The sequence below is a fragment of the Uloborus diversus genome, chromosome 2 (assembly GCF_026930045.1).
Source record: "Uloborus diversus isolate 005 chromosome 2, Udiv.v.3.1, whole genome shotgun sequence".
NCBI classification, from domain to species: domain Eukaryota; kingdom Metazoa; phylum Arthropoda; class Arachnida; order Araneae; family Uloboridae; genus Uloborus; species Uloborus diversus.
In genome coordinates this window covers 196,279,114-196,423,292 of record NC_072732.1, presented here as the reverse complement: position 1 = coordinate 196,423,292, position 144,179 = coordinate 196,279,114, and the positions used below count along the sequence as shown (strand labels likewise).

At 32.7% G+C, this 144,179-nt stretch overlaps 1 protein-coding gene and 1 long non-coding RNA gene across 2 annotated transcripts; one reads left to right on the top strand and one right to left on the bottom strand.

Annotated features, from left to right (window-relative positions):
- Positions 1-53,294: 53,294 nt before the first annotated feature.
- On the bottom strand, positions 53,295-135,081 carry LOC129217604 (RNA polymerase II-associated protein 1-like). Its single transcript, XM_054851929.1, has 33 exons — positions 134,823-135,081; positions 122,240-122,417; positions 120,225-120,259; positions 116,060-116,161; positions 113,949-114,030; positions 112,444-112,599; positions 112,300-112,362; positions 110,416-110,616; positions 98,908-99,038; positions 98,335-98,436; positions 98,147-98,248; positions 96,665-96,832; positions 95,225-95,359; positions 94,636-94,770; positions 93,290-93,359; positions 91,596-91,702; positions 89,909-89,964; positions 88,693-88,794; positions 84,269-84,427; positions 82,921-83,017; positions 81,109-81,177; positions 79,918-80,027; positions 77,932-78,127; positions 75,465-75,605; positions 73,985-74,109; positions 72,122-72,274; positions 71,313-71,432; positions 63,049-63,197; positions 61,041-61,167; positions 57,907-58,072; positions 57,725-57,809; positions 56,431-56,570; positions 53,295-53,679 (listed from the first exon to the last, which is right to left on the bottom strand). Exons 1-33 carry the CDS (start codon positions 134,826-134,828, stop codon positions 53,545-53,547), a joined length of 3,903 nt encoding a protein of 1,300 aa, XP_054707904.1. The 5' UTR covers positions 134,829-135,081; the 3' UTR covers positions 53,295-53,544.
- Positions 135,082-136,201: 1,120 nt separating this feature from the next.
- Positions 136,202-138,303, top strand: LOC129217603 (uncharacterized). Its single transcript, XR_008580232.1, has 3 exons — positions 136,202-136,309; positions 136,973-137,171; positions 138,035-138,303. It is a non-coding gene; the product is annotated as an uncharacterized LOC129217603 (long non-coding RNA).
- Positions 138,304-144,179: the final 5,876 nt, after the last annotated feature.

The window sequence follows — 144,179 nt, the reverse complement described above, 5'->3', positions numbered from 1 at the left end:
TTCCCCTAATGCAATTTTCTGCTACATTTGAAATGTTTCACTAGCCATGGGTTGTTACAAACTGGATCATGTGTTGATATGTGGAGAGCGGTCGGGCAAATAATTCACGGGCAATAACTGATAAATGTGAAAGTGTATTCCAAGTTAGTAATTCTGACAGAAGTGTAACTATTAATATAGTTAGTGTACAATATCCATTTGCTGCTGTTAGAATCTGTTAGTTAAGCACATTACGGAGATTCAAAACAGGTAATAAAAGTATATACCGCTTGATCAGAAAATGAGTATACATTTGTAAAATTAATAATCCATGGAATAAAGTATGTAAATAGGAAAGGTTTATACACACGCTGGAAATGAGATGGAGTTTTACTCTAACCACGAAAAAAAAAATGCTCAGGATTTTTATCCAGGAGGACGCTCCATCTCATATTGCTTGACGTGTAAAAGATCTCTTGCGAGGGTCGTTTGGTGATAATCACGTGCTGAACCATTTTTGTCATGCTTGGCCTGTTCCCCTGTCTCTACTCCGTGTGCTTATTAGGTCTTGGGTACCTAAAGTAAAGAGTCTATCGCAACCGACAGCCATCAATAGGGATGCTAAAACAGAAGTTGTAAAATATTGCTTAGCAGTTGGAAATTCTTTGATGCTGGAAATAACCATTTTGACCATTCTGTTAAGTGTCATAAAGCATAGAAAACAAAAATGAAAATGGCGTATCAGTTCCAAAAATATATTAAACTAGTATAAAAATATATTACAACACAGTTTATCCGGACTAATTGGTACCAAATGCATTCCGAATAATCAAAACGCTGGATAATCCGGGTAATAAGCGAAACACATTCGTAAATAAGAAGCCTTATCTTTTAATACAGCAAAAAAACAATGCTTTTTGACAGAACTACACGTAACGATTTCTCGCAAATACTTAATCATTTAGCTGCAGCGGTGATGCCATATCGTTTGTTTAATTATTAGTATAATTTATTCTACGTTCTATGCAGATGTTGTAATTTTAATCAAAACAAAAAACGAAGATTTGGTGTATTTATAGTTTTGCTCTTGCAATCATAACTTCAAACTATTAGTTACGAAAATATGATTTTTAAACTTTACAAATTAAATGCGGATAAACCAGAGATGAGAACAAACAATAGCCGGATAAACGAGGATCTACTGCAATTTATCTTTCAACTTAGCGGTGCGTGACTTTTGATCATCCTTTCTGAAAGTATCAAATAAAAGATGATAAAATTCAAAAATAGAGCCTTTTAAATCAGATGTAAGATAGAATTTAATCCGACAGTTATGCAGAAATCAGGAGTCTAAGAGAGAATAGACTCATATTTGAAACAATTGACGCGAAAAGATATTTGTGTGTGCTACGCATATCTTAAGCTACTTGCATTTATAAGTGCCGCACTTTCATCTCATGTCTGTAATTATTTATGTGAGTATCCTTGTATGTAAGTTCTCCATTTTCATCGTTACTTTGTATATACGATGCATTAAATAACACCATGCCTAGAATGGGAATTTAGATACGGTAAATTACTTATTTTCAATATTAGTTATGAAGCATTCAACAGAAGATATTTGCACGAAAGCACGAAATATATTTTTATTCATAGCTGCGAAGATTATTCAGACGTGTTTTCGTAAAGGAAGCACGACGCTCATGTGATTCATTTTACAGTTACGAAAACGAAAGTGTTTCAATGTTCATTGGTTAAAAATTTTAAACAGTATTTCATGGAGATGAAAAAAGAAAAAATAAGTGTATGTGTTTCATTTTTCAATCAGTCACTATTACCACGGATTTTTTTTTTTTTTTTTTTTTGGCATGTGACTAAAAGCCCCTGGAGGGAACGATTTACTCGCCAAACACCTTATTCTTTTTTTTTACTTTGCGCTCCCCACCTCCGTAGAACGATGAAATGAGTGATCGCAATACCGGTATACCGAATACTGGTATTCCGAGCTATTTTGCAGTTTCGTAATTCTTGTACATGATGGGGTAAAACAGCCAGTATTTTCAGAATTAGCTGAAAAAATTAAACAGCTTTTAATAAAAGATTTTTCAATATTTAACTTACTAGATATCTGCTGTTACTTTTTAATGTGTATTTCTTTTTCGATGAGACAGTATTGATGTAAAAATTCGGCTTGAAGTACGAATTAATAGAACGTCAATAAATATAAAAGTAACAAGTAGAATTCATAATGATATTTCAGCAGTAGATGGTGTAATGAATAACATTTTCGTGCATTTGTATCCACCATGATTTTTTCCACATCCTTGATCACTCACTTGCCCTTGTATAAAAGTTAATCTCATGTCTACGTAATTATAAATGTATTTGTGCTATGAGTAATGTATTCCAAGCATCAATATCAGAAATACTTGATGCTATTTTTTTAATATTTGTCTTAACTGTACTAAATTTTGAGAAAAACCTTTCCTTTTTAGTATAGCTAACTTGTCACAGGTATTGGTGTGCTGTCCTGTCTCGCTATTTAGGTATAAACTTAGCGAGATAATATTTAGCAATTATATAGTGCCTTGAAAATTTGTATGGGTAAAAAGTCATAGTCAACTGAAAAGTATTTTCAGATATTGACATAAGATGAATAATTTTGAAAAGGAAATGAAAACATACAGTGGCTCCCAAAAGTGCTCGTACACCTTGACATTTTGTAGTAAAACCAAAATAACGCAAAACTGAATTCGAATATGAAGTCCAATTTTTTTTCACATCATTCCTATGCCATTCTGAATAAAACCTAGCAGTTTTTTTCAAAATATTGCCAGATTTTGTATTTAAAATTTGTCAAAAAACTAAGAGACAGAGAAAAAATACACCACAAAAGTCATCGTACACTGAAATATTTTCGAATAAATTCATAATTAAAATTATCACATGTGGTTTTTTTATTGTTTTTGCATTGTAATGAAACTGTAAAATCATTTGCCTTTAATTTTTTGTTTATTTATTCCCTAATATTCTGCTTATTATTTTTTAATGGCAAGTATGTGTAGAAAACAACAAACACGATTCGAAAGTTAATTTTTTCCCATCACAGTAGACATAAATTGGTTTAAAATGTCTCTAAATTAGTTAATTTATACCATACTATAGGGAAGTGCTTGATAAAATGATTTAAAGACAAGAATCGGATCGAAAATAAGGTAAGGAAAGGTCAACTGGCAAACTTAACAAAGCGTGATCGGAGGTTTACAGTTAAAAAAATTATGAAAAAAACACATTTGAGTGCTGAAAAAGTTTCTGCAGAATTGAATGAAACATTTTATGTTTAATTTTCACATAAAATTTTTCGCCAAGTTCTCGGATTAGCTGGATTAAAGATGACCTCTTCACGCAGAAATTTTTTTGTTCGTGCAAAAAAGAACAGTAAGCTTACGCTATCCGTCGTAAAATCAATGATAAATAAGCTCAAAACGTTTTGGAACAACGTCTTACTTATAGATGAAAATAAATTCAATATTTTGACTTAAATTGTTGTATAACTGTCGATAGAAGAAAAAATGAGAAATTTATTCTTAAGAACTTAGTTGGATCAGTTAATCAGGACGGTGAAGGTGTTCTTGTGTGAGAGTGCGTAACTGCATCAGGGCTTGGAAATTTAGAATTTTTAGAAGAAATAACGAATAATGCTGTTCATTTAAATATTTTAAAAAACAATTTTAAACAATTAGCCCAAAATTTGGTAATCGGAAACAACTTTGTTTTTTATCAATATAACGATAAGAAGTACACTTTTGTGTTTGGTGCCTCAAAAATTGTCCTTAAACTTAAAAATATCTCCTCAATCGCCAGATTTAAACTTAATGGAACATATTTGGAAATATCTGGCTTCTAGATTACGAAAATATACCATTGAAACGAAAAGCGAACTAGAAACAGTAAGACTCGTAGAGTGGCTGAACACTTACTCAGAAATTGCATAAAAAAAAGAAAGAAAAAACAATGAAATCTATTCCCAAACGTTTAAAAGCTGTTGTTGATACTGCATGATATTCTACTAAATAATAACTTTGTAAAAAGTTAGATTATTTACCAGTTTTTTGGCATTTTTTCAAAGTGTACGAAGACTTTTGTGAGATAAAATTTCCGGCAATTTTTGTTTCTTTTTTTTTTTTTGTTTTTTTAATTATGTTTTAATGTTTTATTGAAAATTTTCATGCAGTTTTGTTAAAAATAGATCATAGATCTTATAATAAAATAATTATTCCGAAATATTAATTCTAACCAATGGATAATGGCCAATTTCATTGAAAAGGCCATTGTCGTAGGTGTGAAAAAGATTGAAAGTCGTAGGTGTACGAACAACTTTTGGGAGCTACTGTATAAAAGACACTAAATTGATAAAATTTAGTTAAATTGATTACAAAATTCAAAACGAAGGTTTGAAAAAAGAATATCGAAATATATCTTGATTAGGACGAAGTAGTTGCAGAAAATGTTGGAATATCAGAAAAGAATTTTCTCTTGAAGGAAAAAGTACATTAGGAAAAAAATGGTATTCAATATCGAAACAAGTAACAACTCATTTTCCCGATTGCAAAAGCTAAGGTAAAAGTTTCTAAGAACGTTCTTTAACTTCTATGACATCCAGACTAATAAAAGTGATTGAAAAAAAGAAAAATTGCGTAGCGTATTAACCGCTATCACATTCATTAAAGCAAACACTTACACTATATGTTTAGTGATTAAACGTAACTCTAATGAAATGTTCCTTGACCTTTGAAATGTTTAATTGTGTATGAGTAGTTTCGAATCGTGCCACGTGTTGATGCGATGTAGCAAGTAATTCATTTCCAATATCTGTTGCACACGGAATATTCAATTCGGGTTTGTTACCGAAAGCTTTAAGTGTGGGTATTGATCGCTGCTGGAAGTATATTGTATTAAGTGCAAATGCAAGTCCCCAGTAAGAAACTCTTTATATAAATCTCTCTTCTTACCATAACATAATGACAATCGATGAAATCACGAGAGAGTACGATGTTATGGGGGGGGGGTGACAACGATTTAAATTAAAAAACATTTAAGGAGTAATTTATCAAAAGAGAACATAGCCACTTTTTAGAAAAACTCATTTTATGACATTTTCTAAATCTTTCAGATGACCTTTATCAAATCACCTACTCTCAAGAAGTTCAAACGGGGGGAAAATCCTATTTTATTTAAGGGTAAAGTTTGACTTTTTGATCAAAGGGTAACAAATCCATCTTTCGCACGTTTTATTTTGAACAAAAATGGGGAAAACCTGAATAAATCTATAGTACGGAAATTTTTAGATTCAAATGAATACATATCCAAAATCCTCAAATTTTCATCTACTAGTTTTAGGTTCAAGTACTTTGATAAGAGAGTATAAGAAAGTGAAATATTAGTGTTTTGGTGAAATTAGAATTCTCAACTTTCAGGTTTTCGTTCAAACGGACTCATATCCAAAATTAAGATAGCGATATCTCTGTTTTTTTTTTTTTTGTTTTTTTTATACCCCACATTTATTGCTCTGAATCTTGATTTGTTGTGCTGTTGGGCTCAATTCTGCACCCAGAAAAGATGATAAAACTATTTTGTTCTTATCCTAATTCAGTTTTTTAACCTCCTGGACATTTTTGGAAAATGAATCTGTTACCTTTTGATAAATTAGTTCTCTTTTTTTTAATACATTAATTCCATATCTTGATTAACTTTTTTAAAATTCAGCACTGCTGTTTAACGTGATACGTTGTTCCCCCAGTTTCGTCGACGTTAAATTTCCTTTCCCCCGTTTAACAGTTTCATTCATACCCTTTGATATAGTTAAGAGAAGAGGAAATTTTAAAGGTCGGCGAAACTAGGGGTAAACCAGCGATACAAAGTTTTATAACGTAATATATATTCGATGTGTACGAATAGACCTTGATACATGCCAAAATTGCAAAGAAAAACAGCAGATTATCGTATGAATATACGTTTTGTGCCATAATGCTTTTCAGATTCAAGATTTTTTTGAGCAATTACATTGCTCATTGTTGCACTTGATAGTTTTGAATTCCTATGATTTTATTTTCCCCCACCTCCCTCTGCAGCACCACCGTCGACCGGCCTCCCGATGCTGCTCCTCTAGAGAAAACCGTCTCCAGGTTGCGTCCATATCCTACACACATACGCATACATACACACACACACACACACACACACACACATACCCACAAAATCATGCCTGCACACAGACACAAACACACACGTCTACATACGCGCTCGTGATTGCGAAAAACATAATTTAAATTCCAGATGTAAAAATTCTTTTTTTTTTTTTTTTTTTTTGAAATTAAAAAAGAAGAAAAGAAAAGAGTAATTATAGGTAATAACAGTATCGTCATAAAAAAAACAAACGTCAAGTAAGGTGTTAAATCATTTTATTGAATCAAAAAGCATTACCTTTCTTTACCAGAGTTCAAAGCGTGTGCCTTTTTTTTTTACATGGGATGAACCCGATTACTGAACAGTAATCAGGTTCATCCCATGTAAAAAGCCTCTGCAGCACCACCGCGCAGCAGACTGTTCCTGAGCATTGTCCCCCGGAATCCACTTCTCCTGGTCGGTGGCGTCCATACCCTATACACACGCACGCTCATACACATGCACACTCATATACATACAAACTCACACACACGCCTACGTGCATACACACAGGCCTACGCAACACACACAAGCCTACCCATGAACGCACGCGCGCATACACACACACACACACACACACACACACGTAACCTTCCAGGAGGAGGAGCAAGCTTGGGGGAACAGGAGCCGTGTCTAGAAACAATAACTCCAAGGAGTAGGGTCTTGTCGCAACTCGTGATAGTGAAAAACATAATTAGAATTCAAATTATTATTTTTTTTACATCGTGTAAAAATTTAAAAAAGAAAAGAGTGTTATTATAGGTATCGTCATAAGATAAAACAAACGTCAAGTAAGGTGTTAAACTATTTTATCAAACAAAAAGCAATACCTTTACCAGAGTTCAATGTTTGTGCCTTCTTTTTTTACATGAGATGAACTTGTTTACTGTTCAGATGTAGTTCGAGCAACATACGGTGCACACATTGAACTCTGCTAATGCAGAGTATTGCTTTCTGTTTAATGAAATGCTTAAACACCTCACATATGATGTTTGTTTCTCACACTATGACAATTCTGTAATTACGCATAATTACAGTTTTCTTTTTTTTTTATTTTTTCCCCCGATGTCTTAAAAAATTCTTGAACCTGAGAAGTATTATGACGTAAACCGTAATTCATATGGCAATTTGTTGCTTTTAAATGCATTTTTTAAATGTATCCAGGATTTTTTGGACACCCTATATTAATGCGAATTGCGCTTCCCGTGATTCAAAATTTATTTTCTTAGTTGTCAGAAAATAATGAGCCAAATGACAAACAAACTTATTTTGTGTTCTCGAATTATCACATTTATTATGTTTTACAATCAATAAACAATCGGAAAATATAAGTTTATGTAAGAATGCTATATTCAAAATATTCCATTGTTTCCCAAACAATTTTCTCAAAATTCATATTATATTTTTATATCCCCGCTTATACGTCGGTAAACCTGGAAAACATGTCTTTTTGGACTCTTGAATTGACATTTACGAAAATATTACGAATAGTTATAACTGAAACAGTAATCCGTAGTGAAAAGAGACTGCATTTTCTTATTAAGAAATAAATCTTTACAAATGCTAAAACCATTAATCCATTTTCAGTTTTCTTTTAACGATGAGTTAATTGAAAGACGAAATAATGTCTTTTTTCTCCTTTTCCGTCAGTATGCGTAATAACGGTACATTTTAATCAAAAATCCAAACAATAATTTAAATGGGGAATTTGACGTAAAGATAAAGTAATAAGTTTATGAATCGAAAATAGCTTACGTAAATTACTGCATTCCTTAAAACGTTTTGAGCCTTTTTTATTTATATCATAACAGAAATATGTGAATGATTTAAAATGTGTCTCTTGATTAAACACTTTTAATAAAATTTAGTGTATGCTTACATTTAGAAAATAAGATGCAACACCTTTTGCTCATGCATTTATTTTTGATTATTCCCCCCCCCCCTTCACATTTAAGTAATATCTGATAAAGCTGATCTCATGTTTTATGAAATGTACCCCCACACTAATATTTAGACTAAACTAATATGAGTTGAAATTTTATATTTAAATTACATTAATTATTCAATGATCACGCAATAGAACTAGCGCAGATAGAATTAACCTGTGTTTTCAGAATTTCCTTCTTTTTACTTCCTTTTACAAAAAGGGAAGTATTGTATTCGCGAAAAAATTTTCACTCAAAAATCGGCCTTAATTTCCATTTTGCTCACCCCCGAATGAATGTTAAGTTTATTTTTCAACCCGACCACACGTGGATATATTCCTAGGAACGTACAGACACCCGAAATATCCATTTTGACAATCTCCGAGTTAATTCCGACGAGTTTTCTCGTGACGTCTGTATGTACGTATGTATGTGCGTATGTGTGTATGTGTGTATGTATGTCGCATAACTCAAGAACGGAATGTCCTAGAAAGTTGAAATTTGGTATTTAGACTCCTACTGAAGTCTAGTTGTGCACCTTCCTTTTTGGTTGCATTCGGGTGTTTCTAAAGGGTTCTTTTGCCCCTTTTTGGGGGGGAAATCATTGTTAATTTCGATGTAAACACAAGTGGTGTTATAATTTGGCGGACACTTGGCGATAGATCGCCAGTCTTTTGGTCGACAAGTTTTGTCGCCAACTTAGCGACAAATTTGGCGATTTTTTAATTATTTTATTTTATTTTTTTTTTAAAAAATCTGGTTTTAATTTGGCCACTGTTGGTGATATTTAGAGAGTAAACTATTGAATCACATTAAAACTGCCAAAAATGAGAAATGACATTAAATTGGAGTAAAAGGAAGTCATGTGATGCACACAGCAGCTCGTTTAATTCAAAAAATCCTTGCATTTGTGTAAAATTTATAAAGGCACTCAATGGTGAATCTAAGACGTCTGGGAGGGCTGTTGGCCCTCGCTGTGCCACTTCATAATCGTAAACCAGACTCCCCGCCTCTTTACGTTTCAGAAAAAACGGAAGAACACTCGGGAGAAGGAGTGAAAAAATTATTTTTTCATCTTACTGCTTTAAAAAAACGACATAATACGTAACGCAAAAAAAAAGGCTCTTAATCATCAAACTGCACAGAGTGCACAACAAGAGTCAACAAGTTGTATGAAGAATAGAAAAATTTATCAGAAATGGCACTTACATTAAAATGAATATTTTTCATTTCTGCCAAACCAGCATTACCATTATACCAACACAAATATTAAATTTGTGCTTAAAACAAAACGTCTTCTCTTGACTTTGCATGAAATAAATGCACTAGCGTATGTAACTTCTGAAATTTATATTCCTTGATGTTTTTTATGCAAGTTATTCCCCAAGAAAGAGAAGGGTAACAAACTTCTGACAGCACTCGACATAACTAATGGTCAACAAGGCATCCAGGGATTTGCCACGAACATGCGAGGAATTTAGTTTTGTTTCTTTATCTTTTTTTAAGGTTGAATCCTTTGGAGGATTTGAAACATAAAGAAGAAAGGGAACAAAATGAAAAAAAGCAGAGTCATGCAGCAGGTATCAACCTTCCGTTCGTTGGTTGGATTTTGAACGTTGGGATTTATAAGTTTTTGCTGAAAATATTGAAAGACGTCTTCGCAAATATATTTCTGATAATATCTGCGTGGTTATGAGAATAAATTTGCATCACTTTGATGATATTAAGGTGTGGCAACATTTGTCTAATCACAAAAGATTACTTAGATCCCTGATCATAAGATATCACTTTCATTTTTGTAAGAATATAAATACCATACATTTTGATTTAATAATCTTTAGTGATGTTTCGCAATTATTCGCAGGATTATTAAATGCTTCTTAAAGCTTGAGGTGGTTTGTTAATCGATTAATATTAAGGCGAATGAATCAAGTCAAGGTTCCAGTGTTATGTTTAATAAAATTCACTCTTTCATACAACGATATAGAATACAAAATAAAAAGGCGCATCCGAAAATTCATTACTCAGTTGCTTTTGTTTCTTCTTTCAATGGAAGAGACAATAGAGGGCTGCATGTGCTTTAGAACAAATAAGAAAAATAGGGAATAAGTTCTTGGAGCTACATACTGTTAGAAAACAAACTAAGAAAATTTTACAGACAGGTTAAATAATTGTATATTTATAGTCAAAATGATATCCTCGAGGCTTAATTAATATGAAAGCACAATATTGACTTTTTAATTTTAAAATTAGTTCTAAAACTAAACAATTTTAACGAGCTGTTAAGTAAATATTTGAAACTGAAATGTTTTGATCAATTTTTATATTTTTTTTTTTTGTAATTGTTATGCAAGGTAGCTGCTGTTATGACACAATAACCTGTTTAAACAAAAGGACATTTAGGTTCACAGTACAATAACTTAACAGAACAAAAGACATTTTATTGATTGCAGTTTAAAGACTTCTTTGAGACATATGAGATTAAAAGTGAAAGATCAAAGGCAGCTTTATAACCAAAGGAGTGATATTGTTTCTTGATGAAAGCTACTTCGATTACTTTGATTAAAACAATTTTAGCAAAGTCCTTACAAAAGTCTTTTAAAGTTAAAATTTTTAAATCAATTTCATATTGTTGCTACGTTGTTTCTTGTTTGTTAAATATGGGGGGTTCACTACAGTTGTTAAATATGTTTTGAATATCTTTGTTCTTCTAACAAAACCTGTACCCTTAGAGTCAAGTTTTTTAATAAAAATTTGGATTACAATTATTCTTTATAGGATTTTTTTTTTCAATTTTTCATGATATTAAAAGAAAGAAAATGTCCTAGAGAAAAAATAAACACCACGTTTCTGCAATATGTTTTTCTCCGAAACATAAATTGACGTTTATGAGGGAAAAAACACTTTTTATCCTCTACCTTATCTGAAATGTAAAAAGACATTCGTGAAACAAGAATGCTTCATTCCTCAACTGTACTTAACTATCTATAATAAACTGAATAATATAAAATGAAATATTATAAACTGAATGAATAAATAATGTGAAACAAAGTCCCTGCAATACTCCTCGTTTTCTGAAGTGTAATAAATCATTCGTGAATAAAAAATAACACCTCATTTGCCCAATACCCATCATTTTCTAATGTACTTCCGCATTTATTATCGTAGTGGATTCTTAATGGTCGGCGGGCCGGAGGTTGCGTACCAGTAACAAAAACTCTCTTCGTCAAGTCACTTTTCAAACATTGTCAAGAACCACATGAAACCCCGATTCTTGCACTACATATGACTCGTAGACTGTATATTGAGCAAAACTGTCAAACAAAACTCTCGATCAATTCACCTTTCAAACAAAAAAAAACGATCCGAATCGGTTCATATGTAGAGGAGCTACGATACCATAGTTGAAAAATAATTGAAATATAAGCGCATTTGTTATTCTGAATGCTCCTATAGGCAAAATAAAAATAAAAAAAAAATTTATGATACACCTCAGTTTCGGTTATTAACCCTTCTAAAACGTGCTTTGTTTCTTACTAGGAAACCACACGAACAATGTAATAATGAAAAGTTGAAATAGATGCCAATCCAAAGAGCATATTGAGACCTTTTTTTGACACAAAAAATATTTGCCCTCGTACCCCCATTATCGAGTTATGGGCTCCCATTACTCGGTAAATTTGGCAACTTTTTTAAAAATTTTGAAAAACTTTTGGACCTTATATTTCGATAACTGGGATACAAGGACAAATAATTTATGTGTAAAGAAACATGCTTTCGTATGCTCTTTCAAATGCTAATAACTTATTTATTTATTCTTATATCTAATAAGAAGGAAATAGTTTGTACTAAAGTTATAGCATTCGCCCAGAGTTTGGAAGTTCAGAGGAAAAGTATTCCATAACTATATTCTTAAAGTATTAAAAGTTTTTTCGCATTATTTCACGATTTTTTCTAATTTCTGTAACGGTACGTGGTACAAAACCATTGCGAGACTTGACGGAAAAGAATTGGAATAATTCCATTTCTTTTTTGAACTGCTGACTTCCCAAATCAAATAAATGTTGCATGAAATACTTCAGCTATTTTACACTCCTATTGCGAAATCTTTACTACACTTCTCCCCACATACAACTCTTATATATTCTTCGTCTATATTTTTCCAAGTGTTTCCTCCTGCATATATACATTTCCACCGAAAGAATTGGAAATAGAAGAACTCTTCACAGGTCAGAGCACGGACTTGGAGATTTATAAAATACTTTACAACGATTCGGGAAAACGCTCCTGTCCCCACTGGGATGTTAAACCTTCATTTATCTTCACTACTCTAAGTGCATGCCGTATCATTATTGGTGTGTTACGTCCTCGATCTCTTCTTTTTGGCGGGAAAAGATATTCCCCGGTGGTTTCTATTCCTCAGTTCTACGCAGCATGTGGCAATTTTATGCTGTAAGGAGCTTATTCTGGATGCTGTTGGAAGGAACTCTCTTCAAGAATTGCGTCATTTTTACGTCATCACAACTTTTACTTCGGGAAATTTCATTGGATTGACGTCATTTACGTGCAAAAACTAACTTTGTACTGTTAGTCCAGTCAATAGGTAGAAAAAAACGGGCTTACCTTACAAAAAATGGGGTCAAAGATTTTATTTTTTAAATTTGTGTATACTAGTGCCAATATGAAAAAAACCAAATTATCCAACACGAAAGACCTCGGGAGAACTTTTGGGGGCCGAAAACCCCCAAAAATTTGTGACTTTTTCTAGTATTTTCAAAATATCTCAAAAATGGTTAAAATTACAAAAAAACTTCCAATGCAAATGTTAAAGAGGATTAAATTTCCTTCAACTTTTGTCATTGCAACATTTTTGTAGCATGAAAAGCAAGCGAGTTACAGCTTCTTGAAAGTCACACTTTTTCTGAACCCCTTCAGCGAAGTGCGTGAAAGCGCATCGGATAACGGAGGAAAAAAGGAGAAACGCCGGCAGTCTGACCTAGGAAATCATTTGTCTTTCACAGCTGAGGGTAAATGCCTCCGTTCCCTTTAATTTAAACAAACCACCCCCATTCCATCCCCCCCTTTTTTTTTCTCAAAATGAGATGAATCGACTCAATAGCTACTCATGTTGGTCACTTCAGGGTTTGAGCGAGAGTATGTTTTATCAATTTGTGTGTTCTGAATTACTATTTTTTTCCTAGAAATGATTACGCCTGACCAAGGTTTTTTTTAATTATTATTATCATTATTATTTGCGAAATCAGTTTACATGAATGCGAATTAAAGATTGTGAAGGGGAAGGGAACAGAAAATCTTCAAAGATGCAGCGCAAAACGGCAAAATGAAGAACATCAGCGTTTTTTTTTTTGAAGTTCTTAAAAGAAGTGAAAATTTACACTGCCTGTCACAAATGCTATATCAATGAGCAATCAATCTCTTCCCTTGAAGTAATGGTTGAACCTAACATGTTAACTAAATTCCTTAAGAAAGATTTCTGGCAAATTATAACAAAAAGAATTGTCTTATTCTACTTCTTGAGACATATTTCGAAGAGTGTGGCATTGAAATCAGGCAGATTCAAGATGATGCCGACTCACTCACTTACTGCTCTTTCAAAGACAAAAGAAATTGAAAAGGTTGTTATAGTGAGCGAGAGGACTGATGACAACTTTAGGACAGCCTTTCAGCAACTTGTTCTTTTTAAAACCTGGAAGAGGGAATGCTTGTGATTTGTTTTTTCCCCACTAAATCTTTAAAGTTTGACCCCAGCAATATTCTTTTCATCCATGCGTCAAGTGAGTGTGATACGACTTCGGCAGTCTTTGGCCAAGGCAAAATTAAGTTGTACAAAATAGTCAAAAAAAAAAAAAAACTCCTGAAATTAAGGAAGCTATTGAGGTATTTATGGACCCAATCTGTCAGCATGATGCCTTCCTTAGCTGCAGCTGGAGAAAACATTTTGCAAATATTATCACAGGTGACGTAAAGTATTTGAACCTATCTTTGGATACTTTGCAATTTAATCTTTTTATAAAACTAGTATACAGGGCTAAGATAAATCTTGCAGGGTTACCTCCAACGTGCTGGGAGGGGGGGGGGCATGCTGGACGTTATCACTCATATCGGTTCTACCACCAAATTCAAAGTTAGTTGGGCAACATAATTGATCCAGAGAAATGGGGTTGGGAACGCAGGACGCAAGGTCTAATGCATGTTGACACGAAAAGATATTCAGTTACTCAGAATCTTTTGAAGATTGTACCTTGTACCTGCAAGAAAAATTATACTGGAGCCTGTTCTTGTCACAAGGAAGGCTTAAAATGCTCCAGCACGTGCAAACACTGCAGTGGCACAAATTGTGAAAATGTTGCAGAAATTTCATCTTTGGATGAGACTGCTGAAGAAGATAATTTGTTCCAGGAGCTTTTGGAATTACCGCAACAAGGAGATAAACAATTAAAGGACCACAGCTTCTTCCTACCGCCTACAGACTCTGAACTGGGAGAACCTGGACCTTCAAAACGGCTTCGAAGAAGATAAACAGCGTATTTTGTTGTTATTTCTCTATTTGCTTTAAGGTCGAATGAATCTCTCTGTAACTTAGATGTATGTATTAATCTTCTACAGTTAAATTTTCATTTTGTAAGGTAATTCTTTTGGGGTTTTCACTCCTCAAAAAGTCAGTTTCTGCAGAATTTTTTCAAAGTGTTCATTACGTATTACTATTGTACCTTTATTTATTATTTTTTATGTCTATTGTATGCTTATTATCACCCTAATATTTATTCATTCACATTTATATTCGAATATTGCATTTTCGCTTGTAATAGAATAGATGGTACGAATTATGTGCTTTAAATGAATGAGAAGATTTTGTAATTCAATTACAAACTGCAATATAAATCATATGTTATTGGAGTCTGACTGAAGACTATCTCTGTCAGACTAGAAATATTAGTTCGTGAGCGGTGGGGGAGGGTTTATTATTATTATTGTATCAGAGCATAGGATGCATGACTGTGTTGATTGTTTGCTTATTAGCTGCCTAATATTCATTCCTTCACATTAATATTTAAAAATCGCATCTTTGTTTTCAATAATTAGACTGAAATGTACGAATTATATCCCTCAAATGAATGTATATATTGTGTAATCCAGTTACAAATAACAATATATCATCTATTATTGGAGTCTGATGAAGACTACCTCTGTCAGATCAGAAAAGTTAGTTCGTGAGCAGTGGGGAAGGTTTTTTTTTTAAATTTATTATTGCATCGTCGTATGTGCTTTAAATGAATGCGTAAATATGTATTTCAGTTTCATAATACATCGTTTGTTTTTGGAGTCTAGTGGAAACTAATCTGTCAGCCAGAATTGCTACTGTGTCCAGCGGGGGGGGGGGGAGAGGTGAGTAAGAAACTCAAACTACTCTAACTGTCGATAAACTCTCTGAAACTAAAGTTTCTATTCAAGTTCTAATAGTTATGACGCCTTGCTTTCGGTGCGAAAGCTTTTTTTTTCGGAGTGGAGGAAAACTGCCTATTTTCAAAGAGCTATAGCATGCTTGTTATTTGTGCTACAAAAAAGTTGTAAATACAAAAGTTGTAGGAAATTTTATGTTCTTTAAACTTTACATTTAAAACTTTTTTCTAAGTTGAACCATTTCGGAGATATTTTGGAAAAAATAAAAAAAGTCATAAATTTTTGTGGTTTTTCGGCTCCCAAAAGTTCTCCCGGAATTTTTCGTGTTGGATAACTTGGTTTTTCCATGTCGGCACCAATATGTACAAATTTAAAAAATAAAATCTTTGACCCCATTTTTTGCAAGGTAAAATGTATCTATTGACTGGACTATGTAGAGTTACTGAATATTTTAGAGAACATTTGACTTCAAAAAAATCAGACAAGGATCAATTTTACACTCTGCAGACAAGTTTTTAGTGTCAGCATGCTACTATTTATTTTATTGAGTTCTGCAACTACTACTACTACTCATTTTATTAAGTACTATAACTGCTACTACTATTTATTAAGTGCTACAATTGCAACCACTATTTTCTTTATTAAGTACTTCTATTAGTACTGCTTATTTTATTAAGTACTACACCTACTACTATTTATTTTACCTTCATTCAGAATAACTTTGACCCGTGTAGAATAAATTGTAGCACGTTATGATTTTTAGAATATTTGGCTAAATGAAGCTGTAAAAGGCGCAACTTTGCTGGTAAGATTATAACATCAGTTTAATAGTTTTTATTTTACTAAAAAAGTTGGCTACACTGTACACTGATAACAATTGTATAATCCAATGGTTCTGAATTTATAATTTGGAAGCTACTCTGAAATATTAATTTGAACTTGTTTAAATCTCGCGTCTTAAATTGTAAAGAGACATCTTAATACGTCCAACGTAGTAAAAAAAAACTTTAGAAGGCCTAATTTAGTACTCTACTAACGAAGTTATATTATTAGTTTTCTGCCCTTTATTTCACAACTACATTACACTCAGATAATTGTATAATCCAATGACTCTAAAGTTTCTTTTTGGACGCTACTTTTGAATAATGATTTGTTGTTGTTGAAATCAGGCGTTTTGTAATGTAATATCTATCGCAATACAAATATTAATCCAAAAGATTGCATAAATCTCATGATTAAGCCTTCATTCATTTATTCTTTCTCTTACTGTTACGGGAAGGGGCTAAAAAAAGTACCATTTTCCCTAAGCAGTCAGTTTCTTCTTCATTATTATTGTATTTTGATAGGAACTTCACAGTTAACATCACTGCCTAGTACTACCACCTCCGCCCTCCCTCTCTCCCTCTCCCCCCCCCCCCTTAAGTGATGTTTGTATTAAGAGTCACCGAAGTAAGGCGACAGCTCTTTAAAACGCAATATACTATTGATTAAAACTGAAAGGTCCTTAGCACTTTATCAAGCATGTCTTGGTCAAGTGTTATAAAGTATGAGCGAAACGCATTAGCTCCGTCTTTACTTGAAAATCTATTGTTTAGTCTATAGGAAATAGTTTAGTTTGAGGTTACAGTTTAGTGCCATAAAAGCAATTACATCTTGTCATTAAATACGTATGCATAGGAAAGAGTTTTACACCAGTGCTATCGCAACTATTTTATTTTTTGGCTCCTTCTGCGTTTTTTAGCTTTTTATTATAATTTTGCATCCTCTATGGGGCAGTATTATTTATACTGTTTTTTCGTCATCAAAAGGTCATTGTGACGACAATCTGAAAATAATACTCGGTAGACCAAAAATAAGATACCTATAAATGAGAACTAACTGATCGTCATTTATTTCGCTTTCTATTGGCAGTATTCACCATCAGCTGTACAGTCATATTTTGTCAGTTGATGGCATTGAATAGCGGAGCTCAAATGAGAAAAATATGTGAAACAGCAGTATCTTTGTCCATATCGTAGTTAGCTTGTGCTTTCTGGCAACAAAATGGCAGCGACGAATAAGCGTATTTCAAAATGGAAATTAAAGTATCCTCGTTTCATTCTTGCTTAGAAACATTCTTTTGACACGTGTGCCTTATGTGAATCACCTTTCCGCTCTCGGAACTTGATCTATAGCAAACTTCAACAGACAATCGTTTTGAAGATTTAATGTTTTTTTTTTTTTTTTTTTGAGTAATCACGAATTGCTTATTTTCACTTGACCGTTGAATAACGTCCGATGTCCTGTGTTTTTATTTTCTATGCTTGTCCATGTGCCTCGGATTCAAATTATTTATAAATGACTTTTTCGACTTTACACAATCTTTTTACGCGAAATCAGTATCCACCACACAAAATCCAGATTCCATCACATAGCGTCCAGCCCCCGGCATTCATTAGAATTTTGACGTCTTGAATTCAAATTATGGTTGCGATAAAATTCATTAGTAGAAACAAAAAACCCAACGAGTAGGGTTTGATCGTAATTCTTGTTGCGTAAAACATAATTTGAGAATTCAAGATCTCAAAATTCAAACTAGGGTAAAGTCACCGGTAACTGACAAAGGTCCAGTAACAGACAGCTATAAGTTTGGATTTAAATAATAAGCCTTTTAGGCAGGTAAAACTGATGTTGCTGCGACTCATGAATACGGTGCAACCCTCTAGCGTTATCAGAATGAATTTTATGAGCCAGTTGGTATTTAGAAGGCAGTGGTGGAAGATCATGGACAGCTACCACGAGGTCACTTGGTGTTTCATGTTCATTTGAATTTAATGAGGCTTTAGTTCCAAAAAATAAAGAACTTTTGCACATTTTGAAGAGAAAAGGGCAATTTTGTCTATTACTCATCCTTTCCTCAACTAGTCCGTTGCTGGGAATCATCAGATTTTTTGGTGTCTGTACCTGGAGGTCAGACCTTTTTTTTAGAAATTGAGAAAATAAAATTAGAATTAACAAATTCAGAGGATCCAGAAGCAGTCAAACGTTAGATGGTTTATAAAGTCTAAATACATTAAAGGGCTCAGAAAATTGAGTTGACCTGAGAGCGATGTCTTAATCATGTCTGTTACTGGTGACGTTATTGTAGTTTTTTTTTTTTTTCTTTCAAAATGGACTATTGAGAGTTTTTTTTTTTTTTTTTTTCGAAGTTACCATTATACCGGACCAGAACAGTTAGGGAAACATAAATCGAAAAAAGACGCCATCTTGAATAAAGAATGGTTCGAAGATCTCCCGCTTCCTTTCTCTTATTGTGATGGTGTTTCTTCCATTTACAATAGTGAAGATTAACGATCTCCTAACCCCAGCGAAAAAAAATGATTTCTTTGTGGGATTTGTGACTATAGCACGATCCAGGTCAATCAATGCGTTCTTGGACAATTTTTGTTTTGTTTTTTAAAAAAACTGTTGAATTTTTAATATTTTTTGCTTTTTTCACAAATATATGCGTTTTCTCAAGAAGAATTGTTCAAGTGAAATTTAGTATGCGAGAGCTTTGAACTTTTGATCCGCAACTTTTTTTTTTATGTGACTGCACTGACGTAGTTGCTTTTTAATTGATGCCGAAACATATGAAAAAAAAATAGTAATTATACACTTTCTGTGAGACAAAAACGTGAAGACTTGGCGTGTATTTGAGATGCCACATTTTACACCAAAATTCAATTGATTTTTATCCATCCGGGGTTGAAAATTTGCATACTGGATGGCAAAAAGCTGTTTGTAACGAGGGTTGTTACGAAGTTGATTAAAAATAAAAACTTTTCAAAAATGTATTTGTTTCAAAAAAAAAGAACTACAGGACTTCCCAATCCTTCTAACATTTTAACTTTGCAAGTCCTTGTTTTTTTGCAGTATTTTTCATGTGGTTTTACTATTACATGTTTTATTTTTAAAACAGTCTCATTTAAAACTTTTGTTGTAATTTAATTATGTTACGAGATTTGGAAAGATAATGAAGCAAAATATTATAAAATATTGATCTGATTTGTGATGTAGAAAATTTCAGTTTGCAAACTTATCTACTAGTTTTGAAGAAATTTTATTTAATTCAAAATAAGTTATTTCTAAAGCTCTATTCTTTATAATTAAACTAATTTATTTTTCTTTCTAGTTTCACTAATGAGTTGTTTTATATCGGCTGTCTCACAAACTGACTCCTAATAAAGCCGTAAGTAGGTTCAAATTCTATTGAAATATATTCGTTAGAGAAAGATTTTTACTCTTAGCTCGAAGAATTTTCATAGTTTAGCACTTGTGCGCAATATGTTTTCATAAAAATTTATGTTGTGTAAGCTTTTTTTTTTATAAGCTGCGAAAAATATTGCAGAAATCTGAAATAATAATATCTTACATGATTATGTAAGAACTATTTTTAGAGAGAACTAATTAATCTTAGCAGTAATTAGATACATTAAATATTCTCATTATTATCTATGCATTCAACGATGTTTATGGCTTACCACAATGTACCGTTTAGTTTTATTAGATTCAAACCGTATTAAAATTTAAAACTTAAAAAAAAAACCGACTGGGTCGCAAATGTAGAATCCAGAAGGAAAATTGAAAATTCTTTTAAAAGCCTTTTAATCCATTACGAGTATTTTATTTGTTGACAAATAGAAACTGGCCAAAGATAAAAGTTTTCAATCACTGTGTTTAATTTCCTTGTTGGCAAACAATGAATTCGGTTACCAATCGCGTGAATAAAGTCTTAGCCAAATTTAAAATCTGCTTTAAAAACACGTTATTAATTCGAATTCTATGTAACATGGAACTTCTAAACTCATTATATCAGTCGCAAAAAAAAAACTCTATTTTTGGTACTAAATTTTTTAATTTTTAAATATGTTTTCACAGCAAAAACACGAAAAACCTTTTAGAGGTTTTTAATTAATATCTTCGTTCATTAATATCATCCGAAGAAGCAACCTAGCTAAGAACAACCTCGATCAACTCTCCTTTCGAACGAAAAAAGGTTTTTCAAAATCGGTCCATCCGTTTAGGCGCTAGAGTGCCACAGACAGATGAACAGACACGTCTAACTTATAAGGGGCCATTCATTAATTACGTAAGGGTCCCGAGGAGGAGGGGCGTTGGAAAAATCTCTACGTACCCATACTTTTTTTGGGGGAGGGATCAAATCCATTCTTACGTAACATTTCCCTAGTCGATATTTGTTTAGTAGTTTAGTTAGTTTAGAAGGGAGTATTGAATAAGGAGGACATGGTTACTTTGTGGGTGGGAACAAATGATGTAGGCCACAGTAAAAATGAGGAGTTTTCTAGGGAATGGGAATCCCTGTTGGATAAAGCAACCAGCTTTTCGACAAATGTCCAAGTGGTTGGTTTGCTTCCCAGGTATGGAGTGCATAGGAGCTGGCTAAATCAACGTGCGAGGTGTATGAACTTGCTACTGAAGTCAATTTGCGAAAAGCGCAGTATCAGGTTTATTGATGTATGGAGTCATTGTAAACGGGATTGGATTGCTAGGGATGGCCTGCATCTGAGCTCTACAGGGGTCAAAATGGTTAGTGGATTAATTTTAAGGGCTTTGGAGTCAAAAAACTAAGTTGGAATGGGGGGCATGGTTCAAGCACCAGGTATCGAGAGAATGATATGTTTTTGGGTATTGCTAGAAATGGAAATAAAGTGACAAACAAGAGTAGTAATGTTAACAATTGTAATTTAGGAAATTTCAGGGTGTTAAATAAAAGCAACGTAGGCATGCTTAAAGTTTTCTATACCAATGCTCGCAGTATTAGGAACAAGATGGATGAATTGAAAAGCATAGTTATGGATGAGAAGTTGGATGTTATCGGAATTACAGAGACATGGGCTACCGAATCTGATGCAGAGTTATTACATATTGCTGGGTATAATTTATTCAGACAGGATAGAGTAGGTAAAAGAGGTGGTGGGGTTTTATTTTATGTTAGAGACAATTTTATTTGCAATGAATTGGTCATAAATGATAAGCCTACTGATATTGATATGGTTTGGCTGGAGTTGATGAGCAGTAAGGGCATAAAGCTACGCTTTGGAAACATTTATAGGCCACCTAATTCAAACCAAGGACAAGATGAACAGATGTACCGTATTATTAGTGACATGTCCAGTAAGGGATCCGTTATCATAATGGGGGATTTCAATTTTCCGGGTATTGATTGGAATAATTTTTATCCTGGTAATGGCAAAGAAGAGGAATTTTTAAAAGTAATTGGTGACTGTTTCTTAGATCAAGTTGTAACTCAGGGAACTCGAGAGGAGGCCATTTTGGATCTAGTTTTTTGTGACATAGGTAGTTTTGTTCAGGGGTTGAGTGTAGGGGAGCATATTGGAGATAGTGATCACAACAGCATTAGGTTCCGGGTTAAATTTGAAGTGTGCAAAGATGATAATTTTAGGTTTGTGCCCAATTTCAGAAACACCGATTTTGTTGCACTTAGGCAGAGCTTGAAAGAGGTTTTTTCGTCAGGATTGGAAAATAGCGACGTAGATCAGCAGTGGACGGAATTTAAGGATAAACTTGCTAAAACCGTTGGGGACTATGTTCCATTTAGGAGAAAAGGTGTTAGTACCAAAATTTGGCCCATGTGGTTCTCCAGGGAGACTAAAGAAGCTCTTAATTACAAGCAAGCCACTTTTCGTAAGTTTAAAGAAACTGGTCAGAGTGCGGAAAGGCTCCAGTATGGTAAGGCAAGGCGAAATTTTAAGTATTTGGTACGGATTCAGAAAAGGGAATTGGAGCAAAGGCTGGCAGATGACATTGATGGGAACCCTAAGAGGTTTTTTGCTTACGCTAATTCTGGGAAAGCTCGAAACAGTCAAATTGGGCCTTTGGTTGATGAGCATGGAAATTTAATCCAAAACGATAGGGATATTGCAAATGTTCTAAATAACTTTTTTTCCAGTGTGTTTAACGATAACTGTATCTCAACAGTTGACACTAACAAGACACAAGCTATTATACAGCTTGAGGATTTTGTATTTTCCAGGGAGGAGGTTTTATTTCATTTGAAAAAGATTAAAGCAACTAAAGCTCCGGGACCAGATAATATTTATCCAAAAATTTTAGTTGAATGTGCAGAGGAATTAGTGGATGTTATTTTGAATATTTTCAATGCTTCTTATAACTCGGGGACGGTGCCAGAGGACTGGAAGCTGGCTAACATAATGCCACTCTTCAAGAAGGGGTCTAAAGGTATTGCTGGGAATTATAGACCTGTAAGTTTGACTTCGGTGATTTGTAAGATTTTCGAAACTTTGATCAAAATTAAGATCATGATGTTCTTAGAGACTAATAGTCTGTTGACTAGTTTGCAGTATGGTTTCAGGAAAGGTAAATCCTGTACTACTAATTTATTGCATTTCTACGACAAGGTTACCTCAGCTTTAGATAACAAAAAATGTGTGGATGTTGTTTATATTGATTTTCAAAAAGCTTTTGACAAGGTACCGCATGTTGCTCTTCTCAGCAAGTTAGCTGACATTGGAATAGGAGGAAAAACTTTACTTTGGGTTAGAAATTGGCTTACTGGTAGGAAGCAAAGAGTAGTTGTGAGAGGAAATCATTCTAATTGGAGTGATGTTTTAAGTGGGGTTCCTCAGGGATCAGTTTTAGGGCCTCTTTTGTTTATTATATTTATGAATGACATCAATGATAATATTTCTGGAAGCATGAATTGTTTTGCTGACGATGTAAAAGTTATGGGGATTGTCGAAAATGAAGAACAAGTAAAACAGCTGCAAGAGGATTTAGATCATATTACTAAGTGGGCAGATAAATGGGGTATGGCAGTTAATGTAGGGAAATGTCAAGTGCTACACTTAGGTCATGGAAATAAGCGTATGAGATATCGTTTACAGGGTTCAGTCATAAATCAGGCAGAAAATGTTATGGATCTGGGTGTCTTTATAAATCAGGACTTCAAGTTTAGTCAACAGTGCAGTATTGCTAGTAACAAAGCCAACAAAATGCTTGGGTTCATCAATAGATCTATTTCAAACAAATCTAAGAAAGTTCTTCTGCCTTTATATAGGAGTTTAGTAAGACCTCATTTGGAGTATGCTGTTCAGTTTTGGTCGCCTTATCTGAAGAAAGATATTTTTGTATTGGAAAGGGTTCAAAGAAGGGTAACTAAATTAGTAAGAGGACTCTCAGATTTAGATTATGATACCAGACTTAATAGGCTTAACATGTATAGCCTGGAGCAAAGGAGAGTCAGAGGGGACATGATTCAGTTATTTAAATTTATCAAAATGAAAGATGTAAATGGATTAAATTTTTGCGGGGAAAGCAGGACAAGGGGTCATTGTTTTAAGCTATTTAAATCTCAGGCTAACTTGGAAATCAGGAAAAACTACTACTTTAGCAGGGTCGTGGGCACTTGGAATAGCTTACCGGAAGAGGTGGTAATGAGCAAGGGAGTGGATAGCTTTAAGAGGGCCATTGATCTTCATTGGGGACTAATTAATTGACTAGGACCAGCCTAGCTGGGCCCAGTGCCTGTTGCTGGTCGTCACATTTGTATTTGTATTTGTATTTGTATTTTACATTAGAAATCACGTGTTCGAGTGGTTTGGCAGGGATCGTATTTCGTATTAGGATGAACTATTTTTATTTGTTTTACAAATAATAAATAATTTAATAACAATTCCAGTGATGTAAGATTCTTTATTTTATTATTCCGAAAATTCGAAAGACTAAATGTAATCTTTCGTAAGAATAAGGTGGAGAGGTTTGAAAAATCTTACTTACCCTTACATGGGGGAGAGAGGGTCAAAAATTGCCAAAATCATCCTTACGTAATTAATAAACGGACCCCAACCCCCTTCCTTTGTGTGTCGGGGGTTAAAAAGTCAAAAAAAATATGATGCGGCCTTTACTTGACTTCTTTGTACGACTAATAAATTATCTATACAATTCAAGATTTTTTTAAATCTCGTGTACGCACGTTGAAACGTTACGCTCCATGAATGTTTTAGTGAATTTTTAGATACTTTCCTAGACCTGTTAAGTACGGTAAATATCACGACTTCGCAGTCGGAGTCAGGAAGATTTTGGAGTAAAGGAGTTGGTATCGAAGACTGAAATTCCATGAGTCGGAGCCCGAGTCTTTCATTCCCTCTGAGATCTGTTGTCTTACTTGTTATGGGTATTTTTAGGGATATTGTCCTTATTCTAAAGAGGTTTTTAAACCACTGTTGACCTTATCATAATGTTGGACATCTTTTACAATAATTAGTGGCTCTTACGAACATTATTCTTCCAATCCCAATCTAAAGGGGATTCATATTTTCACTTTCATAAGAAGGCAAATCTGTAACATAAAAAAAAGTCACAATTCTAAAGTTATTTCAGAGGAAGAAAAAAATATGTTAATATATTTATATATTTTTAAGAAAAGAAGTTTTTGTTAACCATCATTCATTAATGACTTTTTCAGAAATGCTTTCATATCTGTGCGAGCAGTTTATCTCAAAAACTGGCAGTATTAATATCTAGAGGAGGGCTTAAGCCTCTTTTATGGATGCCCATGAAATATGATACTTATAAGTGCGTAATATCCCGCCAATTATTTACATCTGAACTGAAACTAAGAAGTGTAAATAAGATCATAAAAATCTGGCATTATTTCTCTCCTTCCGTTGGTGATGCAACAGTTATCATTGACAATTTATAGCGAAGTTGGGAACCAGTTTTTATCTTGAGAAAAACGAGCTGATGTGTGCATCACATACTTCCTTTTACTCCAATTTAATGTCATTTTCTCATTATTGGCAGTTTTAATGTGATTCAACAAATTCTCTGACAAACAACTCTTCTCAAAACAAACAACGTTCTCTGTAAATAACACAAACAGTGGCCAAATTGAAACCAGATTTTTAAAAAAAAATCTCCAAATGTGTCACCAAGTTGTGACAAAACTTGGTGACCAAAAGACTGGCGATATATCGCCAAGTGTCCGCCAAATTATGATACCCCGTGAGTTTACATCGAAATTAACAATGATTTCTCCCCATAAAAGGGGCAAAAGATCCCTTTAGAGACACCCGAATGCAACCAAAATGGGAGGTGCACAACTAGACATCACTAGGAGTCTACGTACCAAATTTCAACTTTCTAGGACATTCCGTTCTTGAGTTATGCGACATACATACGCACGTACATACAGACGTCACGAGAAAACTCGTTGTAATTAACTCGGCCATCATTAAAATAGTTATACAAAAACTGTACGTCAACTTTTCTCAAAAAGTGATATTTTTGACAGTGGTCGTTCTTGGTCTAGAACTCTCACGAATAATCTCGACTTCCGTTTTTATATTTAATTCTCTACCCGTCATTTAATTTAAAAAAAATATTTTTTTTAATATCTTGATTTAATAGTTTGCTTTTTAATACAAGTACTAAACGTTCTGAACGCATAAAAGCATTCTCATATATCCGTCGGAGACTGACAAGCAGCCTTTGTGACCAAGAAGTGAGGAGAGCAAAAGAAAACTACTGCGAAATCTTAAGTAATACCGGAGGGTTAAATTCTCATTTTAAATCAAAGACGAAAAGAAAAGGAAAACTCTTTGTGGATCAGAAAAAAGGAAAGTTTTCGCTTGATATCAGCTCGCTTTGCCGGAGTTTTCATAAACCATATCAACTTCGGAGCTCTATTTTCCTGAAATATGCTTTCGTAAAATGCTTTTTTAAAGAAAAGGAACCTTCCGTAATGCTCAAAGTTTTGTTTTAGAAAAAAGTTTGGCTTTAGAATTTGTTTCATTGTTGGAGATATCAGAGAGAGAGAGATGTCAATATTGAGAAAAAATAATTTTCAATGTGGGAAGGGGGGGGGGGTGACTTTTTTAAATAATTTTGTTCATTACTAATTTTCTTTTTCTTGTTTTTTGAATCGTGAACAAATTGATTAAACAGCTATTTGTGAGTAAATATCAATATATCCATCTGCTTATCACTTGATCTGTCTATAGCTAATACTCAGGATTTAACATCGAAATTATACTGCACGAAGAACTTTTTTTGCTGTAGTGCTATATATGTTGTGCTTGTTTTAGGTGTGATTAAAAATATTTGGCTACAGCAAAAATAAAACAATGATGCAATCATATATTTTTGAGAGATTTCTTTTCGTCACAAGAAGGATCTTATGGTTGAAATGTTAATTAATTTATTTGGTTCAAGATGAAACAAAAATTATGTTATGATAAAGCTTTAAAAAAAAAGCAGAAATGTTTTAGGCATGTGTTTCGGAGACCTTTTTTTTTTTTAATTAGGAGAGAAATTACAGTCATTTGTATGAACAAACTTTCATTTTTTTTCGAACATTTCGAGTTTTTTACAGGCTTATAATGAAAAAAAAAATTTCAAAATGGAAATTTAAAAATTTGAATAATTAATTATACCGTCATATGAGGCAGTGATAAGCAAAGGGATGTAAGTGGACATTTTCAAGCTTAAAGCAAAACGCGTTTAATAATAAGGTCCTGGGTAGGCTTTCGTTGAAATTCTTTTCTAAATCATGCTGTATAACAGAACCTACCTTTGCCACTAGTACTACTCTTGCCCCAAGATATAGGTGAGTTTCACCCACTTTGTACTGGTTATCTCCAAAGTTTGAATTTTGCCACTTACATCGCTTTGTTTCTCACTGAATCATATGTGTCCTTCATGTCAAATTTTATTGAAATCAGAAATTTTGAGGTCCAAAAAAGTGATTGATGTGATATGGATTTGCTCTATAACAGATTTTGTGAATAGAATATATAATGCCTATTTTGGTGCAAAAGTTGGTGACCAGAATAAGTCATGGGTTTGTGTGACAATTTGAGAAAGTGGTTGAAATACTTGAAAGTCCAGGCTATATTAAACAATGGTAACTGTTCTAATCAACATTAAAAAATTAAAAACATTTAGCATGTCCTTTCCAATTGTTTGATGTATAAATTATTTTGTTAACAATAAACTTACAGATATTTGAAAAGAACTTCTTTCTCAGATTATGTAAAATAAGAATTTTGATCATGTATTTCAGTTTATTTTGTGAAAAGTGGGTGCCATATTTGAAATCAGTGGACCAAATAGTAAAAAAATAACTCTTTAGTGCACAATCACTTTTTAATGACCCGATTTTGCAAGCTTGTATCGTTACTAGCTACGACTCTCAGTGTTGCACGAACTTCTTCGAACGAAAAACATGTTCGTTCTGTACTCAGACCTAAATAAAAGAAAGGAAATGTATTGCAAAGTCTGCAGAATAATGCCAACAGTTTCTAAAGATCCCAATTAGAATAAAGAAGTTAGTCCCTAAAACTTCTTCTTCACCAAAGATCTATTTAAATGGATAGCAAAGTAAATTTAAAACTAGTTTACTAATTAAGCCTTCGTTGCTCGCTTTAGTAAAATTTTAAGTAGATAGTGCTAATACCTTTTTATGTTTACAATGATGTTCTAACCGTCTTACTTAACTATAATGATACTTCTAACAATGATACTGCAAACATTAAAAGGTTTTCTAGAACATTTTTCAATTTATCATCCATTGATCAACATAAACTATACAAGTAGAAATTTACAGAACCTTAAATTCAACTAAAATTTCTAAATACTTATTGCTGATATCTCCTTAAGAAAAACCAATGAGTTCATCGTTTTTGAGTGCTCTAAATGATCTTCCAAGCCTTTAATTCCCGATTATACATGGAAAAAAAGCATATTTTATGATCGAAATAACCTGTTTGGCATATTTATTATTAAGCTGATAAAGAACAATGGCTTCTGCTTCAAAAGTTATCAAAATAACGTCTAAAGCATCTTTCATTCGGGAATAATACGGGAATCTGCTGCTAGGAGAGAATGGGCAACTTTTATACCCCCATTTCCTGTCAGCACAGATACAAGCCATCAGCAGTGAAGAGCATTGTCTCAGCGAAAAAGATAATAGAAAGTGTCGCATTGCTCCAGACGAAATCGCCGGCTTTTAATAAACTGTTTGTCCGAACGGCTCCGGGAAAATGATTTCTCTTGCTTTATATGGAGGCTCCCATTATTTCACGCCGAGAAAACGGGAGCTCTGTTTCATTGTTTATGGAGAAAATGGGTGCTTAAGCATTTAACTTCATTATTCGGTGAAAGTTATTAAGTTCACGCGATGAATGGGTTTTTCTTGCGGAGTGATCAAGTTATGGTTATTGCTATCAATCAAGAAAAAGGTTACTTTTATGGGCTGGTAATGGCTGTTGGGTATTGGTGAAAGTTAGGCGTTGAACTTTGTGTGGAAATTTAAAGCAGGGACGAGCAAACTTTCAAAATAAATTGCGTACTACAAATTTAGATGCACAAGAAACGTCAACATCAATTGAAAAAAAAAAAATATGAACTTAAATTTGTGAATAACCAATGTAAATTTACTTCATATGGATGCTCCCGATATTCAATGCAGCGAAAACGCTTTCGTCGATTGTTTATGAAGAAAATGGGGGCTTAAGTATTTAACTTCATTGTTCAGTAAAATTGCTAAGTTCACTCAATGAAAGAGTTTTTCTTGTAGAGTAATACATGTTATGGTTTTTGCTATAAATCAAGAAAAGAGTTGTTTTTACTAGCATATGTTGCTAATAGTTGTTAGTATTGGTGAACGCTAAGCGATCAAACTTGCAAAATAAATTGCATAATCATATGTTGAGAAATCAATCTTTTCAACGTTAAAAGGTGTAAACTTCAAATTGTAAACAATATGAGAAAATTTGCTTTGTATGGAAGCTCTCGTTATGTCGAAAACTGCTAAAGTTTAACGAAGACTGTTTTACTCTTTATGAAAAAGTGAGACCTTAAGCTTTAAGCTTCATTACTCGGTGAAAGTTGTTAAGTTCACTGAACGGGTTTTTGTTGCGGAGTGATCAACTTGTGATTATTGATATCAGGCAAGAAACAGGTTGCATTTATGTGTTTGGTACTGGTTATTAGGTATTGGTGAACGTAAAGCGTTCAACTTTGTGTGATATTGTAATGTAAGCACGAACAAACTTGCGCAATAAATTGGAAACACCTGTTTTGTGGTTACAAGAAACATCAACGTAAAAAGATGTGAACTTCAATTTGTCAACATCCTGAGAAAATGTGCTTTGTATTTCATGCAACGAAAACTGTTTTACTTTTTATGGAGAAAAAGGGTGATTAAGCTATCAACTTCATTACTCGGTGAAAGTTTTTAAGTTCCCGCTACGAATGGGTTTTTCTTATAGAGAGATCAAGTCATGGCTATTGCTATGAATCGAGAAAAGTGTTACTTTTATGTGTTGGTAATACTTATTATTGATGCACTTTATCGTTTGTCTTTGTGTGAAATTCTGAAAGTCTGTGATGTGACGAGTAAACTTGTAAAATAAATTTCATACACCTGTTTTGGGGTATGAGAGGAAGACCTGTACCGAAGATGTGAGCTTCAATTTGAAAGGTTATCTGTGTAAAGCACGAATCTTTTTTTTAATTAAAAAAGAACAAAGTATGAATTAAATCTTTATTTTTTGATGAAAGCACTAAAAAAATCTTCAACATGATGCTTATTTATGGGTTTGATTGGCTGTGGCGTTATCCGCCTCAAGCCTTTTAGCAACCCAATAAAATTTGGTCTTAGTAAATTTGTCAGGAGTAAAACTCATAAAACTAGTTAGTGCACAGCAATTCGTCAGATGTAAAAAGTTCATAGTTTCGTCCGAGAAGCACAATGAACAGTTACTATTGTTTGCTACACCGGTACGGTGAAGGTATCCAGATAAAAAGGCCTGTCCTGTAGTTGTTCTAAAATTTGCAATAAAAATTACTCTTGGTAGGTCCATTAGGACAGGAGAAAGGATGAGGTTCTTCCATGTTTAGTATTGAGGAAGTTATGGCGTTGTCAAAAAAAAAAAAAAAAAAAGAAAGAAAGAAAGAAAAAACACATTTAAAGGATAATATATAATATGATGATTATATTGCTGGGTTTTTATTCGTTTTACTTTGATTTAACGTGTATTGAATTAAACAATACTATCGCCAATCATTGTCTTAATGATACCTAAAATGTCAGTCATACTATGACGTCACAAACACACATTGCTTTTGTGGAAAACATGGCGGAAAAGAGCTTGACATTGATTTCAGAAGCTTTAGGCTATTTTTGGCATTCCCACATACATCGGTTAAAGCTAACGCGCATAAACCGAGATCTTACAACTTGCTCTAGGCTAAATGATTTTCATAACAATAAAAATCAAAACAAAAATCTATTTATTCTAAAGCATGACGGCTATTGTTGCTGCATCTCCATTCACATCTGGTATTGGCGATAGAAATTCCGTGCAAAAAAGTTACATCAAACGCAAAAGCAAAGTTTGAAATTTCTTAAAGGCATTATGAGAAGTTATTGTCTGCATTTAAATATTTCAGCAACTTTTTATTTTCTTATGGAAATCTAAAACTGCTCAGAATTTTCCCAGGTTTTTCTGCTGGGGTTTTATGGTTTATTGTTTCTTCTTTTATTCCCGAAAAATACTTAAAACGTTTTCATTGCAGAGTGTAAAAATGTATATTTTTATAGTTCCAGGGCTTGATTCAAGAAGAAAATGTTGTGATATCGTTTGTTTCTTCTTGGAAATTTTAAACTTTCTTTAACATACAAAATAAATGTGCTAATTTTGTAAAATTTATAGTGGTGCAGCATTATAAAATCTAAATTTATGTACAAAATGTATTTTTCACGGTTTTACTTGCCGAAACAATGTTTTTAAAATTTTGTTTTGGAATTTCAAAGGATAAAAGAAAAGAAAAGTCTAAGTTATATGCAAGACATTTATTCGATATCAATTTCTTTTGATATTTAAGTTTATCTTGTTTTGAAAAATATATTTTGTTAAATTCTCTAATTTTGTGGAGTCATATCATATCTAGACTAGATTAAATAGTAGACACAAAACTGGAAATGTTGTTATAAATTTTTGCGTCATTAGTAGAGGACAACAATGGACAGTACTTTTTTTTAATAATCCACACTCATGCACACAAATAGTGAAACTAATTCCAATTATTTCCTCCAATTTGTTTCTAAATTTCAAATTTAAGAATATAATTAATTTATTTAATTGAAAAGTTAGTTTCAATAATTTTTGATATCAATAAGGCACAATGAATTCTTATAATCATTTTATTTGGATAACGGGAAAAGCAATCCACACAAACACAGTTAGAGAATAAATTTCAATGTTTTTGCATAATTAGTGAGTATAACGAATTTTTAGACTCGAACGTTTGCTAAATAGGATGTGATTTTGGGGGGACGAAACCAGCTACACTACCGCATAGGAATGAGGCTGATAAATCAAAATCAGTCATTACCTCAATTTTGCTTTTTTGTGGATATGATTGCTTTTTCATGCACCTCCTCAATCATAGTTCCGTTAATAATTACTCGCATTGAAAAATCACTAAAAGGCTGTCTATCTTACAAGAAAAGACAACCACGTGCTCCGATTCAAGATGACTTTCTTCACTTGTGACATCACGCGATGAAACATTTTGTTTTATAGAGATCTCATATTTTAAAAAGTTAATTAAAAATTAAATGTTAGGATAAGAATTATTTTCTGACTCGATGTTATTTGTTACTTCCTTTTACAAAAAAGGAAGTATTGTATTCGCGAAAAAATTTTCACTCAGAAGTCGTCCTTAATTTCCATTTTTCTTACCCCCGAATGGATGTTGAGTTTTTTTTTTTTCGACCCGACCACACGTGGATATATGCCTAGGAACCTACAGACACCAGAAATATCCATTTTGAAGACCCCTGAATTAATTACAACGAATTTTCTCGTGACATCTGTATGTACGTACAAAAACGGTATGTCATAGAAAGTTGAAATTTGGTACGTAGATTCCTAGTGGGACCTAAATGTGCACCTTCCCTTTTGGTTGCATTCGGATGTTCCTAAGAGGGTCTTTTGCCCCTTTTTGGGGGGAAATCATTGTTAATTTTTTTAGTTTTGTCGCCAACTTGGCGAAATATTTGGCGATTTTTTTCTTTTTAATTTGGTTGATGATGGTGATATTTAGAGAGTAAACAATTGAATCACATTAAAATTGCCAATAATGGAGAAATGACATTAAATTGGAGTAAAAGAAAGTCATGTGATGCACACATCAGCTCGTTTTTTGTTTATTTTATCAAATTCAGTGACTAAAAGTAGTATTTTTGATTGAACCCCAATTAATATAATTTATTGTTTTCACACAATGAACGAGCTGATGTGTGTGCGCATCACATGACTTCCTTTTACTCCAATTATATGCCATTTTCAAATTTTTGGTAATTTTAATGTGATTCATTAGTTTACTCTCTAAATATCACCAACAGTGGCCAAATTAAAACCAGATTTTTAAAAAAAATCGCCAAATTTGTTGCTAAGTTGGCGACAAAACTTGGCGACAAAAAGATTGTCGATATATCGCCAAGTGTCCGCCAAATTATAACACCACTTGAGTTTACATCGAAATTAACAATGATTCCCCCCCCCCAAAAGGTGGAAAAGACCCCTTGATAAACACTCGAATGCAACCAAAAGGGGAGGTGCACAACTAGACCCCACTACGAGTCTACGTACCAAATTTCAACTTTCTAGGACATACCGTTTTTGAGTTATGCGACATACATACGCACATCCGCACATACGTACATACAGACGTCACGAGAAAAGTCGTTGTAATTAACTCGGGAATCGTCAAAATGGATATTTCGCGCGTCTATACGTTTTTAGGCACTTATCCACGCGTGGTCGAGTTGAAAAAATTGTTCCCTGTGTAAAATGGAAATTAAGGTCGATTTTTGAGTGAAAATTTTTTCGCGAATACAATACTTCCTTTTTTGTAAAAGGAAGTAAAATCTATTATCTTGTCAATATCGTGATCACTCTTATCTTTATGCTAAGAAAACAAAATGTGTGTAACAAGATGAAAAATCACTTTTAGAGTCAATTTACCGAATATTTTAAAGATCCGTTGCAGTGAAAACTCCTAGTAAAATTTGAAATGAATGTCACGGGAAATAACTTGACAAATAGCTCAACACTAACATATATTTGCCAACACTTTCCCGCTCCTCTTGAGTTCGGAAAAATAACATTTACTGTTTGATCCCTCTGATACGTATTTGTAAATAAAACTTGGGATCCGTCAAGAGCAGCATCCACCAAACAAAGACTTTCGTATATTTTGTTTACATCTTCGATTTTTCTGTGGGATTTCAATCGCAAGTTTTTTGTCCTCGCGCAGGGATAAAAAAGATTGCAAAAGCTTCCGAGAAATGGGATAGATATCTTGAAATTGAAAGTAATACCGCAGGGTAGCTTTCCTTTTCAAAAAGAAAAACAGAAACATACACCGCGAAAAAAAAATTGCCCTTTTAGTTTGAATCTTATTTAGAGAATTTTTACTTTCATATTTTCAGTTAGTAATTCTGAAGCACTTTTCTGCAAAAATTTGAGTAAAAGGTATTTTTCTCAATTTTCTTTTCTTTTATATGTAGATGCAAACAAAAATGGTAATGCAACTTTAACTCTATGAGCATTATACAGGGTGGTAACAAATAATGATTTCCTTTTTAGATCTACGTAGATTTCGTTTTAGAAAAGATTTTTCATTGAAATAGATTTTTTGTACAATCTCAGACAATCATTTTCAGTGAATGAAGTCAGAACGGTCAAACTGGTAACACTGCCGAAACTGAATGCTGTCCCTGCATTAGCAGTAAAAAAGTGTTGACCATCTACTTCCTCCTTTGTTCAGTTGAGTCCTTTGTGCTTCGTATATGACCTGTTTTACTAAATGCTTGTTTATTGCGTTGGTTCTTAACTGAGAACAGGAAAATAAATAAACAAAAGATCAATTAAAAGTCTTTCTAAACAGCTAATGGCAAAAGAAAAAAAAAGAAGTGCTGCAAATTGAATATCCACCATACTTTCCAGATTTTAATCCTACAGACTTCTTCCTATTCCCACGACTCAAATTCGCTTTGAAATGAAGAAGACTTGAAAATATTATTGACATCCAACAAAACGTGACTAGGCTTTTGAATTCTATCAAAAAGCAGAAGACTTCTTGCCAAGTTTCCAGAACAAGTATAGCAGATTTCAGCAGTGCGTAGTTCATGCTATTGTTGATCACGCTATAACATGCTTTCAACATGTTATCGCAGCGAATTAATAACTCTTAAAACAAATTCTGTGATGATAAAATCTTTTTTTTTTTTTTCAAATAGCTTTTTTTTTTCATCATGCAGATCTTTATCTTATCTGGTGGTAGAATTTAAACTATTGTTTGCTTACTGCAGATTTCTTTCCCCGTCCCATAGTCCATATAAACCTAGTTTCAACAACTTAGATCTATTGGAACGACTTATATGTAGATCCAAACAAGGCAACTTTATTTATGACTATTCTTTTAACACTAAGAAGTGTATAACTTTTATTGCTCAATTTTATCTGCATTCCTTTTGTTATTTTGTAAGTACATGACCTGAAGAAGTCTCGGATTATTATAGCTTTTAAAGATTTTGATATGCGAAATTACTTGTATTGTAATCGACATATTGGATCTGAAGTCTATTTCGGTAGTCCACACCTTGTAGATCTGGTTCCTACCCTGCTTGACATACGCCAAAAGTCGCTTCCTTTAACAACAAATAAAAAATAAATAAATAAATAAAAACATATAAACGTCCTAAACTATCCGATGGCCCTTGAAATGAAACATCTTTCCATATTTGGTCACAGCGAACCTAGATAATAATAACAATAAATAATCAGGGGCTGACTGTCCCGCCGCGGCCCATCTGCACGCGGGCCGATGTGCCCTCCCGCCTATGCGCCCTCAAGCTTGAACACCTTTTTTAAATTTATTTTTTACGAGTGGCGCCCGCACGGCTTTGCCCGTAGTAGAAAATTAAAAGATCTTTTGGTTCGCCTGTATATTTACAAATAACGCATGATGAATTTCTCGCCAGTTGGCTTGCCCATGTTACTGTTCCACGTTATGATAACTTGGTAATTTCTTCGTCCATCTTATGATAATTTTGCTCGGGAAAATGTTCTTAAAATTGGAATAGAAAAAGAACAAAGTCGAATTTTCGAAAAATCGCTTCGAGGTGCACATCCCCATGGTACAAACTAATTATGCCAAATTTCATGAAAATCGGCCGAACGGTCTAGGCGCTATGCGCGTCACAGAGATCCTGACAGACAGACAGAGATCAGGACAGAGAGAGATATCTAGACAGAGAGACTTTCAGCTTTATTATTAGTAAAGATAAAGATTTTTTTTTTAATTCAATTATTCTATTTTTTGGTGCAGCTTGCTTTTTTTTTTCTCTCACAAACCTGTGCGCTTTTACCTCGCTTTCTTTTTCTTTCCTTTAACTCGTAAACGTATGTACCATCGTTTTTTTTTTTTTTTTTTCGCATTTTCTTTTTCTTTCTTTCTTTTTTTTTTGTTGCACCTTATTAATTTTTTGGCGGCCTTTGAAAGTCAAGGTTGGCGTCCTTTTGCGGGACACAGTCTGCCCCTGGTAATAATATATTAATTAATTTTTCGAAAATATGAAACATACTCGTAAAAATGTCCTTATTATACAATATTTAAATGAAAATGATGAGCCTCGTTTTGCTTGTTCTCACCATATAGAAATGAACTTCCACAAGGGTAGGTTTCTTCTTATCAGAGATGAGCTGTTTTGTTTACATTACATTACCACGCGTACAGAAAATTTGGAAATATTACACTTTTCTATTTTTAAGCGATCTAGTAAATGTATTTGACTGTTAAAAGAAACATTTTGTTCAGCAATCAAGGATTGCTTATCGTTTGTCACCCATTGAGGTTGATATGCGGTAAACAAAAAAACAAAAAAACAAAAAAAAAAAAATGCGGTAAACAAAAATGAGCATCTTCCTAGATATATAAGTCCCATTCAGAAATAAATCAAATAATATTTGAGATAAACGTTAAAGTTTCTTTTTTCTTTAATGTGCATGGTAAAAAGCCTAGAATATTTTACAAGCAATACTTTTGCATGCACCTTGCCACTAAAAATTCCCTCTTCTGGTAGTTCTTTCATCGAAGTGAAGTAGGGGACATTTTATACAAACTAAAAACTCCTAGTCAGAAGAAAAAAAAAAGAAAAAAGAAAGAGTAAACTTCAAAAGGTCGGCAGTAGACACGAAAGAGCAAGAAACGTAGGATATTTGAAAAAGATAGGAAATCTTTTTTTCGGATCCAATATCGGAAAATGATGGCTGCAGCAATTTTTGCACTGAATACTGACACACTAACGACCTAAATATTTAAGTAAAAATACTGCACTAAAGCAAAACGTGTTGACTGGAAAAAATACCGCCAGCTGTTTAAAAAACGCATGCTATATGTAAAATATTTTATAGAAATATTATTTATTGCATAAAATAGGAATATTTGAGCGCAAGAGATAACAAATTAAAATCGTATCCTTTACTTGTTAAGAAATATTCGTTTGAATACGATATCACCAATCCAGAACACGATTTTATTGGGTCTAAGAATCTTATGCTAATAGTTCGATGTTCTATAAGTTCTAATATTTCAACACAAAAAATGCCATTATTGTCATATTATTTTCAATTAAATGTTTTTTTTTATTCCCATGTGTTTGAATAGTCTTCAATTATAATATTGTAATTTTCTTCGCGATCCCAACTATTCTGAGGGCGCAAGGCCCTCAAAACTCTGGAGCATCCCCCTCCCCTTCTTTATTCTGCCACTTTACGTCAACGCGAAACAACGTCTTTCCATAGTCAAAGTAACAAATATTTAACATTCTTGTTAGGCAAGATTGTTAATTTCCTATTCCTATTCAGAGTCACAACTGACTTCAATTGTATTTATGTCGAGGACTGCATACTAAGTGCCTTGCCTCCATTATTTTATATACCGATAGATGGCAGCACCATCACCGGATCGAACAGTTAATGAGAATTTAGAACTAGTCCAAGAGCTAATAGCTACCAGGTGCTAGCACCTCCAGAGGTATCGTTTCACTTGGAGGACATTGAGACCACGAGCATATTTAACGTCGCCCAGTCCCCTTTAATGACGACGGTGGGTCGTCGACCAGCGAGGATCGAACCCGAGACCCTCCGGCCCCGAGTCCAATGCCTTACCGATCAGGTTACCACGGCCCCGATTGTTAATTTGTTCATTAAAATCAAAAACTGGAGGCAAAGAGGACAGTCTGGTTCTCCTAAAGAAGGCCAAGGCCCACAACGAGCTGTCGAGCCATTTATGATGATGGTAAGGCAGGAAAAAAACCTGTTCATACAGTGACTCCTAAAAGTGTTCGCACACCTACGACTTTCAGTGAAATAGATCCCTATCCATTGGTTAGAATTAATTTTTCGGAATAGGTATTTAATTATAAGATCTATGATTAGTTTTAAAAAAACTACATGAAAAATTTTAATGAAATATTAGAACTTATTTTTTAAAAATCAAAAACCAAAAAAAGCCGGAAATTTTAACTCACAAAAGTCTTTGTATACTTTAAAAAATGTCTACATATTATTGAATAATCTAACTTTTTGTTAAGTTATTATTTAGTAGAATATCATTCAACATCCACAACAGTTGTTGAACGTCTGAGAATAGATTTCAATGTTTTTTTTTCTTCCTTTTTTTTTGTGTAATTTCTGAGTAAGTTTTCAACCACACTTCGAGTCTTACTGTTTCTAGTTTTGTTTTCATTTCAAGGCCGTATTTTCGTAATCTAGCCTCCAAACATCTCTAAATATGTTACATTAGGTTCACATCTGGAGATTGAGGGGATATTTCGAAACTTTAGAACAATTTTCGAGGCACTAGACGCAAACGTTGAAAACCGTGTGCTTCTTATCGTTATCTTGATTAAAAAAAAAGTTGTTTCCGATAATCAAATTTTTGGCTAAGAGTTTAAAATTGTTTTTTTAAATATTTAAATAAACATTATGATTCATTATTTCATCAAAAAATTTCAACCTACCAAGTGCTGATGCTGATATGCACCTCACTCAAAAACACCTTCACCGTCCTGATTAACTGATCCAACTAAGTTCTTGAGATTAAATTCCTCATTTTTTCATCTATTTACAATTATGCAAAAATTTAACAAAAAAATGTTGAATTAATTTTCATTTGTAAGTAAGACGTTATTCCAAAACGTTTTGAGCTTATTTATCATTCATTTTGCGACGAAAAGCGTAAGCGTTTTATTTTTCGCACGAACAAGAAAATTTCTGCGGGAAGAGGTCCCATTTAATCCAGCTAATCAGAGAACTTGGCTAACAATTTTAGGTGAAAACTAAATGCTTAATTTTTTATTAAATCCTGCAGAAACTTTTACAGTATACAAATGTGTGTTTTTCATAAATTTTTTAACTATAAATCTCCGATCACGCTTTGTTAACTTTGCTGGTTGACCTTTTCTTACCTTGTTTTCGGTCCGATTCTTTTCTTAAAGCATTTTATCAAGCACTTTATTATAGAATGGAATAAATTAACTAAGTTAGAGACATTTCAAACCAATTTACCTCTACTGTGAGGGGAAAAAATCGAACAATCGGTGTTTGTTGTTTTTTTCGAATACTAGCCATTTTAACTTAAACAAAATATTAAGGAATAAATAAACAAAAAATCAAAGCCAAATGACTTTTAAGGGTGAACACAATGCAAAAATAATTTAAAAAAAAACGACATATGATAATTTTAATCATGAATTGATTCGAAAATATTTTAGTGTATGATGACTTTTGTGGCGAGTTATTTCTCTGTCTCTTCGCTTTTTGACCCATTTCAAAAAGAAGATCCGTCAATATTTTGAAAAAACTACTGGTTTTTATTTTAGAATGACATAGGAATGATGTGAAAATATTTTGGACTTTATATTCGAACTCAGAGTTTCGTGTTATTTTGGTTTTACTAAAAACTTTCAAAGTGTACGAACACTTTTGCCACTGTATATTCTGTTTACTGACCCACTGTTGCGGGAGGTATACCCCCATTAGTCTTCTTGCTAGCTACAAATGTTCATGTTTTTGAACTTTTCACCTCCATAGCCTATCAGAAGAATGTTAACGATTAATATAACGATCCCTTCACATCAAACTAAAACTTGTGACTATGAAATTGCCGAATACTGAAAAAAAAAAAAAGGCGCAATCTCTATAAAGTAATGGGTGAGGGAGGGACGGTTGTCATATTTGGATTCAAAAGGTTATTTCACCTTTAAGAGTCAGGAAGAATGGTGTCAGAAGCATTTTGAGAGGGACTTTTTTCTGTCCCTCTCAAAAGAGTGAGAAAAAAATCTGAAAATATAGTAATAACTTTGAGAAAACTAAAACGTTTAGAAACATGGATTGAACAACTATAGAAAATAGGTATCTTCAAAAAGGAAATTAACAATTCAGAATAAAAATACAATAACGTTTCAAAACTGTTTTATTTTTTATGAAATAATAACAAGAGAAAAATATATAACACACTCATCACGTCAATTCTTCTTTCTTTACACGTAAGAATTGATCAACTTTATCACTTTTCGATTGACCGCCAATTTTGTACTCCGAACAACGGAAGAGTAAGCCCTCTTTATTTTTGGAAGTGTGGGTGCAGTGCTCCCCCCTCTCCCCGTACGAGCCGCTTATATGGACTCAACAATTATCTGAAATAACTAAAACTAACGTACGGGTGTGCTCAGTAGCGGATTTTAGGGGAGGCCCAGAGGTCCCCCCCCCCCCCCCCAAAGGATGAATTAATTTCACTACTTTATTTATTACCTTTTAATTAAACTTTCTTTTACATTTTTTTACGTAGTTAATTAAAAAGAACACAAAACACACACAGCATATTTTGAATAAAAGCATTTTAGTTTACTAAAGAAGTATTACTAGAGTCAGAGGCCCAGAGTTGCACAATATAATTAACTCTCAGGTTTCGAATTAAAGGGACCGTATTAACGCGATTTGTCTACTAATTCTTCTTTGATAGAATCTATAATTAACACTAAAAAAAATGTGTAGGCGCACCTAAAAGAGTCATTTTGATCCAGGAACCTATTTGCGAAGTGTAATAGAATTATTTTTCGGCTTATAAAAAATGCAAAATGAAAGAAATCATACGGTAGTTTCTTGGAAAAACCATGATTTTTAATGGAAATGGCATGTAGTATCAATATGTTATCTCAACTGTATCATGGCTTAAAAAACAAATCAGCAACTGCTTTGAAATTCACACAGAAATAGTTTCTTAATTCTTCAGTAAAACTTATATGTTATGAAGTTATGATTTTCTTTATAAATTAATTTTAAAAAACTCAAGTGAGATATGGGTTTATTTAATAACCTTTCCCTCGTGCTATAATCATCATGACGATGTTCCTAAGTAAAGCCGCTCATTGCTTAGCATCTCGGGTGACATTATATTGGGTTTAGTATTTAAATGTCGTGAAACGTTAAAGATGTCCACATTCAAAATATATAAGTGCATAATATTCATGTACTAAGAAGTAGATTCATTGACCTGAAGAAATCCTAGTTAAAAAACACGCACATTTAAAAATAAAGTCATTAAAACTTTGGCATGAAACATCGAAGGCACGGCGGGAGGGGGGAAGGGCTATTCAATTTCCCGTGCCCCCTCCAAAAGATTTTTCTGTATCATCCGCCCCTGGGTGTGCTTATCAACACTCGAAAAGGATTAAAGTAATAATTTATCACAATACAAAAGTTATACAGATACTGTAAAATTTATTGTTATTTATAGTTGCGGGGAGAACTTGAGCTTTTTTGAAAATGGACTTAAAATTTTACCCTGGCTTTAGAAAGATCATAGGCTTTAGAAACTTTTTTCTTACTAACTTATTCAAAAGTTTTTTGCAAAACGTGCACCGATGTAAGAATTTCAGAAATACGAAACATTCTACCGTAGAGCACTGCTAGAGGGGAAAGGGGGGCGGGGGTAGATGAGAAGTTTCTGCAATAGAAAGAGCTTCGAGCGCATACCAGACGAAAAACTTCTTTCAGATCCAATATCGGAAAATGCTGGATCTCTCGATTTTTCATTGAATTCTGACAAACTAACGACGTAAGTATTTCGTAAGAAACTTTGCAACAAAACAGATCGCATGGTTAAATAAATTACTGCCGGCAGTTTGACGATAAGTATATACGAACTCCTAACCTTTTTTTCTGGACGGTAAACATTTATGACTTTTTAAATAGATATAAAAATATATGCGCAGAAGGTAACTTGTAGTTACTTTGACTAGATTTAAGCTTGGGATAAAAGTAATAGGAATAGAGCTATTTTGCATCGCAGGATATTAATAATATAGTTAATGTCAAAAATGTACAGGATGAAAAACGCCCTCTGATGACCAAATTTTGATTATTTTTTTTTTCTTTCGTTTCAAACAAATTCCCATAACTTCATTATGTTGTGCATACACAATTTCGTAAATTTCTGAGCACTAGTTTCGTCGCTAGTAACTTTAAAGTAGGGTCGTTTCATTATGGACAGCATGGACACCCTGCACTGTAACAATAGAAAAAAAAAAACAGTTACAAACCAAAACACATAGGGGACTGAAGACAGACCTTATACTATACAAAATTTCTGATTTTTTTTTATAACTGTAAGTATTTAAATGTTTCATCAAACTTCAAAAAAAAAAAAAAAAAAAAAAGCATAAAATTGTTTTTTTAAGAAATTAATGTGCGAAAAATATCCTAACTTGCCTCATTTCCTTAACATCCCCAAAATGCGTTTAAAATTTCATTTAAAGAAACTTTAGCGAGAGAGAGCCCATAAATCTTTCTTTTCCCAAAGATGGGCTACAATGGTGTCGTTTCCGAAATTTTAAAAATATTTTTTTTCTAAAAAAACATGCTTAAAAACGTAGGGTATAACCATTTTTTAAATAATTTTACAACGTTTAGTATTTTTTAACAATTATTTTAATCGACGCGCAGATTCAATTTCATTTTTTTATGTTTCACACATGACATCACAAATGATGAAATGCCATTGTTACACCAATGTTATTAGCACAGAGCGCAATATTTAATTCGCATCTTTACTCATAAGTAGTCATAAAAACCACACCTTGCTTGAAAAATCGGACATTTTAAAAAGTTAATTAAAAATTAAATTTTGGGAAGATGAAAGTATTTTCTGGACCCATGTTTTTTTTCTTTTTGCTCATTCTATCAACTTCAAAGACTAAAAAAAGTACTTTTGACTGAAGGAAACAACCCCATTGACGAAATTGTAGTTCTGAAAGAAGTTTCGGAAGGGAACTTCATCCCTTTTTACTTTCTTCTATATCTAATATATAGAAGAAAGTATTGGATTCGTGCAAATTTTCGAATTTCGAATTTTGACGGATTCGAACGTTTTGAGGTGTGCTGAGTCCATTTCGACTATTTTTGGAAAATGTCTGTCTGTGTGTGTGTGTGTGTCACGTCTGTGTGTGACCAGTTTTTTGTGGCCGCTCTACAGCAAAAACTACCGCATGAAATCGAACGGAATTTGGTACACATATGTGCCGCTATGTGAACTTGTACCCATTGGTTTTTGACGCGAATTCCTCCAAGGGGGGTAGAGTAATGGGACGTTTTTTGAGTTACGCGTGCTTGCTTTTCCTCAGGAAGTTACTGGCGGAATCAAACAAAATTTGGTCCATATGTTGCCCCTAACAGGAGGAGGTGCTGATTCAATTTTGGTGTCAATAGCTCAAACGGGGGTTGAGTTATTCAACGTTTTTTGTCGTCAATTGTGACTGCTGTTTCTCAAGAAATAACGAACGGAATCAAACAAAAATTTTTTGACAAGTAGCCCTTAGTGGGTATAAGAGCTGATTTTATTTTGATGTTAACAGCTAAAAAGGGGGTAGCGCAATCGCCCGTTCTTTTTTTCCATTGTGAGTGCCCTATCTCAAGAAGTAATGCTACATTCTGGTTGAAATTTGGAATACATGTGAATCCATACGTAAACAGGCTTTGGTTCAATTTTGACTCCAATCGCTCCAAGAGGTGTTGATTTTTTTTTTTTTTTTTGCGAATAAAAATAGCTTTATTAATGCAACAATAAGAAAGATAAATCGTAATAGATTGTCGTCTGCGTATTTCTCGTGATTTTAATTGTATGAAAACGATCGGAAATGTTTTCTTAATGATTTAAAATTTTTAACTGTTGCCATCTTATGTTTGTTAATAAATAAAATATTTGTAATTAATTCAAGTAAGGCTTTTAAAGTAACTTTCAATTTTCGCTCTTTGTTTTTTTTTACAATAATTCAGACATTGGGACGGTCGTCAAGCTTTTGCATGTGTAATTTTGTTTTTGTTAGGAATATTGCTTCCTCGTCAAGCATGGTGAGGGATCAGAAAAAGGAAAAATATAGAAGAAAGTTTCGTGATGGCCACAACATACTAGTTTACTTTCTTCTATATCTAATACATAGAAGAAAGTATTGGATTCGTGCAAATTTTCGAATTTCGAATTTTGACGGATTCGAACGTTTTGAGGTGTGCTGAGTCCATTTCGACTATTTTTGGAAAATGTCTGTCTGTCTGTGTGTGTATGTATGTGTGTGTGTATGTATGTATGTGTGTGTGTGTGTGTCACGTCTGTGTATGACCAGTTTTTTGTGGCCGCTCTACAGCAAAAACTACCGCATGAAATCGAACGAAATTTGGTACACATATGTGCCGCTATGTGAACTTGTGCCCATTGGTTTTTGGCGCGAATTCCTCCAAGGGGGGTAGAGTAATGGGACGTTTTTTGAGTTACGCGTGCTTGCTATTCCTCAGGAAGTAACTGGCGGAATCAAACAAAATTTGGTCCATATGTTGCCATTAACAGGAACAGGTGCTGATTCAATTTTGGTGTCAATAACTCAAACGGGGGTTGAGCTATAGAACGTTTTTTGTCGTCAGTTGTGACTGCTGTATCTCAAGAAATAATGAACAGAATGAAAGAAAAATTTATCGGCAAGTAGTCCTTAGTGGGTATAAGAGCTGATTTTATTTTGGTGTCAACAGCTAAAAAGGGGGTAGCGCAATCGCCCGTTCTTTTTTTCCATTGTGAGTGCCCTATCTCAAGAAGTAATGCTACGTTGTGTTTGAAATTTGGAATATATGTGAATCCATATGTAAACAGGCTTTGGTTCAATTTTAATGCCTGCTCCACACTCTCCCTGAAAAGCACGAGAGGTTTTTTTTGCCGAGAGATCTGTGACGTCATGGCGAGGGAAGCGTTGAACGAGAGAGCCGTTCACACTCTCGGGCGAGGTGTTTGCGCACGCAGAAGCCGGTGATGTCAGGAGCATTCGCGCGCGTTTCATCTGTCAATCCGCTTGTTTATTTACAAAATGGACCATGAAGTAGATGCAGATTTTGGGATGTGCCTGTATTCTTTTTACATACAACTACCTACACATTTACAACACCAAGAAGGCAAAAAAGAAGTCGAGGAAGAAGAGATGGTGGTTGACAAATATGTTTATCCGCTATTTTTATGAAACTGTTTTATGACAACAAATGTGAATTTAAAAATTAAGATTACAACCAAAAATGGCCACAATATTATACAATTTAGTTATAAAAATAAAATATAAAGATTTTTTGTTTTCTTTCGAAAAGACATTCTTCTGGCTGATTCTAAGGTAAAATGACCCCTTGTTTCCAAATACGACCACTTTCCCCCCATCTCGCCCCCCTTTTTAGAACTTCCCATACCCCTCCTCTAATTCAGAGCCATTTTTTTTTTAATTTGGAAGGGGAAAAGAGCATTATATTAACTATAAACATTAACCGTAAGAGATGTCCAAAGCTCAAAATCTTGTGCATATGTGGCAAAAAGGAAAACATGGGGGCACTCCTCCCCCCCCCCCCAAAACACACTGCGCAGCAAAAAAAAAATTTTCAAATGATTCTGAGGCTATTCCGCCTGATTCTTCTGCTAATTGACCCCCTGATCCTCCTACACGTACAGATTTTTGTAGAAAATCCCCCCTTTTTGAATTTGGGGGGGGGGCAAGTTTTATTTGTTGCTACATATGCACAAAATTTTGAGCTTTGCACATCTCTAGTCATTCAGGGTAATGTTAACGGTTATTGTAATGCTCTTTTCCCACTCCAAGTTTTAAAAAAATGGCTCTGATTTAAAGAAGGGGTGGGGGAAATTCTAAAAGGGGGGCGAGATGGGGGAAAGGTGGTCGTATTTGGAAACAAGGAGTCATTTTACATAAGAAGCAGCCAGAAGAAATGCGATTCCATGCATCAAACCTTTTGCTTATTTTTATGATCCGTGTGCTTTGCGTTCCAAATTATAGGCTCTGTTTGAAAAATTTCCAAAAATTTCAACTCCAAAGAGTTGTTCCAAACCTAATAATTTGACATGGCGAACTGCGATTTGCTTTCTGAAAACCAAAACAAAGCAAATTCCGCGCGACGGACAGATGGCGCTGCAGTAGCCTCTCGCGCTCCTTTGACTCGGGAACAATTTACCGACATTTACTGGAGGCAACGCGAGACATTCGCGAGAGATACCAAGAGGCGCCGAGTTCCCCATCCACACTCTACCCCTTGTCTTGTCTTGTGCTCTCGTTGGAGAGTGTAGAGCCGGCGTGACGCCAATCGCTCCAAGAGGTGTTGATTATTTTTTTTTTGAATAAAAATAGCTTTATTAATGCAACAATAAGAAAGATAAATCGTAATAGATTGTCGTCTGCGTATTTCTCGTGATTTTAATTGAATGGAAATGATAGGAAATATTATCTCAATGATTTAAAATTTTTAACTGTTGCCATCTTATGTTTGTTAACAAATAAAATATTTGTAATTAATTCAAGCAAGGCTTTTAAAATAACTTTCAATTTTCGCTCTTTGCTTTGCTTTTGCAATAATTCAGACATTGGGATGGTAGTCAAGTTTTTGCATGTGTAATTTTGTTTTTGTTGGGAATATTGCTTCCTCGTCAAGCATGGGGAGGGATCAGAAAAAAAAAGAAGAAAAATATAGAAGAAAGTTTCGTGATGGCCACAACATACTAGTTATCTTTATGGTAAAGATATAGAAAAAAAAAGGGTTACGTAAAGATATAGATAAAAGACTTTGTCAAACGTTGATATAAATTGATATTAAAATGAAAAATGTTACGGGGCTAAAGTTTAGCACTAAAAACAGAACAAGGGGTCATTGTTTTAAGCTATTTAAATCTCAGGCTAACATGGATATTAGGAAAAAATATTGTTTTAGCAAGGTAGTGGAACCTTGGAACAGCTAACCGGAAGGGGTGGTAATGAGCAAGGGAGTAGATAGTTTTAAGAGGGCCATTGATCTTCACTGGGGATTGTAAATTAAATAGGACCAGCTTAACTGGGCACAGAGCCTCTTACTGGTCGTCACTTTTGTATGTATTATTTGTTGCCTAAAACTGCGTTCGTAAGATTTCATTTCATTGTCAAAAAAATTCTGGGTGGAGAGCTGCAGGATTACCTAACATTCCCAGAAATATTCTAAATGACTTTTAATTTAGAAAAAATTCCAACGTATATTACGAGATCGTAGAACGCCACCAAAGGTAGCATACAATGAAATTTTTCACAGTTCGATGTTCAAACATTGAGAGTCCTAGAACCTTCTCCATTCAATTAATTTCACCTAAGATAGCCTACAATTGTGGTTTTTAAAACTTCAATTTCGGAAAAACACCGAAGGGGGCCCCACTCCCCAACCTCCAAATGTCACCCAATACAGCCAAAATTAGTTGTAATTGAATTTCGAGAAGAAACTTATCTTCCCTTCCCATAACATTTACGAAAAAATGTCTGACTTTCTGCTTCAATTTTGAACTGTGTGAGGGAAAGGGAAAGACCATGAACTTCGCCTCTTCTCAGATGAATAAAATTACTTTTTTTTTAAACTTCAACTTCGAAATGTTTTTGGGGGATAATCCCCTGCCCGTTGTTTCGAATTCTTTGATCCTTTAAATACGCCCTCCTGGAAATCAAGGCTATAATGGAATCTAGTCCGCAGCTACACACGAAGCAGTATAAACGATCACGTGCAAATAAACTAACCATTGTTAGCAATAGTGTCCCCTATTACTCCATTTAAGATAGAATAAGCTTTTTGAGAAATACAAGTCTTATTTTGCAATACCTTTCTCAGATTCTTTAAGCATTATACTTGCATGATTACTATCTCTGATGGATCTTTTCTATCCAGTACAAAATATCATCTTTACTTGAGTCCCTCCATGATAAACATGATTCTCTTTGCAATTTACCAACAGCCAGGTTATGACATAAAGAGACTGCCGTTCTGAAACCTTAATTAGTCTCTGGAAGTCACTACCAATCGGTACCAGTTGTGGTTTTTGGTAGATTTTTCATTATGACACTTGCTCTGTCGTTTTATATTTGATCATCAGAAATTTTCATTATTAGTGCCTTTTTGCAGGAAAGTATGAAATATGGCAACAAAAAGAAGTATGTTTTCAATCCTCTTTGAAATTTTTCTAATCACGGTAGTCCAGTATCACGTTTTAAAAAGCACTGAATAGGGCTATTCCATGGAAAACGGTCTTTTGTCCCGCACGTAACGCATCATATATTTTATTAAAAATAATACTTTAAAATTTTAATGGACAAATTTTTTCTGCTTAACAAATTACAAACTTATGTGTGATTTCTTAAGCAAAAAATTTTGTCATTATCCTTTAAATTATTACTTTTTAATGAAATATACGAAACCCGTCACGTGCAGAACAAAGTGTTGAGTTTTTCGTGGAATGGTCTAATACTTACATTACATTTTTGGTCCCATATTGCAATCACTAACTGAGATGACAGCTGCCTCCTGCTCAGTTATTGACTATTCCAGAATTACAATTCGGTAAAGAGGACGAAACTACAGTCTCTGTATGTGATAACCAGGCTGTCGGTATATTGCATCAGGGTGGCAACAGGAACTGTGAAAAAAAGTTCTCTGACTTTTCCCTGATTTCCCTGATTAAGTTCACCAAATTTCCCTGATTTACGTTACCAATGATAATGGTTTTCTTTCTTTGTTTTACTTGAAATCCATTTGTATAAAATGCAGTAATTTAAACGTTTTAAGTTATGTAAAATTGTTAAACTAAAGATATATTTTAAAAAGATGCTACTTTTTTTAAAAAAATGGTTAAAAAAAAAGACAATTGGGGGGGGGGGATGACCTACAGAGCAGTATATTAAATTTTTATACAATGGAAAGAAAAATTAAAAAAAAAAAATTACTTCCAGAAACCACTTAGCATAAGAATTTAAGAAACTATTAAAATTACTTTTAAAAACATGTGTATTTATGATAGTTCAAAATAATTTCAATTACTTTTTAGTTCTAAGTTTTCAAACAGTATAATAATTGTTGCAAGAATAACAAGTAATAGTGAAAGAATAGAAATAATGTAGTTATTCTTATATAACTGACATATTTATGCAAAACAGATGAAACCATCTGACAACCATTCATAGGGAGCTTTTCTCTAATCAAGAACATAGGTTTTAATGAATGAATAAAGCATTTTAACACTAAAAAAATAAAGATATTTTCTTAAGTACACAAGTTAACTCTATTTCAAATGATTTCAGTATGTAACGAGAAAAAATCTTAGATTGGTTTTGTAACAAACAACTTTGAAATGCAAGGGAAAAAAAAGAAAAAAAAAGCAATTAGTTAATTTCAAAGTATATAAAAGAAGAATACAACTTGGTTATAAAATTAAAGAATCACTTAAGTCTGAAGAAAAGAAAACCTTTATAATCTGCAGTGACAACAAATAGTATAACGGCAAAAAACAAAGTTTTTTTAATTGAAAGTTTAATTTTAGCAATTAAATTAAAAACGCGAAGAAGTATAACTTTTAAGCTTTTATAGTATTAATTCAAAAACCAAAGATTTCTTCTTGAAATCGTGATTATAGTACGCTAATTACTTTGAGACAATGGAATAAAGGCAAAGGAGCTAAGGCATAATTGAAGGCTTCCTCTTTGCCTGTATGGTTGTTTATTTTACGTAGCATTGAAAGCGTAAAAGGAAATTTCAAGCTAGGTAAAATAAACAACCTAACAGACACAAAAGCAATCTTAGGTTAATAATCTGCATCCTGTGGTTAATAAGTAAGATTCAATATTTTGACGTTGAGGAAAAAAGATGCACAAATAAGCGGCAGTGTATAATCGCACCTCATTTTTTTTTGAACAGATAATTGGCGGAAAATGTGTAGGGAATTAAAAGTACTTAATTTTTTAAAGCAAAAAAAAAATTTTTTTTCTTCAAAAAATCAATTTTCCCTGATTTTTTGTTATTTTTTCAAAATTCCCTTAGATTTCCCTGACTTTTCCCTGATCTGTCGCCACCCTATGCATGTAGTTCTGCCTTAGTCCTGGCTTTCAGGTGGTAGTAACTTATTGTTTGGATTCTCTTTGTTGTTTGTATGATGAATCTTCTACTTTATTCTATACAACTGTGTCAGACAACCAGGCTCCCAACCATGAATAGGCTTCTGTGCTCATCAAGCTCCTAATCTACAAGAAACTTTCTAATCGGGGCAATTTGCGTTTTCTTCTTTAGTACAGTGCTTTTTCTTTCGCTATTGAGGTAAACTTGGATAGAATTAGATTCTAGTAACCATCATCAGCAGATTGAATGGCCATTTATATAAATAAGAATTCAATATTTTTTGGTTTTGCTATTAATACAGATGGTAACATTGCAAATTTTAAAGCTTACAATCGACCCTGTTCAAAAAATCATGCTGAAAGTTAAACTCCATAATTTCAGCACTATTTTGTCATCCTTCTTAGGAAACACACTCTCAAAGAAGATAGTTTAGCTATTAGCATGAGACTAAAATTAAAAAGTGAATGATGTATAAGAGATCTTTCCACTGTGATCTTTACAAAGTAATAAGACAAGGTTATCTCTCATAAGTACGATTGTATAAAAATTGGTTGATAGCTTCCAGTCCACTTTCTGATAAAATATTTATTTATTGAAGTGAAAACTTCTTAAGGCGAGTTGAGCGTTTTTAAGGTGGGGAAAACCTTTCATTTTGCCACACTGTCACCTCACCAACAGTTGGAATACAGTACATGCATGGTTTCTCTCAGTTCCTTTACTATCTTGCTTTCCTTGGGAACTGCAAACCTCAGTAGTGCTGCCAGCAGCGCACAAGTCTCATATTTAGATTCCTGAGCAAGCGTGAGTTCGATCCTCACCCAGGTCAGTGCATTTCTTTTTCAGAAGAAGCTTACGACCAAACGGCGCGACCTTGAGGGTCACGGATTAGGACAAAATTCTAGATATAGGTCCATTTCCACTAGATATGAGCCCAGGTAAAGCAGCTTGCCTGCATAAGCCCTAGTTTGGCTGCAATGAGGGTCCAAAGTTGCTAGTTTGGCCCCAGAAATGCAATGGCTTTTATATTGGAATTTCAGACTTTGACACTATGTTCGATGTCCCAACACATTTGGCATCTTTTGTTAGTATAACAAGTGGAAGGGAGAACATTTGAAAAGTTGAAACGATCTTGTATTTTAGTTTTTTTTATGTGCCATGTGCAATACATTAGAGCTTTTTCTCCTCTCCCTCTTTTTGCTTATCATTGTGGAATATGTTTGATAGCAGATGATAAATATCCAGTTAAAGTAAATGTTTTCATTAACAAACGATAAATACTTTTACCAGCAAAAAATTAATATGAAACGAAAATAATTAGTTTCATTTGCAAATGATAAATATCCTGTAACTATGTTATTTATTATGGCATTCAAGTTATTGAAATTAAAAGTAATGTCTAATTTACATTTGACAACTACAAATTGAGGACTAGCATTCAGCATAAATGATTCAAAGGTAAGTGCATGCAAATGGCTCATACTGCAGTACAATAGCAGAAAAAGGGGTGAAAATGGTCATTCTAAAAGAAACTCCATTGCAATACTGGGTCCAAATTATCAACTTTGGATCCCTGTTGCAGCCGAACTAGGGCCTATGCAGTCAAATTCCTTTATCTGGGGTCATACCTAGTGGGATTTGACTGATATCTAGGATTTTGTCTAAATATGTGACCCTCAAAGTCGTGTCGTTTGGTAGTTAGATAATATCTTTGAAGTGAACACTTCTATTTAGACGCTTTGGGCATTTTTTGAGATCCGAAAAACAATAATGTTTCTGATATAGGTGGTACATGTGTTTGCCCTTGCCACTCTACAAACGGACAGCTAGTTGTAATGGTTGCTGTTTATATTTCACCGGCTAAGTCTATAAACGCGATACAAGGATTTTTGAATGAAAATGTATTTATTTTTTTAAAGACGCTTCTGCATTACTTCAAAATAAAATTGGGAAGAGCTTAGATGATTTTGAGTGGGGATTTCAACATCAATTTTGCAAATGTTAAAAATCTATCATTAATTGAATTTTGAAGTAGAAAATTTAGTTTAACAATTTCCATTGATTGCAATCTTAGTACTATGAAATATACAGCTACAATTGATGTAGTCTTTACAAGATATTTACATAGATTCAAATCAAAGTTTTTTATTTCCTATTTTAGTTACCATAAACCAATAGTATCCATTATGGAATATAATGATAATAATGATGGTGTGTGTGTGCTCACAGTGTAAAAAAAAAAAAAAAAAAAATCAGGATTTTTTTTTTTTAATTTAAAAAAGGAACTTTGATTTAAATAAGATTTTTTTCTTCAAAATGAACCCTAAATTATGTGGCATGCATCAATACTAGAAATTCTTATCATGCTGGTCAATCTCATGACATGTCGGCTAAAGAGAGGCAATACAGTAAATTGTAATGTTCAGCATTTGTAACGTTTATTATTTTAATGCATGAAAAACTGAATGACACAAACTAAGTACTTATTTTCAAATATTTCCTATATTTGTATCAGAAATTACTTTATAAATGAACTGAAACAAACCACAGCAAAATGTACATAATTGATGCATGGATGGCTGATAATTTCAATTTACAAATTATAAAATTTTAATTTTTGAAACTACAATTAATTTTAAATGAAAATTAAACACGCACAATCCACACCAAAAAATTTTTTTGTAGTCAGCACCATGACTGCCTTTTTTTCTCTTTTAATACAGTTGGCATTTGATTTGATGAACCTCTACATTCATGAACAGATTCAAAAGCCCAAAAATCTGTCATTGAAACAATACTATTCGATTTTATAAAAATCTTTATTGTAAACAATTTGCCAGGTTCCACGTAAAATCGAGCATTAATTGCATTATCTCCAATTTTCTTTGATCTTAAAGTGGGTAACATTTTAAAAATAATTTTTTCATGACTTTCAGGAGTTATTTTCTCTTTAAAGATCTCCAACCAACAATTTCAGGTCTTTTCTGTCCTACTAAAAACATTCTTTTCCTTTACATTTCAAAACGTATCAGTAAACTTTTACAACTTATGTAAATTTTAACAAATTGAATAACAATAGAAAAGAAGCTGTAATATAAACCTTAGTTAAAAGTTTCAATGTTCCCCAGAAACACAAGACACATAATTTCAATTGGTTTTCATCTTTTATTACAAAAATAGTCAGTTTTATAAAAATAATCCTTAAATGTGTTTTTGATTGATGAAATCATACTTTTAGTAACTTGATTTTGAATATAACAGATGAGATTCATGAGATGCTACCAAGAAAATTAAAACTGAAAGCAGTCAACAAACTTACAACAAAACACTCAAAAATATATACATGTTTAAAATATTTACAATTAACTTATATTAAATTACATTGTGTTAATTCATATACTAAAAGATGATCACAAATTTACAGCACTTCCTAAAATATTGTTCAAATACACATTATCTTCTGGACTTAAATTTTCTTTTAAAGTAAATCCCAGCTCAGAATTCAAAGAGACTTTTTCATATAGTAAGAGTTTTCTCTTCAAATCCTGTAAAAATAGTATATTAATCGATGGATTGAATCTTTAAGGAAAGTAAATAATTAGTGCAACAAAATATAATTGTTGTTATAAAATCATAAATGTTATTTAATGACAATTTGTACTTCTTTATATTTTTTAACTTTAATTCTTATTTAATGCCTAAGTTAAACCATAATATACAAGAGAGTTTTAAACTTTAACGGACACCATCAGTTATTCCATGAAAAAACTAGGTATTCTGTAAAATAACGGATTTCGAACTTTAATGGTAACACCTATAAATCCTGCCCGACAAGAACATTTGAATCATTACTTCAGTTTGTGATAAGCAGGGTTTGTTGATTAATCGATTTTTAGTTTCAATTTTAAAACTAAACAGCTGTTTTTACTTCCTTTTACAAACGAGCTAACGTGTGTGCATCACATGACTTCCTCTTACTAAAATTTAATGTCATTTTCTCATTATTGGCAGTTTTAATGTGATTCAATAGTTTACTCTCTAAATATCAACAACAGTGGCCAAATTGAAACCAGATTAAAAAAAAAAAAATCTGCCAAATTTGACGCCAAGTTGACGACCAAAACACTGGTGATATATATCGGCAAGTGTCCGCCAAAGTATAACACCACTTGAGTTTACATCGAAATTAACAATGATTTCCCCCCAAAAAGGGACAAAACATCCTCTTTGGAGCATCCAAATGCAACCAAAAAAGGAGGTGCACAACTAGAACCCACTAGGAGTCTACGTACCAAATTTCAACTTTCTAGGACATTCCGCTCTTGAGTTATGCGACATACATACGCACATACTCACATACATACGTACATACAGACATCACGAGAAAACTCGTTGTAATTAACTCGGGAATCATCAAAATGGATATTTCGGGTGTCTACGTTCTTAGGCATATATCAACGTGTGGTCGGGTTGAAAAAAAACTCAACATTAATTCGGGGGTGAGCAAAATGGAAATTAAGGCCGATTTTTGAGTGAACGTTTTTTTGTGAATACAATACTTCCTTTTCTGTAAAAGGAAGTAAAAAGGAAGTATTGTATTCGCAAAAAAAATTTCACTCAAAAATTGACCTTAATTTCCATTTTGCTCACAACCCGAATTAATGTTGAGTTTTTTTTCAACCTGACCACACGTGGATGTATGCCTTGGAATGTACAGACACCCGAAATATCCATTTTGATGATCCCTGAGTTAATTACAACGAGTTTTCTCGTGGCGTCTGTATGTACGTATGTATGTGAGTATGTCGCATAACTCGAGCGGAATGTCCTAGAAAGTTGAAATTTGGTATGTAGATTCCTAGTGGGGTCTAGTTGTGCACCTCCCATTTTGGTTGCATTTTGGTGTTTCTAAAGGGGTCTTTTTCCCCTTTTTTGGGGGAAATCATTGTTAATATCGATGTAAACTCAAGTAATGTTATAATTTGGCGGACACTTGGTGATATATCACCGGTCTTTTGGTCGCCAACCTAGCGACCAATTTGGGGATTTTTTTAAATTTGGTTTCAATTTGGCCACTGTTGGTGATATTTAGAGTAAACTATTGAATCACATTAAAATACCCAATAATGGGGAAATGACTTTAAATTGGAGTAAAAGGAAGTCATATGATGCACACATCAGCTCGTTTTTTCTCTTTTTTTAAATAAACCTCAAGTATTTTAAACATTGACTATATTACATTTATAGAAATACATCATGTTTCAAATAATATGAAAAAGCATTATATTTTAAGTCATTTTCATGGAAGTAATTATTTTTCAAAGATATGTACATAAAGATGATAGATTTTAATGCAAATGATGATTCAAACTGCATTTAACTTTTAAGACAATAATAACTGCAGTGAAAGGGCATTAAAAATGAACAATTTATTTAGAATTCTCTTTAACTTTTGAAATCTGAAATAAGTCAAATAATAGTGTTATCTCATGTGTGCATACAGATGAGAATAGTCTGTTTTCTAATAGAGGTTTTTTTCGTTTTTTCCTGAAGGAGCTAGAGTGGCTCCTTCTAGTTCTTTGCACAAATTCTAATGAGTAAGTCTATGTGCCTAATATGCCTTAAGGCTAAGAAATCCTGAATTCAATACATTGTTCAGTTCTTTTATGTCTACTTGCCAAAATATACAGTTACTTTCTCTTTTGATGAGCAATGGCTACAGTTTAGCAGGTGAAAACGAAGTGAATAGTACTTTTTCTCTTTCTGTGAGTAGGAGAAAGAAACAATGTCTATATTTTTACAGTAAAATACCCCAGGGGTCACTGTGCCTCCCCCAGCCTCTTTCTAGAGGTTATGTTGAATAGAATAATTACACTGCTATGAGGTACATGACTACATGTTTGAATAAAATTAGGTTATATTATGAAAAGTAGGAAAGCTCAATTATATTCACTTTATTACTATTTGATTTATTAGATAAAAAACAACAAAAAAAAGGAAACACAGACCACTCTTTCTAGTACTAAGCCTTATAAACGTAATTTTAGGTTATGTTTGGTAACGGTAGAGGAAAGGGGTGGAGAAGGGGTTTTCCTTTGAATTTTTCTTCTGAAAATTTAAGTCAATTTTAGGGCATCTTTGAGAAGAAAGAGTTGGAAGCATTGCATTGAAACTTTTTTGAAATTGAAATTTTAAAAAAATGTCTTATTTGCATTTTTTTTTTTTAAATTTCAATATGTTTATTTCTAATTTCAAGACTCATTCATTTTCAAGAATAATTCTTATTTCAAGACTACCTTATTTTTGCTTTGCATTATAGAGCTGAGAAGCACTTTTTGTTTGTTTTGAAGGACTTCTCTCTTAATAGTCAAATAGCAATTGATATGATAAACAGCCACAAGATGTAGTACTGGACATCTTTTAGGAACTAAAACACCTAAAAAGGAAAATAAATATTAATTATATGAATGATGAAAAAGAATCATACAAGTTTAATATTGCTTTTTTTCTGATTTAAATAAAAGTAATCTGCATTACTCATAACTTGTTTTGTTTTTCAAACCCTGGATCCAAAAAAAAAAAAAAAAAAATTACAAATTGCAGTAAACAGGCTAAAAGTTTTCAAGGTTACAGGCTCCCCCCCTCCCTTCTCTTCCTTTTAAAAATTTGAATCTATACAGTTTTACCTTGAAAGCTGAATATTGAATAATATATAAATAATACACATGCAATACTATCTTTAAGGTAAGTCAAAATCCGCAATTGAAAAGAAAGGTTGAAAGCTTTTCATTCACAGCAATTTGGTAGTACGCGAGGTTAAAAGACAATTGGAACAATATTCTAACAATTCTTGAGTATCAAATAGTGTGTAAAATCCATTAATATATCGTCTCCTCAGAGCAGCAGTAGGATATCTCACTTTTGTTACAAGGCTTAGATATTCTAGTGTTACTCCGAGGTGACAATATGCTATTTGATTACTATTCTGTAATTTAACTATAAATATTTGAAACATACACAACCAATTAGATTTCTACGATAATACACTAAAAACAGATGATACATAAATTTTACATCAGAAATAAATCATATACAAATTATCACGAAAAAAAAGCAGCAAAAAAAAAAAAAGAAAAAAGTGAATACAATTTGAAATTTATTGAAAATGGGCAATCAAAAACTTTTGGTATTAAGCTTTTCTAGTTTGTGATTTGACGGAAATGTTTGCACTTGTTTATCTTCATTTTTAAAGAGATACAGAATTGTATCTCTTGTACATTCACTGCCTTATTGCTAAAAATGATCTTAGAGCTAAAAAGTATATAGCCATTCAAGCAGCAAATGCAGTTTTTAAAGTTCATTTATTGCTTTTGGAGAATTTCATAGAAGTAAATTTAGATTTGCCTTCAGAATTGTTGAACACTCATCACACCCTATCAGTACATTGAATATTTTTGAAAACCTCATTACTTAAACTTAAATTTTCTGAAAATAATTTTCTTTCTTCATTTAAAAAAAAATTGAATTTTTTGAAGAACAATTTATTGTTTCATTAATATGCTCATAATTTTGCATTTAAAAAAAAGTTACCAGAGGATAAGGCTTTGAAATACTCTATCAATATTTCAAGGTCAACTTCCAATCCATTCAAAAAACCTTGTAAGGGATATAGCAACTGAAACAAAAAATAAAGAGATAAATATTCTTGATGTCCACATAATCCAAGTAAAAAAGGAAGCAAATCAGAGGAGTGGACATTTAAAAAATTATACCTTTGAAAAAGGAACTCCCAAGAATGAAAGCACTTGTGTATGCTCTGTGAAGAGCAATTTCTTCCATCTACTTGGATAGCACTGTTGAAGTGGCAAAAGAAGGAAATTTCCGAACAGCTGATCACCATATGAAACAGCCTCAAACTGAGCCAACAATTCATCGAACCTGAATTAATAATAAAATAATTTTCATATTAGTAAGGGGGGGGGGGACTCCAGGAAATAGTATGATTTTTTATTTTTATAAAAATAGATATACTACAATATAGGTATGCAGGAACAAGAATCCAAAAGTTTGTTTTTAATGTTTTCCTCCTTCCTTTTTTGATAAAATTAATGCATTTTTAACAATTGCTTGCTTTTATTCTGCTTGTGTTTATAATTTTTTCAAACATTAACTAACTTCTCAATTTAAAAAATAAATCGTACTGTTAGTAGTGAAGTATCAAAAGGTAGCCTTAATTTTAATAATGTTTTAGAAACTTTTTCTACTTTTAATAGCTCAAAATGGAAACTAATATGAATTGTTTCTTAAAAAATACATTTGAAGAAAAGTAAAAAAAAAAAAAACTACAATATTAAATTAAACAAATTTGCAGAAAACTGTGGTCATACATATTTACAGTTCTCAGCAAATTTGTGTGATGTAATGTTGAAATATTTCCTTTTATTTTCTTAAAGGCTTGTGCTTTAGAAAGATTCATTTTTATAGTATAAACCTTGGCAGACTTAATTTCAGAATGAATGACATTGGTAACTAATTATAAAATAAAGTATTTTCTATTGTATTAGAAAACACTAGGGGGCTATCGCCCCCTGCTCGCTATCGCTCGCCAACCCCCGGAACTGCTTACGCAGTTCCCTGTGGATCGCTTCGCGATCCATGCTCGCTTCGCTCGCTCGCTGTATGCCAATACATTAGCCTAGCTAAAATTTTCCGTAAAAATTAAAGTTGGTAATTGCATTTAGGTCACCATCCATTTAACCAATATGAAAATTACGTTCATAATGTTAATTTGTCTGCTTTAGCCAGATTTTCGACAGTTTAACTTTGCTGTATGTAAGATGACTGCCTTGGCAATGTGCACAACTTTACCATTATAGATACAAAAGTGTCTGTCATTGCTTTGGAGAGATTGCACTTCTACCTGTTGGTCCGCGGAAGGTATTTTATTTCCCTTCTACCACCCATTGGAAAACCAATGAAGGCATTCCCCTATCCGCCACCTGGGGACGCGCCCTCTAGGGGTTACAGGCTCCCCCGAGGGATGTATTTACATTATTTACACTCTTATATATTTACATATTTACACTCTTATATATTCTAATCTTAGAAAACTTCCTCATAAACACAATTAAAAATGTCCCGTTTGGGAGCCACAACTGACACTGCTTCAAAAGATCTTGTTCTTGATAATGCCACATAGAGCTGGCCATGACTAAAAACAGGCTCAGAGAGCACCAAACATATTTTCTCAAACGTTTGTCCTTCTTGTTGTTATTCTGAATCCTTGCCACGTCACGAACAAAAAATGGTTTAACTAAAAACGCGAAAACTCGCCAAGGCTACTTTGCTTGCACAATACTAAAACTACTATAACCCTAAACAAATTTGGCGAAACCTTTCAGCTGAGAATAAAAGGAATAAAGTAAATTCTTTCTCGGTTATTCATTTTGAACTGAACTGTCGTACTGAAGCAGAGAATAGACGACGCTCAAAGCGCCTACGCGTTCAAAACAACATTGCCGATGAACATGATTGTGGAGCAATGTGTGAAGAATGCGAATTTTGTGGTGCTCTTTATTGGCAGAAAGAGCGTAATACTGCAAATAAATATACTAAATGTTGCCATGACGGAAAGGTGCGGTTACCGGCATTGTGTGACGCACCTGATCTGTTGAAGGAACTGCTGACTGAAAATTCCCCAGCCGCTAAAAATTATCGGCAGCGAATCAGAGAATACAACTCTGGAAATGGCTCGTCTTAAATTGGATTCAAGAACGGTTTCCTGCCTTCTTTGAGCTTTTCTTTGCTGATTAAGGTTGAAATGGGCCACAGCCCGACTGAAACTCATCTCAAAAAAAAAAAAAAGTTCGTTGAGTATTCTGTGATTCAAGATTTCAAAACAACGTAGAAGTTTGTTTACATGATTTATCGGCGAAGTGTTGCCAACAGAGGTTTAGAAATTCACCCCTTCATTTGCCGGCACGTAAGAGAATTATATATATAGATGTTTACCAGAGGAGTTTTAAACCAAGGTTTCAGTCATGGAAAGAATCACCTTGCTGTTTCAGTATTAAATGGGTAAAGTATGTTTTGATGCACTATGAAACAGGTAGGGAAGGGGGGGGGGCATCATTAGATCTGAACATTTACACATGGCATACTTTATACCTAGACTTTTCAAGTGGGGATCCGTGAAACTTTAGCAGGATCCTGCCATCCTGAATTTTAGTTGCTAGCACATCAATTTGATTTGGACCAGAATTATTTATGCAGTGGATGCTGGTTAGTTGAATCAACCAATTTGATGAATCAAATCGTCAAAAACAGAACAAAATGCAGCTGCATTAAATTACCTGCTTTTTTTGAATTAGTGGCTTTATGGAATCAAAACCGTTTGGAAAAAATTAAGCAGTGGCCACTGCAATCAGTTTTAAAGCATTCAGAACATTAATGTACAAAATATTGACAAGGGAAGTTTAAGAGGCAAGCAAGCAAATAAAAATACATAATTGGTAGTCAAAAATAGATTGTTGTTAAAGACAACTGGAGGCTAAATTGACTTAATATACATTTGTCCATCTATAGATCAAAGATATGCATTTGCATATACATATGTATAATCAAATAACCAATCACAAATTAAAAAATGTAAGGGGTTTTAAAAATCATTTTTAACGAAGCAACTAATTTGGACCACTAAATAAAAAAAATTACATGCATACATTATAGCATTTCTTTTAAAGTAAAAGGCCCTGCTCTAAAATTTCATAAGCACAGTATATTGATACATCGGAAAGTTCAAAGGAATATTAAAAAACCTTAAAAAAACCAAATGCATGTCTTAAGTCATAAACAGTTACTTTAAAAAATGAATAAACAACACAAAAGTTAGTATTTATTTACTTACAATTCATCAAATCCGTTGAAAGTATTCCAGGTCAAATTTTCTAAATTTAATGACTTTTGTTTTAAAATGGCCACTAAGCATCCCTCTAAATAAGATTTAATCTGTTCATCTCGAAAAAGGTCCTCATCTAAAATAAAAATCACAGTCAAGGTTAAATTGCTTTTGCTAAAAAAATATACATGGTGGAGCAGAGCAACTTGTTTATTTGATTTAGTAGTAATGAAGCAAGAGCTGCTCTGAGGATGGTAGGGGTAAGGCCATCCTAGAGAGAGAAAGAGTGATTTAAAGTTTATAACACACTTGATTCAGTCGCCATCATGGAGTGAATGAAATCACAGCTTGCATTTGCAGTCAAGGTGTATTTTTCTAATAGTCTTTTGATCATCACTACACAGAGTGCATTCTGCGCTTGTTTCAATATTGCACCCAGTGGTCGAGTTCCTCACTGAGAGTTGATTATCTCATGGATAAACAACTTCATCCTAGGACCCTTATTCATTTGAAAAACAACATTCGTCAAGTAGTTGCCAACATACCAGTGGAGATGCTGGAGAAAATTAAAAATCACCTGATGCAGTGTATTCAAATCAATCTATCCCATCAGCCAGGCACAATCTTTAAAACTGGGTAAAAATAAATTTTCATTGTTGTTCTTTAAGGTCTTGAAAGCGTAGAACTTGAATTTCAACAAACTGCACCCCGGTAAAGAAAGTCAGCTCAAAATTGTAGACAAATGTACTAACTATTGATTTAAAATTTTAATTTAATGCTCTTTCTTGACACAAAACTCGCACAAAGTTTGCTTATATAACTTGTGGATGGTGGCGTAAAAACAATATAACCAATATCGACAAATTATTAAAATTTCATAATTTAGAAGAAAATTTTTCGAGCTTGAAATGTGCATTACTCATTTAGGCAACAAATGCTAATCAGTAAGCATCAAATCATAATGGGTTTGAGTGTATTGTAGTATTTGAGACTAAATCACTTAAAACTACTATTGCATAAAACCAAATAAGCACGTTACTCTGCTCCACCCTGCAATAAGCAAAGACTAAAACATCAATAATTAAAAATGCAAATCATTTTAGAAAAAGTCTTAAATTTAAAGTCAAATTGAAGCAAACAATCACCATTGCTATAAAATAATACCCATTATCAGTCAACTTATATTTTATGTATTATTAGGGAGTGAAGAAGCAAAACTTATACTGACGTACTGTAAGAAATTATATGCTCCACGCGGTTACATTGCGTAAAACTTGACAGAGATCCCAAGATTAATAACTCGGGATCTCTATAATTGCGCAATGGGGCTTTACGCGATTGACTTCTGCGCAGATGCATGAGAGCGCCTGAGTTCATATGGCTATAGGCAGTTATGAAGGCATATTGTGAAAAAAAATCTCCTGACCGAATAGCGGGATAAATTTATGGATATCTATTGACCGCTATTCGGGATAAAGGGCAAATTGGCTGCCCATCATGTATACTGTTTCCGTATATAGAAAATAAATTAGTTTGTGTGTTGTGAATGAACGTAGTCTCTTCAATTCTCTCTCTTCTAAAAGTGATACATGAAAAATATGACAAAGAAGAAGGGGCGAAAATCCTCTTCACGTACTAAGCGCAAAAGTAGTATCTGCATCTGAACTCAAAATGAAAAACTGCTATTTAAAGTTCTTTGACGCCATATATTTGATTCAAAATATACTTTTTAAGAATTAAAAAAAAAAAAAACTTCCCATTCCCAAATGATCATAAAACATCACATATAGGTAAAATATGTCATAAAAAAACTACCTGGAGACGGTAACTCAATTTTGATTAAATTACACATGGCAGTATATGAAAGTGAGCTCAGCAATTTTTTTTTTAATGTATGTCTTTACGTTCAGCCTGAAACAAACTAAAACTGTTGTAATAAAATTAAACAACTATGAGTCATATTTGTAAATTTATCAATATATTAAGATAATAAAGAACAGCAAAAGTGTATTTTTACCTAAAAGGAAAACCATACAGAGATAACTAAACTCGGCAGCCCCAGGGATTATTTTTGTGACATGAAGGTTTAAAGTATGACACAAATATATCCACTCTAAACAGCACAAAACTTGCAGCTTTTCTTCAGGCGCTATGTTTCCATGTTTTCTGAAAAAAAGAAATACAATTGAAAAAAACTAAAAAAATAAATTAAATAAATAAATGAAAATTATCTTTTATATTAGTGATCTTCAAACTTTGTCCATTCACATAGCTCTTAAAACTATTTCACAAAACCTCTGCAAGTTTGAATAACCCCAGTTAAGTCATGGTTGAAGTGTTATCTACCCTTTCATTATACTTGGTAAAAATGACCTGTCAATGTGAAGCACTATTGATATTATTTGTAGTCTTATTTGTCATTTTATTCTTTCTTATATTTTTTGTTAATAAAACATCTTGAGTAAGGTCTTTATTTATGCACAAAAACTTATACTGCATACAAAACTCCATAACAATGCCAGGACAAAGTTGGAAGCCCATAGATTTACGTTAACATGTAAGTCATGTAAAAGCTACACCTAAAACTTTTACCTCAGAATTTGAAAACTTTGTAGCAGAAATGAGAAACAAAATGAAGAAATTAAAACTATTTTTAAAAAATCTTGACAACTTAGGTAAGTTCTATGTTATTTGCATCACTCATATATTATGCAAGCAATTATCTTCTTCATTTTATTTAAAATACAGTAGAACCTCGTTTATTTGGGCTAGCTGGGATCAAAGGCAATCCGGATAAACGAAAAGCTGGATAATCTGGGCAATATGGATATTAAGCAAAACATATTCTCTATAATAAGCAGACTTATCCTTTATTACAGCTGAAAACAATGTTTTGTAACAAGATTACATAGGATCGTTTCTCACAAACACTTCATTTGCAGTGGTGTCGGCTGCAGTGTTGTTAAGCTGCAGTGATATTGGACACACACTCCAAATTACACTCTGTTTGTTAGATTACTTTAATCTGTTATACGACCTATGCAGGTCATATATATTTCATTAAAATAGAAAGCGAGTATTTGGCGTATTTTAGTTCCGTTCTTGCTGCTATAATTTAGAATTATTATTTAAGTGAATATAATTCTTTTAACTCCAGAAATTTGATCCGGATAAATGGGAGCCAGATAAACGAGATTCTACTGTACTTTCTTTTGTAATTATATTTAAGATACTCCAGGATAAAAATTTGAATGTCAATGAACAAGATACATTTTTTCCACAAGAAATGTATTTTTAAAAATGTCTAAAATATATTGTTACAAATCCTGTAAATAGTAATTATTGTAGTAACGTAACCTGTAAATAGTTTCCCGTAATGAATATACAACCCCTTTTTCATTCGGCTAAAGTATACGACCCCTATTTTCTTTTCTTTTCATTGATAACGGTCTACGCATTTCGGGAAGCCGAAAGAAGCGTGTGGAATATTTGAGAAATTTCTTTTCGGTGTCTATATAAGCCGTTAGCGATGGATAAACAGTTGAGTTTTGATTCAGATTCCGAACTGAGAGTGTGTATTAGCTCTGTTTATAGCGAGGCATTTCGCTGTGTTGTGTTCGTATTTGGAAGTAAATACGTGTGTAAACGTAGAGTTTACGGTGTTGTGTGATAATTGCTTAATTGCTGATGAATAATTTAGCAGTTGTTGACGATCTTTCCTGTACATAGTGTAAATAAATTTCCTGTGTTTTTATCAAGAACTGTGTTTTCATTTCAAGAAAGTGGAAGTCGCACCGAATCCGTTACAATTTGGCGCCCAACGTGGGGTTACTTCAGGACTTTCTTGCAGTAAGTGTGACTTTGGACATTTTTTCATAAAGACTTTTTAAATTTGGACTTTATTTTTATGGTGATTACTCGCGCAATGGATGAACAATTAAAACAACTGCTTGATGCAATCAACTCTGTGAAGAGTGATATGGCGGCTAATCAAGAACAATTAAAAAATGACTTGACTGCAAGTTTTACAGCTAATCAAGAACAATTAAAAAATGATATGGCAGCTAATCAAGAACAATTAAAAAATGATATGGCAGCTAATCAAGAACAATTAAAAAATGATATGGCGGCTAATCAAAACCAATTGAAAAGTGATTTGACGGTGCTGAAAAATGACCTAGTTTCTAACCAAGAGGAAATTAAAAACGATCTTACTTCGGTAAAGACCGTGATGGAAAATAAATTTAATGAGATAGAGCATCGAGTTGATGCTATTGAAGGAAAGTTTGAGGCAGTTGAAGGCCGATTCATCGCAGTGGAAAATAAAATCGAAGAGAAATTTGAAGAAAAATTAAGTTCTGTTGAAGGCCGATGCAATGCTGTAGAAAATAAACTGGAAGAAGAAGATAGAAAATTTCATCAACTTAAAGAAGACATCTTTAAAGACCTGGAAAGGAGATTGGCGACCGCGGAAAGCAGCTCTGTACAGTTTGGCGCTCCCACATCGGTTGCTCGACCGTCCATTAAACTTGCCACCTTTGATGGGAAAACTTCGTGGCAGGTTTACAAAACTCAGTTCATGATAGTGGCGGAAGCGAACGGATGGGACTCTGCTACCAAGGCCTGCCATCTTGCAGCATCCCTGAGAGGTGACGCAGCGGACATTCTTCAGACCCTTCCGGACGGCCAGCGCCTGGATTTCGCCGCCCTCACATCTGCGTTGGAGCTTCGCTTCGGTGAGAAGTGCCAGAAAGATTTCAGCCGACTCCAGTTGAAGTCCTGTTTCCAGAAAACCAGGGAAACCCTGCAAGAGCTCGCGGCGGACATCGAGAGACTGTCTCATCTTGCTTTTTGTGACTGTCCTGCGGATGTTCGGGACGGCCTGGCACTCGGCTACTACATCGACGGGGTTCGAGATCCGGAAATCCAGAAAGCTCTACGGATGGCGGATGTCAGAGACCTGAGTTCTGCTGTTGTGTATGCGATGAAGTTGGAGGCCGCCCAGCAAGCAACCCGCAAAGATCGCCATTCAGCCCGCGGCGTGAAAACTGATGAGTCTGATCCGATTTCGTCACGCTTTGCTGAACTGGAAAAGCAAATAAAAGAAATTGCAGGAATCCTCAAAAGGACTTCGGCTCCCAAGTACCAAAATGGACAATCACTTAAGTGCTGGAAATGTGGCGGCGAGGGTCACTTACGAAGAAACTGTGAAGCTCGCCAAGAAACCAGAGGGAAGAGCACCTCTCCCTCCCAGGTCCAGGAAAACTAAGCCATGGCAATCTCGCGGGGCGGAGGTCGCCGAATTGGAATGAGCCCCATCTTAAAGTTTTCCAGATTTCATCGACGAGTGGCGGCAGTAATGGACTGTTTGTTTACGCATACGTGAACGGGTTTCCCTGCGAACTGATTATTGACACTGGAGCCAATGTTACAATCATTAGAACAGATGTGGCTCGTCAATTTGGACTCAACCTTCTATGGACGCCGCCCTGTGTTACCCTCCAAACTGTGACAGGTGACAAGATCGAGATTGAAGGTAAAGTAAACTTAGAAATTGTGTTTGGAAATGCCATTTACCATCATATGGCATTCGTTGCTGCTATCACAGACCCCTTCATTCTCGGATTGGACTTTTTAAAGAAGTATGACTTCAACCTCGACTTCAAGACTAACGAGCTGCACTCGACGAGAGAAGACATAGCAGTCTTTCCCGCAGAAAGTGATGTAAAATCCACTCATCAAATAATTGCCCAAACAGATTTGTCAATTCCCTCAAGGTCAGAATCATTAATACCCGGCTCCATTGAAAAAAGCAATAGTTTTCGATTTGGACTCATTGAATCCCCCAACTTAAGCAATAACCCAAAAGGAGTGCTGGTAGCATCTACGCTTGTGGACCTTTCTAAGGATGTAATTCCTGTAAGAGTCGCCAACGTGAGTGAAAGGCCAAGGAATATTTGGAAAGGTGAAGTGTTAGCAACTTGTACTCCAGTAAACTGCATCATTAGAAGAATCAATTCCCCCGAAACTGTGTCTTCTGAGTCCTTGACATCGAAGTTAATTGGGAGTGCGCCATTATCGAAAGATCAAAGAACTGCTGCGGAACAATTGGTGGACGACTTCAAGCATCTGTTTTCATCTACATCGGAGGATGTGGGCCGGACGAATTTAACGCAGCATAGGATCTACACTGGAGAACACCCCGCTATTAAACAGCATCCAAGACGACTACCGTTCGCCAAGAAGGAAGAGGTTGAGACCCTCCTGAAAGAGATGAAGGAGAATGATGTAATCGAACCATCATCCAGTCCTTGGGCCTCTCCCATCGTCTTGGTCCGAAAGAAAAATGGCTCCACCAGATTTTGTGTCGATTATCGACGACTGAATGAAATCACCAAGAAAGACAGTTACCCTCTTCCACGGATAGACGACACCTTAGACACTCTTTCCGGACACAAGTGGTTTTCGACCCTGGACTTGAAGAGCGGCTACTGGCAGGTTGAGATACACCCTGATGACCGAGAGAAGACAGCGTTTACAACTGGACAAGGCTTATGGCAGTTTAAAGTGATGCCCTTCAGCCTCTGCAATGCACCAGCTACGTTCGAGCGTCTTATGGAGACAGTGTTAAGAGGACTTTCCTACGAATCCTGTCTGGTCTACTTAGACGATATCATCATTGTGGGACGCAGTTTCGAAGAACATCTGGCAAATCTTAGGAAGGTGCTGCAAAAGCTTAAGGAAGCCAATTTGAAGTTAAGCCCGTCCAAATGTAATTTGTTCCGCTGGGAAGTGAACTATCTTGGTCACATCATCTCTTCTGAAGGCGTACAAACCGATCCAGAAAAGGTATCTGCGGTCAGGAGTTGGAGTCGTCCCGAAAACATCCATCAGCTGCGAAGTTTCCTGGGGCTCTGCACGTACTACAGGAAGTTTGTAAAGGGTTTTTCCAACATTGCACGACCTTTGCATAAGCTGACGGAGAGCAAGCAAAAGTTTGAATGGTCCAAAGAATGCGAAGATGCATTTCTACGACTGAAGGAGGCTTTAACATCAACGCCTATCCTCAGCCTGAAAAATCCTTCATCCTGGACACTGATGCGAGCAACGAGGGCATCGGAGCTGTTTTATCCCAAGAAATTGACTGAAATGAACATGTCATCACTTATTGGAGCAAATGCTTATCAAAGTCGGAGCGAAATTACTGCGTCACCAGAAAGGAGTTACTGGCCATAGTGAAAGCTGTAGAACACTTCCATCATTACCCCTACGGCCGAAAATTTCTGCTTCGGACAGATCATGCCTCATTAACTTGGCTTTTGAACTTCAAAAATCCGGAAGGTCAGATAGCCAGATGGATACAGCGGCTCCAGGAATATGACATGGAGATCAAGCATCGAAAAGGGTTATCTCACGGTAATGCTGACGCTTTATCAAGGAGACCCTGTCCTGAGAACTGCCACTATTGTTCCCGAATCGAGAAACAGTATGGAACGACTAGCCCTACCGCCTATCAGGTGACAGTGACTCCAATATCATCAGAATCTGATCCATGGAGTGACGACCAAGTTCGAAAAGATCAACTTGAAGACCCTGACATAAAACCAATTTTGGAGTTCATGGAAAGTGACAGTCGGCGACCTAGCTGGCAGGACGTTTCCATCTTCAGTCCTGCAACAAAAAGATACTGGGCTTTATGGAACTCGCTCCATTTACGGAACAGCGTGCTACACCGAAAATGGGAATCTGACGACGGCAAAATATCTAGGTGGCAGTTACTACTTCCCCGATCAAGGATTTCAGATGTTCTGAAAGAAATACATAGTAGTGCGACTGGAGGACATTTTGGTGTCTTGAAAACCCTCAATAAAGTTCGGGAGCTTTTCTTCTGGAGCAAGGCAAAGGATGACGTGGAGAAGTGGTGCCATTCTTGTGACGCCTGTGCTGCTCGTAAAGGATTGAAGAAGAGAAGCAGAGGGAAGCTACATCTGTACAACGTTGGAGCTCCTTTCGAACGAATTGGGATCGACATCCTGGGTCCTCTACCAAGAACTGCTGATGGGAACAAATACATTCTTGTTTCCATCGACTACTTCACCAAATGGCCGGAAGCATATCCCATTCCAGATCAAGAAGCTACCACCGTAGCAGAGACTCTAGTCCAACACTGGATCTCGAGATATGGAACACCTTTGCAGATTCATTCCGATCAAGGGAGGAATTTCATCTCTGCTGTGTTTAAGGGCCTATGTCAAATTCTCGGAATTGAGAAAACTAGGACAACACCACTACACCCACAATCGGACGGCATGGTGGAGAGATTTAACCGCACAATCCTGAATAATCTCTCACTTATGGTATCCAGAAATCAACAGGATTGGGACAAGAAGCTGCCTTTGTTCCTGCTGGCCTACCGCAGTGCTGTCCACGAGACAACTGGATTTGCCCCATCTCAGATGCTCTTCGGACGAGAGCTTCGGCTACCTTGTGATCTCGTCTTCGGTCGTCCTCCGGATGCGCCTGCATCGCCTGAGGAATACATCCAGGATCTCCAGGCCCGGTTGGAAGACGTTCATAACTTCGCACGGGAGCGAATCAACATCGCGGCGGAGAAGATGAAGACCCGATACGACACAAGGTCTACTGGACATGAATTCAACGAAGGCGACAAGGTTTGGTTATGGAATCCCATCCGACGGAAAGGTCTGTCACCCAAGTTGCAGTCGCATTGGGATGGACCCTACAAAGTCCTTAACCGACTGAATGACATCGTAGTGAGGATCCAAAAATCACCTAATGCAAAACCTAGGGTTGTACATTATGATCGGTTAGCCCCATACTATGGCCATAGTTCATGAGTACTACGTAAACAACCATGGTTGATAACATAAAAGTTGTAGATAATTAATTTTTGTTTTTAATGTTTAGTAATATTTCTTGTTATTATTGTGTTTTCTGTATCTGTTAGTTATTAATTAATGTGTATATTTGTAAACTTGTGATAGAAGTTTTGCACCCTTTCTGGGGATTGTACTGCCCGGGACGTGCAGTCCTTAGGAAGGGGGCAATGTTACAAATCCTGTAAATAGTAATTATTGTAGTAACGTAACCTGTAAATAGTTTCCCGTAATGAATATACAACCCCTTTTTCATTCGGCTAAAGTATACGACCCCTATTTTCTTTTCTTTTCATTGATAACGGTCTACGCATTTCGGGAAGCCGAAAGAAGCGTGTGGAATATTTGAGAAATTTCTTTTCGGTGTCTATATAAGCCGTTAGCGATGGATAAACAGTTGAGTTTCGATTCAGATTCCGAACTGAGAGTGTGTATTAGCTCTGTTTATAGCGAGGCATTTCGCTGTGTTGTTTTCGTATTTGGAAGTAAATAGGTGTGTAAACGTTGAGTTTACGGTGTTGTGTGATAATTGCTTAATTGCTGATGAATAATTTAGCAGTTGTTGACGATCTTTCCTGTACATAGTGTAAATAAATTTCCTGTGTTTTTATCAAGAACTGTGTTTTCATTTCAAGAAAGTGGAAGTCGCACCGAATCCGTTACAATATTTTCTTTTTACCTTTTCTTTTATGGATTTAAATTGTTTTGCCAAATGGGAGGCTCACATGTAATTGGTTCACTTATACAATAAATAATCTTAAAATAAATCTGACAAGTACAATGATCTAAACCAAAAGTGGTTACTTACAGGCGTTAAAATGTAACACAGCTGCAAAATCTGTCACATATCTTTTCCCTGTTATAAGAATTTTTTTTAGCACAATACAAAAGTACAACCAATTGAATTTATGCTATAGGGCAGTGGAGCCCAACTTTTTTTACCTGAAAGCCGCAGCTTATACAAAACTGAATCTCACAGGCACACATGAAAAATTGAAATATATTTTAATCTTTTTTATAGATAACATGGATAAATGCAGAAAGGGAAATAAAACTGTAAAGCAAGAATTATTATCACTAATTACAACATACTTATTTTATTAATTGAAAGTCTCCATCTCCTTTATGGAAACCTATACCCGACTATTTTGCCTTTCAAATTGCACAATCATTCATAATAGGGCATAAAGACTTGTTTTGGAAGGTTCCAGAATACATTTGTTGATACATAGCATTGAACATGGCAACGGGCCACATGGGTCGACTTTGTAGGCACATCTGACCCCCTGGTCGCAGATTGGATACCAGTGCTATACAGCATTCTACTCTATTAATTCATACAAATGCAGCCTATCTTAGAATTAGAAACTTTTTTGAATCATACCTTGTTTTGGAGCTTTGATACAAATCATGTATGGGTACATAATACCAGTCTTTAGGAACTATACTCTTTCGAATGCTTAAACATGCCAACCTTTCTACGGCATTTCCAAGTGCAAAGTTTCTGCAGGGGAAAAAAAATTTACATAATTCTTATTTTAAAATAACAGAAAAAAACCAGTTTTGAAAAAAATCCACAATTAAACACATTAATAAGATGTTTTTCCTCTGAATTTTGTACAGTTAACAGGATTCCCCCCTCCCCTACAGCTACATGATATGCTGGGACATTTCAAGTAAATTAAATGGTCTTCACTCACATGCCATACTGTATGTTGGCAAACGTAAGCACACGACATGACATAACACCCCAAAGTCCCCTGCACCTACCCTATAAGCACACACAGTAAAACATGGCTATTAAAGATTAACCAACTTTGTTTCTGTCAGCAACTTTTATTATTTCCTCCAAATGCAGACTTATAGCACCCTCTAAAATCTACTACTTTTCAATTGTAGATATACAAAATTTAAAAGCTTTTAAATTTTATTTATTTTCATTTGTTAAATTTTTTTGCAGGACAATTGATAAAAATACTCATAACAATAATCTTATAAACACTGTTACAAAAATGTCAAACAAGTTTCTAAATTGAAAAAAAAAAAACTTTTTCAAGTTTATAAGAATATTTTCAGATAAAATCTTTGCAATGAAAATACACAAAATCAAGCACTAAAATACTCTGCCAACAAAGTTCTTAACAATTGTAAAAAAAAAAAAAATAAAAAATAAATAAGTAATAAAATAGTTACCGAGATTGGACCAGATCTGCAGATTGCCACAGGCATGATAAGTAACTTTTCGCTTGAACTGGTAGGGTAGAAAGAATGTTGTCTAAATTTGCACTGTCACACGCACTTGATGTGTTCTTTTGAAGTAACTCCAATTCTGGTCCTGTTGCACTTCTACAAGTAAAAATACTTTAGTTTCTTTTCCAAGTTTTTTGTTTAGTAGAATGAATTTCATTACATATTCTAATATAGAGTTGAGCTTAGATTAACTGATGTAACAGGAAACGGACGTTAAATCGAAAGTTCCGGAAAGAAGGGGAACTGAAAAATGGCTGACAGGAGATAGCAGAAACTTAACTCTCACTTTAACTCTGGTGGTTTTGAACATCTTATCATGCCATAACTAGCATGTTTCAAAATCATTTTACACTTATTTTTCTGATGCTAAATGTTCGTTGTCAAACCGTCTGAGGTGCAGGGTAGTAGCTCGGCATTGATAGAAGGTAGAGCACTTGATTTACATGGCAAGTTACTCAAAAAAAAAAAAAAAATATGGGAAGAACTTCAAACATCTTACTTATGATACTGGTCATCAAAGAGTTAAACATGTTCACATTTACAATATGGTTACCGAATATAATGTTTTAACAATATCACTGTAATTATAAACACACTTGTTCAGTAAATGTCACATAACTCAGAAAATGTAATTACAATACGACATAATATAGCAACCTCTAATTGTATTAGTAATAATACAGTCAAATGTATTAGTAACAACAAACTTTAAACAAAAATACACAGTTAAAACAAAACTTACTTAACAAAACAACACATTTGGTTGCCTTTGAATTTAATGGTATTTCAAAAACAGAATTATTTAGTGTTTCAATCACTGTAAAAGTAAATATTTGCAGGAGCAGTAAATTTCTCGAATTTTATATGAACTGAACCTAAAGTTGATTGTACATTTTAAGTTAAAATATTTTGTGAAGCTTACATGAAAATGTAAGCCTTGCAAAAATAAGTGCTTTCACAATATTTATGGTCGGGTTTGAGAAACAAACATAAGCAATAGAAATGCATAATAATTAGTGTCAGCAGTAGGAAATGGCTGCCTCCAATGACTTTGAAGTGCTGATGTTTACTTTTCAAAAAAAAAAAAAAAAAAAAGGTCAAAATGGACTCAGCACATTCCAAAACGCTCAAATAGGTCAAAATTCGAAAATTTGCATGAAACCAATACTTTCTTCTATCTATTAGACATAGAACAAAGTAATAAATCTATAAAAAATCAGCAAACCGACTTTGGTTAAAGAGTTTCAGGTAATCAAGGTTCAAATGCATACTTAATTTTTTTTTAATCTTATATATCACATTCTAATGTTTAATCAAATATTGGGACATTGCATAATGTTTTAACATTACAATGTTATGAACAATCCAATATATTTTAACACTCCAAACATCATGAGATGGGCTGAATATTTAAGAACTCAAACTACATGCACTGTACCAGAGAGCCAGATTATCACATCCAGGGTGTATAATATTGTATGTAGTTATGTCTTAGTAGTTTCAAAAAACACTACCAGATCGATTTGAGTAAAAATAACTTAGCTTTTAATTGTATTCAATAACATTATTTCAGAACAACTGAGACATTGTTCTCAGGAAAAAAATGACAGTAAAAAAGCTTAAATTCTACAAAGCAGATGAAAATTTGTCAAGATAAACTTAAATATTCAGTTCAGATTAACAAAATTTTCAGATGAAATAAGTTTAAATTTAATGCATTAGTCAAATTTTATTACATTTGAATTTAAAATATCAAAATTGTTTATAATTCCTTTTTAAATGATAAGGCTAAAAAAAGTCACTTACAAGATAAAACTTTTGTTGAATATTATGTTGATGAAAATGTCTTCCACAAGGCATTCTTCAGATGTTTTGAAAGCAGGTAGCAATATCACAGCCATTCTGTGCCAAAATGACACATCATCACATATCTATGAAAAACCATACTATTATTACAGGAAACAGATAATCTAAATATGCAAATAAATATGAATGTGATTCAAAATTGCCTTTCTATTCTTACTTTGTAAGCTTATTAGTGAGAGAAAAGAACAATAAATCACTTTTCGAAATAGCAGTTGATTCTTTTCCAGAACAATTTAATCTTCAGAAACTATGTCGAAAGTTTATAAATTATTAGATTTTTCTTTAAAAGGACATAGAAAATATAAAACATGAAAACTGCTAAATGTGTGTGAACAACGTCAATTTTCAGTTTGTAAAGTTATTAGTAAAAAAAAAAGTTGACATTTTCTCCCAAAAAGGTGCGCACAAAAAGTTTTCCCGCTTTATCAGTTAAATCTTCACAGTAAGTATTCAGCATTGAATGTCTCTTCAAAACCAGGATTATACACAATGATGTTAAATATAAAAATCAATATAATTAAAAACTGAAAGAAAATCTTTTTTTGAAGCTCAATGAATTAATGTAGACATATTGCACTTTACTGATTAGAATAAGCATTCAGAAATTATTTGTTTTACAATCTACATGGTTTAAAACTATTCTCTACTCTATTTGATCAATCTATTATTTATTTCCATATTAATTTTTTTTTTCAGATTTTCAAGGAGGATTTCAAGTTTGCTAGAATATCTCTCGTTTTTCACATGAGTTATTTAAAGGTTGAATTTAGCTAATAAATTTGCAAAATTAGAATTAATAAATATTAATTGATTATCTTAAACATGTCTCATTAATAGTTTGTCCAAGACAAATTTGTGAGGTCTACTAATCTGAATTTCAGTTAGTTTTTGCTCATAATAATTAACAAACAGAATACATGACTTTTTAAATTCACAAACACTTTTTCATTAACATTTTGAATTGAAAGATTTCTATCTTTTATAAAAATGACTGATTTTATCATTTTTAACATTAAACTTACATAAAATAGTTTTTGATTCTCTTCCCCCCGCCCCTTTCTTCTCAGAGATAGAAAAATATATCCTTTTTTTAAGAAGTAATTGTAAGTATACAAACATTATGGCTGTTAATTTGTACTCAGAAAATATAAAGGTACCCGTGCAATAAAAAGAAAAGACCAAAAGACCCCTTCCTCCCTCCCAACATATTCTTTCTCTGTAGCACTGATTACATTATATTTACAATGATTTTGTCCATTATAAATGAAAAGTAACTCTTACTACATATGCGACACTAGGTAATTAAAAAAAAAGTTCATTTTTGAAAATCTTGAATGCATACCACAATAACTTACTTAAGTGACACAAGGAAAAACAAAATAAACGTGCCTGTATAGATGATATTTTGTAGAAAACTCACCACAAAAGATGACAGTTTTAAAAGTTGATACACAAAGTACATTTCAAACCTTGCAAACCAACTTTCAACATTAAGTTTTCTTGATGAAATTTCTATGAGGTAGCCAGTTATGGATGAGCAATGAAGAAAGGACTGTATTTGCTGAAAAAGAAAACAAAACATAAAACTATTTCATCCACACTTACTATTTTATGATGAACAGAATATTACTAAAATGATACATATTTTATTGTTTTTTTTTCCTTTCCTTCAAATGTACCTGATTAAAAAAAAAAGTTGTATAAATGATCCAAAGCAACTCAACTCATTAAAAAAATGTGTCAGTGGTAGCTAATTGGTGTAGTAATCAGATCAAAATTCAAGGAAAAAATCAAGTATTGGAGAATAACTAAATAAAATAATGGGATCAGAAAAATTCTAAAGTTAATGGGATGCATCACTATTTTGATTATTGCTCAGAACGGAAGGGATAGTTGGGTTTTCAAGTAGGGAATTTGTAGCAAAATAAAAAATACATTTTGTTGAAAAACAATAAAATACATAGACATAAGCATCATTACATTAAGTTTCTAATATCCATGGAAGAGGCAATTAACCCCCCTTTTTCCCTAACTAAAAGGCTTGAACATAGACTCAATCGTAACTGCATATGACAAAAAAAAAAAAAAAAAAACAATATATGAAGACTAAAACAACACTAACGCTCTCCCATTTCAAGATTTCAAATATAATCTTGTAAATAAATTATCAATAAAAAATTAATGCAATAAAATATAGAGACACATAACACAATAGTAGATCTAAAAGAGTCACACATCTTTGAAGTACTATTGACCAGAAACCTTTTTGAAATTAAATTTTGCACTATAGAAATCTTTACATTCCACACTGCAGCATTTTCCAAGATATCATTTCATCTTTTGCTCTTTCATATCAACCCAAATCTACACATTACTAACTCTTAAAACTTTTGATTCTCTACAATTTTCTTCCTCTTATTTGTTTCATAGTTCTTCAAGGTTGAAAATGTGTCTTACACTTTGTGACCTTCATTTTTTTTTTTTTTTTTTTTTGCAAAACACTTAATGCAACAATTGAATGTAATAATATAGTCAATGTACATATTTAGCCTGCTGAGCCAAAAAAGGCATTAAAAAATTATATTTGGTTTCCCGATGTTTTAAAATGACATTTAAAAACTTGTTTACTAAGTTTAATTCTATTGAAAATTTTTGTTAAAATAATATTTTTAAAGTTTTTAAAAATAGTACTGGTTTGGATATCTTAACATGTTTTTATTGATTTTAAAACTAGATATTTACATTTTTCATACTCTTAGTTTCTTTCTAATTATTTATTATTATTATTTTTTTTTTTAAATTGCTCATGCCCTCCTAGGGAAACACAAAAAAAGTATAATACTGAAAAAAGTTTGAATAGCTATCAGGCAAAAGAGCAAATTGAGACATACATTAGATGCAAAAATTATTTGCCCTATTCAAGCCCATTTATCAAGATATAAGGTCTTAAAAGTGTTCAGAAATTTTAAGAAAAGCGCCAAATTTAAAGACTTGGAGAGAAATTGATCCTGCAATTTCACCACCTGCATCAATCTACAAATCATGAGAAAGATATCTTCCATTTCTCACTGATTTCGCTAAATTTGGTGACTTTTCTTACAACTTTCACAGACGTTAAGACCTCATATTTCGATAATGGAGACACGAGGGAAAATATTTATGTGTCCAGAAATATGGTTTATAATGCTCTTTTATTGCTACTTATTAAATCTTTTGTCATTATTACATTATCGTGTGGCTCCCTGGTTAATCTTGTCACTATATCCAGATTTTTCTGTAGAGTGCAGTTTAAAAAAAGTAGGGCGAAATAACTAATCTATAAAAAACACTACAGCTTCTGATCCCAACTATGCATTACAAAGAATATCAACATTAGTGTGCACTACCATTTTAGATCACAATATTTATTTATGATACATTATAGGCTATTTCAAGACTATTTATAGTGTCAAAAAATATATATATCATCTTTACTAATAATAAAGCTGAAAGTCTACCTGGATCTCTGTCTGTGTGGATGTCTGTGACGCGCATGGCGGCTAGACTGTTCGGCTGATTTTCATGAAATTTGGCACAGAATAAGTTCGTAGCATAGGAGCGAGTACCTCCAAGCAATTTTTCGAAAATTCGATTTTATTCTTTTTCTATTCCAATTTTAAGAACATTTTACCGAGAAAATTATCAATGTGGAATAGTAAATTACGGAATCATCATAACATGGAACTGTAACATGGGCGAGCCATTTAACATAGCAAATAGGCGATAAATTCATCATCCATCATTTGTAAATATACAGACAAACCAAATGACCTTTTAATTTTCTACTACGAGCAAAGTTGTGCGGGTACCACTAGTTGGGAAATAAAATTAATTTGAATATAGCTTACCTTATCACCAAAATCATTAAATAAGTTCTTAAACACAATGGTACAATTCAGCAGAGATGAAAGAATCGGAAAAGGTGACCCCTCTTTTAAAGGTGGAACAACATCATCTTTCCACAATATGCTTCCTACCGAGACCAAAGTTTGACCATCACGCTTGTTGCCGGATTGTGCAAATGACAAAAGTAATGAAAAGGACCTGAAAAGTAAACAAGTTGGTAAAATATAGTTACAAATTTTGTATATAGTTATTACTTTCATGATTTTATGCATTTAATTTGATTTAATCTTACTAAACATGATGTTTATTCCATTAATTTTTGCTCAAAATTAACTTAGTTTTTGAAAATTTGGAAACTAGTGTGTTGGAAAGCAAAACAATAATGTGCAGCACAATAAAAGCAGAAGGTGAGTCAATACCATTTGTAGATTTTTTAAAAAATACTTGTTTGTAAATTTTAATGTACACATATCATATGCAAAAATAAATACACAAATAAATAAAAGTTAAACAAGGTATTTTGTATTTGTTGTATTCTTATTAACTAATTAATTAAAAGAGATGTGTGTGAAATCTGGAAATTTTTACCGGTATTTAAAAAAAATAAATTAAAAAAAACAAACAAAAAAACATAGAAGTTACAAAAATTCTTATGTTCAAAAATTTGCAATAAGACTTAAAATGCTTTAAAAAACCACTTTAATGTTTGTTGAATGGAGAATATAAATTAAGAGTTTTGTTTTTTGCTTTGTGCAAAACAATTTCAAAACCAAATTCATTAAAATACTGCAACATTAGCAATAAAGAACAAAAGCTGTTTTTTGACTACATTTGCTTCATGTCTTCAAGGTTATCAAAAAAATGCAAGTATAGTAATTTAATTTTACATTAGCCAAACAAAAAATAAAGCCACAGTAATCAGCAAAGTATTTTTGATTTTCAGTTACATTTATCAGTATCAAATTTAATTTAAACGCTAAAAGTAGGATTAAAAACTTAGATTTCATTCAAAAACACTTACCAGAGGTTTCTCAATAAAGTTTAGATGTCCCAACACTACTAAACACTTACAGTTACAGAACATATCATTTTGACTTCAAGCAATTTTTTTTGCTGCTGATTGCTCCTCTTTATTTTTATAAAAAGCTTGAACCTTCCTAGGCATTTCCTAAATCATCGTGCTGTGTAATGATTTCAAGCAAACAGTTTTGAAGAAAATTTGTTTAAATATTTTCTTTAACCCAAACTAAATGCCGGCAGGTGCCATTTTGACCCCTTTGAGAAAAACGAAATGCAAATATACTGATGCTGAAACAGAGCAGAAACTCAAAAACGCCTCTTTGAACCTATCATTGCAAGAATTTGAAGCATCCACACTGTTTTGGTACATTGTGAATGCTCTGTGTGTGTTAAACTATTTTTAAATACTTCATTAAATATAATTAAAATCTCTTTACATAAATTGTATTTAATATAAACATGTTTATTATTAACTAATTTTCACAAATTTATCACGCAGGAAATTATGCAGATTTCTTATCAGAGGGTCAAAAAGACCCCTGCCGTATTTCTAGGAATATGAAGACCACTTGTTATACTGTTAACCAATTCTACGTTTAAATTTATCTTTCAGTAGTTTGAAGTTTTATAAATATATAACAGCTGTATATGACTGCTATTTGTATTTCAAAGTTGTAGAAAGTTATGTCCAGAATCTTAAACAATTATGTATTGTTTCAAAAAAAAAAAAAAAAAACTTTTGAAAACTTTTTTTAACGGATTTATAAGGCTTTGTAAATTTACAAATTCAAAAAGTTGAAACTAGTATACCTCTGATTACCTGTAAATATAGTTAGGGCATATTAGAAAATAGGTATCTTGATTTAGAAGCTGAAACTTATTTTACACATTCACTAATTTCAGAAAGTTTCACTCATTCACTAATTTCAATGTGTGTATAAACAGGTGAGAACAAATGAAACCCATACCTTAATTTCCCTAGAAGATCCTGTAGCACTTTTGAATCAAAGCAAGGGAGAAGATAATAATTTAAAATATCTCTGGCAGTGGAACAAGATTCTCCAACTTCACATACAAGCTGAAAAAAAATTAAACTAGCATTTAAATAAGTATTATTTTGAGAATAACAATAAGATTGAAAATTAAAAACACTGATTTTATAATTTCTGCCCTCGGCACCATTTAAGGTCTGTCGAAAATTGCAATCTCCAGGTTATTACAGCATTAATAATTATTTACCACAGTAATAAAAGTGTGAGTCACAACTTTTATGTGTACCAACCAAACGTTTTTTTGCTCTCATATAATGTGACATGTTAAACTGCTTTGAGGTATTGAATTTAGGCATAGTCTGTGGGAAAACGGATATTTTGTTCCATACCCGACAGCTCATATATTTTATTAAAAATAATAATTTAAAAGGGTAATGAACAAAATTTTGTTCTTAAAGAAATGACAAACATATGTGTGACTTCTTAAGCAAAAATGTAGCATTAAACTAAGCATAAAATTATAACTTTTGCATGAAATATATGAGTTGTGGAGTGTGAGACAAAATGGCAGCTTTTCAAGCAATGGCCATTTATAAGTACTTCCACTGTTTTTTTATCAATATTTTCCATTGAACTTCATATTGTTAAAGAATTAATTCTGACATTGTTCAAAAAGTTCATGAAGTGTTTCATTTTTCAAACACAGTTCAGTAAAATAATAGCAATGTAAGGCATAGAATTAAATGGAATGCTTTGTGTTATTGGGTATGTTCTTTTGACACAACATATTGGTTTTACCCTTTCAAACAGAGAAAATACATTAACCAAACAAGAAATTGTACCAATGAGGGGAAAAAACATAAGTTTTAAAATTTGTAGTGGTTCTTCAAAAGAGAAAATCTTGAAAGATTTCAATAATAGTTTTCTTTCTTCATTTGATATAATAATTTATTTTTTTTACTTATATTATTTATTTACTTATTCAAAGTGATATTTTAGGAAAACAAAAGAAACTATAATCTTTAATAAAATCAAAAAGGAAATTTTATAAAGCAATGGAATATTTGTATGAACATTCCATTCATTTAATTTTTGGTTTGAAATTTGTCATTAATAGGAACATGAGAAAAGCTCATCATGGTTTCTCAAGAAAACTTTTATACTTACACCTTCATGAGCTAGACGATACAGTGCTGAGACAAAATTCAGGCAGGCAGAAAGGACCACAATCCCATGCTGGGCAAAAAATCAACTTGGTAATTAGGTATCATATCTAGCAAAACATACACATAACAGTATTCCAGCAAAAGTAAACTTACTAAATCAATAAAAAGTACATTTTAGCACTTTGACACCACAGAACTCAATAGTAACATAGATACCGAGTTCTAGGGTGTCTTACTTTTGTTGTGGCATTTGATTCTATGTCATACAATTCTTTCCCCAAGTTATCTTTACTAATAATAAAGCTGAAAGTCTCTCTGTCCGGAGGATATCTGGATGTCTTGATCTCTGTGACGCGCATAGCGCCTAGACCGTTTGGCCAATTTTCATGAAATTTGACATAAAGTTAGTTTGTAGCATTTGGGTGTGCATCTCAAAGCGATTTTTCGAAAATTTGAAGTAGTTCTTTTTCTACTCCAATTTTAAGAAAAAAATATCATAAGATGGAACAAGTAAATTACAAAATTATGATAACGTGGAACCGTAACATGGGCACAAGCCAATTGGCGGGATACGAAATTATCATAACGTGGAACCGTAACATGGGTGAGATACAAGGCGAGAAAATTCACCATTTATTATTTGTAAATATACAGGCGAACCAAAAGACCTTTTAATTTTTCTACTATGGGCAAAGCCGTGCGGGTACCATTAGTGAACAATAAAATAATATATACAGTCAAACCTTCCAATAGCGGACACCGTCAGGACCAAAGTTTTTGTCCATTAATAGGGAGTGTCCGCTATTGGGGAGTCTGAATTTACAGTGGCATTTTAATTTTGTATTTAAAACATACACATACCACAAATAGTGCATAGTTCTAAATTAAATTAATGAAGAATGTTTATATAAGTGAACTTAACTAATAAGTAAATATTCGGCTGAATCTTTGAAGAAAAAAATTGGAAGGCATTTGAAAATTGTTTTCTCTAGCTAAACAAAACCAGTCCAGCACAATGGAATCAATGTCGCTGATTTTCAGCACCTTTTTTGTTTTGGATTCTAGCAAAATGTAGCTCAATCCGCTACTTTTCACTTAATCTGGCAATACTGTACCGATTCATCATCAACGTCTGGAGGAAAAGGAGGTGGAGCCGATGCGCGTAAGCCAAAATTTAGTAGGAAGGGGGGGGGGTTAAGTTGCATGCACAACAGTATTTTTTTCTCTCTCAGTATTTTTACTCTCTCGTGCAAACTGATAAAGCAAGGTATTTTGTAAAAAAAGAAATATTTTTTTTCTTCTGTCCATTGGTGGAATATTGTGCAAGAAATGAAAATAAAATTTTTATAAGCTTCAACTAAAAAGTTTGACTTGAATGGCTCCCGTTTTCGGGTGTTAACCCTCTTATCGGTACTGGTTAGCCCCAGAACATCGTAAAGGAGTAGAAAAAATGCTTGCCACAAAAGCAGTGCTGAGCAAAAGCTTACCAAAGCTTACAAAACTCGGTTGATTTACTGTCAGCTAATGGGGAGTGTCCGCTATCTGGGAGTATCCGTTAAGGGAGGTTTGACTGTATAACAAAAATAGCTATACTCAGAAAATTTAAAGCATTTGAAATTTTATCTTTCAGAGTAAGTGAAGTAAACTATTCACTTTTAAAACTAAAATATGAAAATAATAATTCAATAATTCATTGAGAAAACATTTGATGCCTTATAAGTAAAAATATATGTTTTTTTTTCTTTAACACATAAAAATGTAACAAACATAAACACTTTGCTAAAAGAAAATAACGAGAAATATTCCTACTCACATCCAAAACTGAACCTTGTGAAAACTGCCAAAGCCATTTTTTCAAACAGATGAGAGCCTTTTTTAAAACAGTACTCAGTGCTGATTCATATGAAGATCTAAATCCACAAAGTAAATAAATAAATATATAAAAAAACAAACTTATTTCATTTTAAGGGGGAAAATATCAAAGACAGTATCAAACTATCAACTTGTTGAATGTAGTCTACAAGCTTACTCGATTCAATGTTTCTTTGCAGAAATGAGTATATTTGTCATACGCAGGTATAAATATGCAGTTTTTGCTTTTTAAGGAGGTAAGAAGAAATAATAACTATTAGCAAATACAAATTTATTTCTTTAATTCATAGTATTTTCTACCATATTACATATTAAATTATAATTATAAATTTTTAATTTCATATTTTATTCATTGTTATGTATGCAGAAAGGCTCAGGCATGTTGACAATTCTAAATCAATACTGACAGGTTAAAGTCATGTTGCATTGTTGCGTCAGTATATAAAATATTCTCTCAATTCAAATGTGACATGGAAAAACCTTGATTAACTGTTCACATAGCTTGGTTTCAGTTGTCAGTTTTCAACTTACAGTTTTAGAGAAAAAGTAATTGCTGTGTTTGTACAATATGTGACACACTGTTCTAAAATAAAGGTATATTCTGTTTGTTCTCATGGGAAAAAGAGCTAGAATAAGCAGGTTCTTAATACTTGGCAAAAAATATCGTTTGAGCTTCAAGTGTGCTTGTTAAACATTATTTTACTTTGGCAAAAGTTTGATGATATATTTTTCGAACTTAGTGTGGTTATTTTGAACTGCATTAATATAATATTGAACTAGGCTTTATCCTCTCAGGTCATTCATTCATTAGTTTCATCTTATTTAGCTTTGATCACTAAATCCATAGTCTGAAACATCTATTTTTTTTTTATTGATACGAACACTCAATTTTTCCTATTCTTCCAAACAAAATTCATTTGAAATACAATAATTACAGAAATAAATTTTATAAACCAAATGAAAAATAGAGAACTCCGATTGATCAATAGCATCCCTTTGGTAATTTGGTCGTAAATCAGAAATCTTCTGCATTTCTATTTTTGACTAAACAGGATTAGAACTAAAAAGGACCGAAAGGAATATGGCCTAAAGCAAGATCCAAATCAAGAGGACATGACTTGAAGAAGTATTAGACTAATTAATAACATCCATGTTCTGGTCAGGATTTGAGTGCTGGCATGTGACTTAGATGTCTTGTGCTCTAGTGACTACGCCACTGCCACTAAATGGCTAAAATAATGAAGCAGAAAACATAAAATCAACTGAAAAGTAAATACAAAAAAAAGTACCTGTTATCTTTCTCATGAAAATTGACAGAACATACACCTTCAAAAGCTTTGAACAAGTGTGCAGCATATTCACAATCCGCTTGGTGACTGGGCCCAGCATCATTCAAGTTCAAATTAAGACAAAAATCAAGTTGCTTCGCAAATACAGGTAAAAGGTCACTGAAAATATTAAATAAATGATTATGAAAATGAGATATTATGACAAACATAGCACAATTTATGAAGTCGAGCCATACATAGAATGTTTGAGAGTAGCATTCATTATTTTATACAATATCTCATTCAGTAAATTACCGCCCATTAACCAGGGCTAAAGCAGAAATATGTGAAATACACCCCCAGCTCAGTCATTTCCAGCCGAGGACAGCAGTTTCGTGCTTATTAGCACTCATCAGCCCGGCACAGGAAAGTGACTGAGCTGGAGATGGAAAACCTCTTAAGGAAGCCAAGAGTGCGAAACAAACTGGTAGCTAATATAGAATTAGCAGACCAGACGAGTGACCGATTGAGTTAATTTACTGAATATACCTTGCCTTGCGTTCAATCTTCGAGTTTAACCGAACCATTGCTTTGGTCACTCGTCTGGTCTGCTAATTCTATATTAGCTACCAGTTTGTTTCGCACTCTTGGCTTCCTTAAGAGGTTTTCCATCTCCAGCTCAGTCACTTTCCTATGCCGGGCTGCTGAGTGCTAATAAGCACGAAACTGCAGTCCTCGGCTGGAAATGACTGAGCTGGCGGTGTATTTCACGTAATATCTCATTATTCCATAAAATGCCAGCTTCTCATACAAAGTATTCTATCGAAAGGAGGTTTCTCATGCTAGGCATTCCATAGAAAGATTTAATACTGGTGTTAATAATGAGTGATTGATATGTACATTTTGAGAACAAATACTTGAGTTTGATGCTTAAAAATCTAAACCGGAAGCTACTCTACTGGGGGGGGGGGGGTCGCTGATCATAGCAACAACTATATCAGAGAAATTTTCAGGGGGCTCTTGCTCTTGGGGAACCTTTGTTACTGGGAGTGGGGGGGGGGGGCACTACTGCTAAACCTATGTGCTAATTTTCCACATGAAATTTTGGATAATATTAAACCAATCACAATGAACAACTGATAGCAAAGAATAGAAAAAAAGAACATTCCTTCAATAGTATCTGATGTTTTTAAGTGTATGCACATGTTACTTTTATTTAATAGAAATTTTTATGATATATACTTTTGATTTATTAAAATTAACACCTACATTTTTTTCTTTGATGCCTTGATTTAAATTCTCATTTTTAAGTATTGCAGATCACAATAAGATGCAACATTTATCAGACATTAGAACCATCTTTTACTTAAATGGAAACACTAATTATAAAGCATAAAAAATCTTTTAATATAAAACAAAGAAATAATTCATCCTTGATAAAAGCAGGGTTACATTACAAGTAAAAGATACTTGCTGGCAAATGAAAAATTATACTTGCAAAAAAAAAAAAAAAAAAAAAAAAAAAGATATTTATGAAAATAAACCTTTAAGACAGCAGATAATGATAATGACTTAGAATGGGATACATTAAAAAACACAAACAAAATCAGCAATGCTAGGTAGTTCTGAATTACACGCTGAATTTTGTAAATATGTGTAGCAAGGGAAAATTCAGATGCATGATTCTGGAATCTAAGTTGGCACACTGCAATCATACCATAAAGCAAAGTTTCCCAAACTGTGGTCCGCAGACCTCTGGGGTCCGGAGGTCTGCGTTAGGAGTCTATGCCAGGGGATCCACGGTGCTATCCAGCTAAAACGTTTAATATAATTGAGATTGAAGGACCAGTAACGATATTTTAATTCAAAAAGAAAGTACATTTATGAGTAATAAAGAAGTTCTTGTTTATGTGCATACAGGACTCAGCAGTCCCCCCCTCCCTTGGATCTCTCGGAAGTACATGTTAATAAAATAAACATAAAATTAATTAACATACACATACATAAAATTAATTACATTACGTGTACATAAAATTAATTAACATGTACAGGAATGAAAACAACCCAAAAGCAAAAAAGAGGAAAATTTACGCGGCTTAAAATGAGGACATATATTTTTCTTAATATTACACAAAATTATATCACATTGATACTATACTATCTTTTAAATACTAATCGATTTGGCTGCATCACGCAATAGTGTCAATTTTTCTTATTTTACAGAAAAATACATTTTTTTTCATTAAAAACATTTGATTTTATAGTATTGAACGAGTGAGAACACTAATTCTAAAACTAGGTTTGTTCGTAAAGTAAAAATTTACAACAGAGTGAAAATCTAAAATTTCTTAATATGGTAGAACATACTTTTCATAGTAAGAATTGAAAATAAATAAATATGTATGTGCATAAATGCATATATAAATGATTTGTTATCTTTTTCCTTGCATTGGGACCCAAAATTTGGTTTTAAAAACTTCCTAATACAATTTCGAGACCAAAAGAACAACTTGTAGCTGCCTTATTTAATCATGAAATTCCAAACATTTTAACAGGCTGTAAAGCCTAAACCATTTGAGATTTACCATGAATATTTTTTACACTTTCTTAAATACATAGAAAAAAAAAGTAACCATGCCAAGTTTCAATAAAATTCGAGACAGCGATTTTAAATCCTAGCCATTTTTTGATTGACTTTTTCATTTTTTTAAAAATAAATTAAAGAAATAAAAATATTATTGAAATGTTGAATAAAATAAGCAAATATAAGGTAGTATATAGTAAAAAAACATTCAACATTAAAAATGATTCAACTATTTGCAGAATGCAAAAAGATTGAAATCTCAAACAAGGCATGCAACTTTCGGCGCAGCAGGTATTTGACGTCGTTGGCACGATTCCAAAACATACGATTTTGGCAGATACAGTGAAACCTGCATACAACGATACTGTTGGGATCTTAGAAAAACATTGTTATAGACAGCTTATCATTATAGACAGTTCAATAATTTGTGCTGACAATTTGCTGGGAAGAATGAAAATATCGTAACAGACAGGTTTATTGTTATAGACAGTATTGTTATGCACAGGTTTCACTGTATCGCGGAGGATAAAGATTCGAAGGGGAAAAATAGAAATAATAAGGAAACGGGGACTGAAAATTAAGAAAAATCGGAATCCTTTCCGATTTTTGAGAAAAATAAGAGAGCTATGAGGCATGAAAGAGGCAAAAAAAAGAGGAAAGACTTCAAAAATCAACAGAAAAAGCCGGAAAAATCTCATCCCTGTAAATCTGGTTTAAACGAAAGAAAAAAAAGTTATTTGGTTTTTTTTTTACCAACCTAGATTTGGCAGAGTTACTAACATTTTTGCAAAGATCCCTAGCATGTCGTACGATGATATCGTAAAACTATCGATACTATATCACTACGTCACGGTATCACGATATTCTACGGTGTCTGATCCGGCACAGGGTGTGATATTGCGATATCGTAAACGACATTGTGACGACGCAGTAGAATTGATTTGCCAATATCTTCCTATATCGTTAATGCGGCATTGTGAGAATATCGTGGCCTACAATTCTGATATTCCAACATCGCTTCACGTTGTCTCGCCGGCGGAGACCGATGTATGCCATCTTTGAAATTTGGTTTTTAAATCGCTTTCACAACCTAAAAACAGTGGAAATAAAAGAAAAAATACAAAAAGTGGAAAATCGCAGATCCGCGGAAGATTTTCATTCCTGCATGTAGTGTACTGCTTGGAAGTACACAACATGTTAATTCATTTTATGTACACGACGTTCATATTGTTATGAAACTATACGAAGTAAAATGCAAACACTGAGGCATACTTTTACAGCTGTGAAGGCTGATCAAATCCTAATCACAGCATTACGGCGCTGCCAGGGTAGGTCTGCCTTAACCATAGTTAATAATTAAAATCCAAGTACGGCATGAAAATACAACTCATACGAAAAATTAACATACTAAACTAGGCCAACAGTGTTCAGTAACTTCAAAAGTTCATGCTTATTAGTAAACTTGTTGTAGAAATTTGGTGATAACATTTTTATTCCTATAGAATTTCACTTCCTTAATTAAAAATAAAAATGTAAGCAACGAAAACTAGACATAAGATCTAAAAATATATAAAACAATGAATAAATAAATGTAAAGGAAAAACGTAAAATATAATAGGAAAAAAAAAGATTTAACTGTGCTACATCATTTGTTTTTGCGTGCACGCAGGGGGGGGGGGGAGCGAAGTTTGTAATTTTTCTGTGAGGGTCCGCAGAGGTCTAAAGTTTGGGAACCTCTGCTATAAAGCAAAGCAGGGCAAACAATTTTTTACGGGAGAATGTTATCTTATATAGATTAAAGGTTAACTGATAAGAAAAAACAAATTTACTTTAACAGTTAAAGAATACAAAAATATCTCACAGAAATACATTTGATGCCATATCATAGCAAAGAAGTGTGTGCCACATTTTGAGAGTTTCAACCATTAATAGTTGCATGTCCTGTGGGAGTAACTTTCCATCACTAAAATAAAAAGGAAATATTTATAAAATATACAAACATTTCAAAATTAATGTGATCATACAGTGGTTCATTTAGGTAAAATCATATAATTTCATTTCACATTATGCAATATTGTTTACTCATCAGCATTACTTTCATTGTTAAGAATAAGGTATATTAATTAACTGGAATGGTAGTGGCAAACTAGTTTAAACAAATATAGTTTTCTAAACTATCAACTTTTTTTTTTATAGTACATTTCAAGATTCATGTCTAGGTGATTAGTTTCGTATCAACCAATTTTCAACAAAAATAAAAAAAGAAGTACATTATGGGACCTAAAATTCACAATTCTGAAATCCAAAAGATATTTAAAATAAAGCCAGAAAGGAAACAAAAAAAAAAAAAAAAAAAATTTAAAACACTGATTTATTGATGGTTGCTTCAATTTCTGAACTTGTCAATGATTTCAGCTCTAGTAATTTTGAGTCTAGTAATGAAAGTGTCTTTTGGGAACTCATTGAAAAGGGGAAAGTTATTGGTGTTTAGTAGAGTTACCATCACAATAACATTGTTAAGGTAACACAAGATAATACATCACCAAAAACATTTCTTTTTTACACAAACTCCCTACAAAAAAAAATCTTCTTTCTTTTGCAAAAGTGTGTAATATCCTCTCTGCCCCCCCCCCCCCTCCTTCTCTCAACTTCATTACTTTCTTTAATGTACCCAAAAAGCTTTTTTCATTGTTTTTGTAAGGATTGATAAGGGGGAAAAAAACAAACAAACAAGACATAAATGTTATCAAACTTTCGGAAAATTGTGGCAGGTATCGCATGACATGATAGTTTTTGCTAATTTTGGAGTCGGGATCTAAAATTAGGAAATAAGCGTTCCAGATTTGGAGTCCCATACTATAATAATAATAGAGTCTACAAAGAATTTTTAAGTCTAATGGAAAAAATAAAAACATACTAACACTGCTAAAATCAAAAGCATCAATCAAAGTTAAAATCAAATTGAGACTTGAAGTAATCATGATTAAAAAAATCTTTCAAGGAGAAAACTAACATTTAGAAAAGAAAACATACATCGTGCAGCACAACAATAATTAGAAACAAAAATAGTTACTTACGAAGGCTCTATAGTTAAATAAACATTGATATTAGACACTATTCCAAAGTTTTGCACCTGGAAAAAATAAATGAATTGAATGCCATAGTTAAACATATTACAAAATAGATTGGTTGTTTATGCAGTAAAATGCTTTTACAAGTATAAACCTGAATAAGACTAATTCCTCACTTTACGAGGTACAATTTGCACTACAAAAAAAGTGTTATCAAACCTACACTAGTCTGCTACTTTCTTCCTTCAGCCTTTTTCAACTCCTCAAACTAAAAACTTTTCTGTTTAAAAGACAAACTATTTTAGCTGACTTGTCATCATGCATTTCATTTGCGGATTTTAACTTCTTTGTTTTTGTTTAGTAATTAATTTCTTGGGCTAAGATTTAACATACCTCAAAACATATTGTAATTTCCAAGTCTGAATAGTTGACTGGAAAAAAAAAAGCTCAGTTTTAAACTATTTTACAATAAACTCAAACTCCTATGTTTCAACAGGTTTTCAAATTTGACTGTTTGAGATTTGTCATGAAAGATTTCGGACTCCCTTCTTATGCGAAATAAATGTTTCAATTTTCTGCTCCAAGCATTCCACTTATTTGACTTTTAGTTAAAATGTTGCCAACAACACGTCTTTTTGCTAATGCTCAGTTCCATAAATAAAACATTTTGTTGAATTACAAAGCCTGACAGAGTTATTTCATGAGCATAAAACTACATCTGACTAAGTTTTGGTGTTTTCCCAAAATTTTCAAATGGTTTTATTGCATCAAAGTTGGGGAACCTTATCTGGCAGCATCGTAATGCTGGGATTAAGATCTGCGTAGCCTTCACAACGCTGTCAGATGCCCCAAACATGGATGACATATTTTTAAATATGAGTTTTCCTGTATTTTCTAAACAGAATCTTATAAAAAATTCAAACCAAGCTCTAGTCAGAGTTTTTTTAAGATGCAGAGAATCATCAGCCTTCATGTCACATGTTTATGAGGCAACTGGTTAAGGCACTCTTGGCCACACCAATTCTCAGTCCAATTTTGCATCATTAGAACCCAAGTGCCTCTATCTGGTGCTGAAACTGGGCATCAAAAACTATCCTAGTAATGGCATGTGCCAATAGTGGTGCCACACAAAGGAATAGTTGCTGTTCTCTGGGGAATACATGAGGTCTACAAATAATGAGGAGCCAATGGGCGGCCTCTTTAGAAACAAATATAACTATAGCAGAACTCTTTGATTATTAATACAAATATAGTCAAATCACATTTTAACAAAAACCATCAACTGCACTGGTCTTGTGAATAATACTAAAATTAAGCAAATGCATCATTAATAAGATATTTTTAGTGTTGAATATGCTATTGGATCAACCTGACAAAAAACTGCAACATTGAAAAAAAAGAGAAAAAAAATCTTGCTTGATATCTTGTTAAAGTCCACACCTCAAACATTACAGCAAGACACTAAAACCAGTCGGGTCCAAGGTACAACAGAACCTGATGTTAGTTTAAGAGACTATTGCTCAGAAAAATATGCAGGAGTTATTTATGTGGTGATATAAGGTAATATGAGCAGAGATGTTTCTTTTTATTAATTTATTTATTTTTTTCAGAATTATTTTCTTTTTTGAGTCTTCATCAGAAACAAGATACATAAAACTCAAACAAAGAAATACATTGCAAATGTTTAGCATACCAAATACTCAGCTAATCCTCTTGATGATGAAGCTATGATTCTTAATAGTTTCATCGCACCTGGAGCAGGGTAGTGGTAATTCACAGTATGAGTTAGCTTAGCACAATCTGAAAAGAAAGTTCATGAGTATGAGCATAACATGTTGAAAGGAACACTTTTACAACACATTTTAAAGTTTTGATACTAATTAAGTTCTAGGTATCTTAGCAATAGCAGTTGTAAATGAATGTTCTGAACAAGAAGTTCTGTCTAGAACTAGACGAGCCTACTTTCCCGTATACCCATACTACTTTCTAGTACCTGATCAATATTCTCAAAAATAGCTAAAATCGCAAATTTTTTCAAACATATTTTTTAAATACTTTAAGCTGATTTCTAGGAATAAAATATTCCTCACTCATCTAAAAAAATTAAATGCGTAAAAAAGAAAAATAGCAGCAACTTTTAAACAAAGCAGCTAATACACTTTTTTCCATTAAAAAATTCTTTAACAGCTTTCAAAATGTAAAAATTTAAAATTAATAAGCTCATTAAAATAAATACAGTATATCAAAAAAAAAAATCTTTTCTTTTTCCCCTGTTACTAAAAAACAATTTTTTAAATGAATTAATGCACTTACCAAAGTAAATAAAAACAATAAAATGTCAACTTAAAGAAATAATTTTCATTGTCAAAAAAAAAAAAAAATCGTCTGCGCATATCTTTATGTAGAAACATAAATGACTTCGAGTTTATTCGCCGAAAACTGAATACCTAAATCAAAACTTTAGCGCAAAAATAAAAACAAGTCAGATCAACAATAATTATTTCACAGTCAAAACCATAGCTGCGGAGTCGGAGTAGGAGTCAATCTCATTTTGGGGGGTAAAGGAGTCGAATTTATAAGAATCGGAGTCAGTCATTTGTCCTCCGTGTATAAATTTTTGCCAAAGCTACGAAGTCAGAGTCGAAGTCGGGGAGTCGGAGTCCGATTAATTATCGGGCATAGGAGTCGGAGTCAAGTGCCCCTAAATTCTCGGAGTCGAAGTCTGTAGTTTGGCGTCAAGAGCTATTTCCAACAAACTTTGTTTGAAAAAAATCCACCTTCAAGTACGGAATCTACATTGACTTTCAGTTTCCCCGTAGGCGCTAATGTTAAGGGATTTGAACTGTTCAAAATTGAACGGAAAATTGTTCAAATCAAAAAGATATTTTATATACAAGTTTTTCATCAAAAGCTTTTTCCTACAAAGTTTGTTTGAAGCAAATTCGTCTCACAGTTCGGAATTGCCTTGAATTTCCCCGCAGGCGCTAATGTTAAGTTTTTTTGAACTGTTCAAAATTGAACAAAACATAGTTCAAATCAAAAAGTGAAATATGGGAATGAGGTGTCCTCGCCGAGATCTGTCGAACAAAAAAAAGTTTGTTCGAATCGGATTATTCATTCAAAAGTTATTAGGTGGGGACAGACAGACCGACAGACATTTTTCCCCATCTCAATACCCTACTTTGCAATTTTTAATTTTTCAATATTTATTTAATTATTTTATTTGTTTTTGACTTTTTTTTGTTTTTTGCGATATTTTCAAGATGCATTAAACCTTCTTTCATGCTTTTTTCTTCTTTTTCCGACTTTTACTGGGAAAGTAGGCTAAAAAATAAGAAAATTTCATCAGAGCGATGACGAAAATTAAAACTAACATAAAATACTTACCAACAAAATTCCATTGTAGAGGTAAGAATGTTTCAAAAATATATTGCAATAAATCAGGATGGTTTGCAACCTAGAATAGTAAAAAAGACATTACATGGGATATAATATTCAAATAAAGGCATTTAATGCATATTATGATTGAAATACAAATAAAAATATCAAAAACATAAAATAGTTATTTAAACTGATATGCTTTCAAACTGTAACTGACAGAAACACTGCTGTAAATGTAAATAAGTTCATAAACTATTTTTTTTAATAGTAACAAGTTTTAACTATAGCAAGCTCTTAAACAAAGTTTTTCAAGAATAAAATGTAATAAATCAGCATTATTAGCAGTAGCTTAACAAGGGGTTGGCAGGAGTAGCTCTCGCCAGGGGAGCAGCAGCCAGGGGGGCGGCATTTTGACTGATTAAAAAAAAATTAAGAGGGTTTTTTTTTTTTTGATTATTGAATTTAAAAAATGCTATAAAAATTGAAAAGAAAAAAGCTATAGGGTGTATATATATGCATACACATACATAACACATAACATTTTTGGCATCATTGAAAACAATTCTAAAAAAGAAAATTAAAAAAAAAAAATACAATGCTACCTCCTATTTGTCAAATCAATTAATAAAAATGTTCCAAAAAAAAAGGGGGGGAGGGGGGGAGGTCACAATGAACTCCGCTGACTTTCCATGTGAGCGACACTAGGGGGGAGAGGGGCGAATTTCTTTCTTTTGCCAGGGGCACTAGGCCCCATAGTTAGGCTACTGGTTATTAGCTACCTGGAATTGTAATATAAGAGACTGCAGAAGTAAAGAGACAAAAATGCAAAGCACTGAGCCAGTAGCCACAGAGCTAGTAAGGGACCTTGGAGGACCTTGGAACCATAATAAATGTTTTAACATGATCAGTCAACAGTTAGCATATCTAGAGGATCTTCACCCAGCCAGCATTAAACCTATAAGCAGTCAATCACAAGTTCAGGGCTTAAACTGATTGGGCTCCCCCATCCTAAAATGCATATACTAAAGCTGTCATATTAGTGTACTTTCTGGTACAATACTAAATACTAACATTATAATAAAAGCAGGGCTGCAGAGTCAGAGGGGAAATGACAGACTCTGACTCCTGAAATTTTAGAACCTCTGACTCTTGACAGGGGGGGGTGCGAGGGGGTAACCAACTGAGGATTTTAAAGAAGAAAGTTTTTACTACTGAGAAATTTGTGACTCTTGACTCTGATGCCTTTATCTCAAAATCAGTCTGACTTTGCAGCCCTGAAAAAAAGAGAATTTTCCTGGGATAACTGTTTTCTTAGCCCATATTAATTTGTTAAATCAAGAAAACTAACTTACCTGACTTGCAGATTCTTCAGAGTGCTGGGCCAAGCGTGAACAAATTTCTATGATTAGGTGGCAAACTTTTGGTGGGGGGCGCATTACTCTAAGTATGTAATTAAATCTAGGAAGAATATCAATACGAAGCAAACCCTATAAAAGATAAATGTGTTTGTAAACAAGATTATTTTGAAGTCTATTTTTATGTGTAAAGTATAAAAGGAAAAAAACCTACTTTTAAATTTAAAAATGTTGCTTAACACTGACATAACAATAGAACAATTAATTAAGACAAAAACAAATTTATTATTTGAAAAGATTGCAATTAAAAAAAAATAAAAATAAAAAAAACTTTATTCACAGCAGAATTTGTATATGAAAAGCACAACAGAGGCAAACACATTTTAAAGAAGTAATGAAACATCGCAAATGAATTTTAAAATCTGTAAATATAAATAAATATTTCAATACTTTCAAAAACAAAAATGCACTTAAGAATACTGATACTACACATTTCCAATATGTTAAAAAAGATACAATTTAAACAAAAACATTTGATTTTGATTAATATTTCAAAGGATCACTTTCTTGACCTCGTTTTACTTACCTTAACAACATCCAGTTTGATTAAATCAGCATCAGTAAGTTCCTCAATACAAACATCAGGTTCATCAAGTTCTTGAGGCTCAAGTTGTGGCATCAAATGTCCCATTAGCCAACAATACGTTTTGTGTAAGCATGCCTATTATATCAAAAAAAAAAAAAAGATGGAAAATAAATTCTACTCTACTTTAAATACAGTGAAATCTTATTACAACGAATACCAATGAAATAAAATATATGTTTCAACAAAAAAATTTTCAGTTCCAATTAATTTGTATTATTTTGCTTGAATTGCATTACAATGAAACTGAACAAAATTTGTGGTTCCTTGAAGTCTATTGTACACTTATCATAGTGATTAAGAGGCAAATTTATTTAAAAAGCATATACTTTGCGAATTTACCAGAAGAGAAGAAACAACATCTAAATTTGCAGAACAGAGAAAACATTTACTTCAATATTTTTATTTACTTCATTTTAATAATGAAAAACTTTAAGCATTACGTTGGTGAATTTAAAATTATAAATTAAGAAAAAAAAAAGCAGATCCTTGTTTAGATTCTTAAATAATTTGAGGACAAACCAAAGATTAATTAAGTTGAACTAGCTTATAACAAGCCCTGATTTACTGAGATTTAACAATGAAATCTGAAATATTTGATTGGTACAATGTTAAATCTTTGGTAGGGTAACTTGCTTTTAATGCACAAACCCCTCTTAAAGCGAGCAATATTTTTGTGATTCGCAATGTTTATTGACTTTCAGCTCAGTAAATCCTTTTTGAAAAAACTTTTTGAACAAAACAAAATGTTTGTGATAAGTCATAAACCCTGAGAACAAATGATGGCCTATCAAAAGAAAAAGATGTAGAATAGAGAACTGTTTGAAAATTAAATATTGATCCACAAAGTGTAATCATTTCTGAGGACATTGTAGCTAGGCCTGTCATTTCAATGTTTTTGAAAGGGGGGAGGGGGGGGGGTCAGAGGGTGCATATTCAATACAAATTGTACCGAAAAACAACCAATACCATGCACTCATATGTAAGTACATTAATTTGTCAAAGCCAAGGGAAACATTTGAAATGCTTTGCATTAAAAATAATTTAATTTTCTTTTTAATGTAAAGTCTATAAAGGAACAAAACCGTGACAGCTAAATTTTTGGAGGAAAATGCAATATGACTGTTGCACACATGCATAGCATAAGCTTTGGGTGAAAAGCAACAGCAAAATTTCTCATTTAAAAAGTTTCATGTAATAATTTGATTGATCGAATGTATAAAATATCGTCTTCAATATACAGTTAAATGAAATTTAGTAGTAAAAAATATTTTAAAAGTTATTTAGTACAACAGAAGAAATAAAACAATTGCATTTCATAAACAGTTTGAAGCATAAACTCAAAAATATCACAAAATACTTCAGAAAATTTAACAAGCATACTTCATCAGCTTTGCAGATCAAGAACCCATGCAGAGCAGACACTGTTGCAGCTACTGACATGAGTGAACTGTCATCTAAAGCCCACCTTAACAACGGCACAATGCCAGCATCTAAAACCATGGGTAATAGAGGGGCATCAAAACAGTTGTCCATCATGCCATACCAGTACTGCAAACGAAAATTTAATTGCATTACATTGACAATGATTCTTATTTCAAAGTAAACACTAAATATTTGTTAGTAAATTTGACAAAATGCCATACATAAAACAAAAGGGTAAAAATAGGGGCGACAAAATAGTTGTTCATTATGCCACACTAGTAATGTAAAAATTCACTTAATTAAAAAATAATTTTTATAATTTAAAAATAGAAACTTAACAGCTGAAAATGAATGAAACAATGCCTGCATCTAAAATCATAGGATACCACAGACGCATCGAATCAGTTTTCTATCATGCTTTACTAATATTGCAAATTGGAATTTACGTCCATATTATTAACAATAAAAAAAAATTCGTTTCAAAGTCAAAACTAAATATTTGTTAAGAAATATGGCACAATGCCAACATTTAACTACGGGTAAAAAAAGTGACCACAAAACAGTTGCCTATCATGCTACACTACTAATGTAAAAAATACACTTCATTAAAAAATGATTTTAATAGCAACTTCAAAATAGAAACTGAATAACTGTTAATGAATATGGCACAATGCCTGCGTCTAAAATCATAAGATAAAAGAGGAGCGTCAAAACAAATACCCAACATGCCATATCAGTGCAGTAAATTCATAGGTATTTAATTAACAGTGAAAACTAATTTCAAGTCAAACACTAAATAAACGTCAATAAATATGCAAATACAATATTCAAACTGTGCTTTCAACTGTTTTAAAGAGATGCCTGAGGCACTACTTTTTAGAATGCTAATTTTCTTGTTTTTTCACCCAAGAAAAAAAAAATGAAAAAAGAAGGGAGATTTTATGTATTTCAATTGACTTTTCACTAAAATATTTGCCATTTTTTTACAATTGATTATAAAATAGTTGTTTTGGTCATGTTTTGTCTAAAATAGTCGCCATAGCCATCTTTGCTTCAATATAGTAGCTTCAGTTGCCTTGTTTAGTTGTCAGTGGCAGCCCGGAAGTTACAAAAACAGACCTTAAAAATCGAAAGATAACGTTCACTTTTTGTTATTTTTTTTATACAATATGACATATAAGTTTACCAAAATGATAATAATAATAATTTTTTTAAAAAATCAAACTTTTGTATACTTGTGATTTTAGCTTCTATTTCTTTCTAACAAAAAGGTTTTGTTTCATTTCTCATAATGCAGCATGCTTAAAAATAGAATTTACACTAGGACGCTCTTTTAAGGATAATAAACTTATATAATATGCTTTTTTTCAACCAGTACAACTTTAGTTTTTAAAAGTATAAATAAAACACAAAAGTAGTAGGAAGCAAAAATAAACTTACATTTTCCAATATGTGAGCAATTGTGTGAAGAGCAGTTATCTTCTGAGACTGAATAGTGCTTCGAGCTAAGAGGAAAAGTTCTTCGAGAGAGTAGCCCGGAACCTGGTAAGAAAAGCATAAATCTCTCTTATCCTATTACAAAATACAAAAACAAAGATATTCATAAAAAATAACATAAAAATACAAACTTCCGGTTCCTCCCCGTGATGATGCAGTCCTTCATAGGTAGGAATATCCTTGTCACGAGCAAGCAGTTTTCCTTGAAAATCAAATCTTGCAGCATAGCCAGTCTAATTAAAAATTATAGCATTAATGATGTCAAAAAACATATTATGTGCACATAACACACATTAATACAATTCCTAATCAAAATACTATAAATACTGATTTATCCACGCCTGTAAAAATGATACATAAATGTATTAACATAAGAAGAAAATTTGCAGGATTTTAAGTCATCTTGCTCTGTTCATTTAAAGGATAGACCAAGAGTAAACAGGTTGCTAGAAGGTTTGCCACTTTTTGGTGTTATTCTCTAAAACAAAAAAGTAAACCAATACTATTTACAGATGCCGTCCACTTGGCACCAATTAGTTCTTGCCAAACATCTGATCAAAGTTGTCCAATAGCGCATTTCTTTGCCTGCATCTAGTAAATATCTTCACTGAATGCAGTACAGTTGTTTTTGAATTTAGTGAACAAAGGCTTAGAAACATGTAGATGATTAAGATACCTTTGAGAAGAAACGAAAAGGAAATTACTTTTACGTCAATTGGTTTAGGTTGAGGTAATTCTGTCATCCACTCAAGTTTTTGTTTCTCAATTTTATTCATATTTTTCCACTGCCCTTTATCACTACACTCAAGTAGTTCTTTAGTTTCTTTTGGAATACCTACAATAAAAGAACACCCATTTAAAAATAGTTTGCTTGAAAAGATATAAATGTATTGCAAAAATAAGTTAATAAGTTTCAAAAACACAAACTGCAATAAACTAGAACACATTAACGCATTAGGAAAAGTCCAACAAAACAGTATGGCACACTAGGGCAGACCGGGGCACGTTTACGCAGTGCCCTTTTTTCAATACAATTATATCTGGAGAGCCAACAGTCATAACAGATTGATACTGCTTTGTAGCACATATTTTCACAAGGTTTTGAGCATCAGTCGAGCTTCTATCTAGCATGCAGAAATATGTTTTCAACCAAGTTGAGTAAGTTTTGTGTTGAATGTTTTTAAGTTTATTGTGAATAAATACTACTTAATTAAGAAAAAACAAATATACAGAAATTAGCAGAATTTTATTCGTTTTTAAAACTGAAATGTGATTTTTTTTTTTGCACATTAAAAATAAATCCAAACTTGGCGACGGGGCAAGTTTACTTTTTGACGTCGGAGCACCTTTACACACATACTTACGGTGTCTTACTTCTAAATTACCATTTATTTTTTGATTGAGTTACAAATTCGTATCTTATAGGTTACAATCATGTAGTGCTGTCTTCATCCCCATTCAGTTTTTTCTTTATACACTATTCAGTCTGCATAAATTTTCTTTATTTTAACGAAACGATGGTAAGACATTATGTTCAAACACTAACAGAACCACCTTAGTTGTCAAAATAAATCTGCGGAAACGTGCCCTGTGTCCAGAGCAGATTTATGCAACTGATTTGGACTGAAAAATGATTTTTTTAATGGTTAAAAACACAATCTGAGCAACAACTGAATATACCAATTTTGACTCCATTATCAGGGTGGCGACAGAAACTGGAAAAAAAAGTTCCATGACATTTCCCTGATTTCCCTGATTAAGTTCACCAAATATCCCTGATTTACGTTACCAATGAAAATGATTTCCTTCCTTTGCCCTACCTGAAAAGCAATACATATTTTTAAAAAATGCAGTGTTTAGAACGGTTTAAGCTATTAATTAAAAATATATTTTGAAAAGATGTTTCTTTTTTTCTTTTTTGGTAAAATAGTATATTAAATTATCAACAGAGAAATATTGTAGGAAAGGAAATCCAAAACAAATACTTAACTTCCAGGAACCAGTTAACATAAGAATTCTAAGAAATTATTAAAACCACTCTTACAGAAATATCTGTAATCTGAAGTGACAGTAAATAATACCGTGGCAAAAAAAAAAATTGATTTCCAGTAAAAATTCTATTTTAGCAATTAAATTAAAAACGCCAAGTGATAACTTTTAAGATTTTTTCAGCATTAATTTAAAAAACAAAGATTTTTTTCTTGAAATCGTGATAACAGTATGCTAATTACTTCAAGACAATGAATAAAGGCAAGGGAGCTAAGTCATTAATGACAGCTTCCTCTTTGCCTGTAGGGTTGTTTATTTTACGTAGCTTGGAATGCTTGGAAGGAAAATTCAAGCAAGGTAAAATAAACAACTTTACAGACATAGAAGCTCTTAGGAAACTCATCCTAAGATTGAATACTTTGACCTTGAGGAAAAAAGACGCACAAATATTGGAATGCTTGGAAGGAAAATTCAAGCAAGGTAAAATAAACAACTTTACAGACATAGAAGCAATCTTAGGAAGCTCATCCTAAGATTGAATACTTTGACCTTGAGGAAAAAAGATGCACAAATATGCGGCACTGTATAATCACACCTCATTAATTTTACTTTTTTAAAACAAATAATTGGTGGAAAATTCATAGGGAATCAAAGTCCTTCATTTTGCAACGAAGAAACATTTTTTTTTCCTTCATTTGATCAATTTTCCCTGAATTTTTGTTATTTATTTCAAAATTCCCTGATTTTTCCGTGAGTGATAAAGTTCCCTGACTTTTCCCTGATCTGTCGCCACCCTGATAATCTGCTTTATGAATTCGCCATGTCTAAAATTTCATAAGTTAAAACATGAAAATTAGAAGAAAAAACTTTGAAAAAAATCCACATAAATGTGTCTCGGTCTACCCTACTACAAGATAGAGCTTGAATCAGTTTTTCTGCAACATGAAACAATTTAACAATAAACTTTAAAATAAAGAAAAGATAATTTTTTTAAAACCAATAAAAGATAAAGTATACATTGTTTTTGGATGAAAATTTTACTTCAATTTTTTCCATAGTGCTGGGATGTATGTCAGAATTTTTGTCTATTCTATGTCAAACAGTGGCGGCCATTTAAGGGAGAGGAGGTGAGCAACTGCCTCCACACATTTTCCATCATCAAAGATTGCTTCATCATTAAGAGTTTAATCTTTAAAACATTCTGGGTGAGATTATCCGAACATTAACGTCACCAAATATTGTTTACAATTTCAGTTTTAAAACTTAAATTTTGAAAATTTTCCGGGAAAAAATCCATGAGCACACTTTCTACTTCCTTTAAATTCAAAGATGATCTAAATTTGCATTATAAAAACTACATCATATCACATCACACCAGAGGATCTCCTATTATAAAAACTGTAGTTTGAGGGGGGGGGGGTCATTCCACGTCAGTTCAACCACACCCCAACACCCACCATCTCAGATTTCAATGAAACTTTGTATACTTCTACTTTTCACAATCCTAAGTAACCTCCTAAAGTATTTCTTCTCTATTAAAAATAGTTTTTATTTTTTGATCCTTCAAAGTTTTGCGATTTTGCGTTAGTTGTCATTTACAGTTCTCTCAGATTGAACAGCAACTGTTTGCTAAAAAAGTTATTTCTCAATGACTAAAGATAAAAAAAAATCGAAAATTTTTATATTATATATTAAGATTTTAAGTATTTCAGAAAAAAATATTTCAAAAATCTAAATTTATATTCAGCAATTTAAAAAAAATAACAAACTGAAAAATTTAAAATTTTTTCAATAAAAAAATTATTGTCAAAATTTTAATCTTTTGGCATGAGGGTCTAAATTAAAATGATTTATATATATTTTTTAATGATCCCATTAACATGTGTGCTAATATAAAAAATGAAAATCTTTAGGGGACTTTGAGGGATTCTGCCCCCCCCCTCCCCGCCCCCTCAGCCACCTATTTCGATAAATGAAAAAAAGTTAATCACAATATTACAAACTAAGTTAATAATTGCATTCAAGAAAATTTAAATATTGAAATACATTGGTGTTTGGACTTAAATGTAAACATTTAAATATGCAAGATTTTTTTTTTAAATTGAAAATATTTTAATTAAATTAATAATAAAAATAAGATATCGGGAAATTCAAATTTCCTACAATTTATGCATACTAAAAATTATTGTTGAACTTAGGGCAACTTAGAAATTAAAACTTTTCATCTAATTCTAATTTATAAGTAAGCAATTTATACAAAGTATTAAAAATCCTATAAATACCAGCTCATAGTTCTTAAAAATTCCTTTTATTTTATGTCTGTTTTTCATCTTTTCTACAAAGAAGATTAGAAAAAACGTATGTCATTCTAGTTGTTGTGTGTAGTGGTTCTACAGTAAGTACATCATCAGATCTAAGCCAAATACAAGTAAAAATTCCATATTTGTTCAGTAATGATTTCTCTAAGCAACTGGGCAAAGAACAGACTACAAGACAAATTCAAAGCTAGATGCTACTAGTTTGCAAAGCTTTTAACTTGTTTCATTAACCTAATGCAATATCAAACTGAAACTTCAATTTGTTTATTTCTCATCCAATGGAATAATCCAGAAAAGTTTTGGTTTAACTTAGCAATTTATTGGGTATGAGTTTAAAAGGGTTACCATTGCCCAAAATGTTTACAATTAAGGCTTTGCAACAATCTCATTCAAAAAGTTTTTATCTTGAGTGTTTCTATGATCATAAATGGATCCTAATAACTTGACATTTGTACAAATGACAGGTATTTTTAATTTACACTTCACTAGTAATTTTTTTAGATGTTTTGTTTTCTTTTTAATATATTTGTCTGTCACCTCCCTAACTTTATGGTTACTTTACAAGCTCACAAAAAGAAACAGCAGGTATTAGATGGCAGCTGATCAGCAAACTGTATGAACATTTATAGTTAGTTGTTTATATTATGACTGAGATTGGTAACCACTTTTTATTTAAAAGACGCTTTCTTTTTCTTGATTCCTTTTTCAACTGCTGCATTAGTTTTATCAAATGTAGTATGTTCTAACTTTTAATTTTGTACAAATGATTTATAAACATTATATTCTCTAAATATTCCTGTTTAAATGCAGTGAAGCTTCAGTAACTGGACTCACTGATAATCCAGGTAACTGGACATTTATTTTTCTTAGGGTCTGCCCAATGCTAACTTCAATGGCTAAAAATCTTTCTAACTTGACACACATTTGCTAGAACCCCTATAAGTTGACATCCAATTGCTATTCTAGTTTAATTCATTCTTTCATATTGACCTTTTCTCAAAATTTTAGAAAAGCTCTTTTAGAGTATTCTATCTTTTATACAGGGGAGTCAGCAACCACTCTATGCTGTTAGTGCAATTCTAAAAGGGTAGGATAAAATATACCCTATGGGAGGCTTGTAGAGAAAGAAGGCACCATTACTTGTTTTCTAAACTAGTGTGAGCAAGACTTGTTGTCTTTAACAGACCTGACTAACAAGAAGCTTTTATCTCTTTTCAACAAATATATTTATTCCTCACAAGATATTCAAATCTATTATTGATTTTACTATGTATTTTTCAAAGAAAGAAAACAAAAGTAATAGAAAATTCATTTACTGGAGTTAATTTTTATAATGTAAGCATTATGTATTAATGTTAAGCATTAATAAGTATAAGTGATACACACAGAAAGTTTTTAGGAATTAAAATTTTGGAACCCCAGTAAGTTGAGGAAAAGTTGCGAGTTAGTTATGTCATTAATCTGGGGGGGGGGGGGAATCTAGACAAAAAAAAATTTAATGACAATTGCTTTCCAATTGTCGTTAAAAAAATATAAAAATCCATTGAACACGAAAGGTGGGTAAATACTAATTTATTTTTTCATTTGCTATGAGGGGAGGGAGGAAAGGTAATTTACTTTATTTATAACATATTGTTACTTAACAATCAGGCCATTAATTTTTAAGGGGGGTTAAATGTAATTTCAAGAATTTAAAAGGATGAATTTGTCGTTGTACAGCAGTAAAACTATAATGGAAAAACAGTTCCACAATAACATTTTTATTCAAACGTTAGGGGGGGGGAGGGATCCTGAAAATACTAGAAACTGCATGATTATGAATTGGTGTTAAGACTTTACTTTTGCTTTAAGTTGTCTGGATTAAAATGCAGTAATTGGTATGCAGATATTGTTGTCTGCAACTTTTGAATTTCATGATATCTTATTTTCAGAATGTCTATATTTTAAACAATTTTTTAACTACTTCAAATAAAAAAAGCTTGAATATTAAATTTATATGTTTGAGTTCAATATTTAACACATTTTATATTTATTTTTTGAAAATAATTGCTGGGAACTCTGTTTTCAAAGACATGGAAGAACTTTTCTCTATGATGCTTTCATTGTTTCTAGAGGGAAGGGGACAGAATCCCTAAAAAACCCATAACTTTCTCACAGGAAAAGTTAGGGCACATACTCATGATCATTTTTTTCTTTTAAATCATGATTTTTAAAACTGACCATAATGTTAAAAATTTAGAATATCGACAATTGTTTTTTTGACTAAAAAAAATCAAAACGTTTAACTTTCTATTTTTTTTAAAAATTCTTAGTATAACATAAGATCATTATAATATTTTTTACAAAAATATTCGAAGTCTTAACACGCTTTATGAAAATTTTAAAAAGGTAATATCATTAGTTGCTGAGAAACATTTTTTTTCCATTAACAACAGCTCAGTTAGTGTCTTTGAAAATGACAAAAAATGCAAAATCGAAAATTTTCAGAAGTCTTTAAAATCAAAATACATTGAGATTGAAACAAAAGAAACTAAGGGGTTGCTTTTAACCACAACATAAGGAAGCATACCAAGTTTCATCAAAATCCGAGATGGTAGTAAAATCCCATTTTTGTGGTTGATTCGACAGATTTTAAACTATTTCAAATAAAATAGAAGTTTAAATATTATTTTTTTATATTAGAGAATTCCATATTCAACATACTGTATATTTGAATTTTTGTCATAATTGCTGACGATTCTGTTTTTAAGAATATGGTAGAGACTGTATGATGCTTTACGCTTTTTTTACAGAATGTGGGGAGGGGAGGGGGCAGAATTCCTTAAAGTCCCTTAATGTTTTTCATTGGACTACTTAGAATACATATTCATAATCATTTTTAAAAATAATCATGGTTTTTAAAGCTGACTCTCTTGCTGAAATTCAGAATTTTGCCAACGTCTTTTTTTGAAAAAAAATTCAAAATTTTCAATTTTCTAATTTTTAAAAAAAAATTGTGCAAACTAAGATTATTAAGATATTTTTTATCAACATGTTCAAAGTCTTTCTATTTTGTGTAAAAATTTTGAAAAAGATTATAGCATTAGTTACCAAGTTTTCATAAACAACATCATCTCAGTTTGAGTGTCTCGAAAATGACAAAAAATGTAAAATTGCCAAATTTCAAAAGGCTATAAAATCAAAACGCATTGATACTGAAAGAAAAAAAATTGGGGGGTTGCTTGTAACCATAAAGGGATGAAGTATACCAAGTTTTATCAAATTCCGAGACGGTGGGTGTTAAAATCCCATTTTTGTGGTTGATTTGATGTGGAATGGCCCAGGGGAAAACCAGGAAGATAATCCCACTAGGTAGCGTAAAACTAAGTTTTTAAGACTCCAATTTAGAAAAAAAATCCAGAGATCTTTTTCTGAAGTCCCCAAAGGAAGTTCAAGAGTGAGTTCTTAGAATGTCATCAGTTAAAAAAAAAAAAAAAAACTGGGAGAACCTCCGAGCCCAATAAAAGTGAAGTCTGACATAATGTTTTAAAAGACGTTTAAAATATGTTTTAAACTGTAAAAATTCTGGGAGAGAACCTCAAATCCCTTGCTCTAAGTTTGCTAAAGATGATTTCAATTTGCTTCTTTAAGACATCAGTTTAAGATTTTTTTCCGGGAACAGCCCTCCTTAGCCTTACATTACCGAAGACAGTTCAAACTTTCTCTTTTTTTTAATTATTATTATTTACTAGAAAGTCCTCCGTCAAGGTATGACAGGTGAAAAATGTTTCTGCATTTGAACAAAGCCATTGCCTGTTTGGTGATACTTTGATAGTTGAAATTGTAAATCCTAACTCCAATGGATTAACCCTAAACTCCAGTATGTAGTGTTCATTGTTGACCATTTTTTCGTTTCTTCATTCCCCTAAAATGACAGTCTTACCAGTAAAACAGTTAAGTTACCGGATTCAGCCTTGTCGCAATAAAACCTTTCCCTGCATGTTAAACATTACCAAAACATTTTATCAAATTATCATGCTGTGGCACGAGTTTCATTGTTGAAACATGCGGGTTACTTGATCATTGGTTATTTTTTATATGAGGATTAGACTTTATTTATGAAAAAAACATTACAGGGACAGCCCTGGAACTCCTTTCAATTTCCCAAACGTTTACAAAACTCTACTAGACATTTTTAAAACTACAGTTCCAAAACATTTATGCGTGCAAACATCAGAAGCCACTCCCCCCCCCCCCGCAAACAGTCACTCATGATAGCCTAAAATAGTCTTAACTTTTTTAAAAAATTTGCCCCAGCACTTATAAGCTCCACTCACCACCTACAATGACAAATGTTAATCTGAAACAATGAAACATACTGAAATACAACTGGTGGGGATCAGCTTTACTATTATGTGTGCGACATAGAAGAAGTTCTCATCTTGTTTTTACTAACACATGTTTTTTCTGCCATGCTTTTCTGAGGCTCCTGGTTTATCCTCAAAGAAACCAAGTGGGGAGGATTTCATTACTAAATATTATCAGAATACTTTTGACAAGGAAAGCTTTATTTTATAATTTTACGTACGGAAAGACTAGCTTAGCACCTTCTGCCAACAACTAGAAAAATTAAATAATAATACAGATAAACGAAACAGAGATAATGCAGAAGCTCAACATATCAGACAAAAATGTATTATGATACATGCTATCTCAAAAATATTTTTTTTTTTTTTTTTAAATAAAAAAAAATATTTTATGTGATGTATGCTTCTAATATTTTCCAATTTTTCAAAACAAATTTAATCACCTAATCTATTAAATGCATTTAAAATAATCCATATGCTATCAGAAGTTAAACTGCACAATTAATCTTGTTTTACAGTAAAACCTATGTATAACAATACTGTCCATAACGATGATGATAAAGCTTCCTACAACGATATTTCCCTTTGGTCCCTGCAAATTTCCTATTTACTCAATGCATTTTAAACCTGTGTACAACGATAATCATTTCTAACAAAACCTGTCGACAACATTTATTTTTTCCTCTAATTAGCTCATTGAAGAACCCAATTTATTTTTTTTCTGTCTCAAAAATGGAGTGTGAGATAAGAAAGGAAGGGACAATATCTAATGTTAGTCGACATTTTTGTAACAAGAGGGGGGGCGGGTAGAACCGAGGGCTGAAATGTGTGTACAGCTGTTTATTTTTATTTTTTGGAAATGGGGACGAACTAGGAACAAGGAAGTTTTCTTTCTCCATCAGTGTCAAACCATTTCATTTGTAGAGGATAGATTCCACATGATTTGAAAAGACCATGTTTAAAGCAAAGTTTGTTTTTGTGGTGATTTGCATTACAAAAAAAAATATTTTAAAAATTAAAACTTTTTTTCAAAAAATAAATAAATAAATAAATTCTGTAAATTTCTTATGAAATAAACTATATTTTTGATACACAGTTTTATACTTTTTACTTCACAAAACTTTCATTTTAAATTCTATCTAAGGCTGCAAAACTATACTTTTTGAATTTGAAATTTTTTTATTCAAACTGTCTACAATGATAATCAGTTTTTCTCGATCCCTAGAGTATCCCTATAGACAGGTTTGACTGTAGCAACCTAGTGGTAATTTACAGAGTAGTCTAACGATTTTGCTAAATGTTCTCAAAATAGGAAAACGTATTCATTGTAAAAAACTAATAAATGACAGCTTTGTATGCCAACTGAAACTATTTTCAAGTTTTTTGAAAGTTAGAATATTTTTAAGGCATAAGAAAAACCTTAACTGAAAATGAAATGAAGTAGTAAAACTAATAACATTTTTTTTTTTAAATTGAAGTAGATACAAAGGACAGAGAAAAGTTTTTGAACATAAAGTTCAGTCTCAAACATAAAACATTTCACAAAGATCTAATTTGAAACAAAATGCATTGCAAGCAATGAATGTATTTTTGAAATTATTTTCAAGAAGCTCCTACATTTTTAGAACACTCTAGGTTTTGTACAGCTCATAGTCTTTTGACTTCACATGAGCTTAAAATGCTTCTTAAAAAATGAGGAAAAGATTCAGAAAGCTGAAATATTTACATGGCATATGTGCAGTATAGATACTGTTTCTGTCTAGTTCATACAAAATTATCTGACATGATATTGTGTACACTTCGGTCATTGTTATAATATTATATATAAATTTTAATTTAGTCACTAAAATAACCTCATTCAACCATAGTAAAATTTATATTTAATATATAAAAATCTCCTGTCATGGTGTTAGTGTTTCGAAACGGCTTGACCAATTTTTATGAAATTTTTTATGTGTATTTGGTAGGTATGAGAATAAGTCATAAAGTATATTTCATACAGCTAGGTAATCAGGGTGTCTCTACCCGAACTTTTTTTTTAACATCATTGTAACAACTATTGTTGAAAATCTTAGTTAAAACTATTGTTGAAAATCATTGCAAAAGCTATTGTTGAAAATCATTATAAAAGACTTGCACAAATTACAGGGTTCATACTCAATTTCAGAAATAAAATGAAGGAGTTTTACAGGAGTTTTGAAGGAGTGAAATGATGTTTTTAAGGAGTACTAATGGGCTGTCATTAAATGATATCACACTGTTTTTCAACATATTTGACCCCCTTTCCTTTTATCACAAAGTGTCACGCTTCACCTAACTCCTCCTCTAGTCACATGTCAAAATTTTTAAAATCATATTGTTACAATAACTGTGTGATGTCACTTTTGTCACCCCCTCACTCTTCCCCTCGCCACAACTTCATGAGACCGTCACCTCCTCAAAGCATGACATCACTTGTGGACGACCCTTTCTACAATATAATAACTGTGATTTACTAAACAGTTTTTTTTTTTTTTAACACAATCATTTTAATATAGTACATTTACTTATGTAGTTTTAAATATTTAAAAAATAGTTACACAACCTGACTTGCTGCTGAGAGTGTGGTGGAGGGGAAAACCAAAAATCGTAAAACTGTAAAACTTGAAAAAACAGTCAAGCACCATTTAAGCATGTTTTACTTCACTTATGAAATATTTATGACTTAGCTATGATCAATTTGTAAATCACATCGTTATGAAAAAAATAAATGCACAAAATTGCTACATTAAAATCGCCATTGTGACAAAGTTAGTTGTGGATCAAAGTATTATAAGTTACTATTACAGAAAATGATTATGTAGTCTTAAACCAAAAAAAAGGAGTTTTGAAGGAGCTAAAGCCAATATGAAGGAGTTTGAAGGGCCCTTCAAAAAAATTTCCAAACGAAGGAGTATTGGAGGAGTTTTGAAGGAGCGTACGAACCCTGAATTAAATACAAACATTTTATTTAAAGACAAACAGAAGATAGCAACAATTTTTTTTTAATCATTGAGAGTTTTCTGGCATTTTGCTGAAGCATTGCGTCATTTTAAAATTGTTCTGCATTTGTTTTGTATCACACAGCAGTGCATGCCAAATTTTGAACGATACAAAAATTGTGTCTGTGTGTGTATTACTGTATTGAGGTAATGATTTTTTTTCCAGTGATTATCGTCTGCAGTGCTCCATTCCTATTTCTGTCAAATATCTCAAACCCCACAAACTTACCATACATTTTTTTGATTGACAACCAAAATATTCAGTAGAAAATATGTATATGGCAGAACAATGCTTGTTGGGTCAGCTAGTTACAGATAAAAAAGCTGCACCACTTTCCTTAAAAAATTTTCATCAATCTTTTAAAAAAAACTTCTATAAATGAAAAGCTAAGCAACTTCATAAAACTCAAAACTGTATTTATCAGGATACTCAGCAACAGTAAAAGATGAAAAACACAAAGACAAAAATCATATGAAAGGTAAAGAAAAAAAAATAATATGATTGAGAAGAAAGAGAAATCATTTTACTGGACACTTACCCGAAACTTCTGGTTGGGATTTTGTATCAACATTTGAAATGGCTTCATTTTCTTGTGAGACTTCCTCTCGCAATGCTCTTTCAAAAAGCAAAGCATCACATTCTTCTTTACCCTCTTTACGTATAACTTTTCCGGGCAGTTCAGGAAATGCTTCACCATGATTGCGTTTTGAACAGTGAAACTGCTTTGAGGTCCCAATATCTGGAAGGGAAAAAAGATACATGTGTTAAATTTAACATTGTTGAATTTGTACAAAGGCATGGCATATTTAATTAAAAAAATGATAAGTACACAACAGAATATTCAAGTAAGAGATAACAACTAGGGAAATTAAGAAAAGAAATACAAAGCAAAATCAACCTTCGTAATGTAGAAATAAAATTATCAAAATGTGAACAATTGTTTTAAAGCTTCCATGTCTAGCAAGTTATGCAGATACTAAATAAGCTGATAAAACTTTTTGGCCATTTTTAGCTGTTCAGGCACTTGAGTTAAACACCGAAGAAAAACTTTCAAAGCAACTGTTAGACATTATTATTATTATTATTATTTTAAAACTAACTTCCCCTTTTTTTCTTGTATCAGATTATAACCATTGTTCAGAGAAAGGAGTTATGATAATATCTCCCCCCCCCCTTTTTTTTCATTTCGCAAAAAAACCTGAGAATTTTTTTTGTATTTTTCTAACTTCATAAAATTCCATTAGCTATATTAATAATGTCATGATATAAAATAAATCCAAATGAAATGCACAAAATTATTATTATCAATATTGAATCAGGTAACAAGTTTGATCCCAACAATTTAAATATATAAATATCAATTTTAAAGCTAATGATTGAAACAATGGAAAAACAAGTATTTCTTTCAAATAAAAATTTAAACATTAGATCAACATTTTTTTTTCTCTCAACTTTCCAACAAAAATTGAGGACAAGAAAAAAAAGGAAAAATTGGGAATGAATAATAAGGTAACTACAAAAAAGCGAAATCAATACCTTTGTGCTGATAAGTAAAATAAGAAATGACAACATCAAAAAGCACAACTGCAGATTACTGCAGACACGAGTTTCAGCATTACAAGGAACGCCTTCTTTCAATGCAAAAGAAATGAGCTTGTGGATAAAAAGACATCCAACAAAAGATGTTGTTGGATGTTTTAAATAAAGGATGAAATAAATTTTGAGCTCCAGTAAATATTTGATTAAAAAATTAAACTCTCAGCCGGCATGTCAGAGAAAAATATTCATGCCTGATTGGCATTTTTACATGCCCTGAGCATGTCGGGCAATGTAATTTTCGAGCTCTGTGAGAAACACACCTTTTTTGAAGAATCCATTTATTTCAAAAATGTGTCTTTTTATTCTTTGGAAAGATGAAAAAAAACTTTTACCACAAAACACATATATGATAAGGTATAACTTTAGCAATACAGTAAAACCCCTCCGAACAGACACCCCTCAAAGGTGGACACCTCTCTAATGCAGACAATTTTTTATTCCCCAGTTCCAATGCAAATCATTATTAAACCCCTGTCCTGCGGACACCTCTCTATTGCAGACAAAAAAAAAAGTCCCGTTAGTGTCCGTATTAGAGGGATTGTACTGTATCATAATGACAATGCAGTTTCTTATTTTCAAGATTTTTTGAACTTACAGCAAAGAAATTTCAGCAAATGAAAAATTAAGAATTTAATTTTACTCACAAAACCAAAAACATTATTTTGATTTATTCTTGTGCATTTAACCAAAATAATAATGAAAACTACCCACACAAAACTGCATAAACAAAGAGAATTATGCAAAGGCACAATGTGTTTACATGAATAATATTTAAATGAAATTATACTTTATGCATTCAAAAGGAAATAAATTATTAAAATACCTTCATTAAAAGACTCATGTTTGATTTTACTTCTGCTCTTTATAAACTGCAAGGTTTCAGGCTCTGTAAAAATATGAAATTAAATGTCTTAGTATATCTGCGACAAAACATCATCAAATAAAGGAGCTGTTAAATAATACTTACTTAAAATGTTCTTCAGTTCTTCTTGATGTTTTAGTATTTCTTCCTTGGACATAGAAGCAATTGTTGCAACATTTTCTTCATGAATTTTTTTTATTTCTTCTTTATTAGATGACAGTCCTGAACCATCAATTATTGCACTCATTGGGAGTTCAGGAACTATTAAATGCATAGAAACTTTGTAAGCACACCACAAACACACATAAAAATAAGTAAATAATTAAAAGTTCTAGGTTCTTACATCCCGTAACTAAGAAAAGTATAAGGATTTTGAGGACAGTTTGCCAATATATATGGTTCCACTTAAAAAATCTTTAAAATGAAATCTTTTTCAAAATTAAAAACTGACTCCCAATTTTTTCGATAAAAAATACAAATTATGACTATGTATAAAGTAATGTTAATAGAAAAATACTTAAAGGGGGAACCAGTTTAGGAAGCCGAAATTTTAATGTTTTTCGTGATTTTTTTTTTAACAGGAAAGAAATAATCAGAGTTTCTTTAAACTTGAAGGATATTTTATTCATCTTTTGAAGTACACTTTATAATTTTTTGAAGTCATTTCCACCAGAATTAGTGGAGTTCGAAGCTGCTGTCCATAGGCAGTCGCTATGGTGGGCATTACCAAACCCACAATTTTTGTCTGCAATCACTACAAGTTTTCCTTCTCATAAACAACATATTTCTCTAGAATATGAACCTAACTGTGATAAAAATAGTTGAAAATTGCCAGTTTTTGCGGTGTTTGGATTACAATATTATGTTTTTCAACCATATTTTTTACATTTCTTGCACCAAAAAAAATAGATTTTAAGTACTAATATCATCAAAGAGTTAGGTTAACAAACAATATAATTGAATAAAGAATATTCACACATATTTTAAGAATGATTGGTCAAAAACTCTTTAAACTAGACTGCGGACAAGTTGAAAATAGGTTTTCAAGAAAAAAAAAGCAAAACAAATGCTGTGAACGTTTTCAAATCTCCACAGTCACTTTAAGTGCTCATAGCGTCGGAGTTTTTCACTGAAACTTTGGCAACATAATTTTGAATAATTTTGCAACATTTATGATTAAAAAAAACTGAATATTTTGATTGGTCTAAACTAGTTCCTCTCCCCTTAAGTGCAACAAATAAACACAAGTAAAAATTATACAATCAACACAGCCAACATGAGAAACGAAGAACTTAGAAATTTCAAAAATGCATGGTTATAAACAATATTTTTATCGAATATATATGTCATACTTATTACATTCTCAGAAAATCAATCAACATAATTGTAATGTATTTATGTTATAAGTTTAAGCATGTTGGCAACATCGAGGAGACCAAACAAATCACATAACTTGATATTGGTGATTATGTTTTTTTTTAATTGTACTGATCAGAATTCCTGATAATAAAATCTAGATTACTGATTCAAGCAATGCTTAACAATAATATCTAAAACTGATTCCTCTTTCTTATATGAATATTTTACATGCATTATGATTCAGAACTTACCACAATCTTTACTTTGCTTAGAGGCATTTTCATCTTCTAACATTTGAGCAAATAAGCTCTTTGATTTCTTTTTTTCTGCAAACTATAGTTGGTAAAAAATAAAAAAGTATGTAAATAAATACATAATAAATAAAATATAAGTAAAACATTTTTAAAGGACAACAGGAAATTGAGAAGCACACTCTGTTTCTGTTTAAACATTAAAATTGACCAAGTACAGGAAAATAAGAAAAAAGTTGGGGGAACCTATGGAAAAGTTAAATCTCAAAATATTTTACTCTGTCTGCCGTCTTATCAACTTCGTAATGTCTTTTACTATGTCACTGCATAAGTGGATATTCTGCAATTTGCAGCTTCTCATGATCAAGGTCCATAAGGACACAAGTTGATATCATATAGTAATTTTTAAAGGTTAGCAAGTTTTTTTGTTGTTACATTTTTATGAAGCTTTTCTCATTGATTCAGTAAATAATAAATTCCTGAAATGGTTCAGTGTGGTTTTATATTTAGCTAAGTCTGCTTTTAATTTATGTTTATTAATATTTTTTTATTTAGATAAGGAGCAAAGTGAAAGGAACAAATAATTTTGTGAAGACCCAGCATGATGGTTTTAATGCAGAAGAAGAAGTTTAATTTGCTAAAGTGGAAAAGTAAAATTTACTGATGTAAATAATGTAGATCTTATAAATTACCGAATTTAATATATTATAACTTTTTTCTTTGTGGATAATTATCTGGAAGTGGGATACAGAGTATAATATGCCTTTATAATAAGTTCAAAATTTTTATAAAGACAAACATAAATATTTATACATTTTTTTTCTTTTTTTTCCTTTTTTCCTCCTACATGTGTCAAAGCAATAAGTTTCTACTTTTATTTTACAGTAAAATACAAATATACCACAGAAGAGAACAAATTAAATTTTAAGAAAAAATACAATTGCAATAACATGTTAATTTCTTTATGCATTGTAAATTTCAAAATAATTTTCAATTTGCTAATTTTTAAAAATGCAATTTATCTTATTTCTTTCTCTCTCTCTCTCTTTCTCTCTCACTTAGCCCCAAATTCCCTCTACATGTATGCATGTAAACAACAAAACAATGTTGCTTAGAAAACGACATAATCTATTTCTCATATTTTAAGATAAAATTAAGTTCAAGCAATTAGTATAGTTACACCGGTATGCTTATGTAAACTAACATCAAAAATATGTTTCGTATTATACTCACATGTGTTTGAAATTTGTTTAAATATTTGAAACATATGCATGTCTCTACCTAAACTTCAAAATATTTTTACCCTAATATGCTGCTTTTTGATTTATTTTATACATAAGAGATCCAGCTATTAAAACATTTAATTGAATCATACATCCAAGAAAATATAACTAAAGTTAAATAATAAATTACTGATAGTATAAAAAAAAAACATCAGATTATACCACTGCCCATGTCGATGAAAATCTTACACAATGGATATACACCAAGGGCGCAAAAAGAGGGGGGCCCACAGGGTCCGTGCCCCCCCCCCCCAGAATGCTAATTTGAACAACTTTCAAAAATACTTTTTTTTATTCAAACGAAGATGAACACGCATTGAGAAAACAAAGTAGTTCTAAAGTAAGCAGGGACGACGAGAGGTCATTTAAAACTTCCGCCTCTCTCCTTTTCAGCATTTATTTTTCCTATAGTTAGGAACTCACTTGAAACGTCAGTGATTACAAGATCATATCTTCTTCCGTGTTTCAAGTACTTTAAAATTTATTCTTAACGTGATTTCAATTCTGTCATAAGAACAATTAATGTATTTGCAACAGTTTTTGAATAAATTGCAAAACTTATACAATTTTAAGGAATTTTGCTAAATAATATTATTAATAATAATAAATATATATTGTTGTAAAGAGAGAGAGAGAGAAAAAATGCTGATAGAGTGTTGTGAAAAAAAAAAAATTATGCCCCCCCCCCTAAAAATATTTTCTGGTTGCTCCCCTGATATACACTATCAATTTTTAACAGTATTGTAATTCAGCAAGTATTGGTGATGTAAGAGAGGAAAGTTAAGAAGAGAAAAGAACCAAAATGAATCAGTTGATATTCATATATACCTTGCTTACATGAATCTTTCTATTTAAAATATCATCAATGTTGGGATTTGGCAGAGAGACAGGTGTAAATACAAAGGGCTCAGAGAAGCTAACATCCCTTTCCTATTTGGAAAAATAATAATAAAAAGTGTTAAGAAAATTTCAAAAAAAAAAAAAAAAAAATTCACTTAGCACATATTTAAGATTACTTATTTCTTCTTCTTTTTTAACATTATAAGCAAAGTAAAGAAAAATTACAATACAATACAGAATGATTTTCAACTGCATTTAAAGTGTAATCATCATGTTTTACTACTAAAGTTACTTTAATACTATATTTCAAAAACTGAAATAATTCAAATTACCTATAATTTTCTCAATTTCAAACTTCTTTTCAAAATTAAAGTTTCCTTATAACAGTAGAATTTCTGTGAATATCAGAAATATTTTTTCATCATAGTGTCTGCCCAGGACCACAAAAAAGAAAAGAAAGCAAGGTGCTTCTGGATAATCAGGCACTTTGATTTAATTAAAAGGACATTTTAATTGAAATTTTACTAAAAAAGGTGTTTTTATTTTACATTTTTACGTACCATACAAAACCAAGAATGGATGTAAAGGAGGGGTGATCACCCCTCCCTTGAAGGTTCCTGCGCACATTTTTTTTCCGAACTGAGGTCCTAAAGAGAAAGTGTAGGCCATCTTTGATATCACGTTAAGGAAAGGAATCTGGTTCTAAGCTCCCTCCCGGAAACTTTGTGAAATTGAAGTTTCAAAAAAGTCAATTTTGGATTATCTTTGGTGATGTTAGGAGAAGGAGTTTGGAAGCCTTCCCCTAGGCATTTTTCAAAATTTAAGTCCCTAAAACTTGATTGTAATCATCTCTTGTGTTGAGTGTTAGGGGAAAGAATGAGTTTATTGTCTTTCTCCAGTAATTTTGGGTACCTAAAGTTCTAAAACCGGAATATTAGACGATTTTTCGATGATGTAAGGGAGGGGAGGAGAAATTTCACGGAATTAAATCCCTAAGATGCAATTTCAGATTTCCACTACCACAAAAAAAAAAGGGAAAAAACAGGTTTGAATACCTCTTTAGCTATATTTCTATATTGTTTTAAATACATATTATAAGCCACCTTCCCCATCTGAAGAGGTGGAAATCAGGTTTGTAGTAAGAGGTCAGATTAAAAAACAATCGCCCTTTCCTTGAAGAATTTCTGGATCTGTCCTTGTACAAAACTCAATATTTTTTTGCAAGAATTTTTTTTCAAATTATCAAAAGCTTTTTATGTTTCGGTTAAATAAATTCTGCTAGAAACTGATAAAATTCACACTTATATTAAAATTAAATTCTAGTGGACAAAGGAAATGAGAGAGTTGCATTTCAAGGTCAGGCTTGAGTGAATCTTTAACTTATGGGGAAAAAAAAGCTTGTTTTGTGATGAAGATTTGTTTAAATGTCAAAGATGGAAGAGGGCGCATCGAGAAATAAAAAAAGGGGACAGGGCACAACACCCTCCTAAAACTGCATGGGAGAAACACTGCACAGTAAATATGACAACATTATTTTAAACACCCAAAAATTTAATGTGCTTTAGGCTCATAAGCAAAATTTTTTTTACCATAATAAGTCATGAGTTGCACAGTATAAGTAATGGTGGATACTTTTAGCTCTGATTAATGGATTTTTACAAATATTGGGAAACATATACAGTGGCTCCCAAAAGTGTTCGTACACTTTGAAATTTTTTCATAAAACCAAAATAACGAGAAACTGAATTCGAATATGTAGTCCAATATTTATTCGCATCATTCCTATGTCATTCTAAATAAAACCCAGTAGTTTTCGCAAAATATTTACGCATCTTCTTTTTTAAAAGGGTCAAAAAACAAAGTGACAGAGAAATAACACGCCACAAAAGTCATTGTACATTCAAATATTTTCGAATAAATTCGTGATTGAAATTATCATATGTTATTTTTTTATTATTTTTGCATTGTGTTGGCCTTTAAAGGTTATTTGGCTTTTATTTTTGTTTATTTATTTTTTAATATTGTGCTTATTAACTTTAAAATGGCTGGTATTCGTAAAAAAACACAAACATCATTTGAAAATTGAATTTTTTTCCTCACAGTAGCGGTAAATTGGTTTGAAATGTCTCTAAATTAGTTAATTTATTCCATTCTATAATGAAGCGTTTGATAAAATGCTTTAAAGAACAGAATCCGTCCAAAAATACGGTAAGAAAAGGTCTACTGGTAAAGTTGACAAAGTGTGATCGGAGATTTATGGTTAAAAAAAATATGAAAAATACACATTTGAGTGCTGTAAAAATTTCTACGGAGTTAAATGAAAATTTTTACATTTAAATTTCACCTAAAATTGTTCGCCAAGTTCTCTGATTAGCTGGATTAAATGAGACCTGTTTCCACAGAAATTTTCTTGGCCGTGCGAAAACAGAAAGCTTACGCTTTTTGTCGCAAGATCAATGATAAATGAGTTCAAAACGTTTTGGAATTAACTCTTACTTACAGATAAAAAGGAACTCAACATTTTTGGTTAAATTGTTGTAAAATTATAAATAGAAGAAAAAATTAGGAGCTTAATCTTAAGAACTTAGTTGAACCAGATAATCAGGACAGTGAAGGTGTTCTTGTGTGAGGGTGCATATCAGCATCAAGTGCTGGTAGTTTGGAATTTTTTGATGAAATAATGAAACATGCTGTTCATTTAAATATTTTAAAAACCAATTTTAAAATTTTAGCCAAAAATTTGGCTATCTGAAACAACTTTGTTATTTATCAAGACAACTATAAGAAGCACATGGTTTTCAACGTTTGCGTCTAGTGCCTCAAAAATTGTCCTAAAGTTTAGAAAATACCACTTCAATCTACAGATTTGAACTTAATGTAACATATTTAGAGATATTGGAGGCTAGATTATGAAAATACGGCTCTGAAACGAAAATAGAGACAGAAACAGTAAGACTCGAAGTGTGGTTGAACATTTACTCAGAAATTACGCAAAAAAAAAAAAAAAAGAAAGCAAAAAGAATTAAATCTATTCTCAGACGTTTAAAATGTGTCGTTGATACTGCATGATATTCTACTAAATAATAATTTAGTAAAAACTAAACTAAATAATAACTTAATAATTCAGATTATTCAATAGTAATAGACATTTTTTAAAGTGTACTAAGACTTTTGTGAGTTAAAATTTCCGGCACCTTTTGGTTTTTGATTTTTTTAAAAATAAGTTTTAATATTTTTTAAAAGAATTCCATGTAGTTTTGTTGAAAATTGATCACAGATCTTGTAATTAAATACCTATTCCGAAATATTAATTCTAACCAATGAATAGGGTGCTATTTTATTGAAAAAGTAGTAGGTGTACGAACACTTTTTTGGGAGCCACTGTATCTGTCTTACTCACCACCCTACAGTAAGGCAAAACTTGTTTCACAGTTTGCAAGGAATGCACAGAATTAGCTAAAAATCGAGTCCAAATGCAAATAATGAGCACTATTTTGAAATAAAATAATTTTACTTCTGCTTATTAAAACCATTTTAAACAAAAAAAGGTTACTCAGGCACAAATACATAAAATGAAGTATTTTTTGGAATCTATGCTTTACAAATGATATTTAAAAAATATTTTTTATTGTTTTTGAGCAAAGAGAAATAATTTTTCTTTTACAGATTGATTCTTTGCCATTTGTTTTATGGAAAAAAACTAAACTGTTTACATTTCTTTTTTAGTACAGAACTCTAGAACTTTAGTTAAAAAAAAAATACAATAAAAAAGTTATAAAAATCATAGCAATTTTATATTTTTCTCATCTTCAGAATAAGTTTGAATAATCTAATTTATGCAGTTGAACCTCAATAAAGCCTAATTCATAGGATCATGATAAATATTTCACTTTGACCAGATTTCATCTTATCTGATAAATTATTTAATGATTGTTAACTCACAGGATCAAATGAGTATTTCACGTTAAGCCATTTTGCGTTAACAAAGTTCGACTGCATAAGTATGTGTGTGTCTGGATGTGTTATAACAAGAAACTGATTTAGCAATGTAAAAATTTAAGCATTTCTTTTAAAATTTTCATGCATTTAGCAACTTCTCACATTTTTAAAAGTTGCATAGTGTTTTTTAAAATAAGAGACATAATATACTAACCTTAACATCAACCATCACTTCAGTATTCATAACAACTAAAAAAAAATGAATATTGATTAGAATCAATTTAGTAAAGATGAGATAAATACATGATGGAAAAATAGTTGGTTATGCATGAATTTCACAATACCTAGAGCTTTTTGCTGAGTAAAAAAAGTTGCATTGATAAGTACCTATTTTTCTACACAATGGTTTCAATTTACACTAGTTGCCAAAATAAATCTATTAATGCAGTATTAATTCATGTACTATTAATTTATTCTAGCTTTTGAATCGAATAAGTAGCAGAAAGTAAACAAATGTTAACGTGATTAAAATGTAATAAATTGTCAATTTCAAAACAGGACATCATGAATACTTTTTTTGTCAGAGATAGATACAAATGTAGATTATGTTTAGAATATGTTCCAAAGAAAAATGGACGGGAAGACTTTTTCATATTTAGATTGTACAGAATTACCCTGCATCAGCCCCCACCTGTCATAAAACTTGTAGTTCAACAGGTTTTCAACTGCACTTACAAGCCTGGATCTAAAAAGTTTTGCGCCTCCCTGCAACAAAATCTGTAGGGCCAGCAGTGTATATTTGCAACATTATTAAATTTTAGGGATAGTTCTTTTTTCATTTCCTTGGGCCATTGGGCGTTTGTTTTTTATTTTCTAAAATCCATTCACATACAGCACTGTCAAAAATTAATGATATTTTTTATGAGTCTTTTGAATCAACACGGTGCAAATGACTTAAAATTTTCGAGTTGAATGAACATGGCAAAATTATAATTTTAAATCCTCAACTGCACAATTAGACACAAAAGGAGGGCTTACAAAAATGCTAAACACATAAATATAAATATCTAAATGGTAAAATCAATAAAAACGAGCGGCGAATATTATAGAAGTGGACGCAATCAAATTTCAAAATGTGAATGAAAAATCGAAATAGACGCGCAAAAGCATAAGAAATGGCTAATGAGCGTAATTTTGTACCTGATTGGTACAATTCGATAAATTTGCATGTTCCGGAATTCAAAATCCATGACCAGGTTTTAGTTTCCATGATTTTTGAACATTTTTTCTTTTTTGAAAATCATTACTTTCCATGACCATTTTCGATCACAGGTGAATTCCGTAGCTTTAATTGACTGTCCAGCTGCAAAAACACCTTGTTTACGGTTATTATATGGATTAAAAAAGATGTAAAGGTATATAATTATCATTCTGTTTCAATTAGTTGGTAAATTTATTGTTATTACATTGTTAATAATAATAATAATTTTTTAAAAATTATTTCTGTTTTTAAATTTTGTTGATACTAAATAGTTGGTAACGATTTAGTGGTTATATAATATTTACAAGGGAGAAAAAAAGACAAAATATTGTCCTTTAACTAAAAACTGACAGTCTAAAACAATTTTAAAATACATTATCATATTATGTAGGAAGTTTAAATGCACTATATGACAAGAATAAACTTTACATAATAAAATATTCTTTGCATTATTTAGTCCTATAAGTTTTTTGTTGTTGATCTAGTGAACAGAACACGTTGCAACTTTAAAATTTGACAGTGAGCAGTGTTATACAGCTCGGAAAAATACTTTGTAATTGACAGATTCTGTGCAACTTAAACTGACACAGTATAGGTTACAAACCCTTCACTGTGATTGTTATATACAAATATATTTCATACATTAATGAGTTTAATATTTAAATATGATGCTTGTCCTGCATTTTTCAGTCATGTTCATGTGTGTCCCAGGTTTGTTTACATGTGCCCCTTTTTAGGGCACATGCGAACAATTGAAGATATTTTTTAAAAATTCCATAAAATAAAGAAATAATGTTTCAAAAAATCTGAAAAAAATTTAAGCCACAAAGATAAGACTATTCAGGGGACAGTTTTGCTCTAAGAAATTGATAATATTTTTTTGAGAAATTAAGAAACAAAAACAAATTGTTCACAAAAGCCCCCTTTCCCTAAGAACAAATCTTAAAAAAAAGTGAAAACATCTATACTTATATCATCTTCTGGCTCAGATTTCTCATCTGTTACAGCTTTCTCATGGCCAAGTTCAACTTCATCTTTGCTTTTAATAACTGCCTGGACAGCAGGTTTGTGCTTCTGTTTCAAAAATATTTCTTGCTGCTTAAGAAGATCTTCATCTGTTTCTCTTCCAGATGGACGTTTTACTTCCTATTGAACAAAATAGTATTAACTTTTAATGAACATTCAGAGAGTTAATGAAAATATAGAGCAACCATCACTTTCACTTATTTCAAAGTTTTGTGCCTACTACAGTTTGGACAGACAAAACAGCAAAATTAATGTAGAGGGAAATACATCCCAAAAATTTATAACTCTTCAATTGCACTCAACTACTTTGACCAGGTTTCAAAATTTATTTTTGTATTTAAGCTGCAAAAGATAAATAATATTTAACTGTAAAGGAAGTTACATCAAGTGGAACATAATTTGTGCTATGGCATGATAAGATTAAAAAGACTGTGAATCTCATTTTTTTTTTTTAAATTTAACATCACAAGACATGACTCTAATTTATCAGAACTTTGGTATTAAAATTCAGTTATTCTCTTTTGTAATAAAAAATTTTAAAATCTCTAACAAGCTGGGGGCTTTAAAATCTCTAACTAACTGCGGGCTGTAACGTATGTTACATTGTATGACACAGACATGTTGTGTACTAAATGATAAATTAATAGTTGAAAGGTAATACCTTAAATTTTATAGAGTATATAATGAAATCACAAAGTCATAGTCAATCATTTTATTCAATAATTGTAAAAAGTTAAACCTATTACTTAATTATTATATTAAAAAAAAATACCTTCGACAAACACTTTTGAGCACAATGATATTTTTATGACAGTTACTTCACTAAAAAGAATGTTTACATTACATGAATTTAGAAACATATTTGCATTTTATTTATATTACATGAACATAACCCTTGATCTGAAACCAGCCTCACTTGAGCGCTGATTTTACTAAAACCTAAATTCACCTTGTACCGTTCTGCATCTGCTTTTTCCTGCTCATTTGAAGTTCTTTTCAGACCAGAAAAAAAAAGTTCCTGGAATGCACCCTCAATTATTTCTTGGACTTGGTCAGGATATATCTCGCCATTAACAACAATTATTATTAATATAATTACTAATATCGATGTTTCCAATGTTTGGCAGACAGTGGCGGATTTAGCTGGATCATTTGGGGGAGGGGGGGAGGCATTCTCAAATTAGCTCAATTCTCACAGGTGTCTATCCTCCCAAGAAAGCCCAAACCAAAATTTATAATTAATACCCTCCCTCAAAAAAAATCAAAGGCACAATCTGCACCATTGATCTATCCCCCATGCATGGCCGGAGTTACATCCGGCAAGAAGTCTATTGAGTTGAATGAGCCTTTAAATTGATATCATGAAAAAATATAGGAACATTTTAAAAATAAAAATAACTTTTTCTGGTTTCAAGGGAAAAGAAATAATTCTACCCTGACTAGGAGTTAAAATTATTTACAGCAAAATACAAGTGATAAAATTTGCTATTTTAAAAGTTTTTGTCATTTTTTTAAATATATTTTTTATTCCTCTCCGAAAAAAATTCCAAAACTCATAAGGTCTGGAGGGAGGGAGACATGGACATCCTCTTAATCTGTCCCTGTTGGTCAGAAGCTTTGAGTATCTCCATACTTGAAGGGACTGAACAATCTCTTAACCTTCAAACTTGAGTCAATGTAGATTTATAGATAGTACTAAGTTTCACTACTCTTCAAGCCCTGTTACCAGTTTTTAAACATTGACAAGCAACATCACAAAAAAATCGTCTAAAGTAGAGTCAGAATTTCAATTTTAAAAACATTTCCAGGGAGAGAGAATTTTAAACGTGTCCTTTTTCTACCTCAAAGATGGGCCCTACAATTGCATTTTCAGAGCTTCAATTCTGAAAATGTGATTGGGGAGCTCCACACCTCAATTTCCATGGCATCATATCAGGGGTCTGTCCAGGGTTTTTCACAAGGTCCGTTTTTTGTGAAAAATCAAATAATTTTGCGAAAAATGAATTAATTTCGTGAAAAATCAAATGCTTTCACAAAAAAAAAAAAAAAAAGTGTTACAATGAAATTTTAGAATTAGAGATGGCACAAACTGCATCATTTAAACTTTAAGTTGAGTGTTTCCCTCTTCTATGTTGAGAATATCATTCTGAGGTGTTTTTCTAGTATTTGGCGGGGCCGGCGGCATCGCTCTTTCAAGTATCTACCATTCAACATTACGTTAAATTATACTAGATATGTTTCTGTACAATATTTAAAATAATTGTAACAAAAAAGGAATTTTTTTTTAAATTAAAAAATAAATAAATAAAATTCAGACAACGGGGTTCATCTAACTTTTTGACCCAAGACACTCTTACAAAGCACAGAATTTCGTTTTAAACTTATAAATTCCATGATTTTAACAAAAATAAAAAGATATTTTATTTGTTTACCTCTTAACAAAGCATTGAATGTCTTTGTTAGGAAATTTTCGAAGAAAAGGTGGAGAAGATAGCTTTGTCGTGTTCCAATTAATAATCTCTGTGTAATCTTCTGCTTCGAAATTTAGAGATGAAATGACAAAGTTTCTAATGCTTTTGCCTTTAGAAACAGACTCCCTGGCTTTTAAGACGTTTTTAAACGCTAGTTCTCTTATGTGCCTCCTTTCATCAAACACCATTGCCATTAATAAGTTTTCGGGATTCGCAAAGAAAGTTTTTCTTTCAATGACAGGGTAAACAACTTGTTTTAGATTGTCAGGTAAGTATCGACAGGTTTGAATTGTTATGTAAACATGAATGACACCGTCTGTGAAATTTTTGCGGTTCTTTATTTCTAACCACACCGGCATGTAACATCTCAAAATGAAAGTCACTATGTCTTTTAACTCACCTGATGGGATCAATACACTTACGTACAGTCTAAGGACTCCTCTGTTTGCACAAGTGAGCCATCTGGAATGTGAGAGTGGGCCGGGGCCACGATTTGAAAAATCAATTGGGCAACTGCCACCCTTTATTGCCTGAGATATATCTAAAAGATATCTTTGATCCTTGCTCAAGCACTTTCAGTTTACATCTGGAATTGTACAGTCAATTGCTTGAAAATCTATTACTGGCAGTTTTTCGCAACCTCTGAGTTGTTCTCCTGTTGGTCCAGAAAACGAATTTGAGCCAGTTGTTCCACCATCCAAATACCGAAAAAGCTGGCGAAAAGGCAACTCAATGAAATGTAATAAACAAATAGCCCATTGCAATGGTCGTCCAATATAAATTTCAAATTGACGAATCGCGCCACTTTTACACCCAGAATTGATTTTATTACCATCGTAACCTACGATGGCTAAATCATCCAGTGAAATTCTTTGTTCATTTAGATATGAAACAATGCTATTCACTATGTCTTTGGCTGATCCAGAGTTTGGAGACATGTGGCCAATATAAACGGAATCATGTTCCTTGATAATAGAACACTCTTCTTTCACTGTTCGCCGAAATTGCTTTGATTCAATCTTATCTATATATAAAGTATCATCTTTTCTTCTGTCAAAATAAATACCCCGAACGGAGTCTTCTTTAATGCCACTTTGCAGATCTTTTCTATTTTGGCTCTTTTCTCTCCTAATGTTTTGTCTATCAACAACTTTGGAAGTATCTGTTTCAGTCACTAAGCTAATGTCTTGAAGCACACTGAATGCTTTGGCAGCAGTTGCACGATCAGATACGCCGTAACGATCGCTACTTAGTGCCGTAGTTTTCAGCTTAATCCTCATCTGCCACCAGGTTTTCTTCTCTGGGTCGGTTGACTTGTAATCATTATCAGTTTCTCTCTTGACTGAACAACTTGGTTGTTCTTCATTTGAAAGATTACATTTAATTTTTTGCGCCCCTATGTCCTTAACAATGGAAAAACTCACTTTCGTGTTATTGACTTTTCTAGCTAACTCAAATCTCTCTTGAAAGCAACTTTGAAGTACATTTTCATAAGTAGGGAGCTTATTTGTTGGCAAATCTCTCGGGTGGCCAAATATAGGGCACTCAAAGAATTTTCTCGTAATTCTCTTCTGCAAAGATGGATTCATGTTTGAAACACATTTAGCAGAGCAAATCGACTTCACACGCACATTAGAAACATTGAGAAATACTGATACCAGCACGACTACTTTATTCATTTAAGTAAGATACCTAATAGACACAAGCCAACTAAAAAGCTCATAAATTCAAGATTGTGAGGCGCTAATAGGGCGTATTTGATGCATACACTGTACTGAGCGGCTTAAAATAAGTCTCACGGGATTGAATTGTCATGTCGACAATTTCACAGGCAGGTTAATACTAAAATATCACATTTGTTTTATAAACAAACGTTCTTCCATTAGTATTTCATACCGAACTTATGAGGATCGTTAAACTAAAATAAAAAAAAAGCTGAAAAAGGGCTTAAAGTTTACATTTTTTCAAACATATAGGTTCGTTGCGCGATCGGAAGATATCCTTTTATTTCAAAAAGATATTTTTTTTGTTTTAAAGTCTTCACTAAACGTAACTTCTCCATTCTGTAGCCTGAAAAAGTACATTGAACCAAAAATGTTAAAAATTCGGAAAAAAAACCTAAAATTATCAACTTTTTCGATTTTTTAGGCTTGTTTCTGGATCGGTATTATTCGATTTCAATTTTTTTTTTTTCTGAAGGCTTTACCAATCGTAACATTTCTGTCTTAGAGCCTTAAAAAGAAACATTAAAGCAAAATTTTTGAAAAATCACTAAGAAAACACGAAATTTTCCATTTTTTCAAATATTCAGGCTCGTTGCGGGATTGGAAGATATTATCCGATTTTTAAAGTTTTTGTTTTGTTTTATAAGTCTTCACCAATCGCAACTTTTCCGCACTATTACGATTCGAAAATAAAAACTTTGTTTTTTTCGTTCCACCCTAATATACATATACTAGAAGACCCGACAGACGTTCTGTTCAAACTCTGTAAATTGAAAAGTTGAAAAATTTCATTTAACTATCAAGTGTTTGAACTTCTTTGTTGACAAAAAAGAGTGAAAAGAAAATGTTTTAAGCTGCTTGGTGTCAGAATGCGTATGGGCAGTTCTCAAAAGGTGGGAACAAAAAAGTTAACTTTGAACAATTTCAAAAATTTTCAAATTTGACATCAATTTTGCTTTTATTCTATAGTATGCATACCTGGAACACAATATATGAACATGAAAAGACAGCAGGTATTTGTAAAAATTGTTAATTAGCAAATTAAATCAGCAATCTGTAGGTAACAGATTTTGGACATTGTTGTCCTGTAGGTAACGTATTTTGGACATAGTTGCCCTGTAGGTAACGGATTTTGGACATCATCATAATGCAAGTTTCACCATTTTTGACAATTGTCAATATGATTTTTAACTTTTCCAATGAAAATTTTATTTACTACTTTTTGAATTTTGCAATTTAATAGCAAAGAGGATGTTAATGAAGTACTTGAATGGCTGTACATACTGCTCTTTACATATAATAAAGTTTTGGAATGATTTTGAATAAGTTGATGAAAGGTTAAAAAAAAAGCTTCATGGAAATAACTATACAGACTCGTAGTTTGATTTATTGAGACAAATAAGGAATAAAAATGGAGACAAATAAATACGACATATACATTTTTAAAGGAACAATAAACAAAATGTGCTTTAAGAAAGTAATAAATATTTTTACACAAAAAAATGAAATTTTAAATGCAATGTTTTAAAGGCACTAAGTTTGCAAAACAAGAAAAAATGCAGACATGTGTTTCTGTGTTACAGGGAACCTTTTTTTCAATGGCACACGCATGTGAATTAAAAGGCATCAAACAAAAACTGTTTTCATTTTTCTTTACATTGAAAAAGCAATTCCCTTTAATCCAGAAACACATGTCTGCAAATTTTTGCTAATGCTGTCCTTTTCTAATGCTGTTGCTGTTAAACTTCAGTTTTTTTTTTTTAAGTTTATTTACACTAAACCATTTTTTGGATACAGTGAGCTATAATTTCTTTATCAAAAGAAAAATCTCCTCTTGTAGTAATAGGATGAGGTGGAGACGTTGATTTCAGAAGTATATCTTCGTACTGCAGTTCTGCAACATCTGTCTTCTCTGGGTAGCGAAATCTATTACAATTAATATCACCTTGAGGAGTTAAGAAATTTACGGAATACATCTTAACACTATTAATGGTTGTGATTTTCTCAATAACTCCTGGTCATAAATTTTCATCATATATGACAAAACACCAGTCACCCATTTCATATTCTTCATTTAATTGTGGAGACCCAGTATCTGGAGCAGAGCTGATTATAGAAACAATTTTTTGTTCACCGGCTTCTCTTGTGACACATGGCTGCAAATTTTTGCAGTGCATACAGAAACACGACCTCGGTCTTATTTCCACAAGTCCAATGTCATTTGTTGCTCGAAGTGCGTGAATTTTTTGAGTGCCTTTGACAGTCTTAGCTGGTTGTCTGGTCACTTGTCGAGCATGATCGATTTCGGCTTTTTGAACTAAAATTACTGCCCGCTCAGTTTTAAATTTTTTTCCATTCTGCATTGATGTTGGCATTTCCTGGCAAATCTGGACAAAGTCTTCCGCTGACTGAATCAGGCAACCTGTATGGACAATTTGCCTATCAACCCATGTTTTGATTACTACGCCTTCTGCATCAGAAGGCCCTTTTGCATGTCGAGAGCCAAAAAAATGGTGTTCGTAGTCATGTTGAAAGGTTTGAGGGTATAGTGAATAATCAAAAAAAGCTTCACAACTTTTATATTGGCTGGCACATCCATCAGATCATCCAACATGACGCTTGATTTTTAGACTTCTTTTGGTTATAATATGGTTAACTACCTTGGTACGGAACACATCGGCTGCAAAATGATCATGTACCAAGTCAGATGTAACTAAAGTTACACCTTCCCTTATAATTTTCTGTGTTTGGGGATCTCGATAAAAACATACAGTAGGATGTAAAGTTATGCCCTTATTATCCCAGTATGACGATTGAGGGTTTAACTGGTATTTGACTCGAAAATTTTCTGAAAAGTCCTCTACCGTTACCAGCCATTCGTCACATAAGTTATCGATCAGAGAATTAAATTGCTTCAACTGCCACATTGCATTAAACAAATGCATACCAAAAGGTTTCAGTTCTTCACGTAATTCGCTCAGTAAAAGTTTTACATCTCCACATTTTTGCACTAAGTCCTTCACAATTTTAACTTCTTGGTTCGACTTATGTGACTCTGATGATTTCAGAACTAATCGTTCAGTTTTTTCATACCGATGCCACTTTGTTGGAACATTTGCACAACAGTTTTCAATTTTATCCAATAATTCGATATTTATTTTGTTTTTACAGTCGCCACACTCTCTTTCAGCACAAAGCAAAGACCTTTCCTGACACATACTTAGTTCATATAACTCATATACAGTGCTTGGCAATTTCGGAAAATTAGGCCCATTATGAGGGGCAAGGCGACGAAGACAGTTCAATTTGTACAATAGATTCACACAATATTCACACATGCATGTAATTAAGTCTTTTGACCCTGTAATTTTTACATTTTTAGGCCGCATTCTTGCAAAACTGCTGTAACCTATACAGTCCTTTGGAAATTCCTTTTTATATCGATTGAATGCATTTAATATAGTGGTTTCCATTAGGTACATAACTTTAAATTTCTTAACTGTTTTTTTGCACGGCAAAGGTCTGCTTATGTCTCCTCTTTTGTAGAAATTAATAATTTTTTCTCGAGGAACTTTCAAAACTTTATGCTTGTATGGTACACTATTTATAGTTTGTTTTGATCGTTTAATGATCTTCAGAGAAACTTGAGAAATGGTTTTTAACATTTTCATCCTGCTTAAATCTTTTAAATTTCTTTTCTGTTTTAAGATGCTAGCCTGTGTCTTGATTTCTCTTTCAATATGACTTGGATCTTTTGTCTTCTTAGGGCTAGGTATTCCAATTTTTCTTAAAGCATGCTTTTTTTCTGTTGAACATGACCGGATTAAACTTTTTATCATGCTTGCATATTTAGTAGGAGATTTGGGCAGGCTTTTACGTATCCTTGATGTTCGGGAACGTACTGATGGAGATATTGATGAGTGAGAATTAATAGTACTGACACATGAAAGCAATTCCGCTTTTGAATTTTGAAGATCTTTCTTTGCAACAGCCACTTCTGTTTTAGAATTTTTAGGCTGTATTTTTATTGCAGGTACTTCTGTTTTGGAATTTTGAAGCTGTTTCATAGTAGCACGGTTACTTCTATACTTCTTTTCCCTTTCAAGAACCCTTCTTTTCTTTTGATGGCTCATTTTAGCCCTGGATTCTCTTTTCCTTATACGATCATATTCTTTTCGTTCTTCTGGAGACATATCTTTAATTTTCTTCTGAAAGGTTGAGCGTATTGCAGTTTGATTCCCAGCTTTTCTTTTTTCACGCAACTTCTGCATACGAAGACGGGCTTGTTCTTTTCGAATGGTTTTCTTTTCTTCAGATAATGTGTCTCTTGTTTTTTTATTTCTTGCAGCTTCCTTTATTAAATAACATTTGTATTTCTCTGGATTATTAACTTTCATTTTCTGCAGATATTTTCCAAACGTAGAAAGTGCTTCTACCAGAACCTCACTTTTTGTTCTACTTCTAGGAAACATAATCTCGTGTGAGCATTAAACTTTGCAATAAATCCGTTTTTAAATAGGTATTAAAAATCAATAATGACTTCAAAAATCATATAAATACACGTTAATTCCACAAAAGAACTTAACTAAATTGTTTAAAGAACTTTTTCAAAACATGTTAATTCACAAGACTTACTATCTCTCAAATTTCAAGATAGAATGAAAATAACCAACTGATATTTGTTCACAAATCAACTGCAGACGATTTTTTTAAAACTCTAAAAAATTCGAGAATTAAAACAATTATTTAATTTAAAAATGATACAAATGTAAAAAGTGACATCAGTTTTAATAATGAATATTCTTTCTATTGTCATAAGAATTAAAACGATGTCTTAAAAAAAATATTGAAAAAAGAAATTGGTATTTCTATTTCGAGATTGTTCAATTATGTTTCCAAAAGAAAGGAGAAAAAAAACCCTAAACTAATAAAAGCGGGAGGGGGGGAGGGAATTGCTAGCGCAGGTGATAAAGTCGCCAAAAGTGGTACAGCTGACGATAAACTACATTTGTCAAACTGGAATTCCCCTCTGGTAACCTTTAGCGTATCGTATACTGTGTTGTCGCCAATATCGCCAGCGGAAGTTTGCTTGGCGATGTTAGCGCAAAATGGCTTTCGTTCGATCATAGAAAGCCATGTTACTACTGTAATTTATGCATTGTTCAATGTGTAACGTATTAATTATGCAAAATACCAATGGATTAAAGAAGATAACATTATAACAACCTTTTTTTATTGAGGTTAGAAGACAGTGGAGCATCAAAAATTATGAATAAACGGACAGAATTATCGGCATCAAGATCGTAACGCGATTTGGACATCTCACATGTATGTTTAAGAAAAATCATTTTTCTTCTAAGATACTGCATAAAAGCTTATGAAAACACTTTTAAACAATTGAAAATTGATTCTGAGGATCGATAAATACCTTTAAAACGAAAACATCATATACTTAGTTCTCAAATAATAGCATTTTAAAGATCGCAACTTTTGGACATACATCAAATTTCAAACTTACGTTTTTTAAAAATCATTTACAAAGTAAATAATCTATCTTTATTTTTGTTATCTGTGTAAAATATTAACAAAAAGTTATTCAGTGTAAGATTCATACCTTTAATTTTTTTTTTGAAACGTATGGAAATAATTTAAAAAAATTTTTTTTTAATGGTACATTTGCTCAGTTAACGTTTTGGTATGTCCAAAATTGTGCCTTTTAGCAAAGAAAATATTTTTTTAAGGGCATTTGAAGAGCATTTTTTCCATAATTTATGTCAATTTTTGTCTCTATACAGTATTATAGTTTAACTCAAAAATTTTTGAGTTAATTAAAATGAAAGTTATTTGGTGTTGAAGCTTCAAAGTTGAGGTCTGTGTTTGTTCCCACCTTTTGAGAACTGCCCGTATATTGATTACAACTTGATTTATCTAATGCCCACTGAGCAGCTGTTATTTTTTCTCGTGTACTTGAAAGATCTTTATAGAATTTATAATTTGCTCCTTCAGCCATACTCAAAGGATAAAAATCATCGTCAGATATTAAGTGTAGAAACTAACTACCCATCTAAAACAAACAGCAAATCCCGCTGCAACGTTCTCCACATGAAAAAGAATAAAACAATCGAAAGGATATCATTTGAAAAAATGATGAAAATAGAAACAGTTCCCTGAATAAGCGAAAACCACTCACCCCCTTCCCTCCCGATGTAAAACAAATATTCTTCAACTTACATGAATAAACTCTTTAAAAACGAAAAACAATTCTTTGCAATTTAAAATATTTCGCGAAATGAACAAAAAATACAATAAATTATATTAACAGAGCCTTTAAAGTGTAAACAAATAAACCCGCAACTCTATTGCTTATGGCCGAAGTCGCCAAAGCACCACGTTACTGTAATCCAGCCGATCAGTGAGCGAAACCAACTCTGACCGATTAGTGGTGCGATCTCTTGAATGAAAACTTTTAAATCCCGCTCTCTCGCTGAGCATTCTCACTTGCTATCTTAGGGGATATTTCGATAATTGGGAATCTGGCAATCTTTCTTCATTGGCGTTAATTCATTAGCTTTAATTCTCCAGTGCCTGCGCCAGAGGTATTTTTCGCTGCAAAGCTAAACAAAGAAAACGGATAATCTATTTACATAGGGTTACTATAAATCAGTAGGGTTACCAAAATAAAACTATTAACGCCAAGAATGAGATGACCGCGCCATATTCCCAATTATCGAAATATCCCCCTATCTTTCTCTGTGTACTTGAATGATCTTCATATATTCCCAAATTTGTTCTTTCCGCCAAAGAAAAAAATCTTCCTCTGCCTTGATCTTTTGTGTACAGAGCTACCTTGTTGTAATTTATTTGGATGAAAATAAAAATTTCTTTCGTGTTTACATTCCACTGTCTTTTCCTTTAATAATGTACTGATTAGTTTGATAATCCTTAAAGTATTATTGCCATTGGTGCCGAAATTCGGATGGGTTTGTGAGTGGAGAAACAAATGTTGCTAGATAAGGTACTTTTGGTTAGTGAAAGAAACCCCGATTTCTTCCAGTACTTAACTTTAAAATAGCATATCACGGGAACTAAAATCGTTGCTTTCAAGAAATGAAGGCTTCACTCTATCTCCCTACGTTTTATCTATTCTTCATTGACATATCACAATAGGAAATTTCATTAGAAAAAGCAGAGCTGATTTTCTTATTGTCCTTTGGCAACGGGCTAAATATTTATTTTAGTTCTCGCTCAACAATAGGTTAAAATAAATATTAATCATTTGGGAGATATAACCATCCAATGGTTAAATTAATTAATTAATTAACAAAAATGTTTCTGATTTGATCCATCGCGCTTCGAAACCATGCTTGCCACAACTTAATTACACACAAAAAATTTGATCAAAATCGGTATAGCCGTTTAAAAGCCTTATTGTGACAAACGTCCGCACAGAAGATTTTTATCTATAGGGATATGTCAAAAATTTTACAAAAAAATTATTTTTTAAATTAAAAATAAATAAAGGTATGATTAATCAAGTTGGAATTTAAACAAATTATACCAATCTATTACAGTTCTAGTACGCCAAACATAAAAATTTTTTAAAAGCAAATAAAACAAATATACAGGAACATTGCAGACACATGTTTCTGTGTTATAAAGGAACGTCTTTAACAGTGCATAAAATGTGAGCTAAAGAATGTAAAGACATTTGACAAAAAAATACGACTTTTGTCGGATGCCTTTAAATCCACGAGCTCATTTTGTGCATTAAAAAAGGAATTCCTTGTAACGCCAAAACATGTGTCTGCAGTGTTCCTGCACTGTGCTTTTAACGTTGTTTTATTTGCTTTTATTTTTTAAGCAAAGGTATTTTTGCATTTCTTATAATTCATTAATAGCAAAAATCCATTTTTAATATAAAAATTTTATATTTTCTATACTTACTTTTTTGCACAATTTTTAACTTTGGAAACATTAAAATAAGGATTTATTCCAATGAAGCATTTCAAACTTCATTATTCCCAAAATTTAAATTTGACTTGTAAACTTAAATTGTAAATGATTGCAGAATATTATATATGCTTGAGCTTTTTATAAATTTTTATATGTCTTGGACAATATTCAATTTTTTGCAACTACTCGGTATTGGCCGAGAATCTGATCAAAATTTGACCGAGTACCGAGTACTCGGCAAATTGGCCGAGTAGTTACCGAGTACTCGGTACGTCTCTAATAGTAATCAACTAAGAAAACTGATTCTCAGTGTGCTTTACTTTATGCATGTTAAGTTACTCATTTGAGACGAGAAGGATTCATCGATAAATATTTACCTCCATAACTAAATCCAAAGCTTCGATTAGTGCGAACCACTTGTTCAACAGTACACAAAATGACAAGAAAAGAACATGCAATTACAGAATATACGTTTCATAGATGATCAAATTTCCAATGTTTGTTTGCGGATAGATCTCCGACCTCTAGTGAAGTCTTATTACATTTGAAATCAAGCCGATATCTTTGTATTGGAAGAAAATAGCTTTGTAAACATGCCTTCCACGCAAAGCATTTCCAAATTTTGAACAGAGCGAGTGTTTGTTTTTTTTTTTTTATTCAATATTTGGTAATGCCAAACTCTTTTAACCTAATTAGTTTTTAAGTTCTTTTCTCATGATTATAAGCAAAGGAAGTGTCTGCTACTCCTCGATTTTTCTAGCAACCTTTGTAGTAACTTGGCGTGGTTTCAGACGTCCTCGATATTTGGCGATCGCGTTCGCGTTGTTTATTCCAGCGAAAAACAACTGCGCCTCGTGCTTTTTCGGCATACTTTCCTATATGGATAGTATTTTAATGATCTAATTATTGTAATTATAGAGGAATGACTATTGAAGTAGGGGCGAAGTTTTCCTCATTTGAAAGCTTACAAGACAAATTACGGAAGAAGAGAATTTTGTGCATTTTGATGTGCAAGATTCTGCTAAATTGACGAGTGATGTTCATATTCGACACGTTAAAAACATGGAAATGTCGAATTGGTGTATTACAAATTAAAATACACCAATGTTTTTGGCGGACGAGAGTGCCAAAAAAAGGGAAAGAAAACAAAAATGAAAGGAAATCTATAAGTGAGTATAAGTTTTGTGTGTTGACCAGTACACCGAACTTACATATAAGAATTATAATCTAATTTTCTTACAAGTTGCTTCCTCTTTAAAAAATAATACTACGTTGCATGTATTAGCTGTTTTATAAGGTTATAAATAAAAACTGCTCAAAATGTCAAAATTCATTAATGACTCTTAAGTTTGCCGATGATTGGTTTTATGAACGTAGTTAGTCACCAAAGAAGATATCTATTGTTTTTGAGACCTCGATTTGGTGTATTTTTAATCAACATTAATGTAGCTTTCTGTTTGATAATACATTTATTGCATTGACTGACATTTTTTGTACTAAGAACTCCTACAGCTCAACAGGCAATTAAAATAGCAATAGGTAATTATTTTATACTTAATGCCAAATTGCTTCATGTAATATCTTTTCAATAGTGTTTTACAGCTCTTTTACTGTGTGTTATTCTTGTTGCACTGTAATGTTTGTATTATATTCCTGGCTTCTCTTTTCTTTTCATGGCAATGCATTACTGGGCCAGTTTTTGTGAGGCTACTTTTATCTAAATATGGACAGCATCTTGTCGAGTAGATGTAAATAACAGCTAAATCGTTAGTGATTTTGACCTGGAGTTTATGGCAACTATGACGTTAGGCAACTGCAATGGTTTGACGTCATGAACGAACGAAAAGTACCCAAGGATAATTTGGTAAGGCAAATTTTAATAATTAAGTTTATTTTATGTTTCACAAAAGAACTAGATAAGTGCCCAAAAAAACAGTATTGAAAACTTCAATTCTTAAAGAATCAAAATATTTATTTAAAAATTGATGCACCTAGTTAATCTATTACAAAATTGTTTCGCTCGACCTTGCATGTCGATAATATGATTTGATGCGGGTAAAATGTTACAATGTATTTAATATTTCGCTATTGAGGTGTAAATGATGTTTGATGCACTTTTGAATCTATTGGGAGACCTGGAATCCTATTTTCTCAAGTATTAACCTTGAAGAGGCTACTGCTGAAGCACTGATCACAACTGGTGTGTTTATCTTATATGTCTGTGAGCACTCCTGGTTAAAATGCATTGTGTGCAAAGCATTTCCCCGCTTGACATTTGGTATTCTTGATTTTTTTTTCTATGCACAGAAAGCAGAAATTCATATTAATTTATTATAATTGTTCTCCTTTTGGATGCTATTCTATATTGTTCATCTGAGTAAGTAGAAACGTGGTGTAATACACAACAGAAATATAATAATTTGTTTATGAAAACAGTGAAAACTCATGCATTGCGTACTATTAGATTGTGATGCATTGTAACATTGTTGCATTTAAGATTTAAATTAAGTTGTTTTTCCCCCCATAGTTAAAGAAGTATTTTGGGCGTGCAGCTTCAGAAACTGAATTCCTTACTGAATGGTACATGGTAGAGAGATTTGGCTTCATTTACTGTCAGTCATTTCCTCTGCTTGTACTTTTCAGTTTAGCCTGAACCTGAAGAGTAACAACTGAATCAACAGAAGTATGGATCTGTATGATGTTTCAAGGGTTTTCATCTGTAAGAGGTAATCAAGTAGAAAATCATACAACTTTAGTTGTATGTAGTATTTTTAAAGTAGATAAAGTAGTATTTTTACTTATTATCTTAGTAATATTTTTAAAAGTTGATAAATGACACAAGCCTACATGAACTTTTTCCCATGTATTCTAACTTGTGATTGTTTATTGATTTGTGTTCAAAAAAAGTTAAGCAGAGTAAGCTATTAAAAACAGCTTGTTAACCTATTAAAACTATTAAATAAATGATTTAATTAGAAATAGATGAGAAATATAATACAGTTGACTCTATCTAACGACTTTCAGGGGACCACAAAAGAATCGTACTTAAATAGAATGCTTCTAAAACTGCAGTGGAGTATCTGGGACTATGAAAAGTCATTCAATAGAATGTCGTTAAACAGAACCAACTGCAATTTGATATTTGAAAAAGGAGAAAAAACAATGCATTGTGTATTATTCCAGTATGATTATGATGCATGGCAATATTTGTGCATTTAAGTTTTAAATTAAGTTGTTTTTTCCCCCTCAGTCCAAGAAGTATTTCGCATGTGCAGATGCAAAAACTGAAAATTTCTGACTAAATGGCACATAGTAGAGAGATTTGGCTTCATTTGCTGTCATTTCCTCTGCTTATGCTTTTCAATTTAGTCAGAGCCTGAAGAGTAATAACTGATTCAACAGAAGTATGAATGTGTGTGATATTTCATGAGCTTTAATCTGTAATAAGTAATCAAGGAGGAAATTATTCAACTTTAAAATCATCAAATAACAAGTGTACATGAATTTTTTTCTTATGTTCTAACTTTTTATTATTCATTGATTTGTGTTATGCAGTTGACTCTAATTCTAATATTTTTTTATCTCATAGATTTCATTGGGTCCCTAACTCTTGAGAAGGCTGTGGTTTCTTCCCGTAACTCAAAGGTTATAGCCGGTTTTTTCAGGACTTTGAGTACAGTGATTGAGAGTTAACTGTACTATGTAGTATTTTGTCTACACATCTGAGGAGCAAAAGCTAACTGTGTTAGCTTTTGCTAACTGAGCTGTTAGCGAAAAATAACAGCTCAGTGATGATGAAAAACTGTTACGCAATTTTACTCCATATAGAGATGTTTGGAGCTTCTTTAGATCACCTGTTTCTTTCATGTCTTAATATCTCTTGCCCCATCTTTGTTAATAGCAAACATAATTTTTGTAAAATAGTTTAAATGAAAATTCAGAAAGTAAATTTTTAAGCTCAATGGAAGACTAAGTTGGAGCATATTCTTGAAGATTTAAATCTTGGATCCTCCTTTTTCTAGATATTTGCCTAGAAGCTTGTTAAGACATCCTACGTAGAACATTGAAGGAACAGTGTGAAGCAGGATAATGGTAGAACTAACGTAACATTGGGGCAAAATATTGAAATTATTCTGTGTAATTTGTCTGCTTGTCATCAAAAAAGGGTGGAAGTATCTGAAGACATAACATGCCTCATAATTCATTTAAGAGGAATTGGTTAATTTTTAAAAGGTTTTTACCATATTGTTTGGAGGCTTGCTCCATTTCCCTTGATCAAATCCAATTTGTTAAACAGATATATTTCTGTTTCATTCATGAAGAAATAAAGATTTGATCATTTGAATTGGTACCTACTATGTGTATATTTTTGGGAGCTATAAATAAAGTTCTTGTATCAAATCTCTGTGTCTGTATATTTAATGTTTTCTACCAAATTGTTATAAATTTTCTGCAACCTCTCAAATTAGCTACGATATTTTTTAACAGCTACATCTAGCCATTTCATTTAAATCTTAGAAGTGTGGTGGAAAAAAAAAACATTTTAATCGTTTGAAGTTTGGTTGCTAATATTGCAAATAAGTGTTGGTTCAGTTATGTTAGGACAAATGATGAGTAAAAGAAATTGTCTCGGACGTGCACTGCTCACGGATCCTTCAAGTGTGCATATTGGAGAGGATATGCCTTTCTTTTTCAAATTAATACATGATTTATAATTATTTAGCTGATAGCCCTCACACATTTTCACTTGTTTTAGTTTTAGCCATGATTTCTTAGATTTCAAAATTTTGTTTCTTTCTTCTCTTTTTCAAGATTCTGTCTTTTTTTTTTTTTTCAAGCATTTGCAGCGTAGCACATTCTAGTCAAGAGACCCCACATTAATACAAAGACCACACACAAACTTTGATTTCACAATTTTACTTCAAAACGTATAAATTGTTGTAACTTGAAAAAAAAAAAAAGGCCCTAGCATTCATTTGAATTTTGACGTCTTGATTTCAAATTATGTTTTTCGAAATCATAAATTGCGATAGGACCCTACTCGTTGAGTTTCTTGTTTCTATGTATAGAATGGAAGTAGAGGACAAATTCACACTCATATCATGACCAGTGATTTTCTAGGTTAGGTAAAAGGAGGCATATTCTTAAAAAAAACTAGTAATTAGGATGAGGTAATAAAGATATGACCAAATTGCACTCGTGCACTTTTCATAAAGATTAAACTTACAACGTATAATGTTATACTTTTATAATTACCAGAATTAAGTATTTTTAGATGTTTTTCCTGAAAATATTTGATTTTACACAAAAAAAAAACCTTTATGCAAAAACTATTTGAGATAAGCCTTGAATGCAGACGATTTGTAACCATGACGACGAAAATAAGTCTCGCCAAATAAATATTTAAAACATAAAATTTTTATTCGTTTATAAATATTTTGTTAATTCCCTCATTATTTGGGGTTTGAGTATACATATTTAATGTTTGTTTCCTCCTATTATGGGAAGAAAAAAGGAAAATAATTTTTTTGATTAATTTTGTATTTAATGACTCAAGAATCTCAACGGAATATCAATTTTCCTTGATGTGGAGTTGAGATACGTCCATTAATTAGCATATCGATCGCTTAAATTTATTTTACCGATTAATCTTTAAAGAGATTATTCTTGGCGCTTCCCCTCCCCCCCCCCCCCCCCCCCCCCTACCCAACCTAAACTCCAAATTCGACCTACAGAATCTGCTTTTCCCACTTCTGTAATGCGCTAAGGCAGTTGTTCCTAACTATGACATGAACGGAAAAATCGCACTTTTTTTTCTTTCTAGGAATAAATGGCTTTGAGTTATTTATTTATTTTTTTTGGACCAACGTTTCAGGAGAGGTTTTGTCACCAACCCTAATCTATGCTAGACTGGCTGGGAGTTGCGCCCCCCCCCCCCCAAAGGATGAATTAATTTCACTATTTTAGTTATTACTTTTTAATTGACTTTTCTTTTGCATTTTTTACGTAGTTAATTAAAAAGAACACAAAACACACACAGCATATTTGCTTGCTAAGGAAGTATTACTGGAGTCAGAGGCTCAGAGTTGCAGAATACATTTAACTCACTAGTTTCGAATTCAAGGGAGCGTATTATCGCGATTCGTCCACTAATTCTTCTTTGATGGAATCAATAATTATTTTGATTTTTTTTTAATTTTATTTATTTTTTTTTTTAATTTGTAGGCGCACCTAAAAGAGTCATTTTGATCCAGGAACCTATTTGCGATTCTTTTTCAGCTTATAAAAAATGCAAAATGAAAGAAATCATATGGTAGTTTCTTGGAAAAACCATGATTTTTAATGGAAACGGCATGTAGTATCAATATGTTATCTCAACTGTATCATGGTTTCAAGAACAAATCAGCAATTGTTTTGAAATTCACACAAAAATAGTTTCTGAATTCTTCAGTAAAACTTATATGTTATGATTTTCTTTATAAATTAATTTAAAAAACTTCAAGTGAGGTATGGGTTTATTTACTAACTTTGCCCTTTTGTTATAACCTTAACGGCAATGTTCCTGAGTAAAACTGCTCATTGTCTAGCATCTCGGTGAAATTATATTGGGTTTAGTATTTAAATGGCTTGAAACATTAAAGATGTTTTCGGTTCATGTATTTCACATGTTTTCGGTCTACATTAAAAGTATATTAGTGCATAATATTCATGTACTTCGAAGTAGATTCCTCGATCTAAAGGAGAAATAAAAAACATTCACTTTTAAAAATAAAGTCATTAAAGCTTTGTTATGAAACATCAAAGGTGACGCGGGGGGGAGGGCTATTCAATTTTCCGTACCCCCTCCAAATGATTTTTCTGTATCCGCCCCTGCTGGCTGGTCGTCGTATTCGTATTAGTTAATCAGCACAAAGTACTTTTTTTTTTATCAGGGACAATTGCCACAATAGGCCATATGGTCGTGGGGAGGGAGGTTCAGGCTCGTTATTTGGACAGTTTGGTCTTAAAAAAAGGTAGTCTCCGATTGAAAAAACTATAAGATCTTGAATGAAAACTTAAGCTCTGGCGGTCCTGTATTGGTAGCCCAATTTTTTTCTTGAAGGGGCTCTGTTTTTTATTTTACTTTAAACTGAGCAGGACCGGATCTATAAATTTTGTGCCTCAAAATCTGTAGGGCCATTCCCCTAGTAGTATGTTTGTGACGTAATTAAGTCTTTGTGTAGTTTTTTATTTATTTATTTTTTTAAATTTTTTTCCCCAATTTCTTGGGACATTGGGCCCCCCCGCAACGCGGGGTGTGCAGGTACGCAGATCCAGCCCTGGAACCGAGGACACTCATGCTCCCCTCTCCCATTGTACATATATACAGTAGGGGATTCATAACTATATCGTCCAAAAATAAGCTGTGCTGACTGTGCGTAGATCAGAAACACGGTTACAAAGCAAGATTCATGCTTAGGAACATATGACGTTAACGTAATGCTGACGCGCGATATGCATACAAAGTCAGAAACCGAAACAGAGGCAGTGTCGGATTTCTCTCCTGAAGGAATACTAAAAATGATGCTGAACAAAAAAAGTCAACAGTTTCGGAATAGCATCGACCTTGCCAAAATGTTCATTAAGATAAAGTATAGTTGACATTAGTCCAAAAATTTTTTTATAACGGGGGGGGGGGGGCATCGACCCCTCCCGATCTCCAAAAGTGACTATCTTGGAATGAAGAAACAATTTAATAGTATCAAAAGAGTGCCTAAATCTTTCTCATGAGCGATGTCCTAACTCCATTTAACCCCTTGATATATCATATTGATCCCGGAAAATGGGAGCCCATATGCAACATTTTGAGAAGAGGGGGACCAGATATTTTCCTCATGGTGTAGCAGGATATATTTTCCCCGTGGAAACCGATTTCTGTAAAGATTAGAGTTATTAAAATTTGACATTTTTAATAACTTATTCATTAGTAGCTAGAGAAATGTTAATACATTTTTGCGAAGAAAAAATACTAAAATCAAAGAAGTTCTGATTTCCGAGGGTGCCCACCTGGGATAGGGGGGGGGGGTCATGGCGCATACTGCGCCATTAAAATATTTATAGGGAGGGGTATTTTTCTCATTTGGGGGAAGGAGCTCAATATTGAGACGAGTGCGCCCTTGCCCTTAGGGTGACGCCTCTGTGATTTCTATAAGGGGGAAGAGGGGAGGGCTTGAGCCCTCACTTGCCACCCATATGAGCGTCTATGACCGGAGTACCCCCCCCCCCCATAAAGAGAGTCCCTCTAAAATGAGGATAAACATATCACTTAAAACTACCCCCCTTAAAAAACTAGTTAAAGCAGCCTGTGCACCATGAACTCTCTCTCTCCGCGTATATTTCTTCCTAATAAATAACGTCAACAGTCCTGTTCAAGCGACGCATCAAATTAAGGACAGTAGTCCCTGAAAAGCTTCATTTGAATGACAGGGGTGCTCATCCCCGATGGGCAAGGGCGCATCTCCTCTCAATATCGCAATAAACACCCGAGCAAGAGTCCCCCCGAATGAAAAAAATACCCCTAAAAGAATCCCCCTAAAAACGCCATGATCCTCGACCTAGGTCGGTACCCCTGTGAAGGAGGACATTTAATACTCAAGAAATCGAGCTATATTATGAAAAGAAAAACATTCCCCAAAAGTCTCCATTAGAGTATTAAGAGATCTCCTTTCCAATACATTCCTCTTAACCATTTCCGCCCTCTAAAAATCTCCGTAGGGACTCTATAATACTAGTTCGAAAACCCATGAGAACTCTAGTACTAGTGCATTCTCCCCTCCCCCCCCACAAAAAAAGGAAAAAAGCAAATTCAAGGGAAGTCCTCATCGCAATAAGGATCCCACAAAATTCTCATACACATCAGCATTTCTTAAGGAATAATCAAAAAGGAAACATTTAAATTGCTTTCGCTTACGACAATGCCTCAAAGCTTTTGTAACATTGATTCCGAGCGTATTTCTCTGTACGCAAGAAAAAAATGGCAACCGACAATATTACTCAACTGTATAATTCGTCACGTAATTTATTTCCTGTAGAATTAGAAGTTTTTCGCCAAAATGAGCGATTATTTTGCCAATAAGTAAGCCCTACTGGAGTAGACTACGTTAGCCAATCATAGCTGCTTATTTTCGAGGAGTAGTAGCAACGTCCATAAGCAAAAGATTGCTTATTATAAAATGTAACATCATGTTTCATTAAAATGGCATATATTTTGTGTTTTATACTATTTGAATATGCTGATTTCGTACTTAAGGGGACAAGGGACCTTATACATTCGGAAAATCAACCAAATTTCACAAAAATTGTTTTTGCGCCAAAAAAATAGAGCTTAGTACCAGCTTTGATAATCCATTTTCATTTTTGCGATATTATGATTTTTACGCATTTTATTTACATTTTTAAAAAAGGGGGCGTGGTATTTAAAGGGGTAAAAGTATCAGCTGATTTTTGTTTACACGTTTTTAATCATCATTTTTGGCTCGAAATGCTCCCACCGCATTATTTTTCACTGTATCGCTTCAAAATTTTTTGAGCACATTAACAGTCTTATACTTCATAAAACTGGGCATTACTTTACCCAAATACAAAAATTTACTATTTATCCGCTGTTAGCAAAGTAGCATACGTATTAAAAAAACGTAAAATTCTATTCATAATTCGCTTTTTTTTTCTAGTTTATATACGCACATAGATTGAAT

Coding starts and splice junctions, on each gene's coding strand:
- LOC129217604 (XM_054851929.1), bottom strand. Junction 91,703..93,289: donor TCTACAATGGAATTTTGTTG/GTAAGTATTTTA, acceptor CTTTCTTTTCAG/ATTGTGCTAAGCTAACTCAT. Junction 78,128..79,917: donor GATCTTCTAGGGAAATTAAG/GTATGGGTTTCA, acceptor TTTACTTTTCAG/GTCCTTTTCATTACTTTTGT.